The sequence below is a fragment of the Xyrauchen texanus genome, chromosome 3 (assembly GCF_025860055.1).
Source record: "Xyrauchen texanus isolate HMW12.3.18 chromosome 3, RBS_HiC_50CHRs, whole genome shotgun sequence".
NCBI lineage: Eukaryota > Metazoa > Chordata > Actinopteri > Cypriniformes > Catostomidae > Xyrauchen > Xyrauchen texanus.
The window spans coordinates 55536898-55681076 of NC_068278.1; the positions used below are offsets into that span (position 1 = coordinate 55536898).

Genomic DNA, 144179 nt, shown 5'->3' on the forward strand with positions numbered 1-144179 from the left:
AGAGTACATTTTTACACAAAATAATTGTATTTAAAATGTTTGCAAGACAACACTAACTGAATTATACATGCAACCTAGTGAGGTCATTTGACAAATATATAGAATACTACTTTTACATTTACTGTAACATACTGAATACTTTTCACAAGCTTTTTTAAAATAGACAGTATGCAGTATATACTCCACAGAATGCAGTAGGTAGTATGCTAGCACTCAATTCTGAGCAAGTATGAGGCGGAAACGCTCATTAAAACTGCTGCTTGCAACAGATACAATAACTAAGAATAAATACAATCTTTATATATTACAAAGTATGCATTAATATTTGTGTGTCCCTGTGTTATGTAATTTCCAATGCTGCTTTTGTCCTAAATATCAGTCCAATTGCATGTCAGAACAGTGTGTGTTGTTTTTAAATAAGCGTGTTTCTGTGAGTGCTGTGAGGCACATAGCAGCTGACTCAGACAGACATGACCTAGCATGCAACAGCAAGGTATTCTGTACAACCAAGTATGTCAAGAAATTACAAGCTTTCTGTATGAAATCAGCTTAGATTTTTTCAAAAAAGAAAGACATGGCCTTTGAAAACCATCATAAAAATTATTGTTTTAATTTTTCTGTAGTGCCTAATAATAATCTAGCAATAACAGAGCATTATGATTGGTGTTTTACCTCTGAGTCACTAGGTGGCGGTCTCTCATTTCTGCTCTCTCAAACCAGATGTGAGGGCAAGACCGCTCCATTGCTCGCTGGAGGACTCCCATTAAACCACCATGAACCTGCCCGACCTGATTAGACAGATACAAACAGTCACACCCGGGCTTGTTAACAATCTCTGGAAGAGACAGTATTAATTCTTTTGGGACTAGAGGGTAAATTCGTTCTCACTTACCATGGCATAACAGCCGTGATTAGCCAGAATAACAACGTCAATTGGCGAAGTGTGATTAGCCACACAAATTCCACCTTTCTTAGGTTTGTTCAGTCTGAAAATGGAATTAGTGTCTCACAGTTAGACTCTAAAACTCTCTCTATTTACTTTCTGTTAGTAGCTTGACTATTGTTGAATTGCTTTAAATTATGAGTAATTTTAAAGTAGCTATCCCATCACTGGCAGACATTAGAAAGCAAGGCGGCTCATTACGATTTTGGAAGTAAACTCACTTGTTGTGGTAGTGAATTGTGGCTGAAAGGGATCTTGCAAGGATTCGGTAGCACATCAAGTGGACCAGGTCACTTAACCAACCCTTTACTCTGCAAAGAAAGGAGCGTTCATGAGTATAATAATGAATAAAGAAGACTGATGACTAACATCTACTGAACATACCAGTCAATTTCAGTTTACCGCCTGTTTTCCTTGGGCGGTAATAGGACAATGTTAACTGCGTTGGGCAAATAGCACAGAGATTTGTGAAAACAGTGCAATATAGAATTAGACAAATTTATATAGAAAGTATGTTTGTGCAGAAAAGAATGGAAAAAAAATTAATTCGTAAATGTAATATTTTCGCAATGTACATAGTTAGGAACTCCCCTGTATAATTAACAGCCTTAGTTGGGAGAGAATTCATTTTAATATTTAAGGAAAAGGGACATTACAACTGTACATTCTGTGTATTTTGCATCCATTATTTTTTACTTTATAAACCCAAAAATTTAAAATGCGGTTTCTTCTTTATTGGTTTTAACACTGATGAATAGAAGAAGCAGATACAAATTAATTTTCTCTTGACTATTTCATTTTCTATTTAAAAATGTATGAAGAGAAAGTGGAAAATGGCTTGATTTTCATTTTCTTTCATTGTTTAAAAAAAATTATTTACTGCTTGAAAATTTGATATGCACATGTGAGCGGCACTGAAATGCCCCTTTTATCTGATTGGTCAACCCGCCCTGACTTCTGTACTGCCTTAATCCTATCAGCCAGAATTAGAGTTGGGACTGTTCTGCAAATTTGTCAGGCGTCCTAACTGGTCCGTCGGGACGTGGGACACGGCGTGTAAAATCAGGACTGTCCCTGTTATTGGGATGTCTATTCACCCCATCTCCATAAGTGCAATATTAATTTCTGCAAGCCGTAGATTGCTGATAGAGTGTGCTGCCGATGTATTTGCCTCAGCCTGGATGAACATTTAGTAAATATATTATTAAATGTAAAAAAATATATTAACTTGTGTTAACTCAAATTGTGGGGCTTTTATACAAAGTGACGCAACTTTTTTAAATTACATTTATCAATCGGACTGCAATACACTCACTACAAAATAATACAATGTTATTATAAATAAAAATAATATAAAATAGACCAGCTCCAAGTCAGCATATGGCCAAGTGATGTGGCTTGTGATCTCTCGCAACAACACCATGATGTGCCAAGCAGCAAGATTCTAATACATATGGCATGCATAGTTTACAGTTAGTGGTGGTTCGGGACAATATTTAATGAAAATTGAGACAAATTTGCAGAGCGATCTCAACTCCAATTCCAGCTGAAGGCAGTAGGATACAGAAGATGGGGCAAGTTGACCAATCAGATAAAAGGGGCGTTTCAGTGCCGCTCACATGTGCATATCAAATATTCAAGGTGTAAATTAATTTTTTAAACACTGAAGGAAAACTAAAATTGAGCCTTTCCCCCCAATCTCATTTATTCCTTTTTAAATAGAAAATGAAATGGGCAATAGGAAATTAGTTTATATCTGCTTATTTTATTTAACAGCGTTAAAACCAATAAAGAAAAAAACATATGAACTGATATCGAATCAAATCGAGAAATTGTGAATCTGAAACTAATCGGGAAATCTGTATCAATGCCCAGCACTATAAATAAAGTCTTACCTGCAGTTAGGAAGGAAACCCACCAGCGTTGTGCCAATCACCAACCAGCTTAGTCCTATAGTTGCCAGTGTAACCCTAGAGACAGACACAAAAACACAGATACACAGATGTCTCAGTGAAAATAATTACTTGGGAAGTTGGGAGATTAATGAGGGTCTGGGTAGCTCAGCAAGTAAAGACGCTGACTGCCACCCCTGGAGACGTGAGTTAGAATCCAGGGCATGCTGAGTGACTCCAGCCAGGTCTCCTAAGCAACCAAATTGGCCCGGTTGCTAGGGAAGGTAGAGTCACATGTGGTAACCTCTTCATGGTCGCTATAATGTGGTTCTCGCTCTCAGTGTGGTGAGTTGTGCATGGATGCCACGGAGAATTGCATGACCCAGATTGAGGCTAGTCACTACACCACCACGTGGACTGAGCGCGCATTGGGAATTGGGCATTCCAAATTGGGGAGAAAAATAAATCGATGATTGTAAATTTTATGGAACAAGCGATGCAACATTGAAAATTCGTACATCATTTACTCAGCCTAATGTCATTCTGAGCCCGTATGACTTACCTTCTTTAGTACAAAGAAATGAAAGCACATACAACAAAAGCATACAATGACCATGGGCTATTAGGCTCCAAAAAAGTTCAAAAACCACTGTAAAAATACTCATTATGACTCATGCACTATATTTCCCTAGTATGTCTCGCAAATCTCATTTGTGTCCATGTAGATTCAAATGTGGCTATTTTGACGACAATGATGCCAAATTAAATTGATTCTCGCATGTCTCATAATCTTTCTTGATGTGCGCAACATTTTAGGGTGCTTTTTGGAGCTAGACAGCCCCTGGTCACTAAAGAAAATAGCAACATAAACATTAGTCAAAACGTTTTCTTTTGCATTCCACGTAAGAAATAAATTCATACAGGTTTGGAATGACATAAGGGTGCGTAAATTATTACAGAATTGTTTTTATTTTTGGGTGAACTATTCTTTTAATCTGAAAATGGGTTTAAAAAAGACTTTTCACAACCATTAAAGGTGCTGTAAGCTATTTTTTCATGCAAAAAAATGTCCAACTCCCTGAAAGATATTAATGAAATAAGTGTCCTGAGATATCTGACTGGTCTCTGTGACATCACTAGACTTTGTAAATGGCAACTAAAAATGTGACCGCGGGCCACGGTTTTAATAGTGTTGTAGTTGCAGCGAATTATGGCCTTAATGCCATATTCTGACATAATTTGTCAGTTGAGGGCTCAATTTCGCTACTGGGAACATGCTTTGTGTCGGTTATTAACGGTCTCTGTGTGGTGTTTTGGAAAGAAAGGCCGTGGATAAATCAATGGCTCCGTATAGTGAAAGTTAGAATGGCTAAATTAGCTTACAGCACCTTTAAGGTTTGAAATGAATACCTATCTCACTAATACATAGCCAACAAAAGACTAAAGCATTGAAAATCACCAATAGATAAGGCTATTAAAATATGATTGAACTGAATTCCTCTACCTTAGTGGAAGCAGTATGCAGTATCTCACGACAACACCAACCCCCCACAGTATGGTGAGCCTGAGAGAGATGTATTGGAAGTTGTTGTTGGTTCTGGTTAGAAGGTTCCAGGACACCAGTTCCTCTGAAGTGAACCTCTGTGTGACATCATCTTCCACTATGCTCTCAATCCCTTTCCTGGTAAAGTAGAGTACATCGCTCAGAGTAAAGTCTCCACGCTCGGCTGACTTTGGCCTGTTTCGCCGCAGATCCTCAATCTCCTGCTCCAAAGAGGAATCATTCCGCTGAATTAAACCTGAGTGACACATAGAACAAAGACTGGAATAAACAGCTTAAATTTGTGTACATAAATTAAGGTCCAATATGCTATAACCAGGTCATTGTTCGCTGTAGTATTTGACATACATATCAATATTAAAACGTGTGTATTTTCGGTAAATTTATACATTTCTGTTTTTTAGTATTTCACTATTTTTACATCATTTTTGTTTTAACAGTATTGCGGTGTGGCAGATACATTTTTTAACACTCGTATTGTCTTACAAATCTGCACCCTCCTTTTCCAATACGGGTCATTTTTGACCCGTATTGAAAACCATTAAAAATGTATAAATTCTTGATTAGTGTACAACGGCACTAAAGACCCTTAATGAAAATCTGTTTTATCATGGTCCCAAAGTGTGTAATGATAGGGTAAATATAGATATGTATTAACATAGGAATACAGGTAAATATTGACCCATTCAGTCAATGTAAGGAACAATTTGTTTTAAATCGTTATTTCTCTTAAACAATTATATGAAAAAAAAAAGAAGACATTTCTATTTTATTTTGATGTTCTTGACAAATTCACAACTTTTGGTTCTAGTACCAAAAACTAAGCAGTACTTTTAACATGTTCTTTACCTGTCCCGGGTCAAAAATGAGGGTTAAAAGTACAAACATTCCATTAAGGATCTCAATTAATGTAGTATTTTATATTTTGGAAAATGTGTGCAAGAATTTAAGATTTCTAGGTGAAGTATAGCATTCTTGTGTAACTACAGTGGCAAGAAAAAGTATGTGAACCCTTACATTTACGCACAAATTTGTCTTCAAATCTGGTTTGAAGTTACAATAATGAACAAACACAACTTGTTTTAACTAATAGCACACAAATTACTGTATTGTTCTTGTACATATTGAATACATCAATCAAATATTCACAGTGCGTGTTGGTAAAAGTTTGTGAACCCCTAGGCTAATGACGTCAACAAAAGCTAATAAAAGCCAGGAGTTGGCATCCAATCAATGAAATGAGATTGGAGGTGTGGGTTAGACATACTCTGCCTTATAAAACGCAGTCTAACATTTTGAGTTTGCTATTCACAAGAAGCATCTTCTGACGTGGAGTTCTCAGAAGACCTACGATCAAGCATTGTTGCGTTGCATAAAGCTGGAAAGGGTTATAAAGTTATCTCGAAGAGCTTAGATCTTCATCTGTCCACAGTTAGACAAACTGTCTATAAAAGGAGACAATATAGTACTGTGGCTACTCTCCCTAGAAGAGGCTAAGGATAAAAAAGGTAATTGAATATTACATAAACACAGATTATGTACTCAGGCTTTCTGGGCTGTCTCAAGAAACTGGCACTTTAGTAAGAGGCATTATTACCAGTTATAGAGTATAATCAGTCATTTTTTAATCAGCAGAAGATGTTGATTAATCAGTGAAAATCAGTGGGGTATTGATAAAGAGCATTTATAAATCTAAAGAAGGGTGTAACTGATAAAGATGGGGGTAAAGTCCACTTACAGTGTGTGAGAGTTAGACAGTAAAAGGCTTTCATCATTGTTTAATGTGTGATTGCTTGAGAAGAAAGACAGGCTTCCTATCCACTCTCCATTCCAAGACTAAGTGAGAACACAACCTTTGTCATATAACTACATCAAAACTCCACATTACTTATCTTATCCAGAGAGAAACAGCCATCAACTAGCCAGACTATATGCTGTATGCTTTTAAAATAAACTTAGAAACAGTGTAGAAAAGACAAAGGCTCTTAAAGTAATGTCCTATGATTATTAACAATTAACATATACTGTAGGTGCACGACAGTGCAGTCACAGACTGCTCCAGCCTGTCCCTTTAACTCAATGGTTCTTAACTGGTTTTGCTTCAGGACAGATTTTACATTGGACATCAAGTGGCGACCCACCATAGAAAAAACAAAACCTGTATTTACTGTATCCTGGGTTGCATTTCCTGTTATGTTGCATAGTTTAGTTCATGGTTTTTCAAGTACAAGGATCAAGTGACATTATTTTTGTTAATGACGTCAACAACAAAATCTACAATTGAAGAGCATATTTACTTATATGAGCCCTTTATTACCCCATCTGTTTCAAACATACCGGTAATTCAAACAGAACATACATATTACACAGGAGGAAAGGCTCCTCATTACCATGGTTAGGTCATTGTAGCTAGTCTTAAATATAGTAATAATATTAATAAATTATAGTATTTATGAAAAAATAAGTACTAGCTGAAACACATCTGGAAACTTTAACTACAACTGCCACTGTTGATATAAAATAAGGCCTAATAGATTCTACCTGTTTGATGGGTTTGACTTGACTTTCTCCGTAACGCTTTAAACTAGAAAATTCTCACTAGAATTGAAATTGGTCATATTAGTTTTGAGGTCTGTGCTTCGCAATATCGAGGGAAGCCCGGTTGTTGCACGCGCGCCAGAGAGATACAAAAGTGCAGATGTGAAGCCTTTAGCTGATTGCGAGATTATCATTAAATCTGCCTCGGCAGTCATAAATAGGCTTAACTTGTGCGGCCACCAAAATATCTTCAATGGGAGAACCATGACATTGTTCTTTCCCTGCGGTCCTCAGTTGAGAAACACTGCTTTAACTCACACACAGTCACTTATGTCAGAACCCCTCGCTTCCCTCTGACATTTTCTCCGCTGCATGTGTGGGTGTGGCGTAAATTGACAAGTCTGACTGTTGCATTTTCTTTCTGAATACCATAAATAAGCAAATGTACATGGTATGAAAACTGTCAATTTTCATACCGTGGTATACCGTGAAACCGCTGCAATCCAAGCCGTGATCAGGGTTTATTCTGCGATAATCACCAGCTGACTGTACATTATCATGTGGGTCCAGAAGTGTGTGTGTAAACTCACTATTAGATGATGAATGTTTAAGTATTTCCTCTGCTCTACTCGCCCTCTGGATTCTGTGTGTTGCCCACTGCAAATACAACATGATAAGCATAAGATATAAGATATTCCTTTGTTCCTAGACTTTGCTTTAGCATGCATAATAAATCACAATTATTAAGGGACACTTTTTATTAAGGGTAACACATTTATAAAGGTCAATACATACCACATTGTGATGACAACGTGTTTCCAAATTAGAAACATAAACCATATGATTATGCCACATTTGGTCAGTAAATTGTTTAACTTCCCTTCGGTAAGTGTGTGCAATTGTTAATTGTGTATCTGGGTAGTTGATGCTACACTTCATCTGAAACAATTTTAAACAAATACTCTTGTATAATTATTATGTATTCAGTTTTTATGACTTCATACTACTTAAAGAGACTATATGGAATTTTAGTGCAGTCAAAGGAATAATTCGGGTTCAATGCCACTTAAGCTCAATTGACAGCTCCTGGGCAGAACGTAGATTGCCACTGAAATTAATTTTGACTTGTCTCTCCTTTTCTAAGCTAACATTTGGGTTACAGTAAGGCACGTACAATGGAAGTGAATGGGGGCCAATCTGTAAACGTTAACATACTCACTTTTTCAAATGTATAGCCACAAGACATAAACAATATGGGTGTTAACATGATTTTGGTGTGATAACATTTCTTACTGACCTTCTCTGTGAAAGGTTATATACAATTTTACAACTTCGTTGCCACGACAACGTAAATAAACTGCACAAACTACGATTTAAAGAACTTTACAGCTCAAATAATAACAGAAGCATTAATGTAAGTGCTTTTATAAACTTATAAGCTTCACATTTCTGCCCTTAAACCCTCAAAAATATTGGCCCCCATTCACTTCCATTGTAAGTGACTCATTGAAACCTCGATTTTAGCTATTTTTCCTTTTTTTTGAAGAAAAGGAGGGATGAGTTGGAATTATTTTTTTGTGATAATAACATTTTGTCACAAATGATGCTGAATGAGATTTGATGAAACATGTATTTAATCGTAAACATGTATAAATCGTAAACATGTATAAAATGCTGGTCATACTGCAGGACTATTAAGTGAACAGTATAAAAGCTAAAAGGGTTAAAAATTTAGATTTGTAAAAAAAAAATGGCAACTAGTTACAGCACTGAAAATACCACTGACATTTAGACAAATGTGTATCTAAAATCTTTATTAAAAAAATAATTAAATACAAATCTGTAAGTATTACGTACCTCCAGCGTTTTGATCAGAATCTTCATGTAGGCCTCTGTGATGCCAAGAGAGATGCCAAACATGGCAGGCAGCATAATCAAGACCACCAAACTATTGAACCAAACCTTCAGTACAGGGAGTGCTACAGTCCAAAACCCCTCCATTATTGTTCCAGACTGCTTTCACGCTATATACACTTCACACTAGAGAATAGTGAATGAGACTGTATGAGTTTACATTTGAGAAACTTATGGAATCAGTCTGTTTTATAATAAATTATGAAATCAACAGCAATATTTAGCATGCTTAATTTTTAAAAAGAACCCAAATTAAAACAGAAACACTTTGGAATTCTGGTGATTTTATATGGTTCTAAAAATCTAAATGGAACTTTTCCAAGCTCATATCAGTCAATGCAACATGGAGTTTAAGCCATATAAGTCACACAATCAAACTGACCAGAATTTCTTTCTTTCTTTCTCTTCAAAAGGAACAGAACAAAAAGAAACTCACCCAGTTTCATTGAAAGACAGCAGCACTGGAAGGCAAAAACTAAAGAAAGCTCCACACCGTCATACTCCTTTAACCCGCACCATGATGGTTACTTTAACTTCGAGAGTTTAAAAGTCCGGATAAGACACTTCTGCAGACTTGACGCAAAATGATTGCGAAAATAACAGCGCTTGAGACATCTAGACCTGTTAATGTAGAGCAAAGTTCATCAACAAAAACAGAAAACAGTGCCATCTTGAGGAGTAGCTGTGAAGTGGACTTCTGCGAGGTCGTGTCTAAATGGGATCCCTCTCGTCAACTTCTCGCGCATGCGCATTCTGTTAAGATGCTTTCGCCTGTGCTTTGTTTGCTCGCATCTCAGCGTATTCGTGATGGAAAGCATTAGACACTTCAATAATATCACTAATATAGCATTATTATTATGAACATCATTATCATAGAGTGATTATTTGCACTAGGAGTGAATACCTGCCACATAGTGTGGCTATTTGCACTGAAACAAAACAAATAAATAAAGTAAACAAAGACAAACTGCCCTTAATATGCCTCTACATTGGCTTGGTGTGATAAGATGGCATTAATGTGCTTTTTCTATATGGACGACCTGGGTTCTAATCCTCGTTTTGACCCAGTTTTCCCCATCCCGTTTCCTGTCTCCACTCTTGGAAATTTTCAATAATACTACTCATAATAATAAATAAAATGAATATAATGGTTGACTTCCTCGCAGTGATAGGTTGGTGTAGGGTGTCTGTGGGACCCTCAATAAACACACTGCATGCCGTGTTAGTATTTAATTAGGGGTGCAAATAGTATCTGTAAAACTATTTATACTTAGTGCAACTAGCCTCTGCCTTATTATTATTAATAATTAATGACATGACATTAATGGTAATTCATGAATTAAAAAGGATCGCCCAGTTGTTAAATCCAAGAGTTCACTTACTTTTCCAAAGCACAGAGAATGATTAATGGAATGTTTTCAATATAGACATGAAATATTGTAATATTGTGTGTGTAGTTTGCTGGAGCACATTATTTTGTCTATACTTGTGACTGATGAAAATGAGATCACATTTTATGACCAATTAATGCAGAAAATCAGCTAATTCCATAGGGCACACACTTTACTTACTTTTTTTTTTACTTTACTTTTACTTTATACACACCCATTACTGTGCAAAAGTCTTAGGCACATAATGTGTTTCACAAAAACATTTGTCTTAAGATGGTTATTTATATCTTCAGCTTTAGTGTGTCAATATGAAATATAAATGTTAGACTCCCAAACATTACTTTTGCAAATAAGAATAGAATAGAAGAACAGGGAGCCCTGCAACAGATGGCATGGCCCTCACAGAGCCCCCCCACTGAACACTGAGTCTGTCTGAGATTACATGAAGAAACAGAAGTAATTGAGACAGCCTAAATAAATAAAATAACTGTGATGAATTCCCAAAGACGCTTGGAACATCCCATCTGCCAAGAAAAACTGTGTCCAGGTGTAAGTAGGAGAATTGGTGCTGTTTTTAAGGCAAAGGTGTTCACACCAAGATATTGATTTAGCTATTTTTCTGTTTACTGGACTTTGTATGATGTTAACTGATAAATGAAAATTATTTATGTAATAATTTTCTTTTTAAGAAATCCTCACTTAAACATTTGCACAGTACTATGTATATATATATATATATATACAGGTGAAACTCGAAAAATTAGAATATCGTGCAAAAGTTCATTAATTTCAGTAATTCAACTTAAAAGGTGAAACTAATATATTATATAGACTCATTACAAGCAAAGTAAGATATTTCAAGCCTTTATTTGATATAATTTTGATGATTATGGCTTACAGCTTATGAAAACCCCAAATTCAGAATCTCAGAAAATTAGAATATTACTTGAAATCAATAAAAAAAAAAAAGGATTTTAAATACAGAAATGTCGGCCCTCTGAAAAGTATAATCATGCATATGTACTCAGTACTTGGTTTGGGCCCCTTTTGCATTAATTACTGCCTCAATGCAGCGTGGCATGGATGCTATCAGCCTGTGGCACTGCTGAGGTGTTATGGAAGACCAAGATGCTTCAATAGCGGCCTTCAGCTCTTCTGCATTGTTTGGTCTCATGTCTCTCATCTTTCTCTTGGCAATGCCCCATAGATTCTCTATGGGGTTCAGGTCAAGCGAGTTTGCTGGCCAATCAAGCACAGTAATACCATGGTCACTGAACCAGGTTTTGGTACTTTTGGCAGTGTGGGCAGGTGCCAAGTCCTGCTGGAAAATGAAGTCAGCATCTCCATAAAGCTTGTCTGCTGAAGGAAGCATGAAGTGCTCTAAAATGTCCCGGTAGACGGCTGCGTTGACTCTGGACATAATAAAGCACAGTGGACCAACACCAGCCGATGACATGGCTCCCCAAACCAACACAGACTGTGGAAACTTCACACTGGACTTCAAGCATCTTGGATTGTGTGCCTCTCCATTCTTACTCCAGACTCTGGGACCTTGGTTTCCAAATGAGATGCAAAATTTACTCTCATCAGAAAAGAGGACTTTGGACCACTGAGCAACAGACCAGTTCTTTTTTTCTTTAGCCCAGGTAAGACGTTTGACATTTGAAGCCCATGTCCAGGACCCGTCTGTGTGTGGTGGCTCTTGATGCAGTAACTCCGGCCTCAGTCCACTCCTTGTGAAGCTCCCCCACACATTTGAATGGCCTTTTCCTGACAATCCTCTCCAGGCTACGGTCATCCCTGCTGCTTGTGCACCTTTTTCTTCCACTTAACTTTCTATTAATGTGCTTTGATACAGCACTTTGAGAACATCCAACTTCTTTTGCAATTACCTTTTGAGGCTTTCCCTCCTTGTGGAGGGTGTCAATGATGGTTTTCTGCACAACTGTCAGGTCAGCAGTCTTCCCCATGATTGTGAATTCAACTGAACCAGACTGAGAGACCATTTAAAGGCTCAGGAACCCTTTGCAGGTGTTTAGCTGATTAGAGTGTGACACTTTGAGCCTACAATACTGAACCTTTTCACAATATTCAAATTTTCTGAGATTCTGAATTTGGGGATTCATAAGCTGTAAGCAATAATCATCAAAATTATATCAAATAAAGGCTTGAAATATCTTACTTTGCTTGTAAAGAGTCTATATAATATATTAGTTTCACCTTTTAAGTTGAATTACTGAAATTAATGAACTTTTGCACGATATTCTAATTTTTCGAGTTTCACCTGTATATATGTAGGCCTATATATACACACACACACACACACACACACATACACTCGCTGGCCACTTCATGAGGTACACCTGTACATTTACTTATTCATGTGATTATCTAATCAGCCAATCATGTGGCAGTAGTGTAATGTATCGAATCAGGCATATAAGGTCAGGAGCTTCGGTTAACTTTTACATCAACAATCAGAATGGGGAAAATATTTGATCTCAGTAATTTAGACATGATTGTTGGTGCAAGATGGGATGTTTGAGTATTTTCTGTAACTGCTGATCTCTTGGGATTTTCATGCACAACAGTCTCTAGTGTATAGAGCATGGTGCGAAAAACAACCAGTGAGCGTCAGTTCTGTGGACAATAACACCTTGTTGATAAGAGGTCAACAAAGAATGGCCAGACTGGTTTGAACTTTTCATGCTTATTGGATAATTTTATTGGGACAGCACTCACAGAGATAAATTACTAGCCATTACATTATAATTGAGCATAAATAGAAAAAAATATTATTTACTATAGAAAGTTTATTTCTATGACAAAAACATTCCCTGCTATTTACAGGTATGTCAAGACCATGGGAAATCAATATTTTTTTTTTGCCAGAAAGTCCCATTAAAATATACCTTATATTATAGACATATTTGGCAACACTTTAAAAAGCACAAAAGTCTGAAGGGACATAAATTAGCATTAACTCCCACCATGCACTTACAATTATGTCCTTTTTACATTTTAGCATTGTGACAAGTTCGTTAACTTTCTGCAAGGGGAAGCGAGAGATGGCAAGATCCAACTCAAAGGGACTTTTATTTTGCCACACTTTTCAGTGATTCACAAAACTCAAACAATGCTTTTCAGCACAACAAACACCGAGCCAACAACAAACACCGAGCCAACAACAAACACCGAGCCAACAACAAACACCGAGCCAACAACAACACAGTGCATCTTTCTCCTCTCCTCTGGCATCTGGGTTGCTCTTTAAACCATCTCCAACTCTAACTGCAATGACAAACAGCTGTTAGAGACAATCATTGACAGACTGATGATCCTCACCATTCTAATCTCCCAATCTTGCGCTCCATTCACAAGCCAACATTCGACCACGCCCCCACCACCACAAACATCTTTTTAAATGTAAAAAATTAACCTGCAAGAAAACGGGATCCGCTGCCCATATGAAAGTGGCATTTGCAAGCTGGTATTTCAGAACAAAATAAAAAAAAATTCAGTTTCCCTTTTATAAATATATTTAAACAAAACTGTCTTTTAGCAGCTGTAGTATACATTTAATATATAATTTATGGGAGGCCCAAACCTGCAAAAAATAATAAATAAATACATTTAATAATAAATAAATAAAGGAATAAATGTCTTGAAAAACAAATATAATTCGTTTTTAATTAAATGTATTATTGTATGACTTTATTCCTTTATTATTTCTATGTTTATTTTAACGTTATTTTTATTTGTTTATTTATTTTGCAATGTTTTTTTTAATGTTTTTTTTATTTATGATCATTTATTTTTTATATTTATTTATTCCCACATATATTTATTTCCATATTTATATATTCCCATATATATTTATTTATTTATACATGTATTTATTTCTACTTTTCTGTGTGCAACATGGAAATGAGGGAGGCGGTCCTTGCGTAGGTCCAGTGCATCATTGGTTGAGCTCAATAGTACGTATTGGAAGCAAATAAAATGGACGTCAAAATTCAGCACCCTGTGACTCGCACAGATTTACAATATGCAGGGAAATATTTTGCAGAGAGTCTAACAATCCAGGATGTGCTTCGACATTCATACCGGCCTAAAGCTCTCCTAAACCATCAATAAGGACCACTACTCTAAATGAAACATAATCATTTGATGCGTGGCTATCGACTTCATTCGCTAAGTTGCGCAACTCTCTAGTGAAGCGTCAGCTATAGATTTTTTTATTGCAGAACTTATATACATACATAAACGATCAGGGAAATGAAGCATGGTTGTATCTTTTACAATGAACAATCATAACAACAGAAAACAATATTATGGATTTGCGGACATCAAAATATTTAGTTATATACACAGAAAACAAAAGAAAAGCACAAGGTTAAATCATATCATTTATAAATTTTTTTTTTTTTGAAGAAACAGTTCCACATTTATTTTGTGATTGTAGTATAACCAATAAATCTTGGATTGACTTAAGCGCTTATGTTTTTAGCCCCACAAATAGCTATTTTTTTATTTATTTTTTTTATTATGCAATACAATAATAACAAATACAAATACAAAAAAAGAACAATGAGGGTTACATCACCCGCTTCGAATGTTATCACTTGATTGAATGGGTGTTATCAGTGGTTATCAGCTCATAAGCGGGTGGTTACATTACATTATGACAAAGCTTGTTATACTAGCTTATATGCATGACACCATAAAAGAGTCTTACATGCAATAGAATTGTTAGAATTTTTATTTATTATTTTTGCAGGTTTTGTCCTCCATAATAATTTACTTTCAAAAAGTAATCCACTACTGATTAATTTTTTGGGGAAATGCAATTAGATTAATTTACTAATTACTTCATCTGGAAAGTAATTAGATAACTAATGATGTTGAAGTTTATAAAACCAATATATCCGTATTCTCCAAGAAGCTTGGATCATCCTACATTGATTCATTTAAATAAAATTCAGTTTACCACCTGTTCTCCTCAGGTGGTAATAGCACGATGTTGAACTGTGCCGGGCAAATACACAATTTAATAGACTAATTTACATAGAAAGGAGCTGTGTTTGTGTAGAAAAGAATCATGATAACTTCATTTAAATAGTTAAGACAGAGTGTTTTTTGAATGCTGACTATGTCTGCTTAAACTAGGATTTCATGTGGTTAGTGAATAAGACGCACATTTTTGTGCTGAAATACCATGCACAAAAAAAGTGCAACTATTTAGTGAATTCGCCCCAGTACATGCTGGCCTTGTCATTGGAGAGAAACACCAATTAGAAACACTCTGATAAAGTAATTAAAGCCTTACCTGCAATTAGGGAAGAAAGCCACCATTGGGTGGCTGTGGCTCAGGTAGTAGAGCATGTTGGCCACTAATCGCAGGGTTGGTGGTTCAATTCCTGGCCCACATGACTCTACATGCCGAAGTGTCCTTGGGCAAGACACTGAACCCTAAGTTGCTCCCATTGGCAGACTAGTGCCTTGTAAAAAGTAACCTAAAAATAGTCATTATGACTCATGCGCTATATTTCCCCTAGTTATGTCTCGCAAATCTCATTTGTGCCCATGTAGATTCAAATATGGCTATTTTGACTTCAATGATGGCAAATTTACATTTACAGACACTTTTATCCAAAGTTACTTATAGTGCATTCAAGACATACTTTTTTATCAGTTTTTGTGTTCCCTGGGAATTAAACCCATGATCGTAGCATTGCTAGCGCCTTGCTCTACCAGTTGAGCTTCAAGAACCTCAAGTGTGGATTAAAGGTAAGGTTGTAAATGGTCACAATTTCTTTCTTTCTTTTTTTTGTTTTGATTTTCACTTTTTATTCACATTGGACCCTCTTTATTTTAGGTGTCTTTAACTACTATGTACTTGGGTCATTCCGCGTCAACTCAGAGTCCCCCAGCTCAAAATTTTGATTTTGATAATTTTTTTTATGGTGAAAGAAATACATAAACATAGATGAAAGCCAAAATATTTAATGCCATGGATTAATATTTACTGAGTAATCCATCATCTTGTAGAAGGGGGTCAAAATGGCAATTTTCATGATTTTGGAGCAAAACCACAGATAAATATAAATAAATAAATAACCTTAGAAAGGTAGCAGCATTAGTTAGGTAGGCTAGTTATTTATTATAAACAGATGTATCTACAGTCTACACTTGAATGTGACTACTGTTGGCATAATACCTAAACCCTGTCTCACCTTGTTTTGAGTGAACCCTTGATATTTCTAACTGAAGTGATCATAATGATCTGAGAGGTCTGATTTGTTTACATTCAACAAGCATATCTGCAATGTATTAAGGTCATACGCCATTGAGTGATTTATAAACGAGTACTTTAAAGTTCTAAATGTAACTGGAAGCCAGTGTAAAGATACGAGGACTGTAGTTATATGCTCAAATTTTTTGGTTCTGGTAAGAATCCTGGCAGTAGCATTCTGAATGAGCTGCAGGTATCTAATGGTCTTTTTGGAAAGGGTGGTGAGAAGTCTATTGCAGTAGTCCACCCTACTGGTGACGAATGCATGAACAAGTTTCCTGTAAATCAGTAGGCTGATTTAGTTATTGCTTTGTTGTGGCTTGGTCGGACTTGAAAATGACACCAAGATTCCTGAATTGATTTTTTTGTCTTAAGACCCTTGGAGCCAAAGCACGTGTTCACCTTGGGAATTTTGCCTTTGTTGCCAAATAAAATTACCTCTGTCTTGTCGTTGTTTAACTGAAGGAAGTTTCGGAACATCCAAATGTAAATTTCATCAATACACTGGCACAGAGGGCTAGGTAAATCTGTGTGTCGTCTGCATAGCTATGGTATGCAATTTGGTTCTTTTTCATAATTTGGCCTAGTGGGAGCATATACAGGTTGAACAGGAACGGTGCAAGAATTGAGCCTTGTGTGACTCCACACGCCATGGATGTCCAGTCAGATTCATAGTTGCCTATGTTCACATAGTAATCCCTCCCATCTTGATATGACCTGAACCAGCTGAGGACCGTCCCAGAGAGCCCTACCCAGTTTTGCAATCTGAATAGGAGTGTGATGCAGTCAGAAACCTCTCCAAACAGTTCTGCAGACACTTATAAAAGTTTGGAGGGGCTGATTCATTGAGGACTATTGCACTGCAGCTATTATCAAACCAAGTTTCATTTAGAAACATAAAATCCAGGTTGTCTGTGGTGATGAGGTAATTGACTAAAAATGACATGTAGTTACGTGAACGGATGTTTAAAAGTGCTAACTTGACAGTATCTGTTTTTGGCCGCACAGCAATCTCTGATTGATGTTTAATAGGCAACAGACTAGATAGGTTTGCTATATGTCTTGAGAAGGCCTTAGTCTTTCTGTCACATAACATACAGATATAGGAAAAGCTACAGGCACATCGGGTTCCCGCTTGTTCTGAAAACATTTGTAAATGTTGCCTCCACCGTAGTGGGTACACTATACAAATCACTGAGAGCTGTTATCAGTTGTTTGTTGTTCATCGAGAGCAGAAAAAGGAAAATGTGTGCCCTGGCATTGTGGCAGTGGCTAGAGAGCTCTCTCTGAGGGAGGGGGAGGGTGAGCTGGGCCCGCAGGCTTTGGTGGTAGAGGGGCCCGGCATTTTTTGTTTGGGATCTGGGGGCTTGCAGCAATGGAGTGAGAAAGCTTTCTTCCAGCATACACAGAATGCAAATCTCAGAATCTCAGAAAATCTCTGTTGGCAAGAGAGAGAAAGTGTGTGGTGAGAGGGGCTGCTGCTCTGGTGTCTCTGAAGGTATGTAATCTTGGCTCCCTTGCCTTTTTTCCAGGAATTCATCCTTGGGTCCTGTATCTTGGAGCCACTCTAAGTCATCACCGTCTGACTATATTATGCACTGCGGGTGATTCTCTGCCTGGGCTGGTCCCTGAGCAGTGAATGTTGTGGCTGCACTGTGTTATTGTGGGATTTGTCAATCCAACGTCCTTCCAGGTGCTGAAATGTGATGCTCTGGTCATCCTGACACTGCTGTGGTGTTTGTGTGCCATCCAGGTTTAGTGGATTTGTGCACATTGCAAATGGATGGCGGTAGAAGTAGATATTGTCCTTCAGCACTTTTGCACCAGAAAAGATCAATGTAGTACAGTCCTCTCATGTGGAAGGTTTTGTGCAGACAAATGTTTAGACTGAGCAACCGAAAAAACATATTTGTTCCTGTGGCTGAGAGCGGTCCACTGATGAATGACGGAACTGTAGCTCGATGAAAGCAACAAGTAGTGGTAGCCCAGTTACCAATGTTTCTGATAATGGAGTCACCCACTATAAGAGTGATTGGCAGAATGCTGATGCCTGCTTAAACTTGAGCTCTGCCAGCTGCACTGTTAGCTACTCACTGATGTGATCTTTGTCCGATCACATTCTGGGTTTCTTTGTCCACATTCATTAGTGGTTCAAATCTATTTTCAAGACATATCAGGGATGGAAGTATATCAGTTGGTTCAAAGCCATATCTGGGGTGGATGATGCTAATGCTGCAATATGTGATACTCGTGACTGTCTGATGTCTCGAGCACCTTTGAGTCTAGCTCCCTATTTATGGCATCGGTTTGTGCTCTCACTTTCACCAGTTACTTCTGGCACCTGTACTGCTGGTTTATCAAGGCTTAGTACAGCCTATCGAGGAACGTTAGATTCAAAGGACTCACTGGCTGTAGGCTGAGGGGGGTCCACGGTGATGCAATGTATTCCTTCAGGGATGGCAATACCACAAGTAACTTTGTTTCAAGAACTGTGATCTTTTGTAGAAGTCTGTGGGAGTTTGAGCAGCAAGTGGAGTTTGAGCCAAAAGGAGGCATATTCTTTCTGTGTGAAGGCAGCTGTGTTGTCCTGTTTCAGGAATGTAAACTGCGTAGTAAGAGGTTGGTTGACTGCTTTGACAGAAAAATCCACTTTTTGTGTAATATTGCAGACCCAAATTCTCTAGTTTTAGTGTTGGTGACAAATTATCATTTGAGAACAGTGCTGATATGAAAATAAGAGGTTAAACTCTGCAAAAGCCAGGTAGCAAAGCACAGAGAAGTAAGCAAAAGCATCCAAATAGTAGCGAAGTAGGAAGTGAAGAATATTAAGATATCTTTAATACTCCTAGAGTTACAGACACGGCAACTTTGGAAAAAGAACAAAAAAAAAAAACTTTTTTACATTTTTTACTGTCACCATTAGCATATAATGCAATGAGGATTGCTGAAGTCAACTGATTTTAGTAACAGACCTACCAATCTCTGTGTAAAAATAAAAGAATGATGCTGCCACCTTTCAAAGGTTATTTTTTTAATCTGTGGTTCAGGTCCAAAATCATAGTGGATTATACAAAATACTACAAATTGTTATAAAAAATTACTACAAAATAGTGGAAAAACATTTTTGAGCTGGGGACCTCTGGTTGAGTTGACACTGAATGACCTACTTAAGCATTTGACAAAATGTACTTATCATGTGCATAAGTGTTGTTGCATTGTACTTACATTTAAGTAAGCTGTCCTTTTCTGCAAATCGCAGAACCGTTTTGTGGACCATTCTACATAACACGGTGGCATATTTTAGCATATCACTACCCATTCGGCACACCGCTCGGTTCTCCCGATGGCAATTCTGCCCCTGATCGGCCCCAAAGTTCATCGGCCCACAGTAAAAATACCCATTATGCCAGATTACCAGTCCAGCGCTGAAACTAACCCAACCAAATGTAGCTAACATTGTAATAGTTCTTGATGGGCACATTTCAAATATGTCCAAAACATAAATGAGATTAAAGTGATACAGCGGAGAGCAAAGATAGATTTTAAACAAATAGCTAAATAAATTTCGGTGCATTTGGTCTGTTCCCCGTCTGTTGCTCAGCGACACTAGGGATCTCTCTTGAGAGCCTCGCACATCTCTGAACTTGAGAAAAAGCCAATGAGAAATTGGCAGACAGAATTTGCATGTCCCGCCCACGGACATACGGGTATAAAGGGAGGGAAATGCATCTGTCCATTCAGATTTTTCCTTCGGAGCTGAGAGGTTATGTGATCAGCGAGCTGTTTCAGGACACCAGCTCATCTAAAGTGAATCTCTGTGTGACATCAAGTTTTACTATGCTGTTTTGGTGAGACACCAGTTCATTCGTGTGTGTGTGTGTGACATCAATTCAAGACAAATTTGTATGTTCAGATGGCAAATGGAGGAAAATTCTGCACAACAGAACCAGGGGCGAAAATTTCATCAAAATGTTGGGGGGGACAATAAACATAAAAATTCTCAAGAGCAATTTTTGAAGGGGACACCAAGGTTTTTTTTGTTGTTGCCCCGTTTGCATTTGTATTATTTTATTTCTTAAACAATTATTTTAAGAATATATCATTATATTATTTACAATACACATATTTTAATGATATTTTAGGGGGGGACAACCCTCAGATGGGGGGGTCCTAACCCCCCCGCAATTTCCGCCTATGAACAGAACGTGCACAAACAGCAAGATCTTTGACCAAGAGGCAACCCAGACCAAAAAATGCAAGCGGTACCAATATTGGCCACCAGGTGCCACTATCAGTAAACATGTAATCTTGTGCTTTTAATGCTTTCTCTGTTATAGTTGAATAATACATTTATTATTTATTTAAGGGTTTGCAAACCTTAATCAAGACAAAATCAGGTTACATATGATATTTTATTAATATTTTATACATTAGTTATTTTTAGTTTGAAATCGTTGGTCTTTCTAAACACTCCGTACGCTGTTTGCTCAGTGGAAGCAAAGGAATGTATCGAGGAAAATGGGGAAATTATTATTATTACGTCTGTCCTTTTGAAGTGTTAATGCTAATACTGTTGTAAGTAATCTAATTTCTATTAAAAAAAAAAAGATAATTTATAAATTAAATCCTCACGAATGAACAGGGATGTCATGTGCATACTTTCATGTTGGAATTTAATTATAATAATATATTTTAGTATAACAAGTTGTCTATGCTTTTGAAACACATTGTCTACTGCAGAAGTGAAGAGTTCCAGATGAAGAATGTCAAATAAATATCCAAATATTAAAATAACAATTCCTTTAACAATTAAAAGTGCAAAACACATAATTTATTAATACGTTGTAGCCTATATGCATCGTTGACAATCTTACAAGCTACAGCCATGTGCATTAAATTATTCTCTCCTATCTTGATATTTTAGAGACTCACAATAATTCTAAAATCCTCTTTGAAACGGCAATAGCAAAATGCTAATGTCTGGTTACTTACCTTTTATGAATGTAAAACTATTCAATAAACTGAATGAGTAATTCCAAGTTTTGAACCAGTTCTACACATCAGACTTAAAAACAACAATATATACACATGATAAACAAGTTATCCGCCATTGACAATAAGTAAAAAAGATTATTAAAATAAAATTTGAATCTGTGATTGACATCACCTTGTCCGCCATGTTTTTTCCTCCAGCTTGGGAACTCCAGTCTGCTGTGATTGGTCAAAAGGATCAGTAGTTGGGTAATAGTCGAGAAGGGTATCCACCTTACTTTTCATCTAATCTAGGGCGTCGCCATTGTCAACCTTGAATGTGGACCACTTCCAGTATATGCCATTCTCCTTTGACATTTTGTCGATGTAGTGACATTAGCGGTCGCTCTTGAGAGCCCAAAAACACCTCAAATCTTTGAGAAAAGGCCAATGAGATTTGGTGAGTGGAATTTGCATGCCACTCCCCCGGACATACAGGTATAAAAGAGCTGGAATGCCCACTCTCATTAAGATTTTTTTCTTCGGAGCCGAGCGGTTTTGTATCAGCGAACTGAATCCCACTGCTGTTCCATTCACAACTGAAAGAAGTGTATGCTGTTGCATATACAAGGCATTCCAGCGGCTTTCTCTCCTTCTGCACTAATAGTGCAGATTATGCCCCTGGGCATAACTTCACAAAGGTAGCAGAGGCAGACTGGATGATCCTAGCACACTCTCGAGAGTTGCTGTGCTCACACAGGGACCTGATGCTCACGTGCCTCAGCCATCTCGGGCTTCTCAGGGCACCTCAGATTTTCCTAGCCCAGACAGCCTCAACGCTACAGCAGATGTGCTGTCATGTGTGATGTGCGATGCTCAGTGGAGAGTGGAGAATCCAACCCCAGGTGATCCAGCTGATGAGGAGTCGATTCGGCAAAGCACAGGTAGACCTGTTCGCTTCATGGGAATCCTCCCACTGTCCGCTCTGGTATACAATGACGGCAGCCCCCCTCGACACAGATGCGCTGGCACACAGCTGGCCCCGGTGGCTGCGCAAATACGTGTTCCCCCATTGAGCCTACTTGCACAGACCCTGTGCAATGTCAGGGTGGACGAGGAACAAGTCACCCTTGTGGCACCATATTGGCCCACCCAGACTTCTCGCGACAGCACCTCCCTGGCAAATTCCCCTGAGGAAGGACCTTCTTTTTCAGGGATGGGGCACCATCTGGCACCCACGCCCAGACCTCTGGAACCTCCACGTCTCGTCCCTGGATGGGATGCGGAAGACTTAAGGGGTCTACTGCCCGCAGTGGTAAACACGATCACTCAGCCCAGGGCTCATTCTACAAGAAAGCTGTATTTCCTGAAGTGGCGTGTGTTCGCCAAGTGGTGTTCTTTCTGTAGCGAAGACCCCCAGAGATGCGCAGTCAGGTCAATGCTTTCCTTCCTGCAGGAGAAGCTGGAGGTGCGGCTCTCCCCTCCACCCTGAATGTGTACATAGCTGCCATAGCAGCACACCACGATGCAGTTGAAGGTACTGTAAGTCCCTTGGTAAGGATGACCTGATCATAAGGTTCCTGAGAGGAGCCAGGAGGCTGAACCCTCCTAGGCCACACCGCTTTCCCTCATGGGACCTCTCTGGTCCTGCTGGGCCAACCGGAGAGTACAGTTTGAGCCCCTAGAGTCAGTCGAGTTAAAGGCTGTCTCAATAAAGACAACCCTCCTGACCACGCTCACTTGCAAGCGTTCTCTGTCAGCGAAACCTGCCTGGAGTTCAGTCCGGAAGACTCTCACGTGATCCTAGCCGACCGGGCTATGTGCCCAAGTTTCCTACGACCCATTTTAGGGATGTTCAAAATATTTAATCTCCTATCTCTGAAAAGATCTGTACTTTAAAATACTCTTTCGCATCCAACAAGTCTGGCATCCAACAACTAGCCCAAGTTAGCTCATAATCTGTGGACCAATCCGACATCCAACAACCAGCCCAAGCCGGCTCACGATCTGTGGACCAGTCTGGCATCCAACAACCAACCTAAGTCAGCTCACGGTCTGTGGACCAGTCTTGTATTCAATAACCAGCCCATGACAGCTCACAATCGGTAGACCAGTCTGGCATCTAATAACCAGCACAAGTCAGCTTACAGCCTGTGGACTAGTCTGGCATCCAATAACCATCTCAAGCCAGCTTACAGTCTGTGGACTAGTCTGGCATCCAACAGCCAGCCAAAGTCAGCTCATAGCTTACGGACCAGTCTGGCACCCAACAACCAGCCCAAGTCAGCTCGCAACCTGTGGACCAGTCTGGCATTCAACAACCAGCTTAAGCCAGCTCACAGTATGTGGATTAGTCTGGCATCCAACAACTAGCCTAAGCCAGCTCATAATCTGTGGACTAGTTCGGAATCCAACAACGTTTGCAGTCAGCACATTCCCGTTACCAGCCTGTGGACCAGTCCAGTGGTCTGCAGTCAGCACAAACTCGTTACTAGTCTGTGTCCCGGCCTATCAGTCTGCAACTAACACAAGTCCGTTATCAGCCTGTGGACCAGTCCAGCAGTCTGCAGTCAGCATAATCCAGTTACCAGTCTGTGTTCCGGCCCAGCAGTCTGCAGTCAGCACAATCCTATTATCAGTCTGTGGACTAGCCCAGTGGTCTGCAGTTAGCACAAGTCTGTTACCAGTCTATGTCTAGGCAATCCCGATTCCAGGTCATTTCTAAGCCAGAGCAGCATCGTAGGAAAAGAAGAAAAAGAAGTGTTATGTGTATCAATTTGTATATGGTACTTTAATCCCCCATGCCCTTATAAGGATCTAGGATCTTACTAAAACATGGTGTAAGGGTATGGTAGGACAACAGTTAAAGGTACTGACTATAAATGTAATCCGAATATAACATATTGTGTATGTACTTATAAAAAAAATAAGATATTACAGTTTCTGTAATAAAAAAAATAAAATAATAAAAAATAATAATAATAGTAATAATAAAGTTGTCCTCCGAAGAGGGGGGGGTGGAGGTGGGGGAAAAAAAAAAATAAATAAATAAAAAATAAAATACTCTTTCGAACATTCATTTTAAGTGTTGTTTTGGGAACTAAGCAACTATATTGAATGTAAATAAGTTTTAACCAGGAACTAGAAAGCCGCGCTATTTCAAAGCGGAAGTACGTAATGAGGCTCAGTGCAAGCAGTTAATTTGTCCACTGTTGAGCCCGCACTGATGCGGGCTAAGCCAAAGGGTACACTGAGGGTGCAACGGGGGCGTTTGTGAGCACCCCTCAGACATATCAAATAGGACTTTGTGCAAATGAAGCCCAAGAGACCGCAAATCCACATCAAGTGTGCCATTTGGGATAGGGCCTGTGACTGCTCAAGACTGGCTCAGATCACGTCGATGAACTGCTCATATTTAATGAGCATCGCTGACCGTAGCTTGCACCGACATGGCGGCGAGCCAGCGTTTTTGTCGCAGACCTTGGAAATCTGTCTCCCCTATGTTTCCCTTTTGTGTAAGTCTGTTCCCCCTGCTTCGCCTTAGGTTAGTGTTGAAATCTGTCCCCCTATGTTTCGCCTTAGGTAGTGTCGAAGTCTGTTCCCCCCGTTTTCTTTTCGCCGAAGTCTGTTCCCCCTATGTTTCCCCTTAGGTTAATATAGAAGTCTGTTCCCGCTATGTTTCCCCTTAGTTTAGTGTTGAAATCTGTCCCGTCTATGTCTCTCAGGAAGTGTATAAGCTGTTGGCCGCACACAGCTACCACCGGACCTACCAACAGTGTAGGGGAAAAGTTAAAAAATCTTCCATCAAATATCCATCAAAGAATAGTGCAAGTGGTTCGACCAAATGGACGCTATCTAAATTGGCGAGCAATGGGAGGGAGAGTGCCCTGGACTCGATGGAGGATGGTATGTTATGTTAACTCTATACTCTGCTTGAAAGCTTCACTTTATTTAGTTGACCAGCTACTGGAAGCTTGCTTCTAAAACAACCAGGCCAATTTAACTGTTGTTTAATCACCATGCAACAACTGCTTTATGCAGCACAATGAGTTAGTAGCTAACAGATAGCGGTCATGTTATTGTTTTGGTCAGTTTGTGTCGTGTTTAAGATGATGTCACGGCAGTAGAGGCATCGCAACTATGACTATCAGCCTATAATCCCACCCACGTTGATGTGGTTTTAAACTGCAGTGGAAATGCAAGCTCAGAAAAGTAAAACGAGTCGAGTTGAGGCGATATGTTTCCCCTTAAGGTTAGTGTCAAAGTATGTTCCCCCTATGTTCAATGTTTAATGGTGCTACAGGGAACACTAACCTAAGGGGAAACATAGGGGGAACAGACTTCGACACAACACCGGCCAAAAATTGTGTAGTGAGAGCCCAGCTTTAGTTTACAAATTAAACAACACTACACATACACTCAAATGAAGCAAAACATATTGGACAAAACAACTAAAATATAATGAACATATAATTTGAATTCATGCATTGGTAACAAACCACATCCACAGTGTATTTTATGTCCAGCGGTGATTGCCAGTGAATGAAAATATCCAATACCGACATTCCAAGATAAGCCTGCCTCTATACAAAACCCCACCTTGCAAAGACATGTCAGCCAACCTGATGTCTGCAAACTCAAACGTGTATTTGAATGGCAGGGACCATGCGTTTCTAATTGGCTAAAAAGCACTATATAAATGTAAAGGAATTATTATTATCATTTAACACCACCCCTTAAGTCCTGCAGTCCATTGTTTTTAATCCACAGTTTTCCTGAGCAACCACTGGGCGGCACCATGATGATTCTAATTGCCTGTTTTGTATTTCTGGTCTCCAGACATCAAGGAAAAACTGCCAAAAGGAGTGATACAGAGGAAAACAAAAACCATTTAAGTGTAATAATTAAAAAAATTAAAAAAACATTTAAGTGTTGCTTAGTGTAAAAATTATTTTCAGGTTCAGAATAATTAATGATATAAACGTAACCAGTGGTTGATTTGTGAAACAAATTTCAAAGGGGATGGTGGTGTCAAAATTGTGCTAATGCTTATGGGTAATTGACAATTTAGGTTGTCTGAGGAGTTAAAAAATCTAGTTTACATTAAAACACCTGCGTCAAGTTCTTAGAAATGTAATCTTTGTGCTCAATCTAGTCGCATACATTTTTTTAAAAAAACCTTTACAGCATTTTCTGCAAAAAAATTAATAAAAATAAAGAAATTAATATAAAATGAATATGTCATGTGATCTAACCATAGATTAAGGTAATGTAATACTTTCTTTGCACCTTGAATACATGAGATGATAAACAACATAATCTAAAAAAAAAAAAAAAATTTTAATTTGAAACATTTTCTAGGTAAATACAAATATTTTTTTTTATACATATGATGAATTTTTTTCAGAAATATCACTATATTTTCTCAGGGTTACACCACATGACCAGAACAAAACAAAAAATTCTGTTTCTGGACATCACGTGACATATTTTACTTTAAGCCCCAGAAAATATATCAATTTGACTTTGAATTCAAAAATGGAAAATATGCTCAAGAGGAGTATTCAAATGTTTAAGAGTGAATTGCAATTTGTATGTATTTTTAGTTTAATAGATCTAAGGGAATTAAAAAATAAAAAATAATTTAAAAAGAGATTCACGTCATTGACCCTTAAACATGGCCATAATATACACCAGTTACCCTCTGTTATTGTATTTTATGATTCATTTTGTGAATAAAATCACAAAATTCATGTTATGATTGTGAAAGAAACAGACAAACACGCAATTGTTTCGACCAATAACCGAACTATAAGCGAAGTTTGGGCTGTTTCTATGAAGGATGTTTAAACAGTGGTGCATAAAGATGCTCTACACAAAATCGTTTTATGGGCGACACCCTGAAAATAGTTTGAATATCTTACATTCTGTTCTCTTCTTTTAAAGAACGACAGAAGATTTCCTAAAAATTTTGCAAACTTGAATTACCTTCAGTGGTGTAAGTTGCTTGTGGACACAGAAGGACAAGTCAACCCATCGTCGCTAAACTCTGACATACTTTGCCAGTGCTTTCAGAAAACCCACTGTATTTCTGTGGTGGAGAGAGAGAGAGAGCTCGCGCGTGCATGGATGCCAGATTGCGGCACTAAAGCGACACCCTGCAGAATATTTCCAATGTGTTCAAGTTTAAAGATGTGATTGGGGATTTCAAGGACAAGTCAACCCATCGTTGCTAAACTCTGACATACTTTGCCAGTGTTTTCAGAAAACCCACTGTATTTCTGTGGTGGAGAGAGAGAGCTCGCGCGTGCATGGATGCCAGATTGCGGGACTAAAGCGACACTCTGCAGAATATTTCCAATCTGTTCAAGTGTAAAGATGTGATTGGGGGATTTCGCCTCTTAAAATCTGGCAACCTCGAAATCAAATTCTAACCGCCATATCATCGTTATTTAAAGTCTGATATTTATCAAATGTAGAAATTAAAATATTTTACTTGCATGATTAGTTTTAAGTAATGCATGACGCAATTCATCTTGAGGGGATTGTAAGGGGGGGATGGTGGTTTTACAAAGGGGATGGTATTTGGTATTTCTTGCAAGGGGAATGACATCCCCTCGCATCCCCCCTCAACTCGAGCTGAACGTAACTAACCTCTGACCATCACTGAAAAATCTGGAGACGGAAATAGAAAACAGTCAAATCGTGTAGCATATCCGCGTTCAGGAAAAAGGTGGATCCTCCAATGCTGGTTGTCCTAGAATTCCATGTGCGCTTGGAAACAGTCATTGGAATCTCTCCTCCCACTCCACATCATATTCCTTCATTCTCCATTCACTTTCTCCGTCTCTCTGACCTCAGATGTCTCCTGCTTTCTCCAGAAACTGCTCTCAGGACCATATTTAGCCAGTGCAACTGCTTGAATGCCACATAGAGTTTATTTACTGCTTTAATTTTGCGTTGCAAAAATATGCCAAGTCGCCTCAGCGTTGCGCTTTTGCGGTTAAATTGTGTTTTCTTTCTGGCTGCGAGCCACGTCAAGAGCGCCGAACCGGGCTACCTCTTTCCAGATTCAGAACAAGGTTTGTGCTTTCACCCAAATAAAATCACATAGTTTGGTTCAAGCATGTTTAAGGCTGTTGTACCCAAAGAAGGAGCTAGAAAGTCCCTCTGGTGAGCGGTCAGCTCTTGTGAAGTCTGTTACTAACTTTTGAGTCCTGAACTTCACACAATCCCATTTTATAAAAGCAACTTTTAACCCTTTAATGCACTAATTATTATGCTTAAGAAACATTTAAAAAAAAAATGTATAGTCAATTATGGAATCATTCCCATTTTCCCAAAATAATGTACTTTAATATCTGTCTATTGTAGTAGGTTGTCCAGAGGAACTTGTCCTCCTAAATATGGATAGCTGGATTCAGTGTGGGATGTAATCCAAGTTTGGTATTGGATTGCACCCAACACTGAACCAAGTAATTAGTCACTGTCATCTAATTACTTTTTAGTTAAAAAAAGTAGTGTAATGCAATACATTTTAAAGTCTTGTAATCAGATTACAGTTACAGACTTTGAATTAATTGAACTACTTTTAGGTACATTTTAGGGTTATGATTATTTCTAATATATTATTTATGATTCATTTTGATGGGAAAATAATGTGAGGTGCTGAGTGTATGAGTTGTAATGTAACCATGAACAAGAAAGATTGACATTATTTTGAATTTGCTGAGCGGAACAGTGTTTTAGAAAGTAATTTAAAAGTAAAGTAATTAGTCATGTGATTACTTTTCCAATGAAGTAATTAGTGAAGTAATCTGATTACAATTTTTAGATTCATAATTCGTCATTTGTTGTGTATTACTATTTTAAAGTAATTTACCTAACACTGCCTGGATTAGATATCACCACTTTCATTGGTCATGTTGAAGTTATGCATTCAGTAAATTAAAAAAAAAAAAAATATATATATATATATATATATATATATATATATATATATATATATATATATATATATATATATATATAAAATAAAGAATTTACTTTATTTTTTTCCAAATAATGCATTTATTAGAGTAACGCATCAGTCCATTGCAATAGAAGATACATGTAGATATTCTAGAGGTAGTTCGTGCATCACTTGCATCAGCCATGCTGAAATTATAAAGTCATAAATAAAAAATGGACAGTCATGTGTAAGAGACAAATGTAAGAACCAGAGGTGTTTTGGATGTAACCTCAAATCCTGAAGTGTAAAAAAAAAATATATATATATTAAAGATCTTTACAATGTGTACTGAATGTCATGCATCAAATGGTTCATTTGTTTTTGGTAAATATGAGGGTTTGGTACAAAATCTGAGTTGGCAACTGGAAGGTTGTTGGATTAAACCCTGTAATGGTTCATTTGTGAATTACCACCATTGTGCCCTTGAGCAAGACACTTAAAGGAATAGTTCACCAAAAAATGAAATTTCTCTCATCATTTACCCACTCTCATGCCATCCCAGATGTGTATGACTTTCTTCTGCAGAATTCAAAGATTTTTAGGAGAATATCTCAGCTCTGTAGGTCCATACAATGCAAGTGAATGGTGGCCAGTCTGTTCTCACCCCAAACCGTTTTGATCACTTCAGAAGATATGGGTTTAACCACTGGAGTCTAAGCTGCCTTAATGTGATTTTTGGACCATCACAGTTCTGGCAACCATTCACTTGCATTGTATAAACCTACAGAGCTTAGATATTCTTCTAAAAATCTTCATTTGTGTTCAGCAGAAGAAAGTGATACACATCTGGGATGGCATGAGGGTAAGTAAATGATGAGAGAATTTTCATTTTGGGTGAACTATCCCTTTAAAGTTGCTGTCATTGTAATAAGTGTGCATGTAAATGTATTTTACATTCTTTATGGAGCTCTTTGTCTTGTTTTCATTCTTAGAACTCTTCATTAAGCAGCACTCTGAATTTTTCGTCAATCATCCAGAAAAAGTGGACCGAGATGGGAAATTTATCTCATACGCTTTATCGCATCACTTCTCGAACAGGCGACATAAGAGAGACCTGAGTTCAGGAGACAGACGGGTGTATTACAAAGTGAACTACAATGGCCGGGAATTGACTCTCAATCTAACCACCAACGACAACCTGCTCTCCAATGAATATGTGCAGGAGCGACAAAATGGGAGGTCATCGGAGAAATGGCCTGAGTCATTTGGAAAAGGCTCCTGTCATCTTATTGGCACCGTAATGGATGACAACGTGGAGGGGACGGCCGCCATCAGCACCTGTGAAGGATTGGTGAGAATTATACGATATAATCAATTGAGCAGTTGATTAAAACTGTGTTTGCCAAGCTTTTATGCTGTAAAAACCCCCACAGTACCATCAGTCACGCTCAAATACCTCTTCATCAACACAAAACCAAAGATGTGTATCAAAGGCTAAATATGATTTATTTATAGTATATAAATATAATTTATGATGTTTATTCATTAACAACAACAAAAACAAAAGCAATAAAATATGCAGTTAGAACAAATTAATACTGTTAAAAGGGCAGGGGATCTTCTAACTTGGTACATTGGGACAATTGTATATTTTCATTAGTTTTTCATCATTTTGGTAGACAGTAGACCAATTATGTATTAACAATAAACGTGTTAGGCCAAACTATATATATATGTAATGGGAGCCAGCTGATAGATAGCTGCGCAGTGTGTAAACCTCACTCTCCTGACCTCAAGAGGTGCACTAGCGACTGACGCTAGAGGCTGTAGCCTTTAGCCTCCTTGATAGCGCACTCACCTCCCATGCCGGAGACACCGGTTTGAGTGCCGTACGGATCGGGTAGAACAGCAGCATCACAATGGTGCCGTGACCCGGATGGGAGTGAGGTTTAGGGGGTGAGTGTAACGGGAGCCAGCTGGTAGATAGATGTGCAGTGTGTAATCTTCACTCTCCTGACCTCAAGATGTTCACTAGCGACTGACGCTAGAGGCTGTAGCCTTTAGCCTCTTTGTTAGCGCACTCACCTCCCATGTCGGAGACGCCAGTTCGAGTCCCGTACAGAGCGGGTAGAACAGGACTGTCACAATGGTGCCGTGACCCGGATGGGAGTGAAGTTTATGGGGATGAGTGTAACGGGAGCCAGCTGGTAGATAGCTGTGCAGTGTGTAAACCTCACTCTCCTGACCTCAAGAGGTGCACTAGTGACTGACGCTAGAGGCTGTAGCCTTTAGCCTCCTTGATAGCGAACCCACCTCCCATGCCAGAGATGTCAGGTCGAGTCCCGTACAGAGCGGGTAGAACAGGAGCATCACACATATATATGTATATCATACAGTAATCTGAAAAATATCGAGATATCAGTTTGGTATTCATACACTAGGACTTGTCCATATGTCTACCAAAATGATATCTCAATATTTTTCAGCTTATTGATGATATTCAATATATATCTTGAGAATTATGCATTTTCTCTGAATTGCTGAAACAAATGTTTTAAATCAGAGAAACCATCATTTCATCCAAACAGCCATTGTAGTCCGGTAGATTCAATATTTTAAAGGCATTTAAAAAAAATCGATTGAAAAATAATTGAGGCATGTTTCCCCAAAGTTTTCCAATTAATGAACACAAGGGGAAATTACATTTTCATTGATATGCACTTTTTTTATATGACCTTTATGAAATGTAATGACCAAATAAAAAGCACATTTAAATTTTCGTGATATTCAGGATATTGTTTAATTTTATAACGTCAGCAAAATAATCGCATATATATTGTGAATGTTCGATATTCTGTATTTTGCCCAGCCTTAAAGGGTAACTAAACACCTGCTCAGAGTCTGACTCCACCCACTAGAAATATTTGAAAACGCAGGAAAAGTGGGCAGACCCCGGCGGGGATAGAGGGAACGAACCGAAGCGGGGCTGAGGGGGGCACCTGAGACTCGTAGTGACGGATTAATTGACAGCTGCTGTCAGACTCTATGTTATTATTATTCCTCTCACGGTCGCAAGACGACATGTACATGAATCTGGCGTGGTGAGCTGGAACCTGCTTACATCAGCTGTCACCGCTTACATCACGAAGTACCGCAACAGCCAATAGGAAAATTCAACTGCAGTAGCCACCGTTCAACCTGAAGAGGGCAGCACTCAGACGTTTTTACACCATATATTGTAGAATTAAAACACTTTATACACAAATGTAAAAAAAATTACTTGAATCAATGACCAGTACTAATAAAGCCCCATGCTTACACTGCCCTACAAAGGCAAAACGCCGTAACATCATGTTTGGTCAAAAATGAGTTAATATCATTTTTGGGGTATTCAAGACCTCCTTTATCATGTGAATAAATATCGTGAGTCAATTTGATTGTTTTAACGAGAAATTAAAGGGCTATGACAACCGTAACATCCAAAACCATACGAGAAACCACAGCAGAACGCCGTAACAGTTGTTACGGCTCTTAGCCTTTGTTCCGGCACGCTGAAGTTGAGTTAAGGTGTTCTGACTTTGTTTCGCCTGGCATCAAGAGAGATGTTACGGTGCCGCTGTGATGTTACTGTACTCTGGCTTTGTCATACTGTCAAAGATTACCGCTCTTTTATTGTCACCAAACCGCGTAACATACACACGACATATCTTTGAAATAAAGTGTAGACTGCCGACTGCTTGTTTGTATTATTACTCTGTGATAGCGATGTGATAGGGCGATGGTTCAGATCTGTCAATGTCAGTGACAGCCCGGAGCTTGCTAAATTTAATCGATGTCACGTAAATTAGCGCTAACGTTGACGCTGACACTCGCCTCTCATCAGATGCTGAAAACGAAATATTAAATACAGAGGCATCCTACCTTTCCATGCAATCCGATATAATCCATAGAATATATAATCCATAGCAATGCACGTCATCTGCTGTATCCACAACAATCCATACGTGTTTGAGCCATTCCTTCTTGCAGGTGTTCACATCAGATTTTACAGCTGGTTATCGCTAACGTCCGTACAAAGTAGGCTAACCTAAATAGTAAAAGTAATTCCAACTTTTTTTCGGTATACTCTGTCTATATTATCTTAGAATTAAAAAGTAGTAATCCAAGTCAAGTTCGTTGACTGAGCATCTTGAGCAGTTTGGACTTCAAAGTTTAACCCTTTAACTGTCACCCCTCCCCCTTTTTTCGCATAGACATGAAAATCACTATCCAAACTTAAATGGTTGTATTTCAAGAATGCTTTGTCATATACCTATGGACAAGTTGTGTTCCAAATTTTAGGTTGATATCTCAAAAAATGAGCTTTCAGTAAGATTTTATTTAGGCGCAGTAAAAAACTTGGAATGAGCAGTCTCTAATCTCTAATGTATTGGTCTAATGTTTAATTAATTATTACTCTATATCTTGCATTTAAATACATATACCTTTGTATTCAATTATAATTAAATTATCTTTATTGTGAAAATATGTATTGTATTTATCCATACTGTACATACTGTACTGCAACGTAACTTATCTGTTATACTGTTTAACTGTGTTAGTGTTGCCGCACTATCCTGATCATTATAGCACTAAATAGGAACAACCAAAGGTCTTCTATATAATTTAAAACAAATACCATGATGACTAGACCTTGGTTAGGTGTTCTTATAATGGATGTAAGTATGGTGAACAGCAAGTAAATATTGATTATATGTCAGTTACGGCCTTTTGCCTTTGCATGACTCCTGATTTTTGGCACATGATACAAAGGCAGAGTACATTAACTGCCAAACAAGGGTCAAAGGTCAATTTTGAGCTCAAGATTTTTTGCATACAAACATTTCTTCTGTATAGCAACTAGTTGTGAAATTTTGGGAGTCCTACCTATAATACTTTTGTCTGGACAAAACAGAAACTTTAAAGTCATTTTTCTCAGTTTCACACTCTAGTGAGTTAAGGTCTTTTGCTTTTACAGGGCAGTACAGATCATTAACTAAAAAAAGTTGGTTTAGGGTTTAGTTACCCTTTAACACACACATGTTATTTGGCTTGCATGTTTATTGTTTACATGCACAATTTTTACTATTTACAAGTATTTACATTGCTATGTAGAACAAGCTCTAAAATGGTACTGTTTTTTTAAGAAAACCGTCAATTCTGCATTTTGTTTTGGCTGTGCATATTAATGAGAGTGGAGTGCATTAAAATTTAAATTGCATTAATCGCGTTTTGGGCACACATTACATGGAACGAGTGCAACAAAACGTTTACTCTAAACACGAAAGGGATTTTCGTGCAGAACTTTGTATATCAAAAGATCGATCTTGGGATTTTAAGATTGGATATCAAGATCGTTTAAATGTAGATTGTTATTAATCTGGAAATCTATATGTTTACCCAGCCCTTCTCCCTCTTATTTATATTTTAAATCATACATTTTATTGTATAAGTTCAACATATGTTTTGCATACCCCTGGTTGGAAATAACTGTTGCAAATTCACTTTGTTTTGTAGTTCAACTTAAAATCAACATTGAAACTATTTACTTTCTTAATACACACTCCTGGTCGTCTTACCATTCATCAGTGCATGTTATTTTAAATAAGAAAAATGTACGTCTTTGTTATCTTTCATAAAAATGTAATCAAAATGCAAACTCACTTAAATTGGACCTTAAGAGAGCCCCAAAAGCTGAAAAGCTCTCGTAATGCTGGTGGTCCCAGAAAACAGCGCAAATACCTGTCTGGAGCAACACAGACTTGCATGTTAGCCTTGTCCTCTGTGTTTGACCCTCAGAATGACTCTACAAAGAATGGGCAGCATGTAGGCTGACTGTATGTTTACAAACTGGAGGCTGTTTCCTGTGTCAGCAGTTTCATGAAGCACAGTTTATGTCTGAAAGGGTTTATAAGCAAGTTACCCGTTCATTATCATTACCCCAACACAAAGCTGCTTTTTTATGGTTACTTTCCTCAAGATATAAATAATTGAAGTTTAAATTATTTTATTATAAAAGATTGATTTGAGAGACATGAAACTATCACAGCTACATTGATCACTATTAAAAAGTACCTTTTTCCCGCTCAATTACAAAATACCAGCGTGAACTTTGTTTATTTTAGTTAAAAGTTGACTTGAAAAATAAATCTGAAATTTGCTTTAATGACGGCATTTAAATGACCTGATATGAATCTGAACATTTGAGCAAAGTTAACATGGTAAATTACACAAATGTGCTTATTAGAAATTTTGTTTCAATTTTTTTAAAATCCTAAAATTGTTTATTTACTGGTTTAAATGAAAAAATCCCACATTTTTTATTGGACAACGCTCTCTGTCAGAAATCAGGACAATGATCAGTTTAATGGTCATTATGCAAAGATATTTGACCAAAGTATGTTGTGACTGACCAATTAAAACCAAGTATTCCACAAAGCCAGGTAATAAGATACAGTAGTAATCTGTTAGTCAGAGTGGACTTTCATAAAAAGTAGGAACTTAAAAAGGACTATAACTTGTTCAGTGTCAGCATATGGAGTAACTCAGTATAACGTGGCCACTGAACAAGAAAAAGAGAGACTTCAAGATCAGGTGAATTATTAAGTTGTTTGGTAGGGAAAAGAAATATTTTTGGAATATGAAATGAGCTTTGATTTATTGGGTGCATGCATAATTTGCACAAGCATGCATGCAATATTGTAGAAATTGCTCTCTCTCCTTCTGTTGTTGCCTGAACATGTATGCTGCTCCTGTAAGGTCGTGTTTACTGTCACTCAACAGCGCTTCATTCCACTCTCATATTATCTACCCCTAAATGCACCTCCGAACGTTCACTCTCCCTTGCTCTCTCTCTCTTTCTCAGGTGCTGTTACACTTACATTCCTTTAACTTTTATGTGTTAAGTCTTCAGAGATTCAGGTCTTAAATGTATGAATGAAAGCTGAAAGACCTATAGAGACTATTTGTAGTCTTTACACAAATCTAGAGCACTTTTCAGAGTGATTCCTTAACGGGATAGTTTACCCAAAAAAATACAAAGTTTGTCACATTTACTCATAGTCATGTTTGTTTTGAACCCATGTGAATTTCCATCTGAGATGTTAGGCAGAATGATAGCCTCCATTCACTTTCATTGTGTGGTGAAAAGTTGCAATGAAAGTGACTAACATCTTGTTTTGTGTTCCACAGAAGAAAGTCTTATCAAATTTTTGGGTGAACTATCCCTTTAAAGGAATATTCTGGGTTCAATACAAGTTAATCAACAGTATTTGTGGCATAATGTTGATAACCACAAAAGTTAATTTCGACTCGTCCCTCTTTTTCTTTAAAAAACAAACAAAAAAAAACAGTAGCCTAAAATTGCGGCATTTGCCGCCTTATGCCTGTTTCCATTCAAATGGCCTTTTATCGATAAAAATGGTGTGCGTGATGACGTCATGCTTAAAAAAAACACTTTGTCGCATAGGTTTTGGTTTAGCGCAAAAGAAATCTGCCCTGAAGCCGTTTCCATTCAGAAATGTGTGTTTACCGCTAATTCACCTCCCAGATGTCCCTAATTTTTTTTCTCTGAATTTTGGGTAAAATGGGGAGATTATTGAGACAATTCATTGAAATTAGCCAGTTTATTGTCATTTTAAGAGATGAAGCGGAGGAATTACAATCAATATTGTTCCTGATGTTGCGCATATCACAGGTTGGCACCGGTTCAAAACCGAAAGCTGATCGTCGTGGCCCTGTTCAAGCTGGAAACCTGCACCAAGTGGCCGGAAATTTCTGTCTCAGTATAAGGACCATCTATCTATGTGTATATGTTGTGTGCACAGCTATAATAGATAAAAAAAAAGATGCGGTTTAATATCAGGGTTTACACATGGTACATTCCTGATATTCAATATTTTGAACAATCATCTAATCAAAAGCATCACCATCACAACTGCATTATGTCCCGCATATTTCTCCAGCAACTTTTAACGACCAACTGAACTTGATTATCATCTAAAATTTATTTTAGCTTCATAATGCAAATGTACATTTTCTAAAGAATCAGTAAATGCGATCCGAGGTAAAGAGGGTTTTAAAATGTTCTAAAGCTCATTTCTGAAAGTGAACTCGGCATTGGACAAATAGTTCTGATATATAATAAAATAAAATAGTTTATAGTCTTGAAAAAAGTGCAGAACATTCTGAGAACGTCTGACGACTTTATTCATCTACAGAACAGGGAAGGGTAATTTAAATTTGTGTAAAGAAAAGGCATATATAGTTCTAAATAGGAGTGGTGGTGGCGTAGTGGCTAAAGCACAGGGCTGTTAATCAGAAGGTCACAGGTTCAAACCCCACGGCCACCACCATTGTGTCCTTGAGCAAGGCACTTAACTCCAGGTTGCTCTGGGGGGATTGTCCCTGTAATAAGTGCACTGTAAGTCGCTTTGGATAAAAGCGTCTGCCAAATGCATAAATGTAAAATGTAAATGTAAATATATATGTATATATATTTTCATTTGGTAATTTGTATTTTTTTTTTATTTAATGTTTTTTTCGTGCGGTAATTAATTATTTAATACAGAGAATTTTCCCGGCATTTTTTCAAAAGTAAATCTAAACAATAATTTCATAGAATTGGGCTGTAAGCGTTCCAAAAAGGAGGCGAGAACTGGCTTGACGATATAAATAATAGTTTTAATGATAAACTTAAAAGACAACATGAACACACACATGACGGACATGTCCGTTAACGATCTCTCTCTCTCGCACGATCCCCTGCAGTCGACCTTTATCCCTTGGCGGCTTAATTAGCCTAATACGGGACCGGGTGTGTAGGACCATGACCCGACCACGCCCCCATGCCACATGTGTATTTATTTTTATTTAAAACATCTTTGTGCACAGAAATTATATGTTTTATGTTTTGTGGGCTAATTCTATGACTGCCGTCTATTTTGTTGAATGGTGTGGAAAAACAACTTTAATAAATCAAAATACCATGGGTACTGTGATTATATGAATAGCAAACAGTGGCCGTTCATTTGTTCAATGTGCACCAGATATTTGTGTTGGCACTTCTGGAAGTGTCCTGTTTGCAGATTGGCTCTATATTCCATAAAGCATATAGAGTTTATGTGCTTGAGTTAAACAGAAAAATATTATGTTGACATTTGTGACATTTTAGCAGTTAATATGCATTTCCATCAGCTTTATTTTGATGCGCTAAAACTTTTTTCGCAAAAAAAATCCTTGGATGGAAACGTAGTTATTGAGACACTTACAATGGAAGAGAATTACATTTTAAACAAAGTTGTAAAATTGACAATAAGTTTACACAGAAAAGGTTAGTAAGTGATTTTTCACACTAATATTATGTTAACATGCATTTTGTTTACATTTTGTGGCTATACTTTTGAAACAGTGAGTTTTTTTAATTTTACGGATTGGCCCTCATTCACTTCCATTGTAAGTGTCTCCAATTTTGCTTTTATTTATTAAAAGAGGGACAAGTCGAAATTAATTTTTGTGCTAATCAACAGTATGTCACAAATGCAGTTAATTAAGCTTAACTTGTTATAACTTTAAAACTGGAAAGCAGCATTCCCGTTTACATGCACTGTGTTTGCTTCTTTCCTTAACCCCATTGTATAAATGTGGCTCGGTCAGTAAGCAGCTTTCTCCTGCTTTTTCCTGTGACACTTGTGTATATATAAAGCATGGCTTCTGTGGATGACTATCTTTTACACTATCTATACACTATTTGTTCTCTCTGTTGCTTCACTTTATTTCCAGATATTCCAGAGTTGTTGGCTGTGTTTGTTTCCTTAACTTGCCATTGCGACCTGCAGTGGAATTGCGCTGCAATAGTGGGGTTTCCCTCTAACATCAAACTCCAGGATTCCCAAAATTGTGTGCATATAAGCTCAGTGATGTCATACAATGGCAGTTTATGGTGACTACATTTTCAAGCTTCAAAAGAACACAAAAGTATAATTCTGAAGTCTAATAAATTATTTCACGAGTCTCAAGATATTTATAAATGCATACGATAATGTTTGGTGAGAAACAAACCGAAATCGAATGTATTATTTATTAAAAGGTTTCACTGACCGCTGATCTCCTGTGCGCATTCTTGATAGGGCATGAGAGCAACAGTTTACGCCGCCCCCTTGTGGTATTGGGGGCGTTCAAGCAAAAACTTTTTTTGTTTATCTAAAAACAGGTCTGCCACAGCAATAGTGACAACAGAACACAACACAGCTGCACAAAAAACAGAGAACAGAACTTACTAATCATGTCTAAAGAGTTTGTAGTCAAAGAATTGATGCATTTCTGTGCCCAGCCTTATTTTTTGAAAGTTTTTGGACCAGTGCCAGTTCACAGTGGACTTAGTTACCCACGTGTGGAGGCGGAGGCGTGGCCGAGTGAAGCAAGGGAGATGAGTGGTGAATGATTGCTTGTTTGCCACCTGTGCTTAACACCTGTCTTGTGTTTCAGTGAGGATTGATTTGGGCTTTTAAGGAGAGGAGACAGCAGAAGGGAGGGAGAGAGCCCAGCTGAGAAGTTGCGTGTGTGTGTGTTGGCCGCTGCTGTTTTGCAACTTTGAGTATTGTGTGAAGCTATACAGTTGCGCATTTAAGCTAACATGTTTTTATTGTCAATAAACGTGACATTCCTGAGTTGGAATCGACGTCTTCCACTTCCTCATTCCTTGAACCTCATTACACCGTGTTGTGCTGAAAATAGAAAACAAGTGATCGATAGAATGTACAGTCGTTCATCACAGCTGTTTAGTACAAAAACTCAGATTACCATAGAAAATATACCTATTATTGCGTGTCATTTGCCTCTAGTTTAGGACACGGTGTGACTGTGGCTGCATGTAGCCTCTTTTATGTTTCTGTTTGATTTCCGAGTACTCCATTCCAAAAAATACAAAAAAAGCAAAACAAGTTTTGGCTTGAACGCCTCAATGAAGCTAGGGGGCTGATTGAACTATTGCTCTCGTGCCTATCATGAACGTGCACAATGCGATTCCAGCGACAAGCAATGTGTCTGTCGGATCTAGGTGCGACACCACCAGAGGGAGCCTGCTGGTTTGTCTCCACCATTCTGAATTTGTGTCTTGGTGTGTGTGTTTTTGTGACAGACCTCGAAGAGAGCGAGGCCTCAAGCACAACATTAAGTAGCTATTCAAAAGTTGCTGTCGTGGTTTTAGAATAAAAACTCTGATTATCATGGAAAATATATCTTTTATCGTTTGTTGTGCGTCGCATCTGGATAGGACACGGTTTAAGACGCCTTCTCTGGTAGAAACCTAGGTGTGTTGAATAGCTTTTTCTTAATCCCTTAAGACAGTGGTTCTCAATTTTTAGGGTCACGCCCTCCTTTGTAACTACAAAAAACTATTTAACGATTGTGACTGTCCAGATTCAAAAGTCAAGTCATTTTTATATGTCATTTATAGGGCTTTTCTCAACACACATCATTTTAAAGCAGCTTTAACAGAAAAAGAAGCTGTAATATCTGTAATGTCTTAGAGTCATAATTCCCCAGTTTGATAAAAAACATAATTATAAATCGTGCTTCAAAATAAATAATTAAATAAGTAAATACTATTTGTATTTAGATCCCCAGTGAGCAGGCTAATGGTGACTGTGGCAAGAACCAGGCTCACAGTGGGGGCCAGTTCACCTCTGGCTATAATGCCAGTATTAGTTATTTATGTGTAGTAGAAGTCATGGTTTAAAATGAGTAAACTAAGTAAGTGCTAGGGGCCACTGTTTAAACAAAAATATTTGGATGAACTGTAAGATTAATGACTAAAGTCTTAGAAGTCCATCCTGAGTTTACTGCAGAAGTGAACACGGATGCATTGTCCATTGTTATTTGGCTGATGAAGGCTTTACATTTATGCATTTGGCAGACACTTTTATCCAAAGCGACTTACAGTGCACTTATTACAGGGACGATCCCCCGGAGCAACCTGGAGTTAAGTGCCTTGCTCAAGGACACAATGGTGGTGGCTGTGGGGATCAAACCAGGAACCTTCTGATTACCAGTTTACCAGTTATGTGGTTTAGACCACTACACCACCACCACTCCACTTTAGTTGGTAATTAATTCATTATCTATGCATTCCATTTTAAGGAACCATAAAAAGCACCATAAAAGTTTTCCATATTACTAGTGCACTACATTTTAAATCTGCTAACACAATTAGATAGCTTTCCCCTTTACCCATTTGAATCTAGCATGCACGCGAATACATTGTTTACATATTAAGCACAGCTCTGTGAGTGCACCTGACACCACAAGAGGAGAAAAAGGTGGAGGAAAAGAAATTGTGCACATTGGTTGTCATCACGGCAAATTTGGTTTACATGATGTTTCAGAACGCCACTTTCTGCAAAAACCCCGGAATAAACCGTTTTCTTAAATGCATGTAAAATGGGTCAGTAAGGCACTTACAATGGAAGTGATTGGGACAGTCCATTAACATTAAAATGCAAATAGTTTCAATAGTAGCCACAAGTCCATGATTTTAGTTTGAGACATTCTCTGTTCGACATGATTTTAGTGTGCTAAATTGTTTGCAGGGTTTACTGCCGTTACGTCATAATGGCAACAAAGTTGTAAAATTGGATATAACTTTACACCGAAAAGGTCGGTATGGGATTTTATAACACTAAAATCATATTAACACGAATGTTTGTCTTGTGGCCATACTTTTGAAATGGTGTGTATTTTAATGTTTATGGACTGGCCCCATTCATTTCCATTGTAATTATTGCTTTTTTCAAAAATAAATTATTTTTGTAATCAATGCTATGCCACAAATACTGGGACTGAGCTTAACTTGTATTGAACCCGGACTATTCCATTAGTGGAATGTAGTGGCTTACATCTTGTTTACTGTGTTGTACTTGGTCCTAATGTAAATAATATTGAAAAGCTCTCCATCAGTGAATAAGCAACTCACTATTAAGGATAAAACTATTTGAACTCTGTTTGCTCTGTAGGTTTGTGCAAACCAGAGAACTGACTCATTACAGATCAACAAAACTACCAGTCATTAACCCACTCTGACTACAGATGCAATAGTCATTAGATCCATACATACTCCCTGACCTCCGGAGGATGTATGACTGGTTTTAAAGAACTGCCGTTTAAAGTCCTTTTATATAAGATGCAAACCCTATGCCGATGCCCTATATATTCTGTTTGAAGTCCTACCAAAGCCAGCAGGATCTCTCGAGACTGAGCAACAGTCCGGCACACAAACACATGGCTTCTGTATTTATCAGTTCATCTTTTGTTTTCATAATGCCCCTTGACACCGGTGCTTACATTTCTGCTATGAGGAGCAGATGAGGAGAGAGAAAGAGTGTACTGGCCCACAAAACACAGAGATAAAATTGCATTTCATGTTATTTTTATGGAGAAGAAAAATATCTAGTGGTACCATGGTGCAGTTATGGTATCAGATAGTGTTCAATAATAGTGTTCTTGCTGTTTTTTGAGAAACAATGAACATATCAAAGATTTTACATTTTTTAGGGGATTCATGTTAGAATGCTTTAACCTGTATAACACAGACAATGAGTGTTGCAGTCATGTGTGTTGTTTAGACTCTGTGGATGATTGACTCGGCTGAGTCAATATTATAACCGTCTCCAACCCCCTAGAGTCTTCATGGTGTATTCCTCTGTGCTTCCACAAATCTGTGTCTGTTTTGTGTTACGTGTAGCACAGTTTCGAAACATTTGGAATGTTTTTTTTGGTCATGGTTTATTTAGTTTGTACTGAACACACACACACACACACACACACACACCTGGTTTTAGCCTGTGGGACTGATTCATTCCACAGTAAGCGAGTGCATGCAATGTAGCATGAGATTTGCTCCAATTTCCATAAGAAGTAAAAAACACAACTGGGCTTTCATTCAAACCGCTAAAAAGCATTGTGATAAGAGACATAAGGGAGATGTTTTACATGCCAAATAAAATCTCTTGAGTCCAAGTATGCAGAGTGCAAGATGTACAGGCAGACACATAGAAAACACTGTAGTATACTTTGAAAAGTGAATGTGCAACCTGATTTGACCCTAAAAGATGAAGTGTGTAACTATATGTTAAGATTTTCCAATGAAAATGTGAGTGTTGCTTACGTAAATGTGCCATCATAGTGGGACTGTGATTATGCATTTCCGTTTTAAGAGGCATAAATCAAGCAAACTTTATATATTTTAAATTTTTACATATAATTTAGTGTAAAACCATAATAGTATACTTTGTGTTATTTTACCCTGTCTTTCGTTTTAAAAACTAGTTACCACTGCTGTGAATATTTATTTTTTTTTTTTTTAAGGAGAGCTGTTAAGGGAATGAAAGTAGATTGGCATTTTTCTTTCTTCTAACTGACGTAATCCACAGCTCAATGTTCTCCTATGGTAGAAAAATTGTAGAGGTGTGTGTATATATATATATATATATATATATCGGTTTTACCAATTAATCAGTATTGATAGTTGCATTTAGGAACTATCTGTTATCGGCAAAAATCTATGTCGAAAATTGCCAATAGTTTTTTTCTTAATTTCAAAATAAGAGTTCCCGGTGTGTTCCAGGCTTATTTATACACTGTAAAAAAATCCTGTTGTTTTTACAAAAATAAAACGGTAACAATATAAACAACTTTACCGAACCACCTGTAAATTTTACAGTTTAAATCTGCTGTAATTTACATGACCACAATGGCACTGTAATTAAATTTACAGTACAATAAAACCATCATAAACTTTATATTAACCTTCTGAAACTATAAAAATGTGTTGTTTACTTTATAAGGTATTGTTAATTACTGTAAAAATTACAGAAGCACACATGTGGAGATGAAGTTCACCAATAGTGGCTCTTCCTGGATAAACATGTAGAGACAGTGCTCAGTGTCACTCACACAAACACTAAATTGTGGGAATGCCCTATTATTGTTTTTTAATGCAATTGTAACACAAATTTACCATTAAAAGTACATGTACTCTCTTGTTAAACATAATGTAAAGTTTCACCATTAATTATACAGGAAAATCATACTTTTTAAATTTTTTATTTTTACAACATTTTATTGTAAAAACTACTGTATTATTTTTTTTACTGTATATTTTACAGTTAATATTTGTTAATCAATTAATGTTTTATTTCTGTAGCATTTTTACAGTCTTTTACCATTAAAATTACAGACATTTGTTACAGTGTACATAAAAGTCCCATGTTATGCACCAAATCTTAATTGTTTTCTGGTTATTATTGGGATTTTGGATGGGGAAAAAAACTACATCGGGGATTTTTATTCATTAAGGACTCTTTGTCTTTGCCCGACATAGAAAAATATATATATTAGGGCGGCACGGTGGTGCAGCGGTTAGCACTGTTGCCTCACAGCAAGAAGGTCGTGGGTTCGAACCCTGGTTGCCCCGGCCTTTCTGTGTGGAATTTGCATGTTCTCCCCGTGTCTGCGTGGGTTCTCTCCGGGTACTCCGGCTTCCTCCCACCATCCAAAAGACATGCAGGCTAGGTTAATTGGTGTCTCCAAAAAATTGCCCTAGGTGTGGATGTGGAGGTGAGTGTGAGTGTATGTCTGTCTATGTGTGGCCCTGCGATGGACTGGCGACCTGTCCAGGGTGTCCCCCGCCTTTTGCCCAATGTTAGCTGGGATAGGCTCCAGCCCCCTGCGACCCTGTACACAGGATAAGCGGTTGACGATGGATGGATGGATGGATATATATATTAGTTATTGGTATCAGCAAATTCCACTATCGATCAACCATTAGTAAGTTGTAAAAATGTACTAGTGGATTTTATTTTTTCTATTGGAGCAAATGGAGACACAAAAATTATATTTGCCCTGGTCTCCTATTCAGAGTGCATTGTGCATCGCCTTAGCAAACTCTACTACTATTTGTTTCTAAACAGGTACTGGATGGAACAGATGTTTGTGTCTCGAGATGCATTTTTTAAAAGTTTCAATTTTCGAAAACCTGCTAGACTCAGCACAACAGTCAAACATGACCATCTTGCCTATGTTTGCATAGAAAAACAATTAAAAACAGTGCAGAAGGACACAATAATAGGTTTGATGTTGCAGCTCTTTAGAATGCATTTATAATACCTTTATCCATTTATCCTCTAATATAGTGGGTGTGTGTGATAGTGCATAAGTGTTTATTTGTGTTTCAGTGTGTGACTCATTGGGCACTGGGTAGATAATCTTCTTAAATCCCCTGCTGTGTGGAGAAAATGCCAAGACTGGCAAGAACTTGCAGGGGAACTTATTAAACAGGAGTGTGACACTGAAAATACCTTTCTTGCATTCAGTGGAATTCCAAAGGATCTAAATAATGAGAGCTGACACCTGAAGTAATATTAGAGTGCAAACCCCTTTGAATGTTTTGAATGAACCCATAACCCTAAGTATTAAACTTTTGTATGTAACTTGTCCCACACCATTTGTGATACAGACATAATTTATACTTTAGTACTGCTTTTCTAAACGATTAGACTTTTTTATTTTTAGCTGGAAGACGATGGAACAGGTGAAAAAATCCCATAGGTTTACTTTGATTGTATGTGAACCCATAAGGCCCCTGACCATTACTTTAATACTACAATATCAGAGAGAAATGAAAATGGCTTTTGTAGAACGTTTATAAGCCCACTTATGATGCAAGTACATTTTTTTATACATCAAAAACAGTAATTTAGTCATTATAAAAAATAATAAACTTCCACATGATTATCCTGATATACAGTTAATATTGTTTCATTGATAATGCCTTATAGACGGGGCTGCTATATTTACCTGAGGGGCCGACATTAATTGAGCCTGTACGTGGCCACATCCCAAACGTCACTCATCCACAACACCCACATGTGATCTACCGGAGCTCAACATGGAGAAGCCCCAGACGACGACGCAACACAGATGCACACAGACCCTGTGGGATCAAAGGTCAGATAAACAAATAAAAAACTATATTTTGTTAAATGTATGATCTTTATATGGTATTAAAGAAATTGTTCTCCCTCATGTTGTTACAAACCTGTTTGTAACAACATTACCACCACTCCATACAATACAATGAAAGCCCACAGTTATTTTTATTTAAAGCTCCAGAAAGGGCTAAAGATAACATGGAAAGTATTCCATACAATTATTAGTTTTTGGCACAAAAAAACTGTCATATATTTGTAAAACATGATCATTTTCCACCCTCATTCTGACCCTCTGTCAGAAATGGTTGGTTTTAGTGCTGCTTCTCCTTTAAGAGTTGACAGTACACGCCCACTTCTACTGTTGACTGACCTGCTCTCTTCTTGCTTACCGTTACTGCGCGGGGCTACGAAAGTGATTAAATGTAAAGTAGGCATTGATGTGTTGTTGTGGAGGCAGTCAGATCCAAATACCTACCACAGTGTGACATCACAATGTGGATGAAGTAGAGAACGAGTCGTTTTGGCAGATTGGTTTCAACAAATGCTCTTTTTGCATCTGAAACCTACAGTATGTTTTTATAGTACAATGACCTCTTATTGACCTGTTTCAGTGACGTCACTTTTTCCCACAGCCGCCATATTTGTGACCATCAGCGGAAGGAAACAATGGTGGTGAATGGAAAAACACCTGTAAAACGATCTCCATGTAAACGATCCATGTAAATCCCAGGAAAGGTGTATACAGGTCTGAGGTCTTCATGATCTTATGATGTGTTGTTTATTGACTAACATTAGTATATACACATTAAATATATACTATGTATTCACATTATAGTGCTTTTTATTTACTACAATGTGTGATATCTTTTATACAGTCTGGGTGTTATGAAAAGGATCGTCCTATGTGCATTTCCAGTTTATTGTGTCCGAATCGATTATGTTAGAAATATAACAGACACGTGTATAGATAATTGACGTCTGAATAAATGAGAAAAGACTCTCCACGTTCATCGCTGCTTGTCTTCGGTGAAATTAAGCTGTTTCACACAAAAGATAAAACTTTATTGAAAGAAAAATTACATTTTGGCTCTGATAAATAAAAAGCAGTATCACCTTTTCAAGATTTATAAAGGAAACAAAATTTTCACCAGCTTTTGCCGCATCTCACAGCGCAGCACAAAGAAGAAATATGGAATTTTGGTCACAAACATGGCGGCACGGTCATACAGTGACGTCACATGAAACAGATCAATATGTCAAAATATAAAAACAAAAATGTGATTGTTCATGTCATGACCCCTTTAAGAACATACTTTAAGACTTTGCTAAAATCTTCAGAGGTTTAATTTTGTCAAACAGTGCAAGGTTTATTTAGGCAACCATGTGAAGTGTCCTGTAGAGCTGTAATTATTCTCATGAACAAGGTGTGTGTGTGTGTGTGTGTGTGTGAGAGAGTGTGTGTGAGCGTGTATTTATCACTTTGTGGGGACCAAATGTCCCCATAAGGATAGTAAAACCCGAAATTTTTTACCTTGTGGGGACATTTTGTCGGTCCCCATGAGGAAAACAGCTTATAAATCATACTAAATGATGTTTTTTGAAAATGTAAAAATGCAGAAAGTTTTCTGTGAGGGTTAGGTTTAGGGGTAGGGTTAGGTTTAGGGGATAGAATATAAAGTTTGTACAGTATAAAAACCATTATATCTATGGAAAGTCCCCATAAAACATGGAAACACAACTGTGTGTGTGTGTGTGTGTGTGTGTGTGTGTGTGTGTGTGAGCGTGTATTTATCACTTTTTGGGGCCCAAATGTCCCCATAAGGATAGTAAAACTCGAAATGTTTGACCTTGTTTGGACATTTTGTCAGTTTGTACAGTATAAAAATCATTATGTCTATGTCTAAGTCCCCATAAAACATGGAAAATGTGTGTGTGTGTGTGTGTGTGTGTGTGTGTGTGTGTGTGCGGGTTTTTGTGTGGGTGTGTTCCGATGCAGATGGTCTGCAGTATTCCCAACAGGTGGAGCTGGAGAGAGAGCGCTGGGAGCAGGAGCAGCACCCACAGGGTGGGATTCATAATCATGATTCAGATCAGGAATGGGGTCAGGAATGGGAACGGCCACGGCGGATCTCCCCGCGCTCCATCAGTAAAGAGCGCTGGGTGGAGACCATGGTGGTGGGTGACTCCAAACTGATGGACTACCACGGGAGTGGGAACGTTGAGTCCTACATCTTCACCATCATGAACATGGTTAGAATTTATTCAGTTGAGATTCGCTTAATTTATGCTTCAGCCCAATCTGACACGACCTGTTCAATGCTAAGAATTCCATCAAGTTTGACTCATTCCTCATGCCTATACCTATACCGCTCAATTGCATCTCTGAGTGTGTGTTTAGTTCCATTATATTTGTATCACTTTTTTAAAGGTGGCTGGAATTTTTCATGATGCCAGCATCGGTAATGCTATCCATATCGTGTTGGTTCGACTCATTCTGCTACATGGAGAGGAGGTATGTCAAAATCAATCTTTGCTTTGTGTCCTAAAGACAAGCATAGACCAGCATGAATTTACATGTTGGTTTATGCTGGTCTAGATGTAGGACTATGAAGCTTTGCAGGAACAACAGCATCCAAACACAACATATGCTGGTCTTTTCAGCAGGGTCATCAGACACCATAAATATAAAGTCAGACCCTTCCAAACAGATCTTCATCTCAGAACACTCAGTCAGAACCAAACAGCTGTGAACTGTGAAGACTGTGGACGTTTAAGAACCATCACATCTTTCACTACTTTGAGGTTTGGACTTTTGTGTGTTTTCAGAAAGGGCTGAAAATCGTTCATCATGCTGATACAACTCTCACCAGCTTCTGTACCTGGCAAAAAAACCTCAATCCTCAAAGTGACACTCATCCAGCACACCATGATGTTGCTGTACTTATCACCCGGTAAAAACACACATATACACAAATGGGGGTTTCTTAAACTTCGGGCACTTTTAGCGCTGTGGACGTGCAAAGTCATTTTTCATGTTCTCACTAGTTTAATTACTTTGTCTACTAACAATGTCCAACAGTGGAAGTACATGCATCAAATGAGATGTATGTCATTTTTGTAATTTTCTGAAAGTCAAGAAAATACCACAGTGTCATTTCCAGCACATCTCAAATTCTGTATTGATTTAATAGAATTCTGTGGTGGAAAAGATGCTGATGGAATTTTTTGTAATTTTTAAAATAAAATGGCAGACTTTGTCTTGCTTAGGCTAGTATTTCATAACAAACATTTTATGGATTATAAATGCAAATAACACTTCCACACTTTTTGGCATAATTACAGCTAATGCGCCCAATAGAAATATTCTGCTTGTCTCATATTTAATCTCCAGCATGCTCTACACTGACACTTTTGTTGACTTGGTAAACAAGTACACTAACTTTTAAAAAACGTTGTTAATAGGAGCAAAATTTTTGGTGCAATGGAAATGACGCCACGACTGTGGGACAGTTGTCATTTGTATTTTTATTTATAGAAATAATTTTCACACAATAAATATTGAATTGGTTTATTTTTATTTCACTCTTTGTATAGAGTATCATAATTTTATACATGAATTATTTTGTATTTTTATCATTAATCTTCATAGTTTGATATTGAAAGTCTGGTTCAGGGTAAAGTCTATACATAAACAGCATTTGGTAAAAAGTTTCCAAATCAGTTTTAATGTGACCTTCATATATATATATATATATAAGAAAAAATATGAAATCAACCGCTGTCATATATTTATTTATATTTATATACATATACATGCTTTCATATACTGTATATAGGCATTTATATTTCTATAATATATTTCACAGTAGTGTTCTATTACACTACATTATCTAAAACTTTTTAAACACATTTTTTGTAATTTTATGTTTAATTATTGCACAAGCAGTTTTATAAATAATTAATTAACAATAAATTTAATTGAGAGAATACATTCAATATTTATTCTTTAAAAAAATAGTCACATCACATGACTGCCAGAAATGTCAGTAACAGCACCTAAAATATATAAACTTTCCCTTATACATTCATATCAATATTTACTTCATGCACATGTCTTGTAAACTACCAATTTTCATTTATATGTATATATTGATATATGCATCCGTGATGTCTATATTATAATTTTTTGTTTCGTTTTCAGTTACTGAAACATGGTCAAATCTAAATTTCCTTATTTGGGGGCCTGGGTAGCTCAGCGAGTATTGACACTGACTACCACCCCTGGAGTCGCGAGTTCGAATCCAGGGCGTGCTGAGTGACTCCAGCCAGGTCTCCTAAGCAACCAAATTGGCCCGGTTGCTAGGAAGGGTAAAGCCACATGGGGTAACCTTGTGGTCACTATAATGTGTGGTTCTCACTGTCAGTGGTGCCCCACTGACAGTGAGAACCACACATTATAGCGACCACAAGGCGAGTTGTGCGTGGATGCCACAGAGAATAGCGTGGGCCTCCACATGCGCTACGTCTCCGCGGTAATGTGCTCAACAAGCCACGTGATAAGATGTGCGGATTGACGGTCTTAGACATGGAGGCAACTGAAATTCGTCCTCCGCTAGCCGGATTGAGGCGAGTTACTACACCACGACGAGAACTTAGAGCACATTGGGAATTGGGCATTCCAATTTGGGGAGAAAAAATACAAATAAAAATGACTAAATAAATTACCATTAGAAATTATTAAATATTATGAAAACAAATCTGAATATAAACAAACCTGAATATATTAGGTTTCACCAATTAAAGTCTGTGGCAGCGGGGGCGTGGTCAAGCGCCCGTCTGGGAGAGAAAGCGGTAAGGGCGCTTACACCTGAGCTAGATTGTGTCTAACACCTGTGTCTAATTTCAGTAAGCCTGGGGAGAGCGGCATAAAAAGGCAGCAGCCACAGAGCTTCGAGAGAGAGTGTGACATGTCAGTCCAGTGTTGGCGTGTTCCCTGAAGTTAGAGAACTTTGTGTTTACTGTGACTGAGAGTTTTTGTTATTTGTGAAGCTGTGAGCACTGCTGTGTGTGTCAATTAAAGCCTTACTTCTGTTTTGGAAGCCCTGTTCCCAGTGTCCTCCTTCCCTCCTTAAAGACGAGCTTTACACTGGTGCCGAAACCCGGGATCATAGTATCCACTTGATGGAAGGAAGTCGCCCCGTAGAGTCCTCCCAGCTGGCGGAGGTCCTCCAGTCCCTGGCTGCAGTACATCAGAGCCACCAACAGTCCCTGCTTGAGCTCCGGCAGGACCAAGATCGTCGGTTCTTCGAGGTCATGCGGGCTCAAGCAGAGGACTGGCATGCGATCCGGAGTCTTCTCAGCCAGGGGGCCACTCCAGCCACAGCTGCGACCCCGGACCCCCGTGCCTCTTTGCCCCACCCGCGTTACAGAAAATGGGGGAGGCTCTGTGGCTGCTGCCTTTTTATGCCGCTCTCCCCAGGCTTACTGAAATTAGACACAGGTGTTAGACACAATCTAGCTCAGGTGTAAGCGCCCTTACCGCTTTCTCTCCCAGAAAGGCGCTTGACCATGCCACAAAGTCATTTTAAGGTTTGTATCAGGTAACAACTGCACATGTTCAACTACATTGTAAAGCCATATTAAAGTCATAAATGTCAGCTTATTGATTAATATAATGGAGCTGTGTGTTATCTATAGTCTCTGAGCTTTTAACAGCCCTAAATGCTCTTTATGCTCAACAGTTGGAATGATCTCAGCATGTTCAGCTGTGCCCAAGGCTTTGAGATTCTCCAGAGCACATGCATGCTGAACACAGCCTTTACAATTAAAAACTCTGAGCCAGTTTGGTAAAATGACAAAGAATTCAACCCCAAGCCACAACTCTTCAATTTTAGCCCTGCAGCACAAGTTTAGTAGCCTATAAAGTGATTGACACCAGCTGTTGTGTCTGACCTGATGTGAACTCTGCTGTCAGGAAGGATATCTGTGCAGGCATGAATCAACCGTGCGAGACGCTAGGCTTGTCTCACCTGTCTGGCATGTGCCAGCCACATCGTTCCTGCAATATCAATGAGGACTCGGGACTACCTGTCGCTTTCACCATAGCTCATGAGCTTGGACACAGGTGTGTGTGTGCCTTTGTTTGTTTTTCCACTTATACATTCATGCTGATTTTAAAGGGCTAGTTCACCCAAAAATCACAATTCTGTCATTTACTCACCCTCATGTTGTTCTTAATCTAAATGACACAAAAGGAGATGTTATGCAGATTGTTAGCGATTATTTTAATGTGCTTTTTATTCAGCCACTATGGTTCCTAAGCGCATATCATTAGACTAATTTCATGATCCTTCAGGGCTGCCCAATTAATCAAAATATCAACAAAACAGCCATATTGTCAGATGAGATTATTAAACTGTAAAAGGCTGGAGTTTATTTCAATTAATACATGTTCTGTGTGTGTGCTTCTGAGTGAACAGATATCTGTATACACGTGCGGAGCACATGATACGGTGTTTTCAGCGGTCTCGGTGCGGTTTGCGTGCATTTTATACTGTATAAAGCTCGTAGATCACATCTAATTTTCCACAACTCCTGTTTTCTGGGGGGTCTTTATCCACTGAAATTTCTTGGAAATATATTTTTTCAATGTTTCATCTGCAGAACAATCCAAAACACTGCAAAGAACAGTTTTAAACATTGAAGAGACTGTACTGTAAGTCTATCCCTCACAGTCTTGTTGTCATTCTGTTTAAAAATTAAAGATGGCACAACAGTGAATGATGTCTATTCCAAACATATGTAACTGCTACAAATTATCTAACTATAAAAACATGAGACAGAAATGCAGGAGATGACAACGCTTCACCAGATTTGTAATGAGGAACATTAAACTGTCAAACGCATCCTTTCAGTGCTATAGAAATATATTACTATAGTATAAAACAAATAATAATAATAATATAATAATTCAGTATTATATTAATAAACCTAACAGGATCCCAAAATAATATAGTAATTCTATATAACAATAATATCGCCGACTACCACCCCTGGAGTCACGAGTTCGAATCCAGGTTGTGCTGAGTGACTCCAGCCAGGTCTCCTAAGCAACCAAATTGGCTCGGTTGCTAGGGAGGGTAGAGTTACATGGGGTAACCTCCTCGTGGTCACGATTAGTGGTTCTCACTCTCAATGGAGCACGTGGTAAGTTGTGCGTGGATCGCGGAGGGTAGCATTAGCCTCCACATGCTGTGAGTCTCCACAGTGTCATACACAACGAGCCACGTGATAAGATGCACAGATTGGCTATCTCAGAAGCGGAGGCAACTGAGACTTGTCCTCCGCCACCCCGATTGAGGTGAGTAACTGCGCCACCACGAGGACCAACTAAATAGTGGGAATTGTGCATTTTAAATTGGTGAGAAAAGCATTTTTTATTATAGAAAAAATAAATACAAATGTTAAATTACAATAATATTCCACTGTGTTCAAAAACTTAAGTGACTGAAGTAGGGATGCACCAATATGAACATTTTTGGCCAATACCGATTTTAACAAAAACTATTGGCCAATGCCAATTCTGATATTTTGCAACTTACCTTATTAGATCACTGTTTTGCTCAGGAATTATTTTTTACATATGTACAAAGAGGTAAAAAATTTGTTTAAACAAATAATTTCTTTTTTAACATGGATTGGATCTGTTGAACACATGATAGGCCAAAATATTAAAGAAAGCCACAATGAAAGATAAGTAGAAGAAAAAAATATTTTACAAAAATATTGAAAAATAACAATATCATAGCATGAAGACTGATGTGAAAAATATATATTTTGTACATCTAAAAAGTTGTTTGCTGTTCAAAACAGCAGAACTCACTTTTTACATGTTTGTGCTGAATATAATAGAACATCACAAATTCATATTTTGCATATGAATTGACTATACACATTATGGCACAGCTTTGAGTGCCTCATTGCTTTTATAAAACAGTCACCACATTAAAAAAATAGTAAAAAGGACACATACGTTCATTAAAATGCCATAAATCATTTTAGTAAAATCATTTAATGCCATCCTTCCACCAGAAAATGTTGTCCCTGGCAGTAATCCGAACTTGGCTACTGTCAGCAATGGGTGCCGTGGGGTGATACAAATCAAAGTTCTGTGAAGAGGTCTGTGGCAGACACGCCTCTTGTTCGTTGGTGCATCCTCACGGCCCGGCCACGCCCTCCTCATCACAAGGTCAGAGCTGTGCTTTATCATGAATAAAGCACGGCTGTTGACCAACAGCATACAGGACCGGAACTATCCATTTTATAATAGATAATGTAAAATGTCCAGACCGCTAGAGGGTGCCGCTTGCTTACACAATGCTGACTGAAGTACTGACTCGAACGTCTTGAAAGCTTTTATAATCGCACAAGACCACATTGGGATTTCAATCTTAAATGCATCAATAGTGCAGGCTTAATGGATACATACCAATGTCAAAGTTTGCTGGTTTAAAAGAGTTTCGGATGGTTTTAACTCATCATGTGTGGGTAAGTGCCGCTTTCACAACTGTCACGTCTATAATGATGGTTTTTCCTCATTAATGTGAGTGTGAGAAAGAATACAAATTTAAATATTACATGTTCTTAGGAGTGCCAACCGTTCTACATTCTGTATCTATCATTATATCTGGATTGTGCATTTGAACTGAACGTTTTTACAATGCGTGTTGATAATTAAATATGCCCGTTTTTCATATTGCCGTTTTCATGCTTAAAACCAATTTGCAGATGGATTTAATTTGGTCAATAATTGAGCGATAAATATTGGTGGCCAATAGATCGGTACCCTATTCATTCATTTTTATTTCATGCATTAAACATTTTTAATCTACTTGGCACAATGGCTGCTTGATCAAAATGATGGTTCCTCTGATTAACAAAAATTACATTTATGCCATTTCTGAGAAAATACATAATTATCAAGATAAATATTGAAAATGGTCAATATTGGCTGAAATATATCGAAATATAATGGCCATATCGCCCAGCCTTTGTCACCATTCACTTTTATTGTATGGAAAAAGAAAGGGAATGGTGACTGAGACTAACACAGTTCCTACCATCTCACTCTGTGTTCCACGGAAGAAAGAAAGTCATACAGGTTGGTATGGGAACAACATAAGCCTGAGTAAATGATGACAGAATTGTCATTTTTGGGTGAACAGTCCCTTCAAGTGAGAACAGGTCAGCGTTCATAAATTATTTGAGGAATGATGTCACCTTCTTGTGCGTTACAGTTTTGGAATCCACCATGATGGACAAGGCAATGACTGTGAGCTTGTGGGGAGACATCCCTTCATCATGTCCCGCCAGCTCCACTACGACTCCTCTCCGCTCACCTGGTCATCCTGCAGTAAGGAGTACATAACACGCTTTCTTGAGTGAGAACACACACCCATGTACAGACACATGTAATTGCATGATTTTTACTTAACAAATAAACATGTATCCCAAATGGACTACTGTTTGAATAGTCCAGCCTGTTGTACACAAAGCTCTGTTATTTTCTCTCTTGCGAACTTAGTCGTGGTTGGGGTTTCTGTCTGGATGATCGCCCATCTAAAAGGGATCTGACCACCCCAGTGGCAGCACCTGGAGTTCGATACACGCCCCAGCACCAGTGCCAGTTGCAGTATGGACACAATGCCACCTTTTGCTCAGAAGTGGATGTAAGTAGTAGTGCTCAACTTATATGCATTTTTATAAATATAATGCCTATACAGATCCCTTTCTCTCCCTCTCTGTCTTTCTGTCTGTTTATCTAAATTAGCAAATACTAGTAATTCAACACAAAATTGCTGAATTTAAACGAGCGAGTCTTATTTTACTCAATATTTGAAAACAGAAAAAAATATCAGTTATCAATTGGCAAGGCTTACTGTAGATACAGTATATACACAAATTGTGATTCTCATCATTAACTCACCCTTATGACTTTTTATTTTCTGTAGAACATAAACAAAGATATTTTGAAGGCTGTATGTTTTTGTCCATACAATGCAAGTCGATGGGGTCCAAAACTTTCAAGCTCCAAAAAGGATTTAAAGGCAGCATAAATGTTCCATACAACTCTAACTGTAATTCATGTCTTCTGAAGCAATACAATTGCTTTGCCTGAGAACGGATCAAAATTAAAGTCCTTGATTTCACTTCACTTGCTGAACACATCAAATTCAAGGCTTTGACTCTGGCCTTCAGGACAGCCAATGAAACCATACACTGTTACTTCAATTCACTTCTCCAGATCTATGCTCCAACTCGCTCTCTGCTGTCGATGAGCGGCGCCTGTTGGTCCCATCTTAAGGAGGTCTATTTCACTATTGCTCACTTTCTCTGTTCCACTGTGGTGGAATGAGCTTCCAACCTTCACACGCTCTGCTGATATCATCTCAACATCCAAGCTGAAAACGCATCTGTTCCGAGAGCACTTAACCTATATATATGTATGGTATTTTATTCTATAAAGTACTGACAACATTTCTTCCAAATTTCAAATAAAAATATTGTCATTTAGAGCATTTATTTGCAGAAAATGACAACTGGTCAAAATAACAAAAAAGATTTTCTTTTCAGACCTCAAATAATGCAAAGAAAACAAGATCATATTAATTTTTAAACAACACAATACTAATGTTTGAACTTAGGAAAAGTTCAGAGGTTTTTAATGGGGTTCAGGTCTGGAGATTGTGCTGGCCATGACAGGGTCTTGATCTGGTGGTCCTCCATCCACACATTGATTGAACTGGCTGTGTGGCATGGAGCATTGTCCTGCTGGAAAATACAATCCTCAGAGTTGGGGAGCATTGTCAGAGCAGAAGGAAGCAAGTTTTCTTCCATTATAACCTTGTATGTGGCTTGATTCATGCGTCCTTCACAAAGACAAATCTGCCCGATTCCAGCCTTGCTGAAGCACCCCCAGATCATCACCGATCCTCCACCAAATTTCACTGTGAAAATTACACTGTGGCTTGAAGGCCTCTCCAGGTCTCTATCTAACCATTAGATGGATCAGGTGGAGGATCGGTGATGATCTGGGGGTGTGTGATCAAGAAGGAAGATGGATGGCCACAAGCCATCAAATAAAGCTGAGCTGCTTGAATTTTTGCACCAGGAGTGGCATAAAGTCACCCAACAGCAATGTGAAAGACTGGTAGAGAGCAATATGACCAAATATTGATTTCTGAACTCTTCCTAATTACATTAGTAGTGTTGTTTAAATATGAATATGAACTTCTTTGCATTATTCGAAGTCTGAAAACACTGCATCTTTTTTTATACTTTGACCAGTTGTCATTTTCTGCAAATAAATGCTCTAATTGACAATATTTTTATATGGAATATGGGAGAAATGTTGTCAGTACTTTAAAGAATAAAACAAAAAATGTGTTTTACTCAAACACACACCTATAAATAGTAAATCCAGAGAAACTGATCATTTTGCAGCGGTCTCTTTTTCCAGAGCGTTAAATAATTCTACGTCTCTTCTGCTGCTAGCACATATACTACTCTAGCCACCTTGAGAACTTGGCAGTACAACACTACAGATATTGTTGAACTTTGTTGCTCACTATGTTCCTTATTTGTAAGTCAGCTTTGGATAAAAGCGTCTGCTTAATGACTAAATGGAAAGCGTTATTCCTTACTGCCATCTTGAAACCTGCATTGTGTTCTGAAATTTCCGGATGTCAAGATTTATATTGAATAAGGACATACATTTTGCTTTGTTTTTCACCCAAAACTGATCGTATCACTTGAAAGTTTTGGGCCCCATTGACTTGCATTGTATTGTCAACACATCACTTCACACTAAGGACTCAAGATGGCGCCGAGTATGGCTGCTGCGTTGCGAGCTCCGTTACAACACTGCGGTTTATTGTTTGTTTTGTTTACAGTTCTTTGTTTTTTGTCTTGGATGTTGTCTGCCTTATTGTTTCACGACAGACAAGCGCTTTTGGACATTAGTTCTACAATCACACATCGAAAACCGGACTTCAAATTCCTTAATGCCGACCGCTGTTTACAAACACGCCGGTGAAGCCTACTGTCTGTGCTGCTTCGGCAGCGGAAGCGCCAGAAGGAAAAGAGGAAAGCGAGCGGCGTTCTCATCAGAGTAAGGCGTCGTGCAAATCGACCCCGCTACCCAGTATACTACTGGCAAATGTTCAGTCTCTGGACAACAAACTCTGCGAGCTGAGGCGCGGATCTCTTTCCAGCGAGAGGCGAGGGACTGCTGCGTTATGTGCCTTACAGAAACCTGGCTGTCTCACGGAGATTCCAGACTTCGGCCATCGAAATCCGCGGGCTTTTCCGTGCACCCGGCGGACAGGCGAAAGACCTCTCTGGTAAAAGCAGAGGTGGTGGTGTATGTTTTATGATCAACAAATCATGGTGTGATCAGAGGAGCGTACATTTCATCAAGTCTTTTGCTCTCCTGATCTGGAATATCTCATGCTTCTGTGTCGACCATTCTGGCTGCGAGGGAATTCACGGCGGTTATCATCACAGCTGTGTACATCCCCCATAAGCCGACACAGACCGGGCACTCAGGGAACTGTATGGGTGTATAAGTGAGCAGGAAACCGCGCACCCTGAGGCTGCGTTCATTGTTGCCGGGGACTTTAACAAAGCCAACTTCAAAGCAATGCGCCCCAAAATACCACCAACACATAAAGTTCAACACACGAGGGGACGGGTTTTGGATCATTGTTACTCTCCCTTCGGGAAGGCTACAAATCCCTCCCCGCCCCCATTTGGCAAATCGGACCATTCTTCCGTTCTGCTTCTGCCCGCTTACAGGCAGAAACTGAAACAGGAAGCACCCACCCTCAGAGCGATCCAGTGCTGGTCGGACCAATCAGACTCTGCGCTACAAGACTGTTTTGATCCGCGGACTGGGAGATGTTCGGTCCGCCTCTGATGGCGACATCGAGGTTTGCGCTGACAGCGTAGCGTGTTTCATCAGGAAGTGCGTAGAGGGCGTTGTTCCGACCAAAACTATCTGGATATACCCCAACCAGAAACCATGGGTTACTGGCGATGTTAGCGCGGCACTCACTCGCGCGGACCTCCGCTTTAATTCTCCTAACACGGAGGGCGTAAACAAGCCAGTTATGCCCTCCGTAACACTATCAGTGCAGCTAAGCGCCAGTACAGGCACAAGCTTGAAGGCCAGTTCAACACCACTGACTCTAGAAGTATGTGGCAGGGAATTAACACAATCCACGGACTACAAGCGGAATAAAGTCTCCGCCATGAACACCGCTGCATCTCTCCGGACGAACTTAATACATTTTATGCTCGTTTTGAGGACAGTAACACCGCCCTCGCGGAGAGTGCACTTCGCTGCTGGCGCTACAGAGGTTGATTCACTCTCCGTCTCTGTTGTGGATGTAACCCGATCATTCCGGCGGGTGAACATCCGTAAAGCCGCTGGTCCAGAGCGGCATTCGGGCGGCGTCATCAGAGCGTCTTGCGAATCAACTGGCTGGTGTTTTTACGGACATTTTCAATCTGTCCCTCTCCCTGTCTGTAGTCCCCACATGCTTCAAAACATCAACCATTGTGCCTGTACCGAAGCAAGCTATAATCACATGCTTAAATGACTGGCGTCCTGTTGCTCTGACCCCCATCATCAGCAAATGCTTCGAGAGGTTAATCAGAGATCACATCTGCTCTGTTCTGCCCCCCTCTTTGGACCCATTGCAGTTTGCCTACCGCAACAACCGCTCCACTGATGATGCCATTGCATCTACAATACACACTGCTCTCTCCCACCTGGAAAAAGGAACACATATGTGAGAATGCTGTTTGTAGACTACAGCTCAGCATTCAACACCATAGTGCCCTCCAAGCTTGATGAGAAACTCCGGGCTCTGGGCTTAAACAGCTCGCTGTGCAGCTGGATCCTGGATTTCCTGTCAGGCAGGCGTCAGGTGGTTAGAATGGGCAGCAACACCTCCTCATCACTGACCCTCAACACTGGAGCCCGCAGAGCTGTGTTCTCAGCCCACTCCTGTATTCCCTGTACACACATGACTGTGTGGCAACACATAGCTCAATGCCATCATTAAGTTTGCTGGCGATCACGGCGGTGGTAGGTCTGATCACTGACAATGATGAAAGAGCCTACAGAGAGGAGGTGCACACTCTGACACGCTGGTGTCAGGAGCACAACCTCTCCCTCAGCGTCAGTAAAACCAAGGAGCTTGTTGTGGACTTCAGGAAGAAAGGCGGAGAACACAGCCCCATCACCATCAATGGAGCACCGGTGGAGAGAGTCAGCAGCTTCAAGTTCCTCGGTGTCCACATTACTGAGGAACTCACATGGTCCGTCCACACTGAGGCCGTTGTGAAGAAGGCTCACCAGCGCCTCTTCTTCCTGAGGCGGCTGAGGAAGTTTGGAATGAACCACCACATCCTCACTGCGGTTCTACACCAGCACTGTAGAGAGCATCCTGACTGGCTGCATCACGCCTGGATGCGGCAATAGCACCGCGTACAACTGCAAAGCCCTGCAAAGGGTGGTCGCGAACTGCCAGGAACATCATCGGAGGTGAGCTTCCCTCCCTCCAGGACATATACACCAGGCGATTGTGTGAAAAAAGCTCGGAGGATCATCAGAGACTCCAGTCACCCAAGTCATGGGCTGTTCTCACTGCTACCATCAGGCGAGGCGGTATCGCAGCATCAGGACCCGCACCAGCCGACTACATGATAGCTTTTTCCCCAAGCAATCAGACTGTTGAACTCTTGATCTATCAGGATCAATAATTAGCACTGCACTTTATTAATCTATAATCTCACACTGGACTGTCAACATATTCTCCTCAATACAACTGCTATATATATATATATACACATATATATTTCATATACTCCCACTTATTGTATTGTATTGTATATTCTGTTCTATATTCTGCATTGTATATAATTATTGTGTTGTGTAAGTATGTGTACATCTGATTTGTAAATTGTTTTGTGTAAGTATGTGTACATTTGATATGTAAATTGTTTTGTGTAAGTATGTTGTTTATTGTAATTGGTATATGTCTCGTCACTGTCATGACTGCTATGTTGCTCGGAACTGCACACAAGAATTTCACCTACTGTTGCACTTGTGTACATGGTAGTGTGACAATAAAGTGATTTGATTTGATTTGATTTGATTGACATCATTCATCCTCCAAAATATCTTTGTTTGTGTTCCGTGGCAGAAATAAAGTCATACGAGTAAATGATGAGAGAATGATCATATTTGGATGAACTATACTTTTAAAATAGCCAAATATCGGTATATCAATATATCGGTCTATCATTAGTAGGGCTGTCACGATTATTCAATTTGGCAGATGATTAATTGTCAAACAAATTATTGCAATTATGACAATTAATAGTCTGTTTTAGGGCCCTCACAATTATGAGGATTGTTTGTTTTAGGGCCCTCACAATTATGAGGATTGTTTGTATTAGGGCCCTCACAATTATAAGGATTGTTTGTTTTAGGGCCCTCAAGATTATGAGGATTAATTGTCTGTTTTAGGGCCCTCACGATTATGAGGATTAATTGTCTGTTTTAGGGCCCTCATGATTATGAGGATTAATTGTCTGTTTTAGGGCCCTCATGATTATGAGGATTAATTGTTTGTTTTAGGGCCCACACGATTATGAGGATTAATTGTTTGTTTTAGGGCCCTCACGATTATGAGGATTGTTTGTGTTTTAGGGCCCTCACGATTATGAGGATTTATTGTGTTTTAGGGCCCTCACGATTATGAGGATTAATTGTCTGTTTTAGGGCCCTCATGATTATGAGGATTAATTGTTTGTTTTAGGGCCCACACGATTATGAGGATTGTTTGTTTTAGGGCCCTCACGATTATGAGGATTGTTTGTTTTAGGGCCCTCACGATTATGAGGATTGTTTGTTTTAGGGCCCTCACAATTATAAGGATTGTTTGTTTTAGGGCCCTCACGATTATGAGGATTGTTTGTATTTGGGCCCTCACGATTATGAGGATTAATTGTCTGTTTTAGGGCCCTCACGATTATGAGGATTAATTGTCTGTTTTAAGGCCCTCACGATTATGAGGATTAATTGTCTGTTTTAGGGCCCTCACGATTATGGGGATTAATTGTCTGTTTTAGGGCCCTCACGATTATGAGGATTAATTGTCTGTTTTAGGGCCCTCATGATTATGAGGATTAATTGTCTGTTTTAGGGCCCTCACGATTATGAGGATTAATTGTCTGTTTTAGGGCCCTCAAGATTATGAGGATTAAATGTCTGTTTTAGGGCCCTCACGATTATGAGGATTAATTGTCTGTTTTAGGGCCCTCATGATTATGAGGATTAATTGTCTGTTTTAGGGCCCTCATGATTATGAGGATTAATTGTCTGTTTTAGGGCCCTCATGATTATGAGGATTAATTGTCTGTTTTAGGGCCCTCACGATTATGAGGATTGTTTGTTTTAGGGCCCTCACAATTATAAGGATTAATTGTCTGTTTTAGGGCCCTCACGATTATGAGGATTAATTGTCTGTTTTAGGGCCCTCACAATTATAAGGATTAATTGTCTGTTTTAGGGCCCTCATGATTATGAGGATTAATTGTCTGTTTTAGGGCCCTCACGATTATGAGGATTGTTTGTTTTAGGGCCCTCACGATTATGAGGATTGTTTGTTTTAGGGCCCTCACGATTATGAGGATTAATTGTCTGTTTTAGGGCCCTCACAATTATAAGGATTAATTGTCTGTTTTAGGGCCCTCACGATTATGAGGATTAATTGTCTGTTTTAGGGCCCTCACGATTATGAGGATTAATTGTCTGTTTTAGGGCCCTCACGATTATGAGGATTAATTGTCTGTTTTAGGGCCCTCACGATTATGAGGATTAATTGTCTGTTTTAGGGCCCTCACGATTATGAGGATTAATTGTCTGTTTTAGGGCCCTCACGATTATGAGGATTGTTTGTTTTAGGGCCCTCACGATTATAAGGATTAATTGTCTGTTTTAGGGCCCTCACGATTATGAGGATTGTTTGTTTTAGGGCCCTCACGATTATAAGGATTAATTGTCTGTTTTAGGGCCCTCACGATTATGAGGATTAATTGTCTGTTTTAGGGCCCTCACGATTATGAGGATTAATTGTCTGTTTTAGGGCCCTCACGATTATGAGGATTAATTGTCTGTTTTAGGGCCCTCACGATTATGAGGATTAATTGTCTGTTTTAGGGCCCTCACGATTATGAGGATTGTTTGTTTTAGGGCCCTCACGATTATGAGGATTGTTTGTTTTAGGGCCCTCACGATTATGAGGATTAATTGTCTGTTTTAGGGCCCTCACGATTATGAGGATTAATTGTCTGTTTTAGGGCCCTCACGATTATGAGGATTAATTGTCTGTTTTAGGGCCCTCACGATTATGAGGATTAATTGTCTGTTTTAGGGCCCTCACGATTATGAGGATTAATTGTCTGTTTTAGGGCCCTCACGATTATGAGGATTAATTGTCTGTTTTAGGGCCCTCACGATTATGAGGATTAATTGTCTGTTTTAGGGCCCTCACGATTATGAGGATTGTCTGTTTTAGGGCCCTCACGATTATGAGGATTGTCTGTTTTAGGGCCCTCACGATTATGAGGATTGTCTGTTTTAGGGCCCTCACGATTATGAGGATTAATTGTCTGTTTTAGGGCCCTCACAATTATGAGGATTAATTGTCTGTTTTAGGGCCCTCACGATTATGAGGATTAATTGTCTGTTTTAGGGCCCTCACGATTATGAGGATTGTTTGTTTTAGGGCCCTCACGATTATGAGGATTGTTTGTTTTAGGGCCCTCACGATTATGAGGATTGTTTGTTTTAGGGCCCTCACGATTATGAGGATTGTTTGTTTTAGGGCCCTCACGATTATGAGGATTAATTGTCTGTTTTAGGGCCCTCATGATTATGAGGATTAATTGTCTGTTTTAGGGCCCTCACGATTATGAGGATTAATTGTCTGTTTTAGGGCCCTCACGATTATGAGGATTAATTGTCTGTTTTAGGGCCCTCATGATTATGAGGATTAATTGTCTGTTTTAGGGCCCTCACGATTATGAGGATTAATTGTCAAACAAATTCGCATACTTTTGTCATAGATGTATGTGTAAAAAGAATTTATTCATATTTAACTCATTAAATATATATTTTTATGTATTTGGCAGACGCTTTTATCCAAAGCGACTTACAGAGCCCTTATTACAGGGACAATCCCCCCGGAGCAACCTGGAGTTAAGTGTCTTGCTCAAGGACACAATGGTGGTGGCTGTGGGGATCCAACCAGCGACCTTCTGATTAACAGTTTACCAGTTATGTGCATTAGACCACTACACCACCACCACTTCGAATATATAAATGCATTATTTCCTTTAAGGCTTTAAAAACTTGTGAATGACATTAAAATTTATTTTTTAAATATTGAAATATTTCAAAATAAGTCTCCCAGCCACTGGGGGTTGCGTCAGGAAGGGCATCCAGCATAAAACCTGTGCCAAGTCAAATATGCGGATCACGGATGGTCTGCTGTGGTGACCCCTAATAGGAGCAGCCGAAAGAAGAAGAAGAAGAACACATGCCAAAATACAAAATACTCTTTCTGGTCAACTTTAGTCTTGTCCATTTTGCATTTGCACTGTTGCTGTTGGAACCCAGCAAACCTAAATAGCTATTATATTATATGATATTATGCAATAGTCAAATTTTCCTATCCAACATTCTTCAGTTTCACACATTACTTTAAATCTCTCTGATTAAACACTTAAAAACGTATTTAACATGAACAAAGACCTTTGAGATTCTGTGTTTCTTCGTTCATCTCTGATGTGATACTGCGAGTATGAACCCACAGCGACAAATAACATCTGCCATTACACCATCATTAAATAAAAGTGAAACCAGCGCACTTTGCATTCACCTAAATCCTTGTTTCTATTTTTAATGGAGTTTTGCGTGAAAATGTATGCACATGGCGCGTACATCACAACGCTTCAAGTCCGTTTCAGGAGCGGTTAATCTTCACATGCTCTTCAGGAGCTGCACTCGGCTCAGTGAGACGGTCGGAGTTCAATTGAATGAGACACTTAAATGTGCAGTATAATGAAAATATATCCAAATAATGCAAGTCAATGGGGAACAACACTTCCATGCGCCTGAAAGTACATACTGTAATGCCAGTATAAAGGTAATCCGTACATCTCATACGGTTTAATCCATGTCTTCTGAAGTGACCAAAGTGTAACTGCTTTTTCACTCTGCAGTCTCCTAGTTGACTTCATAAGCTCCATTGCACTTCCTTGTAATGTTGTATGAACTATTACTTTACATTGTCAGGTCATACAGTAATACAGGCCCTTTCGGTTCCAGAATGTGTGTCAGATTCTGTGGTGCTCAGTGAATGGATCATGCCGCTCCAAACTGGACTCGCCTATAGATGGAACCAGGTGTGGACCTGATAAGGTAAAAGAGATTTTGAAAGATTTACAGAAGGTTTATTCTTACTTATAAGTTACTTATAATATATTGGGTTGTGTGTGTGTCAGTGGTGTATCTCTGGTGAGTGTGTAATCGTAGGGAAGTTACCAGAAACGGTGAATGGAGGGTGGGGCCCCTGGAGCACCTGGTCTCACTGCTCTCGTACCTGTGGAGCTGGTGTCCAATCAGCAGATAGAGAATGCAACCAGCCAAAGTACCATGTCACTCCCTCTACTCGTTTCTTCTACTCTTTATCCCTTTTTGCTGTTCATTTATTCATCCTTCTTTGTCTGTTTCCCATCACTGGTCTTTTAGTTCACCCAAAAATAGAAAATAATCATTCCATCCTAGATTTGTATGACTTTCTTCCTTCTGCAGAACACAAACAAAGCTTTTTAGAAGGATATCTCAGCTCTGTTTGTCCATAAAATGCAAGAAAATGGTGATCAAAATTTTAAAGCTCTAATTAGCATATAGAGGCAGCATAAAAGTAATCCATTTGACTCCAGTGGTTTAATCCATGTCTTCTGAAGTGATCCAGTCGATTTTGAGTGAGAACAGACCAAAATATAACTCTTTCTCCGCAATAAATCTTGACATCAGTAGACTCTTTGGCGATCATGATTTCAAGCTCGATTACACTTCCTAGTGCCATCTAGTGCTCTTCACATGCATCAAGTACTAGGATGTGTAATCAAGCTTGAAATCATGATCATGCCTAAAGAATGCAGATGTCAAGATATACATCGAAAAAGGTGTTATATTTTGGTCTGTGGAGTCTTATGGATTACTTTTATGTGTCCTTTATGTGCTTCAAAGTTTTGGTTACCATTCACTTGCATTGTATGGAGAAACTGAGCTGAAATATTCTTCTAAAAATCTTTGTTCTGCAGAAGAAGTCACACATCTGGGATGGTATGAGGGCGAGTAAATGACGAGAGAATTTTCATTTTTGGATGAACTATTCCTTTAAGGTGTTACTAGTAGCATGCTGCTTACTGCATACTGGACAGTATATACATGTATTAAATATGGCATACTACTTTTTTTAAATAGTATGTGAAATGAATACTGCATTATGCAGTGGTAAACATTTCAAGCAGTTGTATGCTGTTGTTGTCACATAAGATATTTAATTTAATGAGTTCACTTGTCATTTTATGAATAAACACTCCAAAATGTATCAACTCTTGGTCAAACTGGAGATCTAATAAATCACGGCTCATTCGTTCAGACTGGAAATGGAAGGTTGAGTCGAGTAATCCATGCAGTGTGTTGTATAATGTATATTTTGACAAATGTAGTTGATCAATCAGGTATGTGCGTTTTTGATGTGCATAATTCACAATATTGTACAAGATCTATTGATAACCATGCTATTTTGAAAATAGCATTCTGTTCTTGTGTTCTTCACACTATCTGCTGTACTACCCGCAGAATACAGTAGAGGGCTCCCCAGATTATTTTACAAACATTTTGTCCTTTGGTTTTAAAGGAATATTCTGGTAAAGCTCAATCGAAAGCATTTGTGGCATAATGTTAGTTGCCACAAAAATTCATTTAGATTTTTCCCTCCTTTTCTGTTAAAAAAAAAAAAAGCACAAATCTGGATTGCAGTGAGGCACTTACATTGGAAGTGAATAGAGCCAATCCATAAAAAAGTAAATCAACGAGATGTAAACAATATGAGTGTTAACTTAACATTTTAGTGTGATAAAATCACAAACTTTTCAGTGTAATATTAAATACATTTTTACAACTTCATTGCCATGACAACAAAACGGCATAAACACTAAAACGACAGTTAAAATGACAATTTAAACAATAAACAAGTTTTAACAGAAGATGCTTCTAGATGCTTCTAGAAATACACATTTCTGCTTTTAAAACGTTTAAAAATGGACCCCATTCAGTTCCATCGTAAACGCCTCACTGTAACCTTAACTTGTATTGGACCTGTATTATTCCTTTAAAATAACACTACATTGAGTCTTTCAAGAACTACTTTTGAGTCTTAAAGTTTTCAGTTTCTTATTTCTCTCTTTTTTTTGTATGTGTACATTTTCCTGGGTAGTTCATATGTAGCATTATTTCTATCTCGACTTACAGGCCTGAATTTGGAGGGAAATACTGTATGGGAGAGCGGAAGCGCTACAGGATTTGCAACACAAAGCCGTGTGCCAGAAAACATCCCTCCTTTAGAGAGATGCAGTGCAGTGAATTTAACACTGTGCCTTATCACAATGAACTCTACGAGTGGATACCTGTCGCTAGCACCTGTAAGCACCTTTATATGCTCCATTCTCATATTTTGTGTTCTAAAGAATATTGTAATTATACTGTAATTTGCATACAAAGACCCTATAAAATGGTTTGGCGAATACACGTTTCCTGTTGAGACAGGAAGTTTGGGTGGGACACATTGAAGGTGTCCTTTTTTAAATAGCCAGTCAGCTTTATTTCAAGTCACAATCATGATATTTGTTATTTATGGGAGATTCTCACTCTTTTCTCATTACAAAGCATTTTAATAGACAACATATTGTAGTATAAAAAGCCGAATCACCAAACCATCAATATTGGCAGATGTTGCTCTAAATCTTACATTTTTTATTTTGTGTTTACCTGGGACACACGCTTACAAAAACTGTGTAACATGCTGTATTTGTTATCCATTAATTTACTAAATTTTTTCAGAAAACTTTCTAAAATTCTAAAAGACCCATAAATCATTATTATTCTTTCACAGACTCAAATATTTTTTCTTTCAAAACCACTGAAATTAAACATTTGAACAAGCACACAAATATGCACACTCATAAAGACAATAACAAAAAAATCTATGTTTAAACTGATAATCAATTGAATCACTTTTTGAACTTGAAAGTGTCATATTTGTTAACCTCAACAAACATGTACCATTGAAACTATAGTTCTGCCAAAAATACCACAGTGACTACAATTATTGTTAATAAAATAATATATATATATAAAACAACCCTCACGGGAAGGAGGACAGGAAACGAGGCTTCAACAACAGGTAAGGCTTTAATTGCCGTCTGTCTGACAATAGTTCACAGGAAATATAACACATAACAAACAAGCGCACTGGGTTGGCTTGTCGGGCGTCCCTCGACTGGAGGCTCTGAGTCTGCTTTTATGCCACTCTCCTCGTGCTCACTGGAATTAGAGACAGGTGTTAGGCATAATTTAGCTCAGGTGTAAGCACCCTTACCACTTTCCTCTCCCGGACGGGCGCTTGACCACGCCCCCGCTGCCACAATATATAAATATATATGTATGTGTGTGTGTGTGTATATAGGCAAATAAAAAATTAAATAGGTGGCAACTTCGATCCCCACAGCCGCCAACATTGTGTCCTTGAGCAAGGCACTTAACTCCCGGTTGCTACGGGGGAGTTGTCCCTGTAATAAGTGGATAAAAGCGTCTGCCAAATGCGTAAACGTAAATTATTTAGACTGTGTCAAATCAGAAGAAGACAGCAGAATATATAGGAACCTAAATCCAGGTTTATTAAATGGTCTGCACTTATATATAGCGCCTTTTTAACCTTAAAGGTATTCAAAGCGCTTTACACTGTATCTCATTCACCCATTCTCACACACACACACACACACACACACACACACACACACACACACACACACACCATGCAAGGTGCTAGCCTGCCATTGGGAGTAACTTGGGGTTCAGTGTCTTGCCCAAGGACACTTCCACATGTGGAGTCATGTGGGCTGGGATCACCAACCCTGCGATTAGTGGCTGACCCGCTCTACCAACTGAGCTACAGCCACCCCAATTAACACAAAAGAAAACACGGCTAAACATCAACTGAAGAACTGTAATCACAACAATGAAGAAAAAGGCTCAGCACAAAGAAAAAAATCACAATGGGATCAGGAAGTCAATCTGGGTTGCTCAAGATGAGACTAAACAATGAAGAGTGTTTGGCGTGAGTATGTATTGAGTCCATGATGCGGTGTATTTGGGACAGTCTTCCAGGAGTAGCGGTGGAGGCAGACCCTCATCAGGCTCTGTGGAGGAAGGAGAAAGAGAAGGCAGGTGAGGTTTGAGGAGGAAAACAAGAAAGGAGGAAGAAATAAGGTAGTGGGCTGGTAGTGCTAAAGGATATGTCACTGGGTTGATCTGAAGACGGAGATGGATGTCCCTAGTGGAGAGCCAAACCTTCTGCCTGAGATGGAACTGGGGAGTGGCATAAAGTTTGGCTCTCTACCAGGGACATCCGTCTCTGTCTTCCATGCAAGAATGCTAAGTCCTAGATACATCGGCCCATTTCCCATCATTAGACAGATCAACCCAGTCACAAACTGCAGCACTACCAGCCCACTATGGTATTTCTCCCTCCTTTCATGTGTCCCTCCTCAAACCTCACCTGCCTTCTCTTTCTCCTTCCTCCACAGAGCCTGATGAGGGTCTGCCTCCACCTCTACTCCTGGAAGATGATTCCACGTACCCCAATACCTTGTCGACTAGGAGGGTTACGGTCCTGATGAGCAGCCTTTGGTACCCTGGAATGATCCTAGATCCAACTCTCCTCACTGACTTCCACCATGAACACCTTGGCCACCCTGCTCCTCGTGGGCAATGCCGCCCACAACGTCGGGTGCTCCACGCCTCGGGAGCGGCCCATTGGGAGTGGGGCGTTACTGTCACACTCTCGTCGTGCTCCGCCCCCTTGTTTCCCCACTCCAACTCTCCAGATTTGTAATCACCACATCTGACAGATATTAACGATCTTATCATGGACTCTATATATACTCACGCCAAACACTCTTCATTGTCTAGTCTCGTCTTCAGCTACCCAGATCGATTTTCTGATCCCATTGTAATTTTTTCTTTGAGCCTTTTTCTTCATTGTTTTGATTACAGTTCTTCAGTTGGTGTTTAGCCTTGTTTTCTTTTATGTTAATAACCGTGCATTTGGGTTCCTATATATTCTGCTGTCGGACAGCATCCAGGTGCGCTCGCTGTTCTTGAACCAGTGGTCGACCGCAGGGACTCCCGAGGGCTCTCCAGCCCAGGGAAACAGAGTGGGTTGGAAACCAAGCACACACTGAAAGGATGTGAGGATTCTGAGCATATTCGGCCCAAGGGAGGAAGTGGCTCCACTACTGCTGGTTGATGTGGCAGTAGGCACTAAGGAAGTGACTGAACAGGATTGGTTGGTGGAGTGGCCGAAGATATGGGATTTGGATCTTGGCTGGACTGGGTTGAAACACCGGTCTGGGCTCAAACAACTGTGTCCAGGAGATGCTGAATATCACGGAGCGACTCACCGTACTGCTGGAGTTGCTGATCGTGGACCGCCAGCCGATCTAAGGGAGATGCTGATCCTGCTGGGTTCATCATGATGTTGGTCGAGTCTTCTGTCAAATCAGATGAAGACAGCAGAATATATAGGAACCCAAATGCAGGTTTATTGACACAAAAGAAAACACGGCTAAACCAACTGAAGGACTGTAATCAAAACAATGAAAAAAAAGGCTCAGCACAAAGATCAGGATCAGGAAGTTGATCTTGGTAGCTCAAGATGAGACTAGACAATGAGGAGTGTTTGGTGTGAGTATATATAGAGTCCATGATGAGATCGTTAATATCTGTCAGATGTGGATGATTACAATTCTGAGAGTTGGAGCAGGGAAATGAGGAGGCGGAGTCCGACAAGAGCGTGAGAGTCAGAAATATTCTTTTTAAACAGGTGATTTCATATGAGTTTCAAGTTTTATAGCAGGCATGGATACAATAATTGCAGTAACTATGATATTTTGGCAGACACATTGGTTACATAAGTTAAAGGTTCAAACATTTGTGAGTAATAGTTTCAACAGAACAGATATATTTGTGCCATACTGACACAACAGTACAGAGCAATTGTTTATTAGCAACTTGCTCATCCCACATTTGAATCAATACTCACATATTTCTGCTTATCTTGACGGTTTCGTAAAGTCTAACTATTTTCCTGACATACTTGAATAACTGGTTCTCTGCTTTTTTCTCGCCTGCGGGTGCTGCTGCATGAGGAGATGTCATCTGATATTGTTATTAAAAGAGACTCGTTACTTTGAACTTGCCCATATAACACATTGTGGACACCGCTCGCTCTTTCTGACACTTACAAAAACCGGATTATGCTAAACCAACACAAACAAATTAATTGGGGAATTTTTCATCAGTCTGTTGAAGTCTGGCGAGTGTTCATGGAAAACGCAGTCATGAGGTTGAGTGGCAGAGTATCTGCCTCGCTGCATATCGCTACTAAATGATTTTGCAGAGTGAAAGACAGTCTTGGCCAGAGCAACAGTGTGGAAGAGTGGACTCTACATAATTGGATATCGATATTGGCACACAAATCTTGTATGTGTGCATCCTTAATTAGCAATAGCAATGGTTATTTTATTTTAAACTTTCAAAGCACTGTTTGACAACTCTAAACACCACAACATAAAAAGTACCATGGCATTACCATCTGCTACCATGGTGCCAAAACAGTACTTTTTTGTAACTACAGATCTGTAGGGCTTTCAATTTCACCATTTTTTTCCCCCAGTTAATTTTTATTCCACTGAAGACTTTATTACACTGATATTGCAGTGCCAGAAAAGAAAACATGCACTCTCTGTACAATATCCCAGAACAGCTGAGCCAAAACACTGCAAATGCACTCTGTGACAGGTCGAGGCCTGTTGATATTAACATTAAACTCTTACACGTGGCTGCTCGCAATTTTATAGAGTTTGTTGGTTCAGTTTCAAGAATTCCCCACTTTTATGACCCAGATTTAGAGGGCGTGTGGATCCCTCACACAAATGTTTAGTCATTGTTATTTTTCCCATTTAAGTGGTTAGAGCACAGTGTGAATTTGTTGCTGTGTAGTTTAACTTTTTAATATAACAAGACCATTTGATGTTTGTATAGTAAAAATATACTGTAAATTCACTTTTAATTTTAAAAACTGTATATGATATTCCCTTTTTTCTCATGCCAGTAACTTTCCAAACAATAACACATTTTTTATAAATATTTTTTAAAGGAATAGTTCACCCAAAATGAAAATTCATCATTTACTCACACTCATGCCATCCCAGATGTGTATGACTTTCTTCGGCTGAACACAAACGAGAATATCTCAGCTCTGTACGTCCATACAGTCCAAGTAAACAGGGTCCAAAACTTTGAAGCTTAAAAAGCACATAAAGGCAGCATAAAAGTAATCCATACAACTCAAGTGGTGTTGATAGGTGTGGGTGACAGACAGATCAACATTTAAGTCATTTTACTATAAATTCTCCTGCCTGCCCAGTAGGTGAAGAATGTGCATTGACATAAACAAAAGAAGACCCTACACGACTCAAGCTAGTCTTTGATGTTTTGAGTCGACGACTGGTCTGCGTCGAGAAGTCTCAGATCTCACGAAGAACGGTCTTGTTGTGTGCACACTCCTCCGACATGCCGAAACTGGTCACAGACACTCCAGCCAGGTCTCCTAAGCGAACAAATTGGTCTTGATTAGTAGTTCTCACTCTCAATGGGGCGTGTGGTAAGTTGTGCGTGGATCGCAGAGAGATTAGCATGAGCCTCCACATGCTGTGAGTCTCAGCGGTGTCATGCACAACGAGCATGTGATAAGATGCACAGATTGACGTCTCAGAAGCGGAGGCAACAGACTTGTCCTCCACCACACAGATTGAGGTGAGTAACTGCGCCACCACGAGGACCTAATAAGGTCAAGAATAAACTGCGTGAGTTTGTGAATTAATTTTGTTATCTTCATTTTAAGATGTGTTTTGGCCGATCCGTTTGAAATGTAACAACGCTAAAGACAGCTGTAATGTCCGGTTTTTCAACGGTTGTGTGCAGATTTAATGGGAAATAAACGTAAGATCAAGAAGTGAGTGCATGAACATGTACAATAGGGACACAGAAATGAGTAGCATGCACATAAGAAGCTCAGTTACAGGTACTGCACTAAAATAACTCAAAATTCTGCTCTAAACGTCATTTTGCTAATAATTATGAGAAACTATGTGCCAGTTGTTAGCGCTTTCTTTCTTGTCTTACTTTTTTGGCACTTTATTATCATTCAGTAAAACACAAACGTAATGATTGATGTACGTCCTCATGAAATCAGAGACTGTTCATGAAATCCGAACACAAGCAGTCAAAAGAGCCGACCAGGTGTAACGTTGAGATCTTGCTTGTACATTTGTGATCAGATCACCCAAAATGCATCTTAAATACAAGTGTGCACATTGTCTCAGTCGGGGATGAATGGTTGTGTCGTTGATACCAGTTCGCACCAGCACGACGGAAAACAAGACTGAGTTGCATGGCGCCGACTGCAAGTCGTCAAGTGTACGCTTGGCTCAGGAGGGTCCAAAACTTTTAAATTGATCTATTTCTCACCCACACCTATCATATCACTTCTGAAGATATGGATTTAACCACTTGAGTGAAATGGATTTCTTTTATGCTGACTTTATGTGCTTTTTGGAGCTTCAAAGTTCTGGCCACCATTCACTTGCATTGTCTGGACTTACAGAGCTGAAATATTCTTCTAAAGATCTTCATTTGTGTTCAGCAGAAGAAAAGTCATACACATCTGGGATGGCATGAGGGTGAGTAAATGATTTCTGGGTGAACTACCCCTTTAAGGCTTTATTGGTCACAAAAAAGTACTTGGCAGTGCCATGGTACATTCATGAAATATACTTTGGTATGATGATTAGCATATTCGTATACCATTGTATTTAGAGGATTCTAAGGTACTCCAAAGAATACCATGGTCTTACTTTGGTACATATCCAAAAAACATAGTATTAAAACAGTATCATGTCCAAAAGCCATGATAATATCCTCTACTTTTATGAAAGTGGTGCTCTCCATGATAGGAATGAACCTGTAAAATATACTTAAAAAAAGCATTTCACGAACATTGCTATTGTAAAACGCTTCAATGTATCATAAAATAAATAGCACCTTGTATGCAGCAGTTTTATATGTTTTGTTTCTCGATTATCATATGCCTAGATAATAGATGTTGAGTCGAAGCACATGTTGTAGATGTTCAAGCAGTATAATTAAATCCATACTAAAATGAATGTTTCTTTAGCTGAACTAGTTTTACTGGAAATCTTTAATGTAAACGAACTCCAGAAGAGTCCAGAAATGAGTTAAAGAGATTTCTTTCATTTCGATTTATTTTCTGAGATGCATTCTATGCAGTTTATTTATTTATTTTATTCAGTATTATTTTTCATTCATTTCCCAATCCAAATCTTTATTTTTTAATCTTTCTATGTCATTCACCCAAAGCCCGTCCATGTGAGCTGCAATGCAAGCCTGTGGATGAGGAGTTTTCTGAGAAGATGTTGGAAGCGGTCACTGATGGAACGCCCTGCTTCATGATTAACAACAGCAGGAACATCTGCGTCAATGGTGTGTGCAAGGTAGTGTGACTGGGTATGTCTGTCTTTAAACCCCTTTGTGCTTGTCTGTCTGTATGTGTTTTGAGTATTAAAGGTGTTCTGTCATAAATGTTTTAGCTTTTTTTTTTCCCTGAGGTCCACTTAAAATGTGTAGTAAAATGTACGTATTCATGACCCTTTCCACTCTCTCTCTGAACCTGAAACAGGCAGTTTTATGCAGTATATTTTCATAGTACAAAGAACTTTTTTAATTCAAATATTGAATAAATGAAAAAGAATTTGGTATTGCTCATGATTGAGCTCCTTTAAGTTTATGTTTGTTAAGCTAGGCCCATTAACACATGAATTTACCGTAATTATTTTAAAAAGCATAAGTAGGATACTGTATGTATTGGTTGGTAGGGCTGGAAAACAACTATTTGAACGATCCCGATATCGATTTTTAAAATCTTACCTTTATGGTAAAATACACTTAAAATACGGTGTAAACACACTCATTTACTGCATGTCTGAAGTTAACAGAATGTAAACAGCGGGACAAAAAAGGGCATTTGTCTCAAAATATTGGACTTGAGGTGTAAATGCAGCCTAATAGACCTGCCAGACAGCAGTTTCTTGTTAATATTTATCAAACATCCTCAAAAATGAAAAATGAGAAAACCATTTGCTGTTTTTGGCAGGATATTTTCAGTAGCTTTATTACGTATTAATGTATTAATGTAAGCAAAAAAAAAGTGCTTTGGTAAAGTCAAGATTATGAGGTACAAAATAATCATTTTGAGATTAAAAATCATAATTATGAGATTAAAAATCGAAATTATATAATGAAAAGTCTCAAATCATTTTGAGATACTAAATCATAATTATGAGACTTTTCATCTAAAAATGTTGACGTTTTAACTCATTTTGTCTTTATATCATAATTAAGACATTTTATCTCAAAATCAAGCATTTTTATTTCAACATAATGACATTTTTATCTTATAATTGTGAACTATAAATTGTGAATTTTGTCTTTTTATCTCATAATTTTGACTTTATTTTGACAGTTACTTTTATCTCATAATTATGAATTTTTATTTCAACATAATGACTTTTTTATCTTATAATTATGACTATCTCAAAATGTTGACGTTTTAACTCATTTTGACTATCTCATAATTACAACCTTTTTATCTCAAAATTATGAATTTTTATTTCAACATAATGACATTTTTTATCTTATAATTGTAAACTATAAATTGTGACTTTTTATTTCAAAAATGACTTGATCTCATAATTTTGACTTTTTATTTCTACAGTTACTTTTATCTCATAATTATGAATTTTTATTTCAACATTTTGATGTTTTATCTCATTTTGACTATCTCATAATTACAACTTTTTATCTCGAACTTTTGAATTTTTATTTCAAAATAATGACTTTTTTTATCTTATAATTATGAATTTGTATCCATAATTATGACTTTGTGTCTAATCATTTAGAATTTTTATTTTAACAATGACTTTATCTCATAATTATGAATTTTTATTTCAACATAATGACTTTTTTCTATAATGATCTCATAAATTTGTCTTTTTATCTCATAATTTTGACTTTTTATTTTGACAGTTGCTTTTATTTCAACAATGACTTTTTTTATCTTATAATTGTAAACTATAAATTGTGACTTTTTATTTCAAAAATGACTTGATCTCATAATTAAGACTTTTTATCTCAAAATTATGACTGTATCTCATAATTTTTTATTTTATTTCAAAATGTCTTTTTATCTCATAATTTAATTTAATTTTGACAGTTAATTTTATCTCATAATTATTCATTTTTATGTCAACATAATTACTTTTTTATCTTATAATTATGACTTTTTATCTCGAAATTATGAATTTTTATTTCAACATAATGAATTTTATCTTATAATTATGACTTTTATTTCAACATAATGACTTTTTTTATCTCATAATTACAACTTTTTATCTAAAAATTATGACTTTTATTTCAACAGTTACTTTTATCTCATAAACATGAATTTGTATCCAAAATTACACTTTGTATCACCTAATTTTTAATTTGTATTTCAATAATAATTTTTTATCTCATAATTATGACTTTGTATCTAATAATTTAGAATTTGTATTTCAATATAATGACTTTTTTTTTAATCTCAGTTATGACTTTGTTTCTTTGTCTTTATTTATTTATTATTATTGTTTTTATTTATGGAGGTATAGACTTCATTTTTGTATGTTTACTTGACTTAAATACTTGATACTGATGTGGAAAAACTTCAAACACTGTTTCCTTTATTTAAATCTTTGTTATATTGTTTTATTTGTTCTTATAATTTGTTTCTCTGTTCTTTCTTTATTACTGTGAATCGAAATTTGTATCGAATCGATAATCATCAAATTGCTTTCATGTGTCAGCAAAATGGACATTATAACTGAAATATATCAAAATGTATCTAAATCAAATCAAGAATTTGTGAATCTGAACAATGGGCTGATAAAACGATATCCAGCCCTATTAGTTGGTCAGCAGCATGTTGGAGTTTCCTACCTTCAATTTTTATGTTATGAGTTTTTTATTATTTTTATGTAAGTTTCATCTGTTTGTTTGTGGGAAGGTGAACAGACGTATGTGTTTAAGTACATGTAATCTTTCTCCAGGAGGTGGGTTGTGATTTTGGCATCGATTCTAATGCTAAAGAGGACAGCTGTGGTGTGTGTCTCGGTGATGGATCCACATGTGAGACAGTGAAGGAGACCTTTGTGAAGCAAGATGGATTTGGTGTGTACGCCTGCGGTCTCTGGGCAGCACGACTTCACGAAGTCACCCTAAGATTAAATCAGATTTAACAAATGATAAGTACAATGTTTGAATTATGGCAGACTTATCAGGTTTATAAGTGAGATGTTGTGATTCAGGTTACGTGGACTTGGTTTTGATCCCAGAGGGAGCTCGGGATATCTTCATACAGGAAATGGGAGAAGCTGCAAATTTCCTAGCCATCCGAGCAGGCGATTCGGAGGACTACTACCTGAATGGGAATTACATAATTCAGTGGAACGGAGAGTACGAGGCGAGTGGAACAAAGTTTTACTACGACCGTAGAGGCAACATGGAGAATCTGACATCAGCAGGACCAACAACTGAACCTGTCATGATTCAGGTGCTCAGTTTCATGCTCTGACAATTTTTCACCGGCTAGCAATTTCTCTCTCTCTCTCTCTCTCTCTCTCTCTCACTGTCGCTCTGCCTCGCTCTTTCCCTCTCCCCTTTTCCCTCCCCTTGTCTCTCTCCCAGGTCTTGAAAGGCGGGGAAAGCCTGCCGGCAGGTGCGGCTGGAAGGGTAATGCCCCCCTCAGAAAGGAGGGCGGGCATGTAGTCATGCCGGGGGTTCCCCTGCCTGAGGCAAAGGAGGGAGGAGTGTGACGAGGAGGAGGGCGGGGCTGGCCAGCCCCCAGTCGGGTAATCAGCCGAGCTGGATGCGGCAGTCCGGTAGAGAGAGAGCCACACGCAGCTGCCGTGTGTGTTTATGTTTGTGTCTTTTTACATTATTTTGATGGTTTGTCCGGTTCCCGCCTTCTCCTTTCCCATTTTAACTTACCTTGTTACAAACTATTATTAATTACTACATTAATATTTTGCAGCTGCTGTTCCAAGAGCAGAATCCAGGTGTCAATTATGAGTACACTGTTAAGAAGAGTCGCCCGCTGGGGAATGAAATACCAGAACCGGAGTACACCTGGAAATATGGAGCCTGGACTGACTGCAGCACCACCTGTGGGATTGGTAAGGAACAGGAGTTTTTTATTATTATTATTATTATTATTATTATTATTACTCCATAGTTAAACGGACTTATAATGTATTCAAAACATATTACATACACTGGCGGTCAAAAGTTTGGAATAATGTACAGAATTTGATGTTTCTGTAGAAAATTGGTACTTTAATTCACCAAAGTGGCATTCAACTGATCACAAAGTGTAGTCAGGACATTACTGATGTAAAAAACAGCACCATCACTATTTGACTCATCACTCATTTTTGATCAAATCTAGACAGCAGCCATCACTCCAACACCTTATCCTTGAGTAATCATGCTAAATTGCTAATTTGGTTCTAGAAAATCACTTGCCATTATATCAAACACAGTTGAAAGCTGTTTGGTTCGTTAAATGAATTTTAACATTGTCTTTGTGTTTGTTTTTGAGTTGCCAGAGTGTGCAATAGACTGACATGTCCTAAGGTCAATATTAGGTCAAAAATGGCAAAAAAGAAACAGCTTTCTCTAGAAACACATCAGTCAATCATTGTTTTGATCGAAGGTTATATAATGCTTGAAATTGTCAAAAACTGAAGATTTCATACAAAGGTGTACACTACAGTCTTCAAAGACAAAGGACAACAGTCTCTAACAAGCACAGAAAGAGATGTGGAAGACCAGATGTACAACTAAACAAGAGGATAAGTACATCAGAGTCTCTAGTTTGAGAAATAGACGCCTCACATGTCCTCCGCTGACAGCTTCATTGAATTCTACCCGCTCAACACCAGTTTCATGTACAACAGTAAAGAGAAGACTCAGGGGTGCAGCCTTATGGGAAGAAATGCAAAGAAAAGTTTAGAGTGGGCAAACAAACACAGACATTGAACAACAGATAATTGGAAAAGAGTGTTATGGATCTTAACCCCATTGAGCTTTTGTGGGATCAGCTAGACTGTAAGGTGAGTGAGAAGTGCCCGACATGACAACCACATCTATGACAAGTGCTACAGGAAGTGTGGGATGAAATGTCACCTGAGTATCTGGACAAACTGACAGCTGGAATAAGAAGGATCTGCAAAGCTGTCATTGCTGCACGTGGAGGATTATTTGATGAGAACACTTTGAAGTAGTTTAAGAAGTTCTGAAAATGTATTTCAAATTATAATGTACATTTTAGTAATAGTAAACATTAGTAATGTCCTGACTATACATTGTGATCAGTTGACTGCCTTTTTGGTGAATAAAAGTGCCAATTTCATTCCATAAGAGCAAAATATGTACATTACTCCAAACTTTTGGGCACTAGAGTATCTCCAACCTTTATGTATTTGTTAATTTAAAAATTTGAGGTAAGGTAATACTACTACCACCATTTAACAAATTAGAACATGTTTAAATATATTCTGCAGAATTTAAGGTTTTTTTTTTCACCCAAAATCAATGCAGAAAATGAGACTACCAATTCTGTCTGGGCCTGCTTATTGAGGATTTTTTTGGTTGTGTCGTATAGATTGATTAAGGTTTGATAGCTGGTAGATGTGACCTTCCTCTGTCTCTTTACAGGGGAACAACATCAACCTGTGCGTTGTTTTGAGGCGGAGGTGGGCGTGGTCGAGGAAACGCTCTGCGACCCCAGTTCACGTCCTGTCGACAGTCATCGCAAGTGCAAAAACATGGATTGCCCTGCAAGGTACATGCATAATACAGCATCAATTCTGTACAGTTTCATACACGGTTTTTTAAAAATAGAAGGCATTTTGCTGTATATACTGTTAAGTATGCAGTAAGCAGTAGCATAGCCAATGACTAAAAAGTTTCAATGAAATGCTCTTTGCACCTCAACTCTTTACTGTCCTCAGGTGGTGGGTTGGTGGATGGCAGACTTGCTCCGCCACATGCGGTCCAAACGGAGTGAGAAAGCGCACGATTATGTGTGTGCGTACGGTGGCTGGAGAAGAGCGGGTTCTGCACCCTGGAGACTGCAAGCAGTTGCTCAAACCCAAATCTGTGTTACCCTGCAACCGAGACTTACCATGTGGATCGGACTGGGCTGTGGGGAACTGGAGCGAGGTGGGTTGTTTTATTGCAGATGGATCTGCTTAATGTTTTCTATGTGAGACCTTTAATCAGTTTTGTTTGCTATAGATTCTTGCACACACATATTTGTGGATTTAAAGGAATTTGGAATTTTCTCACTGTTTTATGTTTTTTTGTCAACATAAACAATAAAATGACATGTTGGTTACACACATGTATCATATTTTAAAACACAATTGTTTCACTGCTTTAATATTAATAAAAGATTAATCTGCACTACTCATGCCAACATTTCTTTTTCCAAGAATTTAAGCTTTTAATGACACTTTTAATGATGGTAACTGTCTCTTGACGGTTGCACCACATTAAAATATTTTTTATTAAAGCCCCAGAAACAATATCAAAAGGATTTTGAACTCTGAAATTGAATACGTGTTCTTCATCGAAGAGGTGTATTCAAGTAATTGCTTTGTTTGTTTGTTTTATGCATTTTAGAACAATTTAATAGGTCTGGACACAAAAAACGAGTGTTACGCCATTGCTCCAGCTACACAGAAGGTTGTGTAAATCAGTGGTTCCCAACCCTGTTCCTGGAGGCCCCAAAACACTGCACATTTAGTATATCTCCCTTTTCTGACACACCCAATTCTTGGAGTCTCTACTGATGAGCTGATGAGTTTAATCAGGTGTGTTTGATTAGGGAGATATCCAAAACGTGTAGTGTTGGGGGGCCTCCAGGAAGAGGTTTGCGATCCACTGGAGTAAATTATTTCAATTTTGGGTAAACGTTCCCTTCATGGTAAAAAGTCATTTTGTTGTATAGCTCATGTGTTCTAATGCCATAAGGGCACATTTGCATTATAATTATCTGTATTATCATATTAGTTCAGTGTACTTTTGTGTTTCTAAAATGTATGTTCGTTCACCAAAATTGCCTTTTATCCTGCAGTGCTCTCTGTCTTGTGATGGAGGCGTGAAGTCGAGAATGGTCAAGTGCGTGGCAAAACAACCAGACCGATGCAACCCTGCCAATCGACCTCGTTCCACAATCCTCTGTAACCTTCAGAGCTGCTCATCCACTAACAGATGGACCGGTTCCCACTTCCGACCACGATTCCGACCTCGAGTTACCCCCACAATCCCAACACAGGCCCCTGGGATCCAACCCAGAACTCCAGAATATAGCACCACTCTAATGCCATCAAAATCCAACACCACTACTCGTATTATAACACATGTCAGCGCTTCCCCAACGCCCACAACCATAACAACGTATGACATCATCCATGAAGATGACCAAGAATTTATTCTGGTCAGAGATGGTAACAAAGATGGCGGTGATCATGAACAAGTTCCCACAAATACTACAGACTCCAGTTTTACGGAGGACGAGGAAGGAAGCACAGACCTGCAGCCTCCTGACAAAAGTTCTAGATACACGCCGGGTTATGATTACATAGTGGAAGATCGAACTGGAGAAGAAAGGGTGACTGAAGACAGTATGTTTACCAGTCCATTTCCTGTAAGGTCATCCACTTTCAGACCAACCACAAAAACGCCTGTACACACAACTCATCCAACCTCTACTAGAACACTGACGCACACTAACATCCCTATAACGAAACGAGCCACTACTAACCGATCCAAATTCAGTGTCCACTTGATAGACATTAAAAATCCAGAGTTGATCACTAGAACTACCAGTAAGTGGGAATCTAAGCCAACAAGTCCATGCAAACCAAATACCACCACAAACCCAAGGTCACACTCAGTAATGTCACACTTCATTACTCAGACTCTACGACCTACTGTTCCTACAGTGAAAATATTGAGAAAGACATCACAAATACTTAAAGGTCCCAATAAAGGCAAGGGGCCTAAAGTAGACGAGCTGAAGCCAGAGACAGCCAACACCACGACTGACTACGAGAATCTGAATGCACGAGATCCCATCAGAAGGAATGCATTCTGGGAAGTCGGCAACTGGAGTGAAGTAAGAATGCTAACTTTTTTAGTAGATGCCTTGGCAGTCGCCCCAAAAAATATTTGGACGCTTATGGTAAGTCATGCTTAAACTGTATGAATTGCATTAGATTGCAAAATATCAAACCAGATGACATCTGCAAACAAATTATGTTAGAGCTTTTCTCAGAACTAAATTCACTTTTATAAGCCATTTTCTGATATAACTTTGAACAAAATGTGATTTTTAGTGGATGTATGAAGTCAGTTCCCCTTAAGTTCACACGGTGTTCTAGCGGAGTAACCACAAGTGTAGTTCATTACATTAATCATTAACAAGCTCCACTAACATTTGACAACCAGAAAGTGTCACAATACTTCATTTTGAACAATATATCCATTGATTTATTGTTTTAAACTTCTTGAGAAAGTTTTTGCTTCAGTGTACCTGTGTTATCTTTCTTTAAAATACCACTACCACTTGATATTATATTTCTTGATCAAATGCGATATCGTTGGGTGGCTTATGTGTCCAAAAACCTTCTTTTTGTTTAACGCTCTGGGGTCGAGGGACGCGCCGGCCTGTTTTGATTTGCAGTTTAATGTACTGACCCTGGCGTGTAATCTTTGTCGCAGTGCTCAACAACATGTGGTCTAGGGGCGGTGTGGCGGTCAGTAGTCTGCAGCTCAGAGCATGAGGAAGACTGTGCCAGGGTAAAGAAACCAGAACCAGCCCGACGATGCAACCTACGACCCTGCGCCACCTGGAAGACTGGCAACTGGACCAGTGTAAAGCCACATTCTCAAAACAAACTTTTTTCTAATTAGTTACAGTAGAGGTTTGGGATTGTCAACACAACTTTGTCTTGGCAAAGCCTTTTCTGAAAGTTTATAGTTTAGTTTTAAATAGTTATAAAAGCTTAAAATTTGGAAGGTTTTATAGGACTGACAGATATATACAGATATGTACAGATAGATAGATAGACAGACGGACGGACGGATAGATAGACAGATAGATAGATGGATGGATGGATGGACGGAGGGATAGACAGCTAGATAGATAGATAGATGGATGGATGGACAGCTAGATAGATAAATGGATGGATGGATGATAGACAGATAGATGGACGAACGGACAGACGGATGGATGGATGGATGGATGGATGGATGGACAGACAGAGGGATGGATGGATGGATGGATAGATGGACAGGTAGATGGATGGCAGACAGACAGACAGATGGATAGATAGATAGATGGATGGATGGACGGACGGAGGGATAGACAGCTAGATAGATAGATGGATGGATGGATGGACAGCTAGATAGATAAATGGATGGATGGATGATAGACAGATAGATGGACGGACAGATGGATGTATGTATGGATGGATGGATGGATGGATGGACGGACAGACAGGGATGGATGGATGGATGGATAGATGGACAGGTAGATGGATGGCAGGCAGACAGACAGACAGACAGATGGATAGATAGATAGATGGATGGATGGACGGACGGAGGGATAGACAGCTAGATAGATAGATGGATGGATGGACAACTAGATAGATAAATGGATGGATGGATGATAGACAGATAGATGGACGGACAGATGGATGTATGTATGGATGGATGGATGGATGGATGGACAGACAGAGGGATGGATGGATGGATGGATAGATGGACAGGTAGATGGATGGCAGACAGACAGATAGATAGATGGACAGCTAAATAGATAAATAGATGGATGGATGGATGGACAGCTAGATAAATAAATGGATAAATGTACAGATGGATGGATAGATGTATAGATAGCTGGATGGATAGACAGATGGATGGATGGACAGACAGAGGGATGGATTGATGGATGGATGGATGGATAGATGGACAGGTAGATGGATGGCAGACAGACAGACAGATGGATAGATAGATAGATAGATGGATGGATGGATGGACAGCTAGATAGATAAATGGATGGATGGATGATAGACAGATAGATGGACGGACAGATGGATGTATGTATGTATGGATGGATGGATGGATGGATGGACGGACAGACAGAGGGATGGATGGATGGATGGATAGATGGACAGGTAGATGGATGGCAGGCAGACAGACAGACAGACAGATGGATAGATAGATAGATGGATGGATGGACGGATGGAGGGATAGACAGCTAGATAGATAGATGGATGGATGGACAGCTAGATAGATAAATGGATGGATGGATGATAGACAGATAGATGGACGGACAGATGGATGTATGTATGGATGGATGGATGGATGGATGGACAGACAGAGGGATGGATGGATGGATGGATAGATGGACAGGTAGATGGATGGCAGACAGACAGATAGATAGATGGACAGCTAAATAGATAAATAGATGGATGGATGGATGGACAGCTAGATAAATAAATGGATAAATGTACAGATGGATAGATAGATGTATAGATAGCTGGATGGATAGACAGATGGATGGATGGACAGACAGAGGGATGGATTGATGGATGGATGGATGGATAGATGGACAGGTAGATGGATGGCAGACAGACAGACAGATGGATAGATAGATAGATAGATGGATGGATGGATGGACAGCTAGATAGATAAATGGATGGATGGATGATAGACAGATAGATGGACGGACAGATGGATGTATGGATGGATGGATTGATGGACAGACAGACGGATGGATGGATGGATAGATGGACAGGTAGATGGATGGCAGGCAGACAGACAGACAGACAGACGGATAGATAGATAGATGGATGGATGGATGGATGGATGGATGGATGGATGGACAGACAGACAGATGGATAGATAGATAGATGGATGGATGGACGGACGGAGGGATAGACAGCTAGATAGATAGATGGATGGATGGACAGCTAGATAGATAAATGGATGGATGGATGATAGACAGATAGATGGACGAACGGACGGACAGACGGATGGATGGATGGATGGACAGACAGAGGGATGGATGGATAGATGGACAGGTAGATGGATGGCAGACAGACAGACAGACAGATGGATAGATAGATAGATGGATGGATGGATGGATGGACGGAGGGATAGACAGCTAGATAGATAGATGGATGGATGGACAGCTAGATAGATAAATGGATGGATGGATGATAGACAGATAGATGGACGGACAGATGGATGTATGGATGGATGGATTGATGGACAGACAGACGGATGGATGGATAGATGGACAGGTAGATGGATGGCAGGCAGACAGACAGACGGATAGATGGATGGATGGATGGATGGATGGATGGATGGATGGACGGACAGACAGATAGATAGATGGACAGCTAGATAAATAAATGGATAAATGTACAGATGGATGGATAGATGTATAGATAGCTGGATGGATAGACAGATGGATGGATGGATAGATGATAGCCAGATAGATGGACGAACGGACGGACTGACAGATAGGCAGGCAGGCAGAGGGATGGATGGACAGACAGAGGGATGGATGGATGGATGGAGGATAGACCGATAGACAGGTAGACAGATGGACAGACAGATAGGCAGACAGAGAGACAGATGTATGTCTATAAGATTTGTGGCAGTTGTTAACGTCTGATATGGGAAAACAGTCTATCCGATCATTTAGAAAATATCTAACAACGTGAAACAGTCCCAAGTTTGGAGGTTGTAGCTTGAAAACTCTAGAAGTTTACATAGTCAGAAATGTTATCTTGGTACTTTGGTAAACCAAAGTTTGTAGAATAACAGTATATTGGCTTTGTCAAGCCAGCATAATTACTGGATGATTTGAACTATGATGTGAAATCTTTGTGGCCCTCTTGTAGTGTCCCGAAGGTTGTGTTAGTGATATGAAACATCGAGACGTGCAGTGCATTGACACACAGACCAGACGTCCACTGAGGCCCTTTCACTGTCAGGCTCTGTCATACAAACCACCCAGCACTCTGCCCTGCTACACCCGACCCTGCCTGCAGTGGAAGGACTTACCCTGGGGAGAGGTAATAACCTGAGAGGCCACATATAAAAGAGATGGTTAAGCTCAAAATGAAAATTCACTCATAAATTGCTCACCCTCATTTTGTTCCAAACAGTTTGACTTCCTCTCTTCTGTGGAACACAAAAGGAGATTTTAAGCAGAATGTTAGACTCAGTCACCATTCACTTTCATGGAAAAAAAGATGCAATGAAAGTGAATGGGGATGGATGGATGGATCTCCTTTTGTGTTCAAAGGAAGAAAGTTGGTTTAGAACAAAAGTGGATGAATAAATGATAACAGAATTTATTTATTTTAGGGTGAACTATCCCTTCAACACAAATGTTCCTGTCATGGGCTCAAATCCCAGGCAACAAATCACTTAACTCTCAGACATTTATTTGTGATTCAAAGGATAGTTCTCCCAAATAAATAGGTTCACTGTTATGATCAAAACACATATGACTGACTTTCATCTTTCGAATACAAAAGGAGATTGAAGAATAGCTGCTCTTTTAATGAAATGAAAGCATATAGTGGTCAGAGGCTGTCAAGCTTCAAAAAAGACCATAAAACCATAAAAGTAAACCTGGTCACATAGAATCACGTATTTTTGCTAAATCATTTTTACATGTCTCATTGTACATTTTGCAGCAGTTTCCTGGTGAAATGAAGACTAGAGTCGCTACAACAACAATTACTTTTATTTCCCTTCAAACAAATCACAGTAAAACTTGCACAATTCTATCTTATGAAATAAAATAAAAAATTACTATAGTGCATGACTTGTAAGGCAATACATTTTAACATTTGCATTACATAATCAACTACACGCAAGTCGACAGATGAGCCAAAAGTGTCTTAGAAGCACCACAAAATGACGCCATCGGTTTAGCAATTGTGTTTTTCATCTTACATTTGCTGTTATGACACTATCGGGTAGGTCTAGGTTTAAGGTTTAGGGTAGGGAGGTGGTTTTGTTGATTTAAAACTCGAAAGAGCATTAACCTTAAAAAGTTCCCAAAATTTGTTTGGGAAAACATTTAAATCTGTTTTAGCGCCACACAGTGGACATTACACCTCGGAACTACCACAAGAAGTGTAATGAACCACGTAATAAAATTTAGCAAAAATGTCGCCACAGTCACGGCATTTTTAAGCGATCAGGCTGATAAAAGTAGTCCATAGTGCTGTGCACTTAATTCCATGTCTTCTGAAGCCCTATGATAGCTTTTTGTGAGGAACACACTGAAAATAAATCATTATTCGCTGACTTTGGTTTTCATTGGTGATGTGTGCTTGACAGTGCTCTAAAAGCTGTGGGCAAGGGCTAAAGGAAAGACTTGTGTACTGTCCTGAGTACCAGCGCTGTAACATCACTCTCAAACCCAACAGCACTGAGCCATGCCATCTTCAGCCCTGCACCAGCTGGACTACTGAAACCTGGACCCAGGTAACTGACTGCAGGCTGTTTAAAGGGGATGAAATTGGTGCTAGATAGTCATTTAACTATTGGCTGAGTAAATACGGCTGTCCTGCTTGATGTCTTAAAGGGATAGTCAGCCAAAAATGAAAATTATGTCATCATTTACTGTTTACATGTTCCATGTGTGACTTTCTTTCTAATGTGAAACAGAAAAGGAGATTTTTTTAATGAATATCCTGATCTTTTGAATGCCTATGATGAAATACCTGAAATTTAACTGGCAGCCATATCACCCTGCAGCTTTTGCCTGGTTGCCCACTAAAGCTAAGCAGGGTTGAGCCTGGCCAGTACCTGGATGGGAGACCTCTCAAACCAAGGTTGCTGCTGTTAGAGGTATTAGGGAGGCCTACAGGGGATGCTCACCCTACGGTCTGTCTGGGTCCTAATGCCCCAGTATAGTGACGGGGACACTATACTGTAAAAAGGCACTGTCCTTTGGATGAGATGTTAAACCGAGGTCCTGACTCTCTGTGGTCATTAAAAATCACAGGACACTTCTCGTAAAGAGGAGGGGTGTAACCTTGGTGTCTTGGCCAAATTCCCCCCATTGGCCCCTATCTATCATGGCCTTGTATTAATCTCCATCCCTGAATTGGCTACATCACTCTACTCTCTCCTCCCCGCTGGTGGGTGGTGTGTGGTGGGTGTGGGTGTTCTGGTGCACTATGGCTGCTGTTGGTGGTGGTTGAGGAGATCCCCCCCATACTATGTAAAGCGCTTTGAGTGCTATATAAATGTAAGGAATTATTATTTAAGTAATTTTTTTAGTAAACACTTGTGCATTGCGATGAGAGAGTCTCGTTCACAGTGGTATGCATGTTTTTCGCAGAACAGAAAATAAATTATTTAGCAAAATATCCACACTGCTCTTTTCCATGCAACATATGTGACTGCTGAGCTCCAAAAAAGACAAAAGTAAGTACCATAAAGGTTGTCCACATGATTTAGCATGCACTATATGAAGCCTTCTGATGTCATACAATAGCTTTGTGTGAGGAACGAACCTAAATTTAAGTCATTATTTACTGAAAATCTTGCCAAGATGAAAATAGATTATATTTAATAGGTAGTTTTATGTCATTTGATTTAAGAGATTTTTCTATTGTTATGGTGTGTTGATATTTGATTGACAGTGCTCCAGAAGTTGTGGTGGTGGAGTGCAAAATCGAGCGGTGAAGTGTGTAAATGAGGAATCTGGAGATGAAGAGAAAACTTCACTTTGTGCACAAAACAATATACCAGACACTGTTCAGATCTGCAACCCAGAGGAGTGTAAAACCAATTTGGGTAAACTTAATTATATTATGTTGTATTTTGTTAATCTTATAATTGAGTTTTTTTTGTGTCCATCTTTTTATTTAAATATTTACAGGTTAATATTCCATAAAGAAAACTCTTTTTAGTTGATTTTTAATGTTAATGCCCCTCATTGATTTGCTTATGTTTCTGTGCTTTGTAGCTCCGGTTTGTAAGAAAAACAGTATGTCAACACGTTTCTGTGAGAAACTCAAGCTGCTGGGTCGATGCTCCCTGCGGTCTATCCACAAGCAGTGTTGTGTCACTTGTATGATGTAATATTTACAGAGGTCACGCCAAAGCCACACTTGGGTCATCAACCCAAAGCACAAACTACTGCACAAACTGTTAGTTCACCATGAAACAACTTCCATTAAAGGGGTAGTTCACCTCAAAATGAAAATTCTGTCATCCAATACTCAACCTCATATTATTCCAATCCCGAATGACTTTCTTCCTTCTTTAGAACACAAAAGGAGATATAATGCAAAATGTTAAGGACTTACAGCCACCATCACCATTCTCTTTCTTAACATCTTTTTTGGGTGAACTATACCTTTTTGGACCCAAGTTATTATGAGCGATTTCATAGATCTTTTTTAATGGAGCAGGTTGAAACTTACAAAGCATTATAATACTTTTGCCTGTTATTAAAAGGGTTATGTGACCACTGTCTGATGAACATCAAGTAATGCTTTGAGGGTCAAACAATTTTCATGTGCAGTTCTTAAATGAGTGTAACTTTCACTATCGTTAGGTTCACTGAACCTCCCCCTTGTTCATATTGCTCAAAACGTTTAACTGAGTTGTTTCAATTATTTTTTGTATAACTTTAACCCTTGAAGCTCTGAAGGTGTTTTAAAAGATTTCCTGTTTCAGTGGCATGCCCAAAATTAAAGGGTTATAACTCGACAAGAAAAACAAATTGTTTGGTATCACTTTAAAGAAAACGTTTCAAAGGTTTTTAATTACATAGATTATAATAAATTCTAAGACTCTCATCCTTAGAAATGGCTAAAAATCACACAAAAAAACTTGAGCCAAAAATTAACTTCTTTTCTTATTTTTATGATTTGACATTATACTCTATATCTCAGGGTGTACAAAAGATAGCTCCGAAAAACATCTCCAAGTGTCCAAAAGCCTCTCCAACAAATAAAACATAATAATTGTACATAAGAACTAATTTCACATCCAGATACAATGACTAAAGATATGCGCTCTTTTCAATGCATGCAGGCATGAGTAACGACATCTCATTCAGTTTCATTCTGTGTCATTTGAGCCATCATTGAGTTTGTATCATGTACTTGGCGGCATCTTCTGGTGGCCATACGTACATTAGATTGAACAATCCTCTCTGCCCATATTTGGATGACTTTCACCTCTGGTTGCCGCGATCAGAATGACACATACTGTATGATTGGTTTAGCGTTCTATGATGCTGGACAACATAATTTGCATAGAAGTCATCTGATCTAGGAAAGCGTGTTTTTAGCCAGATAGCACATTATGTGCTGTTTGCACATTGTGCTTCTTGTGTATTATCCAATGATCTGTGCATCCGATTATGTCATGTGTGGGCTCGTTTTAATGGGAATCCCCTCCTCTAAGTAATGTTATGTGATATTTTAGATATATCAAAGACATGTACTTATCTATTACTCGCTTTACAAGCTTTCCATTGACATATGACACATGGCTATTTGATGAGTTTGATGTTTTTACTGATTACAATAATATATACAGTGCAAAAGTATTAATTATCAAAACAGAAAACTTCTGATTTGTCTGCAAATTTCAAAACACTTGTTCAGTTTTGGTCATAATGGCTACATGCATTGTAAAGTGCTGCTTCTAAGCTTTAAAACGATACCTATTTTGTGTTTGTCAAGACTGTAGTTATTCATATTTTGATAATAATTTTTTCCGGTAAGTCATGACGTGACGTAGATCATCTTCTAGAGGACTATTAACATATAAGCCCATGTTGGCCAACAAGACAGACTTTTAAAATTTAAGTTTTTTAAAGATGAGGACAATTTTTAAAGATGAGTTATGGTCTTTGGTTTTTAGCAGTTTGACTTTATTTTCTTAAAATTTGGTGCAAATGTTGCTGTGAAAATATGCATGGACAAAACAAATAACAAACGGAAAATTTCACAAAATCGTAATTTTTAGTTTTCGGTAAATATCATAAAAGCTTTTCCCTAGGCAGTTTCTGTTTCCTGCTAGAAACATTTTTAAGTTCACTGTGATTGTCTATGATTATCTATATTCATACATTTACAAAAGTAAATTACTGTGAAATAAGTGTTTAACATTATTAATATGGTGTAGAAGAGAAATTCTACTTAAAGTATGGTGCATTTGTAACTTTATTCCCCAACCCTTAATATTGTATGTTAATTAGATTTTTCTTTTATTAATAACATATATAGCATGAATTCTTGTCATCTGATGGCTTTAAATCCCTTAAGTACCAAATGTTTTTACTCAATGTGCTTTCAGAAAGGAGCCAGTAACATCAATATTTTAGGGTTCAGCAAAAAGTAGTTTTATATATTCTATTATTCTTTTAATACAAATCTAATCCTTGAATAACGCTTAACAAAACAAGACTCTAAATCAAAAATGATTGCTTGTATATCATTACACAGGTTATAAAGTTTGATTAATGGTTGTCTGCACTGTAATTGTGATGTTCTACTTTTAGTACTTGTATTTTAGTTTTAGTCATTTGAAATATGTTTAAAACTTTGTAAATATTGTACTTTGTAGCTCGTGAGAGTTTTATGGTGCTGTTATAGTGCTGTTGGTGCTCTAGTCTGTGTGCTCATTAACTAAAGTGTTTAAGTCATTGTTAATGAGTTCAATGCACATTGTCACTGAGGACGGAGGTGTTGCAGGTCAATCCTCTTGCCTTTAAAACACGCCTGAATATTTTATACAGAAACTGTTTAAATGCGCATCTGTACTGCTGATATGACTATTAATAAATGCAATCATGATGTGATCAAGATCTTTTGTGGCTCTGCTGTGTTTGTTGTTCTGTGTGCAAAATCTGTTACAGCTTTGGGCATTAGACTACACAATATACTGTATAACAACTGTACTAAAAACCCCAAATGAGATGTTTATTATAATTATATTATATATATATATTGGCGGCCAAAAGTTTGGAATATTGGCACTGTAATTCACCAAAGTGGCATTCAACTGATCACATGTATAGTCAGGACATTACTGATGTAAAAAACAGCACCATCACTATTTGAAAAAAATATTTTTTTCATAAAATCTAGACCGCAGCCATCACTCCAACACATCCTTGAGTAATCATGCTAAATTGCTAATTTGGTTCTAGAAAATCACTTGCCATTATATCAAACAGCTGAAAGCTATTTGGTTCATTAAATGAAGCTTAACATTGTCTTTGTGTTTGTTTTTGTGTTGCTGCAGTATGCAATAGACTGGCGTGTTAGGTCAAATTTTAGGTCAAAAATGGCAAAAAAAAGTAACCGCTTTCTCTAGAAACTCATCAGTCAATCATTGTTTTGAGGAATGAAGGCTATACAATGCTTGAAATTGCCAAAAAACTGAAGATTTCATACAAAGGTGTAACTACATTCTTCAAAGACAAAGAACAACTGTCTCTAATAAGGACAGAAAGAGACGTGGAAGACCAGATGTACAACTAAACAAGAGGATAAGGACATCAGAGTCTCTAGTTTGAGAAATAGACGCCTCACATGTCCTCCGCTGACGGCTTCATTGAATTGTACCCGCTCAACACCAGTTTCATGTACAACAGTAAAGAGAAGACTCAGGGGTGCAGCCTTATGGGAAAAATTGCAAAGAAAAAGCCACTTTTGAAGCAGAAAAACAAAAAGAAAAGGTTTGAGTGGAGTTTATATATATATATATACACATATTAATAAATAATACAAAAAAAATGTACATTCTTCTTGTCACTCAAATTGTTAATCTGACAATATAATTTGTTTAAAAAAATATTTTTGCATTTTCACTAGTGGTCTTAAGACTTTTGGAGCTAATGAAGTCTAGGGTTTTGGATGCAACAAGCTGAAATATTAGGGGTTCAAGAAACCGTACTGCTTAGAATACAAGTAAATGAAGCCTGTCACTCACCTATTGTTTGTTCTTTACTAGGAACACTTTTCAGGTCACTGTAAAATTGGAAGCAGTGACTCTGCAATCCATACCATGCCAACCCAGGCTCCATTACAGAGGTCAGGTTGAATTTGGCCAGATTGGGCCAGTTCCTCTGTCCCTTATAACCTGAGATCCACTTGGCACAAACCTGTTGTCAGCTAGAGCACAGAATGATCACAATTTGTCAGCAACGCCACACCATCTTAGTGCACTCGATTTCATGTGTTCCATGACAAAGCGCATGACTTAACCTTAATTTTGGCTCGGTTATATAATCACACGTTACCTTAATGTGCTTCCAGCAAAGGAGGTCCGAATGCACAAAGCGATTCTTAAATGCCGACGAAGTGACTTCCCTTTCCTGCACATCAATCAATAATTCTGACCTCTAGTCACAGAGAGAGACCTGATTCGATAGTTCTGATTAAACTAAAAGCAGAAAACTCCATGATATTAGTTAATTAAAACTACTTGTCTAGCTTTACACCTCGGACTGATGGCAGATCACTTGTGGAGGCGCACAACCACACACATTGCAATATCATGACCGCATAGAGCCATTTAAAAGCTCAATGAGACAGTTTACAAGCTATGACCTGTAAATAAATTCTGTCGTAACCAATCCATTCATCTACTGATGATGTAAGTTCAGGTCAAACTTAATGATTTAATGGCAAACGTGTCTAAAAGATGCAAAACAAGAAACCATCGCTGCAAACGGACACCCTGACACCTTCAGTGGACACTCAGTCCATTAAATATTTACATTTAGTGACTGCAAAACTGCTCTTGGCTAGAATGAGTGGAAAAAGAACAATGTTCAAAGAGACAGAGATTTCGAAGCCAGGCTTTAATCTACTGCATTTATGTTCAATACCATTGCTCATTCTTAGGGTTAGGGGCTTGTTCAAATCCCTAACTGGAAGTATTAAATTAGTACGCCATCTCACACTGTTTGTGCCATGGAAAAGTATGCTACATCAAATCGTACAGCTTATTGAGGAGAGGTGTTTTGGTACTTTTCGAAACAATCCACGTCATGATTTTCACCTGGTGGACAATAAAGCAGGTAAAACAAATAAAATAAACTCTAATTAAAAGAGACTGAAAACCCTAATAAGTTAGTCAACTCGTTCCCTCAATTGAATTGAGTAATGGCGTCTCCAAAACTTGTATAATTAAGTAACTTGGTGATCATATAGAATTAATTTAACAATTTAAGTCAAGGCAATTAGATGCAAGTAGACTTCTGTTACTACTCACTGTTGTCTGCCCTGTGTTTTACCTCTGTAGTCTGTTCCACCCGGACTACACTTCCCATAATCCCCTGCTCTGGGACAGTCAAGGAATAGCCAGTCTCATCTGTCCCAGAGCAGGGGGGGGGCAGATGACAGAGGCAAAACACAGGGCAGACAACAGTGAATCGCAACAACTTCACTGAGATTTGCTATTTAAATGCTTTTGATTCTACTCAATATTTTTAATTGGATGGACTCAAATTTCGGTCATACAATAACACATCTTAAATAAAGAAGATTATAACTGATTCTAGATCAATAATTAAATCAACTTTGTTCCACAGAAATACATAGACACCTATTTCAGTTGAACGTGCACAAGGACAACAGGGGAGACAGATCAATGTTGACATCACAAGAAACAAAACAACATAATTAAAGGTCACTCAGCAATGTTTTAAAACTGTTTAACTCCTAAAGACATGAATTGTAATTTTGCAATATATGTAGGAAATCATGGCCCCAAACTTCCCTATCCCGAGCCACATTAACCAGCTCTGACTGGGGGACCCCGAGGCATTCCCAGGCCAGTGTGGAGATGTAATCTCTCCACCTAATCCTGGGTCTTCCCCGAGGCCTCCTCCCAGCTGGACGTGCCTGAAACACCTCCTTAGGGAGACAGCCAGGGGGCATCCTTACCAGATGCCCAAACCACCTCAACTGACTCCTTTCGACGCAAAGGAGCAGCGGCTCTACTCCGAGCTTCTCACGGATGACTGAGCTCCTCAACCTATCTCTAAGGGAGAAGCCCGCCACCCTTCTGAGGAAGCCCATTTCGGCCACTTGTACTCACGACCTAGTTCTTTCGGTCATGACCCAACCTTCATGACCATAGGTGAGGGTAGGAACAAAAATTGACTGGTAGATGGAGAGCTTTGCCTTCCGGCTCAGCTCTCTTTTCGTGACAACGGTGTGCTAGAGCGAGTGCAATACCGCCCCCGCTGCCCCGATTCTCCGGCCAACCTCCCGCTCCATTGTCCCCTCAATCGTGAACAAGACCCCGAGGTACTTGAACTCCTTCACTTGGGGCAATACCTCCTTTCCTACCTGGAGTACGCACTCCATCGGTTTCCTGCAGGAAACCAACCGAATATACAGTGAGGAAAATAAGTATTTGAACACCCTGCTATTTTGCAAGTTCTCCCACTTAGAAATCATGGAGGGGTCTGAAATTGTCATCGTAGGTGCATGTCCACTGTGAGAGACATAATCTAAAAAAAAAAAATCCAGAAATCACAATGTATGATTTTTTAACTATTTATTTGTATGATACAGCTGCAAATAAGTATTTGAACACCTGAGAAAATCAATGTTAATATTTGGTACAGTAGCCTTTGTTTGCAATTACAGAGGTCAAACGTTTCCTGTAGTTTTTCACCAGGTTTGCACACACTGCAGGAGGGATTTTGGCCCACTCCTCCACACAGATCTTCTCTAGATCAGTCAGGTTTCTGGGCTGTCGCTGAGAAACACAGAGTTTGAGCTCCCTCCAAAGATTCTCTATTGGGTTTAGGTCTGGAGACTGGCTAGGCCACGCCAGAACCTTGATATGCTTCTTACAGAGCCACTCCTTGGTTATCCTGGCTGTGTGCTTCGGGTCATTGTCATGTTGGAAGACCCAGCCTCGACCCATCTTCAATGCTCTAACTGAGGGAAGGAGGTTGTTCCCCAAAATCTCGCAATACATGGCCCCGGTCATCCTCTCCTTAATACAGTGCAGTCAGCCCTGTCCCATGTGCAGAAAAACACCCGAAAGCATGATGCTACCACCCCCATGCTTCACAGTAGGGATGGTGTTCTTGGGATGGTATTCTTCTTCCTCCAAACACAGTTAGTGGAATTATGACCAAAAGTTCTATTTTGGTCTCATCTGACCACATGACTTTCTCCCATGACTCCTCTGGATCATCCAAATGGTCATTGGCAAACTTAAGACGGGCCTTGACATGTGCTGGTTTAAGCAGGGGAACCTTCCGTGCCATGCATGATTTCAAACCATGACGTCTTAGTGTATTACCAACAGTAACCTTGGAAACGGTGGTCCCAGCTCTTTTCAGGTCATTGACCAGCTCCTCCCGTGTAGTTCTGGGCTGATTTCTCACCTTTCTTAGGATCATTGAGACCCCACAAGGTGAGATCTTGCATGGAGCCCCAGTCCGAGGGAGACTGACAGTCATGTTTAGCTTCTTCCATTTTCTAATGATTGCTCCAACAGTGGACCTTTTTTCACCAAGCTGCTTGGCAATTTCCCCGTAGCCCTTTCCAGCCTTGTGGAGGTGTACAATTTTGTCTCTAGTGTCTTTGGACAGCTCTTTGGTCTTGGCCATGTCAGTAGTTGGATTCTTACTGATTGTATGGGGTGGACAGGTGTCTTTATGCAGCTAACGACCTCAAACAGGTGCATCTAATTTAGGATAATAAATGGAGTGGAGGTGGACATTTTAAAGGCAGACTAACAGGTCTTTGAGGGTCAGAATTCTAGCTGATAGACAGGTGTTCAAATACTTATTTGCAGCTGTATCATACAAATAAATAGTTAAAAAATCATACATTGTGATTTCTGGATTTTTTTTTTTAGATTATGTCTCTCACAGTGGACATGCACCTACGATGACAATTTCAGACCCCTCCATGATTTCTAAGTGGGAGAACTTGCAAAATAGCAGGGTGTTCAAATACTTATTTTCCTCACTGTATATATATATTGTTTTACTATTATGCTTTTGGTCTCAGACATTTGGCACATTGGCCGCTTCCACCTGAGATAGCCCCTCCCTGGCTCTTTATTGAACAGGAGGGCCTTGCCCCTATCTTGCCATTGCAAAGTCTTTCTACGAAGCTGCCCGGAGAAGTAAAGACACATCTCATTATCTCGCACATGTATTTAGTGTGGACAAAAGTTTCCTGCGTGTTCAATTCAGACATTTGCCTGAATGTTGCCACAAGTATTTGGTTGAACCCTGAATTGTGCATTAAGTCCCCTTTCTGCTGGACAGATTGGATTGAGAAGGGTGTTGCTACGCTGGGTGACCTGTATGAAGATGGAGCGTTGAGATTTTAGTCTATGCAAGAGTGCACCTCATTCAATTTATGATTCTGCATCGTTTTTTTATTGGACTCCCTCTAGATTGTATAGGCTTGGACTTAAAGACACCAACTTGCTGGCGACGCCAGTTGGAGGATGGGGACATAGCCCATGTTTTTTGGTTCTGTACTAAGATTCAAGAGTTTTGGTCGAAGGTTCAGAATTTTATCTGTGAGGTCTTGAGCACTCAGATTTTATTCTGCCCCAGACTGTGTATTTTGGGTATTAACATAAGGAACAAACATATAAAAAACTGTGTCCTTACCAGCATGATGATCGGCAGGCAGGTAATTATTTTATTTCTTCCCCTTTTCTCCCCAATTCCCAATGCCCTCTAAGTCCTCATGGTGGCGTAGTGGCATGCCTCAATCCGGGTGGTGGAGGACGAATCTCAGTTGCCTCCGTGTGTGGAGGCCCATGCTATTCTCCGCAGCATCCACGCACAACTCACCATGCACCCTAACGAGAGCAAGAACCACACATTATAGTGACCACAAGGAGGTTACCCCATGTGACCCTTCCTAGCAACTGGGCCAATTTGGTTGCTTAGGAGACCTGGCTGGAGTCACTCAGCATGCCCTGGATTCAAACTCGCGACTCCAGGGTTGGTAGTCAGCGTCACTACTTGCTGAGCCACCCAGGCCCCTAGGCAGGTAATTCTTAGGGGATGGAAGTCGGCTGGTGCGCCCTCATTTCATAAGTGGTGCACCACGTTGGGCAGAGTGGCGGCTTTTGAAGAGATGTCACATAGATGGCTGGTTGCCAGGGAGGAGCAGTGGAGAGGGACATTCGGGGGCATATATTGATAAAAGTTAATTACGTGTTTTCATGTGCTGTTTCTGTTAATTTGAGTATGGAATCAATACAAATTGTTAATGACAAAAATAAATAAGACACTCAAAACCCAGAATACCACCACTCATATTTTCTTCAATGTAAAACCCTAGTTTCTTTTAGACATGTAATGTAAAAGACCTATTGTGTATAAACATGATTTTGTATGATGGAACTTGTCTTCTTTGGAACTCTAAGATCAATATGCCATTTCTGTGACTGCGTTTGGATTTGGTGGGCATTACACTGAGATAGATCAATAGAGATATGCTTAACAACTAAAACCCAGATCACAGAGACAGATAAAACTCCGGCTTGCGCACAAGTCCCGTAAATCTTTCTTATATTACATGTGGCCCAAAAAAACCAGAAGGAAAGGCTACATTTCAATTGCATTGACTATTGGATGATTTTCAAATAAAATCCATGACCACGAGACCGCATACAGAGCGGTTGTTTTGCAGTATAAGTATCTGACTTTATTTGAGTTTTATCCATGGCTTATGTACGTAAATAAAGCCTTACAAAAATTCATTTTGCACTCTCACTGGATGTTAAAATGCAGGAATGTATGACTGGAATGGATAAGGGCTACTGCATATTCCAAGAATCAAAATAAACATATTACTGGTGTGATTATTCTCTCTTTATTGAGAAGGGGCAAAAACCAATGATGAGCGGCCAGACTCATTTCCAGTGAAAGATTCGGGGTGGAGGGGGGGGACATCAGGGGGGAAACAAAGCAGGAAATGCAGATAAGATAGAGCTGTTTGAGCAGTGGCAGATAAACTGAACCACAGGAGCAATTGGTGACTGGCGATACATTATAGTTTGCCACAATACAACAGCAAACTGTGGAAAAGCAAGGAGATTTTGGGTGAAATACGAAATAATCTTAACACTAATGGCATGTCAGTGCTTCAGCAAAGAATTAGCAGTAATAATGACTTAAATTTCAGTCTACAGTATTCCTGACAAATCCTATCAAATGGCTCCAGTAGACTTTGAGTATAGTGCACAAGTTGTTGGATTACTACTATGGTACTTCAATGGAGCTGTTTATGAACTGTTGCTGTATGGAAAAGAGCTCAGTGAAGATTCTTCAAAGCATCCAACATAGTCATGACAACGTGTAGTCATTCGTTCAAGATGGCGAACTCGTACGATATCATACTTTTATTGACTTTCATTTCCATGGACACCAACCAATCAAGAAACATACAATACAGGCATCACATTTTAGCTAGCCTCCTACCCAACACCTTATTTAATGAAAGGAAATCTCAGTGAACAAATTTGATTGCTCATTCCATATTTATCCTTGTGCGACCCCGCGTCCACATGCGTGGATGTTGTATTTTGGCTTTGCTATATGCAACGCATAATTTAAATTAATTTAAACCGACTGAATACTGTTCTCAAGACTCTAGTCTGTCATTTAAGGGTTAAACTTCTGGCACACCGAGTCAACACAATAACATGTGACACAATAACATGACGTTGATTTCCGTGAAGCACTTCTAGGGGCGCAGAGCCAACAAAAGTGCCTCTGGTAAGAAACCTCTAAATGTTTTAATTGAAACCTGCTGAAGAAAGAAAGTTAAATTAAAAAATGTTTATTAACTCCAGTTATTTTGTTACAAATGTTCAATCATAATCTCTTTCAAACAGAGTAAGAAGCTTGTTTTATGAAATTAACGGCTCATATTCCCAGTTACCATTATTAGTAACAATGACTGTAATTTAACAGAAACTATGATTACCATAGTACGTTTTTGTAAGGTTAACCCTTAGGTTAAACAAACACAGTGGCGGAGCTAGGGGGGTGGCCAGGGGTGGCCGTGGCTACCATGGACCAATGCCTGACCACCCCATTCGCAATTGCTGTTTTAGTCATTTCAGTTCTTTAGAGGTGAAATCATCTCTGTACAAATGTACAAACTTAACATGTGTGCACACCAAGGTCCCCAAACCTCTCCATCATGGGTGTCATTGTAGCCACATTGAACCCCCCCCCCGCCACCACAGTCCATCCATCCATCCATCCATCCATCCATCGTCAACCGCAAATCCTGTGTACAGGGTCGCGGGGGGCTGCAGCCTATCCCAGCTAACATTGGGCGAAAGGCGGGGGACACCCTGGACAGGTCGCCAGTCCATCGCAGGCACCACAGTCCAACGATATAAAAATGCTGCCAAAACATTTCTGTGCCACCGCAGACTGATCGCTTGCCCCTGCCTGGCCACCCCTTTGAAAAACTCCTGGACAAACAAACTACATGTATTTTAATATTAATTAAAGCAATATTCCAGTTGATTACAACAACAACAACAACAAAAATATTTTGACTCGTCTCTTCTTTTCTTTGTAGTAAAAGCAAAAAATTAGGTTACAGTGAGGCACTTACAAAGGAAGTGAATGGGGCAAAGTTTGTAGGGTTTAAAAGCAGAAATATAAAGCTTATAATTTTTTAAAGCACTTACATTAATACTTCTGTTAAAACTCGAGTATTATTTGCACTGTAAAGTTGTTTAAATCATGTTTTTTGGGGGATTACTTGATTCGGCATTAGTCATCACAGCAATTAAGTTGTAAAATTGTCTATAACTTTAAACAGAAAAGGTTAGTATGTGATTTTATCACAATAAAATCACATTATAACACATCTTGTTTATGTCTTATGACTATACTTTTGAAACCGTGAGAATTGGAACATTTACGGATTGGCCCCCATTCACTTCCATTGTAAGTGCCTCAATGTAACCTCGATTTTTGCTTCTTCTTTTTCTAAAGAAAAGAAGGGTCGAGTGGACAATAGTGCCACAAATGCTGTCAAGTGTATTGAATTCAGAATAATCCTTTAATTGAAAGATGCCTACATGGTTCATTATGCTATGCAGAATAACGTCTAATGTGCAATAGAGACCAACAACACACAAAGAAAACAAAAGTCTGACGCTAACCCTTGCCTTTTCTCTCAACTTCCCTTGTAAAGTCCGTGGCATTGCGTTAGACCTGCACATTCATACACAGGGTGAAAGAGAAATGATCCAAAGCTAAAACAAAACAAATCATGACAATTCTAAAAACATAATCAGACTAAAAGCTTCTTATCTTCAGATGGGACCAATCAAGTCTGCCCTCTGGTGAGGTTTGTTCATCTTTTTCCGTCCTAGTCCACTATCAAAGAGCAGGAGATAAAGGCCATTCACAAAAAGCCCTATCAGACATAGCCCATACGGACCCCAAACAGAGGGAATTCAAGGTGGGTGGAACAAGACAAGGAGGGGCAAAAAGTGTGTGAGAATGGAGGAAGGGTTGCAGAATGACGGACAGGATTAGGGAGGGAACAGAGAGAGCAGCATTTCTATGACCCTCCTGGAGGTAGGAAGATCACTTAAGGAGGCAGGATGTCAAGAACAAGGTCATTTTGAGGTTCACCCATGGACTAATCCACTCATTCCCCCCCTGGAAATACAAGAAGACTGAGATCTACAATGATAATAACTCCCAAATGGGATTAAACCATATTTGTATATCCATCTAATGAGCAGAAACGTCTAAGACTTGTTCCTCAACACAATTCCACAACTTTAAGTGTCCTTCACTGGATGACAGAGTCACATTTAGAGTTCTTTCGGGGTGAGGAGCATCCATGCACATTTCTTGACCAGCATGTTCCATGTGGAGTACCATGAGGAGATGGACTGTGAGTAACGGTGTGTCTGGATGCTGGTCGCTGTTTGTACTGTACCTTCTCGCCGCCTCCGTGATCGACGCGTCCACCGGCACCTGTCGCAGCGCGTGTGGGTTGCAGCGGGCGCACCGGGCCGCCAACTCCACATCCATCTCCTCATCCGGCCGGCATGTGCGCAGCTACGTACATCTACAGGGAGACGTGCGCCAGAGGAAACTCTTCTCCTTCCAGAAGTTCTTCCTCAGGGTCGGGAAAGACGGGACAGTGAACGGCACCAAGAGTAAAGACGATCCGTACAGTGAGTTCTTATTGGTCGTTACTTTATCAGTGGTAAAGTGAAGGGATTATTGGGAAGTGCATAGAGTTATATCAGACATGCACAATCAAAACATCATTATGTAAAATTGGATTTGGAGGGCAAACTGTTGTGAAAATTCCCCATAAAAATGAATGATCAAACTTCACTAGGCTATAACATTCTTAGACACTTTACAATAAGGTTGTATTTGTGTTAATGCATTTGGGTATCAAGAACTAACAATGGATAATACATTTTAACAGCATTTATTAATCTGGGTTAATGTTCATTTATAAAAATACAACTGTGCATTGTTAGTTCATAATCAGTGTTAATGTAGGCCAATACAACGTTTAATGTAAACATGTATAAGTAGCCAAAATGTTGAAATTAAAGGAATATTCCGGGTTCAATGCAAGTTAAGCTTTATTGGCAGCATTTGTGGCATAATGTTGATTACTGCAAAAAATATTTTCGACTCGTCCCTCCTTTTCTTTAAAAATAGCAAAAATCGAGGTTACTTACAATGGAAGTGAATGGGGCCAATATCCGGAGGGTATAAAGGCAGAAATGTGAAGCTTATCATTTTTTAAAAGCGCTTACATGAATTCATCTGTTAAAGCTCAAGTGTAATTTGAGCTGCAACGTTGTTTAAACCTTCATTTTTGTGGGGTTAAAGGGTTTGCAGCGTTTCGTCGTCACGGCAACGTCAAGTTGTAAAAATGGATAACACAGAAAAGGTTATTAGTAAATAACCTTAAAGCATATTGTTTACGTCTTGTGGCTATATTTTTATAACAGTGAGTATTTTAACATTTACAGACTGGCCTCATTCGCTTCCATTGTAAGTGTCTCACTGTAACCCAGATTTATTTTTTTATTTTTATTACAGAAAATCAAATCAAAAATGCTAATCATAATTATTTTTGTGGTAATCAACATTATGCCACAACTGCTCTCGATTGATCTCGACTTGTATTGAACCCAGAATATTCCTTTAACACTATCCAAGGTTAATAACTGCTGAAAAATTATTGTCATTGTTATTTCACTTAACTAATGTTGTTAACTAAAAGTAGTGAATACAACCTTCTTGTAAAGTGTTACTACTTTCTTATGTAATTATTACCAAATGGTAGTTTGGTATGTATAAATCAACATTTAATGATATTTCTAACAGTTTGAATGTACATTCACTTACGGTGATATATAAAAAAATATAATGCAATAATATTAGTTCAGATTGTAATATAAATGAAAGATTAAATTAATGAATTCATGAACAACTCATGAATAACAATATTAATTCTATACACAACCCCCATAAATGAAATATTGGAAATAATATGTCATTCATTTCATTAGTAAGTCATTAACAGCAACAAAATATTAGAAAACATATAGATCAAAGTTTAATTCTTAATATTTAAATCTAACTCATGCTCTGTTATGCATCATATAAGCAATCATGTTTGTTATCTAATGTTTTTAATGGAAGTTATGATTAAGTGTTACTGTATTGTGTCATTTGGTATTAGATATGCCTAAGCAAAAACATTGTGATGTGAAATTAGAATCCATATTGTTTATGAAGTTCTCATTAACCACCAAGGAATAATAATGTGAATTTCGAAGCCCTGTAATTGAAATTAGCTGTACGTATTGAACAAACAAAATAAATGGGTCATTTGAGGAATGGGGCCATTGGGTGTATAATATCACCCTTATAATGCACAATTGTGTCCTGACACCCAGAAATCTGAACGTAATTAACCAGTAAAGGAAACATCCTTTATAAGACTGATCAATGGTTCTGTTTGGCCATCCCGAACAGACCTACCAAGGCTATATTGTTCTTGTTTAAAGTCAGAGGGATGCAAAATGTGTTTTCTGTGTTGAGTGAGTTAATTAGCCATTACTCATCTGGAGCCCATGTGCAGATAAGGGTCTTCCTGTTTCCTCTATGTGTGACTGTATGTTTGTGTTTGCTTGCTGTTCCACATTGACATCCCTTCTTTTTCAAGGCCATGAGATCTCTCTATTCAGCCTATGATTATATGTGTCTGGTGCTATTAAAATCAAATATATCTCATAATAGTAGATGGTGGATGGTTAGCACTCCCCATAGGGAAGAAAAATGACCCAAAGATCTCTTTAACATTGCTATTGTTCGCCTAGACAGCTCTGAGAATTAATAGAAAGCAAATGGACACTTATAAGTAAATGAGTAATTAGAGTTTTACATTTTGGGTGAACTATCCTTGGGATAACATGTTTACCATCTGAAAACAAATTGGTGATTATTGTCACATTTATTTTACTCAAACCTCGCGATAAAATAACTTTGACTTAATCTGATGTTTATTTCTCTCATGAGACTCTTTATGGATTGTTAACGTTGTGAGCACATAAGTGAGAACATGTGTATCGTTGCTGCTATTCCTGATTATCGCTCAAACACACTAACATGTGCTAACTATAGACATAAGGGCAACCAGCTGTGCTGAACACCATTTAAATTAGCTACTCGGCTGTGAATAAATTAGCTGTAAACATTAAAAAAAAAAAAATTAAGAAATGTATGATGTTTGACTTAGAGTGTAGATTTGCTCCGTCTGGTTGAGTGTTTTGTGTCAGTGGTGTTATCAGAGAAGTGTCCATCAGGAGGAAACACACACACACACACACACACACACACACACACACAGAGAGACACTTCCTCTCAACGCCTGATCACCTCTGAAGGCTTGATTACATGTTTACACAGGCAGATGTCACATTGATGTCTGATACTACACAAACACACGTTGCCCTCCAACAGTTTGATCAGACAGAACAATCACAAACTTGAGATTTTTAAGCAACAGTTGCCATTTGGTCAACATTTTATATAATTGCTTTCTAAAAAAAAAAAAACATTTTAGATAATAAAGAGGCCTATTAGTGATCTCTTCACCTTACCTCTAACCCTAAACCTAACCCTAACCCTCACCCCTAACACTAAACCAACCCGTACCTCAACCTCAGTAGCAACAAATGTGAATCTTGTGAGAATTTTCCAGAACAACATGTAATTACTCAATAAATACACTGTATTGTTTGTACCCTCACCAAGCACTTTATCAAGTACACTGTAAAGGGATTAATGGAAAGGAGGAGGCGAGAACCGGCTTAACGATATAAATAATAGTTTAATATAAAACTGAACCAAAAAGACAAACACACACACAGGTGTCGGACAGCTGCCTGTAAATCTCTCTCTCTGTCGCACTGCCGTCTTTGGTCGGCCTTTATCCCTCTTGAGGGCTAATTAGCCTGATTAGGAGCCGGGTGTGCGGAATCATGTCCCAGCCCCGCCCTCCGCCCTGCCACATACACATTTACATTTATTCATTTGGCAGACGCTTTTATCCGAAGCGTCTTACAAAAGAGGTAAAGCTTTGCACTTATTCATGCAATTATTTCCCAATATTGTGGTAGCAGTGCAGTGCATAAAATCATGCAGATACAGTTCAGGAGCTTCAGCTAATGTTCACATCAACCATCAAATGGGGGGGCTGGTTTGAGTATTTCTGTAACTGCTGATCTCCTGGGATTTTCATACACAACAGTCACTACACAACAGGTTTCTCAAAATGGTGCCAAAATCAAAAAACATCCAGTGAGCGGCAGTTCCACGGACGGAAATGCCTTGTTGATGAGAGAGGTCAACAGAGATTAGCCAGACTGGTTTGAGCTGACAGAAAGGCTACGGTAACTCAGATAACCACTCTGTACAACTGTCGTGAGCAGAATAGCATCTCAGAATGCACAACACGTCGAACCTTGAGGCGGATCGTCTACAACTGTGGAAGACCATGTTGGGCACTTTATTAGGGCCATAGTGTTCATAATAAAGTGCATAGTGAGTGTATTTTAATGCTGCATAGTAGTTAAAGACACCTAATAGAAAGTGTAACCACCCACTCTAAAGCTTTTGAATTAAGTTTTGAGAAGTGGCTAGTCTGTTTTCGGTAGTGGTCGACAGACATTAATTTTTCAATTGCTGATACCAATAGATTTGAAAGTGGTGGACAATGGCCGATTTAATGCTGATTTTTACTTCATATAGACTTTAATGATAGCAATTGAGATGTTTAAATGTATGGTAAAATTAAACCATGTGCATTATCCGTTGACCGGGCTGGTAGATTTTGGAAAAGACACAAGCGAGAGTTAGCTCTTTTGTTAATTGGCCAATCAGCCAATACCGTTAAACAGACTGATCTCACAGTGAATTCGGCAACAGTAGAATGACATTTCTTGATGTATACTTGGACCGTGCTAATGTATACTCGAACCACTGCCCCCAGTGGCTGAGTCAGGAAGTGTTTTTGAACGTTAATTGTTTATAGTAAATAGGGTTGCTACACGTCCCTTAAAATACGGGATTCATTCTATATTTAAGCTGGTCCAATAGCGTAACGGCAAATAGTTCAAGATCGTGAATATAAACTTGATATTCATTGGAAATTTTGCCTACGGTGTGTAAGGAACCGTCTGAAAAGTCCAGAAATTGTTCTGAAACATGCTAACATTTTGGATGGTGTTGTAGGAGACAATCTAACAATGTCTCCTGGAATCTCAGCCCCCCCATCAGCCAGCAAGGGTCAACAACCCTAGTGTCCCATATTTTACAACTTCAAAAGTGGCAACCCTAGTTGTAGTAAAAATGTAATCTTAGAAAGAAAATGGAACCTTTGAATTGCGCTCGTCATATTTTATGCAAATCCAATTAATTCCTGGTTTCAATGTGGGACGAGAACCCGGTTCTCTGAGGCTTCTGATGCAATGCACCAAAGGAAAAGATCAACACTCTTGAATTGATGCAAAAATGTCTGAAAGGAGATTGCACTTGTCAGTAACTCGGGGTCGATGTCAGGGTATTGGAACATTCATAAGCAACATGCAGACTTCCCTTGTGATCATGTTGCGATAATACTGTATAAAAAATGGCCATTATCAGCATAAATTGAAATAAGGTCCAGCTTTTCAGTAACAATTGTAAAAAGTCTATGATCATAAATACACAGTCTCTGGTGTGTCACTCCTCTCTGTGGACTGGTCGCCTTTCATCTCCACCGACTCTCACTATGACCATAGAACTATTAATTAGTCACATTTCATCTCAGGTGGATGTCCTTACCACTTTCTCTCTCCCCAACGCTTTCCCGCTCAACCACGCCCTCACCTCCACAGGAACGTTTTCACAACTCTATAATATATTTCCCTGTCTTGTATTTTCATAACACACATATTGTACATAATATCCAGTGCTTCATTTTCAGCATTATGAATACATCAGAGTGAGAAACAGTGTAGCTACTGTTGGGTTAGCAGGCAGAGTTTCATGAATGGCGTGATGTGAATATCACCATCTACACATCAAAGGTGAACGTCTTTCACGTTCAGCAATGGGAGTAGACAAAAGAATAATCCTCATCGGGTGAAATTACACTGGTCTTTATACCACAGATCCACTGTTTTTGGAAATGGATACGGCAGTAGTTATGCTGCTCTTAGGCAAGACGTGATTTTGGAAAGACTGACTTTTTAAGGTGCCTCTGAATGATGTCATGCTTTTGAAAAGGAAGCTTTAGCTAAGAAAGAAAGAGACAATGGGTTTGTGAGGGGTGTGACATCATTCTGATGGCTGTGATGCACAAATCTTTGATGTATCCTGTATTTGGGATGATGTTAAATGCAAAAAAGGGTCATTATTTCAATGTAATGCTAAAAGACATGGCCATGAAACATCATGAAAAATAATTAAAACTTATTTTGTCTGGTGACCTAAAATTTGTGCTTCAAAAAATTATATTTAATATTACTGAATCAACCAGAATATAATTTTGGATGAATAGGTGCTTTGAGATTTGCTGACAAATCAGAAGTGTTCCATGTTGATAAATTATGTAAATTTTAGCATTGTACATACAGTATTATTGTAATCAGTAAAAACAGTATATGTCTTTGACATTTCTGTTGGTGTTACTTATATACCACAATTTCATGAAAAATAAATGCAAAATAAAATATCACATACCATTATTTAGAGGCGATTATCTTTCGAACGATCATTAGATAATCCACACAAAGAACAATGTTACATATGACCACCAGGAGATGGCGCCAAGTGCATGACACAGACTCAATTATGACTCAAATGGCACAGAATGAAACTCATGAACTAAATTCATGTCTACATGCTATGCAAACCTTTAGTCGTTGTTGTGTTTGAATGTGTTAATAGATCTTATGTACAATTATTATGTTTTTTTTGTTTGGATAGGCTTTTGGACACTTAGAGACATTTTATATACTAGGATAAATTATATTAGTAATGCTATAACTTTTGATTGCTTTGTTGCATGAACACAAAAGTTCTCTCAGCTACAGTTGACGTGCTTGTGACAAAACAAAAGCAGTTATTCGTAGCCACCTTATTTACAACCAGAGATGTATAATCTCAAATAAGAAAAAAAGTACATTTTTTAGCAGTTTCTTAGGTTGAGAGTTTATATCATTTTTTTTTTTCTTTACAATGATACCAAACACTTCACCTTCTTTTTGTTTTTTGTTATAAGCCTTGAATTTTGGGTATGCCACTGAAACAGGAAATCTGAAAATAAAGAAAAAACACCCTCAGATCTTAAAGTGTTAAGAGTCAGATAAGGTAGAAATGACTCTTAAATGTTAAAAGGAAATTTACGTTCTTAATACACATTTAAAAAATATGTTTGCAATCTTTCATCAAAATGTTATAACTTCCTCCACCTCTGAAACGACTTTTCTTTTTGGCTGATGTCATCAAGCTCTCCTACAACCACCTGTCATATAGATATTACTTTGACAATCCAATCAATTGTTGATAGACGAAAGCAAATTAATATTATTATTATTTATTAATTTGCGAACACTTATTTCATGTTGAACATTAGCACATTTTATACATTCAATTTGTCAGTAGACAACAGAAAACAGTATGCATAGCCTACGGCTGTATCACCCGTTGTAATTTTATTAAATCAAAATGTAATGTGTAATGTGTTATCAATGTTAAAATACTTTCTCCTGTCAAAGATTAATATAAAGTCACAACTATAAGTAAGCCATTCATAGATTGAATGTTGCTCATTGGCACTGTCAAAACATTTCTCTGTTTGTTTGAGCTTTCTGATCAGCCGGCAGAGCATACATTGGCTCAACCAATGGTGTGAGTTTGGGGAAGGACTATCTGTTTGCTCCACCAATGGCAGACAGTGAGAGTGTTCAGGATACCAGTTTGAAAGCAATTAGTACTTTTTGCAATTCCGTTTGGTGATGCTAGTGATGATGCACACTTCTCTTGGATGCTGCTTGGATTAGAATCTATCACAAAGACTTTTTCATTCTATGCTAAATTATGTTTCATACTTTTTTTGAAGTTTAAAAATAAAATGTTTTGCTGGTGTCCTACATTGAGTATGGTCTCCTTCATTATATAAATAGAATTGTATGTGGGCCTAAAGGTCTTCAAGAATGTAATCAGTCTAATGATTATAGCACAATGGGGGGTGTTTAACACAGCGTCTGGCCTGTGCTTGTGAGAGACTCAAACAGGTTTATGGTGTTTTATGGGGATTCCAGTGTAAAGCTGTCCCACGTGCTTCCTCTAGCGCTGATTCTGTTTGATGAAGTAGCGATCTGCTGTCTGTGTCTGAGTGGAACTGGGTTTCATGCTAACACTGAGTCAGGCTAAATATGCCACATGCTAAATAACATTTGGTGATGTTTCTTTGACAATTTTGATGATAAGTAGCAGTAGCAAAATTTTTGTAAGGGTTGTTTCAAAAATCAAGCACAGCATCTGATAGTCTAGGTTACTAGTGTAACCCTCGTTCCCTGATGGTCGATTGTAGTGACACAAGGGGCTTCTTTCAGGAGCCTCGGATACCTCTGAATATGAAAAAGGCCAATGCCAAATTGGCGAACAGAATTTGCATGTCGTGCAAATGGAGAAGGGTTTCTACAGCCCTTACTTCATCGTATCCAAAAAAGGAGATGGGTTTGCAGGAGGGCCGTGGCATGCAGAGCGTAAGTGGCCTGTCCGTTGGCGCTGTAGGCTTTGGATGCCAGGGACGACATAGTCCTACAGGCATTGGAGGGGAGTACTGGACGATCCTGCCAGGTGGCCGCTTTGCGGGCGCAGGCGCACCGCAACCACTTTGTTCAATTGGGGGGCCTCCGTATACCCGTGGGCCAACCCACCGTCAAGGGTAGTGAGAGCAGACGAGCGAGGAGGTCGGTTTCGGGCAGAAAAAGGTGCCCTCCAAGACTTCGTCAGCTCGTCATGCACTTCCGGGAAGAAAGGAACTGAGGAGGGGCATGGCTGTGAGCTGCGCCCTGACCCGAGGAACCAGTCGTCTAACTGTGACGGCTGAGGGGGGGGCGGTGAGTTCCAGTCCAGCCCAGTGCTCTCGGTAGCCCGGGCAAGCTTGCCGGACATCTGCGTGTCGGTCTCAGAGTGGGCGAGCAGACCCGAAGGTGGCAGACCAGTCGAGTCCTCAGCGTCAGACGCCACGACGCTCTCTGATGTACCGGCGATATACTCATAAAGCTTGGGGGTCTGAAGGAGACATCGAACTGGCCGTGGGGCAAGCTGGTCTCACATCGAGCCCGGACGGAAGCAGACGAGCGTACAGGGGTACGGGTGGACCGCAGGGATTTTCTCCTCAAATCGCCGGCTGAGTCGGTCTCAATCCCGTTGGAAGAAGGTGTGATGCGGGGGGGCAGCTGGAGTGGCGTTTCCTTTAAGGAAGGAAAGCCGCGACCGCAACGTTGCCATGGTCACGGTCTCATAATAAGAACATTAACCATTCATAAACGCTGCCTCAGTGTGATCATACAGGTGAGGCAGCATATATGACCGTCAGAAGCAAAGAGATAACTACCGCATCCAGGAACTACACAAAGGCGGAAAGGCATCTTGAAAAAGACACGTCTTTAAAAAGACGTTCAACGCCAATGTGTAAACACTTTTAGAGGAAATATACTCTTTTAGGAAACGCTGTCGAATCGCTCAGGGGCGTGGACAGCACTGGTGGGCAGAGAAGGGAGAAAGTCACTGGTAATGCGCCATAGGATCCAACAGCAATGCTCTGGAACAGCAATGGAACAGTAGTGAGTGTCTCAGCTCGCTGATCACACAACTGCTCGGCTCCAAAGAAAGAATCCGACTGAACAGATGCACGATCCCTGGATTATACCGGATGTCCGGGGGCGGAACATGCAAATTCTGTTCATATTCAGAGGTATCGGAAGCTCCCGAAAGTAGCCCCTTGTGTCACTACAATCGACACAACATCGAGTGCGTGACAGAATGGGAAATCCATTTAGGTCTGTAGCCTAATTGTGTTTTTGCCTGATAGCTCACTTTATATGAAAGGGAAGATGGCTAAAAATTGGATGTGACAGAATGTTCAAGACTAAGTTTATTTGTTGCACCTAAATGATCCTCTACTATCATGTCTTTAAAGATCCTCTTTGTAGTTGTCGACCAAACGCAGGAAGCAGTCAGGATGATTCAGACATTAGCCGGACGTTCAGGAGACCACCAGTACAGAGCGAGATGGCTACCATGTGTGCTACAGATGGATGCATGTCTCCATCAACACAATAAAATGAATGCAAACTCCTCTTACGTACAACAGCAAATGGCGATGATGCAACATTAATTTGGGCGCTAAGCTCACATTGCCTTGTTCGTTTTAGGAAACTGTAAGTGTTTATTTATTTTTTTTACACTCTAAAATGGCATTTTTAAGCACCAGACACCATCATGCTAGCTGTAAATTACAGTATATTTTGGCTGAGCATTGTGGAAAATGAACTTCCAAACAAACAACTATGCTTCCCGTTCAACGCAGCATTTAGCAATGTGCAACAGAGCGTAGCGTGCTCAGGAAAACAAGGCCGCGTGCAAAGAAAAACTGGCCCGTTTTAATTTGACATCCTGGCATGTTTCTTGACATCTGCTGTGACTTTTTTCTCAAATTTTCTGTCACTCGCAGGTGTTTGAGTTGCATGTGTTAAACAGAGGTGGGATTACAAAGAGATTTACTGTAATGGCTTGGCTGAGCTCTCTTGTGGTTAGTTAAGTGTGCCCTCATTGACTTGGAACTTCAAAGCAAGGCTATACGCTACCAGTCAAAAGTTTAGACACACCTACGCATTCTTTATTATTGCTATTCTCCACATTTTAGAATAATAGTGAAATCATCGAAATGATGAAATAACACAAATGGAACTATGGGAATTATGTAGTAACCAAAAATACGAAAACAAATCAAAACTATCTTATATTTGAGCTTCTTCAAAGTAGCCAACCTGCGTCTATATTCCAGCTCTGCACACACTGGTCATTCTCTCAAGAAACTTCATGTGTGTTGGACACTTGCTGGCTGCTTTTCCGTCACTATCTGGTCCAATTGTTTTTACATGAAAATTTTAGTTTTGTAAAATGTTTTGTCTAATAATCTAATTCCGAGCATTTAAGCGTAAACCTTTTGATCAAAGGGTTTTGAAGATCATGAGAAACATAAATGCAGTCAAGTATGTCCAAAACAAGAGTGGAATATTCACTAGTGCATGCATGCGCGCGTGTGTGTGTGTGTGTGGTACAAACATATGGCAGGCATGTATGCATGTGTGTCAACCACATATTTTTTGCTTGATTTCACTTGAAACTGTTGGTGGTTCAGGTGTGTGTGTGGGAGAGCTTCATTGAGCTGCAGTCTGGTTTCTCTCTGCTCTTTGATCACTGGTCATTGATGCTTCTCTAATCCGTCTCACTGTCAGTCTGTCTGTGTTGATGCTTCCTTTCATGCTTTCATCCCAGTGCTGAGAGTACACAGAACAGTCAGATAGTTTTACCGTCTCACTCGATACCTGCAACCCGAGACCTCGCTCATGCCACATGCACACACATACACACACACACACACACACACACACACACTGGCATTGCCTGTGCACCCACATGGAAACATTCATGCTCTCACATTCACATATTAGTGATGCAACAATATATAGATTATTTGTCTGACACTGATAAATACTTATGTTACTGATAACTGATAGGATGGCTGAAATTATATAACATTTTTGCCTAAAATCTATGTATTGATTGAACAAAAAACTTCCCTGATGTATATTGTTTAGTGTTCACAATACATTTTAAGATCTAAATTGTTATGTTCATTGATATATATGAAAATATTTAATATTTACATATTGGTTTTTATATATATATATATACAGTATATAGATACATTCACAATAAAGCTAAAATATATTTAATATTTGAGATAAAATATTTGTAATATATGATATCAGCTATTATATAATGTCTAATTAACAACTATATACAGTGGCAAGATAAAGTATGTGAACCCTTTGAAATGACCTGCATTTATGTAGAAATACATACATTTAGGTTCATAATAATGAAAAAGCACAATCTGTTTTAAATAATAAAACACAAGTTATTGTATTATTCTTGTACATACTGAATACATCATTCAAACATTCACAGTGTAGGTTGGAAAAAGTTTGTAGACCCATAGTCTAATGAAATCAACCAAATCGGATTAGTCAGGAGTTGGCAAACCTGGCATCCAATTAATGAAACGAGATTGGAGGTGAGGGTTAGAGCTATTTTGACTTATAAAAACCACTCAAACATTTTAAGTTTGCTATTCAAAAAAAGCATCTGCTGACGTGGACCATGCCTCGCAAAAAAGACATTTCAGAAGACCTATGATCAAGAATGGTTGCTTTGCATAAAGCTGGAAACGGTTACAAAGTTATCTCGAAGTGCTCAGATATTCATCTGTCCCCAATTAGACAAATTGTCTATAAATGGAGATGATTTTGTACTGTAGTTACGCTTCCTAGACGTTGCCATCCCATCAAGATGACTCATAGGGCACACCGCAAAATGCTTAATAAGGTTAAAACAAAAAAATACATACAAAAAAATGACCCCTAGAGTGGCAGCTAAAGACTTGAAGTAATCATTGGAACTGGTTAACATCTCTGTTCATGGTTAACATCTGGTTATCATCTCTGTTTTTACACAATACTTGAAGGGGGAATAAACACTTCTATTAATCAGCCAAGCGATTCAGTAATCTGGAAATGGTCAAATATCAGCTAATTTGTCTAGTCGATATATCAGTCTATCACTAATACAGGCATGGTCAATTATGTATTGTGTACCCCTAACTCATAGCATAACATTAAAACCTTAACCACACATGAAACTTTGCATAACCTTACCAATGCCACTCAGACTAACAGGTTTGTAAAGTGGGATGGTCACTTTGAAGTGTGATTTTAACAGTCATATAAAACAGATATATAAGCTTCTGTCCTGTGGAAGCACCCAATCCAAAGACAAACCAGTGTGTCCTTTGTAGGGGGCAGCAGAACTGTGTTTGAGTGGCAACTTTAGCTGTCATGATAGAAGCATCTTTCAGCACATTTTCTCTGATCAAAGAGCAGCCTGAGCAAACCCCCTGTCACTCCGGCCTCAGGGTTCACACCCACGACCGGAGGAGGTTATCAGTGTCTGATAACCAGGCGTCACATGGTCCCTTGGGAAAGAAAGAGAGTGTGTGTCCACAGTGTTGTGAACTGAATTCAAATGTGCAGGTGAGCAAAGGTCAAGCAAAACGGTTATTTCACCTCTGACCTCTTCACACACACGTTTGTTCCTGGTGTTCCTAAAAATTGTTATTCATTGTGTGAGTTTTAAGCATAACTGGTGATTCAAACTATACTTTCACATTTCTGAAGAAAATGTGAGAGGTGATTGGCCATGTAAAACTCTGCAACATGATGCTAGAGTGTTGTGGCTTGTTGCCATGGCATTGCTGTGTGGTTGCTAATATGTTCTAGGTGGTTGCTTGGGTGTTGTGGTTTGTTGCTAGGGAGTTGCTTTGAGGTTGCTATGGTGTTTTAGGTTTGTTGCTAGGTGGTTGCTAGGGTGTTCTGGGTGGTTGAAATGGTGTTGCAATGTGGTTTCCAGGGTGTGGCTTGGTGGTTGCTAGGGTGTTGTGGGTTGTTGCTAGGGATTTGCTATGTAGTTTCTGAGGTGTTCTTGGTGGTTGCTAGAGTATGGCTGGGTGTTTGCTAGGGTGTTTGGGTTGTTGTTAGGGCATTGCTACATTGTTGGTAAGGTGTTTTAGGTGGTTGCTAGTGTGTTCTATGTGGATTCTTGGGTGTGGCTGGGTGGTTGCTAGGCTGTTGAGTGTTGTTGCTAGGGCATTGCTATTTGGTTGCTAGGGTGTTCTAGGTGGTTACTAGAGTGTGGCTGGGTGGTTGTGATGCTGATGTTTGTTGTTGCTAATGCATTACTATGTTGTTGCTAGGGTGTCTAGGTGGTTTCTAGAGTGTGGCTGGGTGGTTACTAGGGTGTTGTGAGTTGTTGCTAGGCAGTTGCTGTGTGGTTCCTAAGGTTATTTAGTTTTGTTTCTTAGTTTTTCTATGTGATTTCTAGGGTGGTGTGGTTGTTGCTAGGGTGTTGCTATTTGGTTCTAGGTGGTTGCTAGAGTGTTGTGTGTTGTTACTAGGGCATTGCTATTTGGTTGCTAGGGTGTTCTAGGTGGTTACTAGAGTGTGGCTGGGTGGTTGCGATGCTGATGTGTGTTGTTGCTAGGGCATTACTATGTTGTTGCTAGGGTGTCTAGGTGGTTTCTAGAGTGTGGCTGGGTGGTTACTAGGGTGTTGTGAGTTGTTGCTAGGCAGTTGCTATGTGGTTCCTAAGGTTATTTAGTTTTGTTTCTTAGTTTTTCTATGTGATTTCTAGGGTGGTGTGGTTGTTGCTAGGGTGTTGCTATTTGGTTCTAGGTGGTTGCTAGAGTGTTGTGTGTTGTTACTAGGGTGTTGTGGATTTTTTTCCATTGCTAATATGTTCTAGGTGGTTGCTAGGGTGTGGCTGGGTGGTTGTCAGGGTGTTGTTCCTTGTTGCCATGGCATTGCTGTGTGGTTGCTAATATGTCCTAGGTCATTGCCATGTTGTGGCTTGGTGGTTGCTGTGGTGTTTGGTTTTTACTAGGGTGTTTCTTTGTGGTTGCTAAAATGATCTAGGTGGTTACTAGGGTGTTGTGGTTTTTACTAGGGCATTGCTATGTGGTTGATAAGATGTTCTAGGTGGTTGCTAGAGTGTTGATGCTTACTGCCATGTTGTTGCTGTGTGGTTGCTAAAATGTGCTAGGGTGGGTGGTTGTTAGGTTGCTAAATGTTGTTGCCAGGGTGTTCTTGGGGGGTTCTAGAGTGTGGCTGGTGGTTGCTAGGCTGTTGAGTGTTGCTGCTTGGGCATTGCTAGGTGGTTGCCAAAATATTTTGCATGGTTGCTTTCTGGCCCAATTAGTCTAAATAGCCCAACCCCCAGGTTGCTATTATATTCTGGTTTCTAGATATGACTTGGGTGCCTACTTCAGTTCATGCTATGTTTTATCATTTGCAGGGTGAACATTTTTAACTAAATGACTTATATGATTTTAAGGTAATAGCAGAAAAGTTAAAGCATTCCTCTCCTCAATGGATGCATGATTTGAGGTGTCATTCATGTCCGCATCACAAACGGTGAGGGTCGAGTAACGTGCCAAAGTCTAATATTTTGTCAGGGGTTTATCAAAAAAGCTTAAGTATATATATATATATATATATATATATATATATATATATATATATATATATATATATATATATATATATATATATATATATATATATATCCTTTCATGCATTGTGTTGTGTATTTCAGGTATTCTGGAGATCACTTCAGTGGATGTTGGTATTGTTGCTATCAAAGGTCTTGGAAGTAACCACTACTTGGCTATCAGCAAGAAGGGAGAGTTGTATGGAACGGTGAGTGTCCTTTACCAAACATTCATTGACATCATAATAGCTTGTAATGTAAAATAATGAGATATTTGTAATGGCAAAGCAGGCTGCATATATGAAAATACACAGAAATGTTAGTTCACACTTTAAATATATCTTATAAAATGTTTATTTTTTTTGTGGTGGGAATAAATGGAATGAGAGAGATTGAGAGATATACCTCAAAAGCCTGTTAGATCATATTTGATACATGGATTTCAGGGGGTTCAATCAAATAATATACACAATTTGATCAAAGCTTGCTTATATTCAGCAAATACTCATAAGAGTCACTTTTTGTGCAAGTCCACCACCATTTTAAATAGATCGATATAAACATTGAAACCCCTTTTTTCACAAATAACCACTAGATGGTGCCATAAACATTTGAAGCTTACATGCCATAGGATGTTTGTCTCTTCAGCTGGAACAGAGAGTGAAATAGGAGCTGTCAAACGTTGTGTATCATATTTGATACAGAGAGCGTTATCGGGTTGAATGTGACAGATTTCAACCAATAAAGAAATGGGCAAATATTGACTGCTGAACCGCGATTTAACAAGCCGGGTCAATTTGACCCGTCTGAACGGCAATGTGTAATCAACTATTTGCTTTGTGTGTTTTAGAGAAACTACGGTATGAACTGCCGTTTGAAGGAGCGAATCGAGGAGAATGGGTATAACACATACGCGTCTGCACAGTGGAAGAACAAGAGACGGCAGATGTTTGTCGGTCTGAACGCACATGGAAGGCCTCTCCGTGGGAGAAAAACTCGCAGGAGGAACACAGCGACACACTTCTTACCCATAGTGGTGTGACTTTTTGCGTTCATAATGCTGACGGGACAGAGAGAGATCAAAGCAAGATGAGGATAAAGACTTTCTCCATGTACAACTCTCTCTATAGCAGCTGCGCTTCTTTAAAATGGGTTCGGTGATTGTTTGCTCCTTTGTTGCTTTTTGGGTCATGGCACTAGATGAAACGTACCAGTTGATATAAAGTGGTAAACATGTGCAACTGAGGCAGATCAATGAATGTGCTTTTCATTCCATTGTGAAGCAGATCGGTTATCTAAAGTTATGGGTTATGTGTGAAAGAGTTTTCTTCAAGCTCTTAATAATAGGATCACATTTCTAAAAAGGTCTGTTTACTTTTATTTGTAATAGACGGAAGACTGCAATTCTTGTAGGAGCGGCTCTAAAGCTACATGCACGACACAGAAAGATGGTGAGAGAAAGAGAAACTTGGTATACACTGGCCTCAAAAGTATTAGGACACCTAAGCCGCACTTACAAATGCATGAATGCTGTTGCATTATATAACAAAATATCAACCCAAGTGGAATTTATTTAAAAGATATGTAGCACAAGCGCAATTCTCAAGCAAAACAATTCACAAAAAGAAGTTTGTTCGATTTTAAATGACAAAACAATTGATTTACTGTTCTAAAGTGAATATTTGGACACTATCTGGTGGTCAAACGTTAGTGGAACATGTCCATAGTTAATGAGATGAACAACACCTCTGCTAGGACACCTGATTTACTGATGCATTTTAAAGTGTGGTTTAAGTGTCCAAATACGTTTTGGGGCCACTGTGTACAGTATATCAAACTGTTCTGGACTGCTTTGAATTGAATTATTTATTTGTATTGTATTTAAGTAAAATACTATAAAAACATATTAAAAGCATATAAAATGGATAACAATCCTCTATTTCCTGTTAAATAAAATCTATTTTGTTATCTTTCTGCATAGCAGCTTGTTCTGTGTTTTGTAAAGTTTTATAGCATGTGGAGTTTACAGTAAATCAAGGTATTAGGTTTGAATCTTACAAGAACATGACCAGGTGACATTTGACCCCGAAAATAAGACGATTTTTATTTGGGTTTTTTTATGAAGTAAATGAAGCCTATTTGGAGGCCAATTAAGATGTTTGCATTGACATTTGACATTACACATTAATATATATATATATATATATATATATATATATATATATATATATATATATATATTTATATATATTTTTTTTTTTTTTTTACAAATTAAAAAAAACTATTTGGGTTGGGTTGGGTGAAAAATGACCCTGGCATATTCTTGACTGTTTTTGTGAGATTCATGCATTGCATACTCTCAATGGGATGGTATGAACCTCCCACAACAGTGGATGCTATTTAGTATCAACAACACTTACGACAACACAAAGTAACTGTGTGCTGAAAGAGAAATGTGGCTTAACTGACATTCACACACACACACACACAAAACAAAGGTACACATACCTACGATTGCACATTCCCAATTACATTTTCCACTCACTCATTGACTCCATCAAATCATTTGTTTAGTTTCACACCTTTTGCATATACTTGGCAAAAACATTTGTGCCATTTCCTTTAAGCTCGGCCATTTAGAGAGAAAAATGCACTTAGTAACGGGAACTAAATCCCCAGCATCTTTTATCTAAATAGCTCTAGAAAATTTGGGGGCAAAAGGCACTCACTCAAATAATGTGATCCAGCTTAGAGAAACAAGTGGAAAAAGACTGCAGGCAAGTCCTCTAATGAGGGATTATTTTGAGGGGCTGACTCTGACACAAACGCTGTTAATGGTCTCACCCTACTGACTGGCATGGGGAGGTCGATGTGGCCCATTGAAGCCTTTCAGGGGGTCTGGTCTGGTTTATAGAGAACCTTCCTTATTAGTGACTGTCATGCTGTTTTACTCTGGGGATCTTTAGCAAGGGTTTTAGGGCCTTTGTGTGATGTTTAACTTCAATGCTGCTGTGATCCCAGTGTCATCAAACATCAGACGGTAATTTGCCTTGACATTCCAGTTTAGAAACGTGATCACCTGGTTGTCAGCAGTCCATAATGGAAATGTAAAGAAGGAATGAGTTACAGGCTTTAATGCTGCTTGAGTGGCTTGAGAGTTAATGTGAGTTCATATTCATATTTAAATCAATAAATAATAATAATATATAAATTCAAATGTTAAAATATATATTTACACCATAAATAATGTATACAATTATTGAGTTTGAAATAATCAAATAATATTTTGAAATTAAACAGTATAAAATGTATTTTTAAATATCAAATAAGATTTTTTAAATAAAATTAATATTAATGATCATAATTATTATTATTATTATTATATTTATTATCAATATTTTTATTATTATTATTAGTCAGGGTGTCAATAAACAAAAAAGAATCATACAGTTGGCAAATTGTATATATTAAAAATATTTATCATTAATATTTAACATTTCTTATTGCTTTCTTGTTTAACAATTATAATACGGTATTTTGCACCACTGTAATAAATAAATGCAAATATTTTCCAACCATTTCAGCTTGTGAATAAAGAATCTAATTTATAGTAATAATAATATTATTATTAATAATAATAATGATTTTTATTAATATTATCATAGGCAGAACTGGTGTATATTTTTTGGCAACAAAGGTAAATAGTTGGCGGAATATCAATAAATAATAAAATCCTACGGTTGGGAAATTTGTATAAATTAAAAATATGTATTATTGACATGTAACATTTCACATTGATTTCATGTTTTCAACAACTATACTTTCATTAAATAATTTGCACCGCTGTAAGAAATAATAAATAAATACAAAATGACTATATCAACTTGTGAATAAAGAATCTTATAATCCATCCATCCATCTTCAACCGCTTATCCGAAGTCGGGTCGCGGGGGCAGCTGCTCCAGCAGGGGGCCCCAAACTTCCCTATCCCGAGCCACATTAACCAGCTCTGACTGGGGGACCCCGAGGCATTCCCAGGCCAGTGTGGAGATGTAATCTCTCCACCTAATCCTGGGTCTTCCCCGAGGCCTCCTCCCAGCTGGACGTGCCTGAAACACCTCCCTAGGGAGGCGGCCAGGGGGCATCCTTACCAGATGCCCAAACCACCTCAACTGACTCCTTTCAACGCAAAGGAGCAGCGGCTCTACTCCGAGCTCCTCACGGATGACTGAGATCCTCACCCTATCTCTAAGGGAGAAGCCCGCCTACCTGGAGTACGCACTCCATCGGTTTCCTGCATAGAATCTTATAATATTAATAATAATTATTATTATAATGCTGTGACAGGGCGGGGCCGGGTCGTGATTATACACACCTGGTCCCTTATCAGGATAATTAAGCCTCCGAGAGGGATAAAGGCCGACTGCGGATGGTGGTGCGACGAGAGAGAGGTCGTTTACGGGCAGCTGACCGTCACGTGTGTTTGTGTCTTTTGTCTCTCAATAAACTATTATTTATATTGTCAAGCCAGTTCTCGCCTCCTCCTTGCCCGCTTATATCCCTTTACAAATGCTAACCACTGAGCAACTGCCACCCATTTATTAATACAAATAATAATAACAAATGCAGTGGTTGCACTGTCGCCTCACAGCAAGAAGGTTCTGGGTTCGAGTCCCGGCTCAACTGGGATGCATGTTCTCCCCGTGTTCGCCTGGGTTTCCTCCGGGTGCTCCGGTTTCCCCCACAAGCCCAAAAAACATGCAGGTTAAGTGAACTGGAGACTCTAAATTGCATGAGTCCCATGATGCTTTGCGGGCGATATGGGCAGAAGTTCCGGTTAAGCATAAACAGTTGTTAAGTTATGTACTAATGCAGCATTAAAAATGATGGAAACTTGAGAACAAATTATCACAGAATTATAACGAGGCGATATTGTTCTTCCTCACCTATCTGTTAACGATTATGGGTTTCAGGAAGATTGCCAAATATCACAAATAGAAGCATTTTAGTTATTTTATTGACCCTTTATCCATCGATGGAAGAACCTGAGCAGACTCACCTGAAAAGCTATGTAGCTTATTAGCACCTTCACAGCTGTAATGTTGGACATGTTTCAAGATCTGTAGATAATCATGTTTATTTTAAAGCATATATTGAGTCTAGTCACATTCACCCATACACTCACACCAATGACGGCAGAGCTGCCATTCAAGATGCAAGCCTGCCATTGGGAGCAACTTGGGGTTCAGTGTCTTGCCCAAGGATACTTCGGCATGTGGAGTCATGTGGGCTGGGAATCAAACCGCCAACACTGCAATTAGTGGCTGACCCGCTCTACCAACTGAGCCACAGCCACCCCAATATGTCATATATAATCTTCATTTTTGGGTTAACTATTCCTTAAAGCAAGACATGCACATTCTGCAAAGACACTCAAAAGAAAGTGAATTGCTGGCAGGATACATGCAGGAAAGTGGAAAATCATAATACAATTCATTTAAAACGTGATAAAACATCTCAACAGCATGAAAACATCTTCACTTCTCATAGACAGTTCAGGTAAAACACTGTTCCTTTTTATACTCAGTAATAATGCCATTTCAAAACATGTGATGGATTCACAAAGGCCAAAGCTGAATAGAAATGAACAAACTCTCAAAATGTCTTATGAACTTTCAGCACATGTACACACATCTGTTAACACTATAATGCTATCGTTTATGTAATTCATTGCGCTCCGTTTCTGAACGTCTATCGAAGCCAGACCGTAACGTCAAGTCAACTCAAGTCAAGTCGACCTTTATTTAAAGAGCACATTTAAAAGCAACAGAAGTTGACCCAAAGTGCTTTAAAGATCAAACAAATAAATAAATAAATAATGACAGAGTGATTAAATATGACAGAGTGATTCAGTTAAATATGAAACATGATCAAATAAATATTTAAAATTTTGATAAAGCATCATGAATTTATCCATTTCAAACTATTCAAGGATCTATTCAAAAGCTACCGAATAAAAATATGTTTTTAAAGAATATTTGAAAATGGCTAATGATGAAGCTGACCTCACATGGAAAGGGAGACTGTTCCAGAGATTGGGAACTATCACAGAAAAGGCACGGTCACCCTTAGATCTATAGCGGATCCCTCAATAGAAGTTGATCAGAAGGCCTGAGTACTCTGGTAGGGGAGTAAGGGAGGAGAAGGTCACTGATATATTGGAATTTTTATTTTTTGAAATGTGATCCCTCTTTCTTGACCCTGTTAAAAGCCTAGCTGCTTTGTTTTGATCCAGCTGTAGGCAGGTTAACGCAGTTTGGGGGAGACCAGTGTACAATGAGTTACAATAGTGTGATGTAATAACAAGTGAGTGGATCACAATTTCCACTTGTCTGTCCAAAGTCTTTATGGGAAATATTTTTTTATTTTAGCGATAGATCTCAGGTGGAAAAAGCTACTCTTGACAACAGCACTGATCTCCTTATTGAAAAGTAACGAGGAGTCTAAAATCACTCACGTGATCTTGTACATTTGATGACAGAGGACCCAACTGGGCAACTGTGAATAGTCAGCATAACAGTGATAAGATATGCTGTACTCTGAGCTCAGAGGAAGCATATACAGGGAAAATAACAAGGGTCCTAATATCAACCCTTGAGGGACACCACACTGTAATTGAGCCAACGTTGAAGAAAAATGACCTAAATTTACAGAGAACACCCTTTCTTTTATATAGGTGGAAAACCACTGGAGGGCCATACCCTGGATGCCAACCATATATTCTAGACGATTGAGGAGAATATTATGGTCAATAGTGTCAAATGCAGCACTGAGATCTAATAAAACTAAGATGACAGGTGAACCTGAATCCATGGAGAGAAAAATATCATTAGTGACCTTCAACAATGCAGATTCAGTGCTGTGCAAGTGTCTGAAATCAGACTGAAATGCATCTAAAATGTTAAATGTATTTAGATAGGAGTAGAGCTGTGAATAAACAACTCTCTCCAAAATCATGGAAATAAAAGGCAGTTTGGTGATTGGTCTGTAACTGTTGTGTATTACCAGATCCAAAAGTGATTCTTTTTAAACAAAGGATGTAGAATTGCATGTTTAAAACTACTTGGAACAACTCCACTTGCTAATGAGCTGTTAATTATAGCTGTCACACTGGAACAGATAGTCATGAAAACTTCTTTAAGAAGGCGCGCAGAAAGAATATCCACCATAACGGTGGATAATATAAGTAATCCCCGCTGTTGACTTCTTGCTAATGAAGTGAAAAGAGCACACAAACAAATTATTCCAAGCTTTTTCAAACAGATATTCTAAGTCAATATTTCTGTAGGCAGCCGATGGAAGAAGCAGCAACTGGGATTGGAGCGCTTTGCTTTGCGAGTGGTTTCTGATCATAACATTGCTGTTTTAGATAAAACTTAAGTTGTGCTTGATTATTAGGATAACCATTAACTGCACACATTGTCTGGGAAATGTTTAAGACATCTTACAACATTTAAAAAACAAGAATCTAAACGAATGACACGCAAGCAAAAAAGTCACCGGCAACACATAAAACACCAACCAATCGCACTTCCGCTAGTCAACCGGAAATTCTGCCCAACTTGCGGAATGGACTCTTCTTCTTCTAGAGTTTTATGGTAGATTGAATGCCATTTGGCGCATTAGTGCCCCCAACAGGACATTTTAAACCTCACTGGCAAAAAAAAGGTATTTTGTCAAATCCTGACACAAACACCAGAAGACTTTGTTTGTTTAATTTTTATATATATATATATTTTGAATAAATTTTATCCCTTTTCTCCCAATTTGGACTGCTCAATTCCCAACACTTAGTAGGTCCTCATAGTGGCGCAGTTACTCACCTCAATCTGTGTGGTGGAGGACAAGTCTCAGTTGCCTCCGCTTCTGAGACCGTCAGTCCGTGCATCTTATCAGGTGGCTCGTTGTGCATAACACTGCGGAGACTCCCAGCTTGTGGAGGCTCATGCTACACTCCACTATCCACACACAAATTACCACGCACTCAATTGAGAGTGAGAACCACTAATCGTGACCATGAGGAGGTTACCCCACCACTCTACCCTCCCTAGCAACCGGGCCAATTTGGTTGCTTAGGAGACCTGGCAGGAGTCACTCAGCACAACCTGGATTTGAACTCACAACTCCAGGGGTGGTAGTCAGCATCAATACTCGCTGAGCTACCCAGGCCCTCTCTATAACATATTTTGAGTTTTCAGATATTTTGTCCTTTGGGCCAAGAAGAGTGGATAAGGAACAGGTGGTTACGCCAATTTTCATTAATTTATCATATAATTCCTTCCTCGCTTTATCAAATTTCAAACATTCAAGTAATACAGTTTCAGATACTCTACATACATCACATAATTCATCCAGATGTTTTCCTATAATATAAAGATTTGCATTCAATCTACAAAGGCCAAACCTAAGTCTGGACAACAATACATGTTGGAATTGGTTATTTCCTGAAATGTATCCACCATGAGTTTTAACGTGGCTGTATTGAGAAAAGATGTCTCCCCCTACTGTCATCTTCCCATTGGTGCTGCCATAGCGTCCCAATACCTGACACTAGTTTACTTCTTAATTCGGTTCTTCCAAATACCACTCTAATGCCTACTTTCTCTTGTTTTAATGACACTTTAGCAAGTTTATCTGCTTCTTAATTGCCCTTAATTTCGTTATGTGCAGGTACCCATAAAAACGAATGTCACATTCTGAATGAACAATTCAGAAGCAATATTAATTCCAGGAGCAATATTTAAAATCTTAAACTTTTCAGCCCATATTAAACATTGCCTTATATGACATACAAACTTTTTCTTTGATTTGACAAAATCAGAACATTCTTATAGTACTATATTAGCAGGACAATCCACAGTTCTTCCCCGGAGTTTGTTCCAATAATTGAAAGTTAGTTTAATTCTTCTTATATCTAATAGCTCTTCCCCATTTCAAATAATAGTGCCGGGATTGGAGTACTTTTAAAAGCACCACTACATATTCGTAGTGCATTTGCCTGTTCTAGATCAAGCTTTTTAAATTACAATCTGCAGCTGATCCATATGTTTGACACCCAAAATTAAAAACAGTCCTAATCATAATTTGATAGATAAGTAAAAGAGTACTCTTATCCCCATTCGTAGCCTGTTAAACATTGCATGATACTTAAAACTGTATTGTTTTTTTCTATTATTTTGTTAAAGTGTATTCTCCATGTTAATTTGGGATCCAGCCAAACTCCTAAATACTTAAAACAGTCAACTCTTTCAATTGGAGAACCATTTCATTTTAAATTACCTTCCAAATTTGTTTCTAGACCAGCTAAAATTTGAATAATTTGTCTTAGAAATAGATATTTTAAAACCCCATTATATTGCCCAGCTGTCCACCTTTTTAATGCTCCCTGTAGCCTTTTCATTACATTCAATCCATTTTTCCTTTCGCCCGAAGAGCCCCATCATCAGCATATAGGGTGGTCCCAATACTTTGACCAACATCTGCATAATCATAATATTAAACAGTACTGGACATATCACACTTCCCTGTGGGGTCCCATTACTTACATGAACAATATCTGATAGTAAGAAATTCTTTATCCACCAATACATTCTTCCCCCAATGCCACAGTTTGCTAATTTGAAAAGCAGTGCCTCCCTCCAAAGACTGGGCAAGCTAGCCTCCATTTAGAAAAACATGGTCAAGCTAACCCCACGCATATACAGGTCCTTCTCAAAAAATTAGCATATTGTGATAAAGGTCATTATTTTCCATAATGTAATGATAAAAATTAAACTTTCATATATTTTAGATTCATTGCACACCAACTGAAATATTTCAGGTCTTTTATTGTTTTAATACTGATGATTTTGGCATACAGCTCATGAAAACCCAAAATTCCTATCTCAAAAAATTTGCATATTTCATCCGACCAATAAAAGAAGTGTTTTTAATACAAAAAAGTCAACCTTCAAATAATTATGTTCAGTTATGCACTCAATACTTGGTCGGGAATCCTTTTGCAGAAATGACTGCTTCAATGCGGAGTGGCATGGAGGCAATCAGCCTGTGGCACTGCTGAGGTGTTATGGAGGCCCAGGATGCTTCGATAGCGGCCTTAAGCTCATCCAGAGTGTTGGGTCTTGCGTCTCTCAACTTTCTCTTCACAATATCCCACAGATTCTCTATGGGGTTCAGGTCAGGAGAGTTGGCAGGCCAATTGAGCACAGTAATACCATGGTCAGTAAACCATTTACCAGTGGTTTTGGCACTGTGAGCAGGTGCCAGGTCATGCTGAAAAATGAAATCTTCATCTCCATAAAGCTTTTCAGCAGATGGAAGCATGAAGTGCTCCAAAATCTCCTGATAGCTAGCTGCATTGACCCTGCCCTTGATAAAACACAGTGGACCAACACCAGCAGCTGACATGGCACCCCAGACCATCACTGACTGTGGGTACTTGACACTGGACTTCAGGCATTTTGGCATTTCCTTCTCCCCAGTCTTCCTCCAGACTCTGGCACCTTGATTTCGAATGACATGCAAAATTTGCTTTCATCCGAAAAAAGTACTTTGGACCACTGAGCAACAGTCCAGTGCTGCTTCTCTGTAGCCCAGGTCAGGCGCTTCTGCCGCTGTTTCTGGTGCCTGTGCACGGTGGCTCTGGATGTTTCTACTCCAGACTCAGTCCACTGCTTCCGCGAGGTCCCCCAAGGTCTGGAATCGGTCCTTCTCCACAATCTTCCTCAGGGTCCGGTCACCTCTTCTCGTTGTGCAGCGTTTTTTGCCACACTTTTTCCTTCCCACAGACTTCCCACTGAGGTGCCTTGATACAGCACTCTGGGAACAGCCTATTTGTTCAGAAATTTCTTTCTGTGTCTTACCCTCTTGCTTGAGGGTGTCAATGATGGCCTTCTGGACAGCAGTCAGGTCGGCAGTCTTACCCATGATTGCGGTTTTGAGTAATGAAACAGGCTGGGAGTTTTTAAAAGCCTCAGGAATCTTTGCAGGTGTTTAGAGTTAATTAGTTGATTCAGATGATTAGGTTAATAGCTCGTTTAGAGACCCTTTTCATGATATGCTAATTTTTTGAGATAGGAATTTGGGGTTTTCATGAGCTGTATGCCAAAATCATCAGTATTAAAACAATAAAAGACCTGAAATATTTCAGTTGGTGTGCAATGAATCTAAAATATATGAAAGTTTAATTTTTATCATTACATTATGGAAAATAATGAACTTTATCACAATATGCTAATTTTTTGAGAAGGACCTGTATTCTAGGCATTATGGTAAGAGACCAATTTCACTTCAGAATGATAGTACACCACCTCAGAGTATCACTCACACTATGTCAGGGCATTTTGGTGTTGAATTTCAAAATTAAAGCCATATAAAATCTGTAATGGCATTGTCATTTCCAGTTAAGTTATTTTCATACCTAGCCCCATGTTGTTTGTTATCCTCTAACAATATTCTTTATTATTACAGGGACACCGATAGGAGGTGGAGTATGTCAGTGTGATGCGTTACATGTGTCACATGTCGAAGTGATAGAAATCACTATAGAGTTAACTGTATTGCCAACTGTTGACAATATGGTAGTAATAAATAAATAAAAGTAGGTGATAAAAACAAATATATATGTATATACATAAAGACATATATATATGTAAAACCATGCTTCAACACGGAGGAATTTAATGGCACAAGCTGGTGTTCCAACTGTCTACCCTGGCATGTTCCAGGTCTTTGGCGTCCATGTCCTGGCACTGTTCATGGAACCACCTCTCACATGTGTCACAATGGATCTATAAAATTACGAGGTGGAAATATCATGGTACTCTCTCAAATTTAGACCTGTCAGTATTTTTGAACAAATGTTACCCACTATGTAATTAGATTACTCTTCATATAGATTACAATGAATATTAAAAGTATCTATCTCAAAATAAACACACCACCTTTACCTTGCCTCATGGTCAAAAGTAAAAACAATAAACCTCGCTGTAAGCCACACCTGTATCAGTTAGTCCTACACTTAAGTAGATTACCATGGATACCCACAGTGCCACCCTACGTACAATTGTAATGGCTCCAACAGAATGTAAGAATTATCAGCATCATTTACTTAATGTATCAAAAGTAAAAGTAATCATTAATGCATAAAAACGGTCCCTGTCTGTGTTATGTGTTGATTATATACGTTGCATTTCACTGCTGTAGATTTTTAAGGTTGAGCTACTTTAAATACTGATGGGTAGATTAATCTACAGCAATGTATCATATTCTATAACATCATCATATGTTTGTAGCATCGCTATCCTGTGAGAACCACATATCTCTAAATAGTTTATTTAGCTTAAGGAGGATAATTTCCTAAACCCATAAAGGAACACTTAATCCTTCAGTTTCTCAGAAAACTTCAAATTCAAAACCACCATATTTGGAGATACATGGTTTTCACTGGACAGGATTTGAGTAAATGTTCTTACTTACGTTCCACCACTGATTGTAGACAACTGTAGATTGTAGAGTACATAAAGCAGAGTACATTGCTCCCACCCACTGGGATCAGTCAAAGAGAGAAGACAGCTTCCTATGATGGGAAGTAGGATTGATGGTTGATAAGGAAGAAACATTTAAACAGCAGTTACACCAACCTACGACAGGCACTCACTCAGGCCTTGAGGCAGCATGGGCAATGACCGAGGAATTGTTATGGTTGAATGTACTCAGTTTTATTGATCAGTGATACAGAAGTTGTAAATGTATTTACAAGTGTTGCATATCTCAGTTATATTTGTATTTCTTACATTTACATTTCGGACATTAAATACCTCAATGCCGACCCACTGTTAACAAACACGACAGCCTTTGTCTGGGCAGTCCGCCCGTGGAAACGTAGCTGGAAACGGAGAAGGAGATCCGGCGTTCTCGTCAGACTAAGAAGTTGCACAAATCGACCCCCGCTACCCAGCATTCTACTGGCAAATGTTCAGTCTCTTGACAACAAGCTCTGCGAGCTGAGATCGTGGATCTCGTTCCAATGAGAGACGAGGGACTGCTGCATTATCTGCCTTACAGAAACTTGGATGTCTGAGGAGATTCCAGACTCAGCCATCGAACCCGTGGGGTTCTCCTTTCACTGAGCGGACAGAGCAAAAGACCTCTCAGGTAAAAGCAGAGGTGGTGGTGTATGTTTTATGATCAACAAATCGTGGTGTGATCAGAGGAACGTACATTCTGCTCTCCTGATCTGGAATTTCACATGCTTCTGTGTCGACCATTCTGGCTAACAAAGGGGATTCACAGCGGTCATTATCACAGATGTGTGTACATTCTCCCACAAGCCAACACAGACCGGGCTCTCAAGGAACTGTATGTTAGTAAAAATGAGCAGGAAACTGCGCACCCTGAGGCCATTTTCATTGTGACCGGCGACTTTAACAAAGCCAACTTCAAGTCAATAGCACCAAAATACCATCACATTAGTTTCAACACATGAGGGGACCTGGTTTTGGACCATTGCTACTCTCTGGCTACAAATCCCTCCCCCACCCACCATTTGGCAAATCAGACCACTCTTCCATTTTGTTTCTTCCCACTTACAGGTAAAAACTGAAACAGGAAGCACATGCCCTCAGATCGATCCAGTGGTCAGACCAATCAGATTCCACGCTACAAGACTGTTTGATCACATGGATTGGGAGATGTTCTGGTCTGCCTCTGATGATGACATCGAGGTCTACACTGATAGCATAACGTTTTATCGGGAAGTGCATAGAGGATGTAGTGCCAATCAAAAATATATGGATCTACCCCAACCAAAAAGTGGGTGGACCTCCACTTTTAATTCGGGAATGCGGAGGAGCATAAACAAGCAAGTTATGCCCTCTGAAAAACTATCTGAGCAGCCAAACGCCAGTACAGGGACAAGATTGAAGGACAGTTCAATATAACCGACTCTAGAAGCATGTGGCAGGGAATTAAAATAATCACAGACTTCAGAGTGAATACAATCTCCGCCGTGAACACCGCTGCCTCTCTCCCAGATGATCTTAATAATTTTTATGCTTGTTTCGAGGGCAATAACACCGCCCTCGAAACACCGCCCCGTAGCGGATGTAAACCGTTCCTACCAACAGTTGAATATCCGTAAAGCCACGGGTCCAGGCGGCATTCTGGGCCGCGTTACCAGAGCATGCGCGAACCAACTGACTGGTGCTTTCCCTCTCCTTGTCTGTGGTCCACACATGCTTTAAAACATCCATCATTGTGCATGTACCAAAGCAATCCAAAATCACTTGCTAAAATGACTGGCGTCCTGTTGCTCTGACCCCCATCATCAGCAAATGCTTTGAGAGATTACATCTGCTCTGTGCTGCCTTCCTCACTGGACCCACTACAGTTTGCTTACCACAACAACCGCTCCACTAATGTTGCATTGCATCTACACCACACATCTCTCTCCCACCTGGAATAAAGGAACACATATGTGAAAATGCTGTTTGTAGACTACAGCTCAGCATTCAACATCATAGTGCCCTCAAAGCTTGATGAGAAACTCCGGGCTCTGGGCTTAAACAGCTCGCTGTGCAGCTGGATCCTGGTCTTCCTGTCAGGTAGGTGCCAGGTGGTTAGAATGGGCAGCAACATCGCCTCATCACTGACCCTCAACTTAGCCCACTCCTGTATTCCCTGTAGACACATGACTGTGTGGCAACACACAGCTCCAGTGCCATCATTAAGTTGGCTGATGATACGATGGTGGTAGGTCTGATCACAGTCTGCAGAGAGGAGGTGCACACTCTGACATTCTGGTTCCTTTTAATATCCATCAGAATTTAGAGGGAATATATGTGTATATATATTACATTTTAGAGGCCTTTAATTTTGAAATTCAACACAAGTGATATTGTGTGAGTGACACTCTGAGGTGGTGTTCTATCATTCTGAAGTGAAATTGTTCTGAGGAAACAGAGTTTCCTTTTCATATATATCTTGAATTTATAGAAAACACAGCATATATATGACATGTCAGAGGGCTTTAATTTTGAAATTCAACATTAGACTGTCCTGATATTGTGTGAGTGACACTCTGAAGTGGTGTACCATCATTCTAAAGTGAAATTGGTCTGTGGAAACAGGAAGTTTCTCAGTGACATTTTATCATTTTGGTGCTTAAAAGTCAGATGGTCTTCGGAAATGTATTCTTTATTATTAAGTTTGCAGGTGTTATTTTTATTTGTGTTATTAAAATGTTTTATTTTTTTGTTTAATATTAAGCATTTTGTTTTATGTAGTTATTTATGTATTTGTCTTTATTCATTTATAAAAAAAAATTCATTCATTCATTCATTATCGACCGACTGATCGATTGAATGAACGTGAAATCACGTTCACCGGAAAGTTGCTTTTATTTTGAAATCAGTTCTTACACGCTCTTACCGTAATGCGTAGTATACATGCGTGCCACAAAACAACGTGAAGGCTGGCTTGACAGCAGTCTCCAAGGCTTCTAAATATCTATAAACACAGCTATTATACTTTCCTTAGCCATAGCTCTTCTAACTTCATGTTCTATTGCTATAATATTACATAATGTTGAAACCTTTTTCTAAACCCACTTTGATAATTAATTAAAATATGTTTAATCTCTAAATAATTTACCAACTGTTCTATATCCAACCACCCTTTCCATAATTTTACACAGTACAGATGTGAGTGCAATAGGGCTGTAGTAGGATATTCTGGGGTCCCTGACTGTATATTGCTTTGGACCCTTCTCCTATTAAAAAAATACAGTTTAGATTTGTTGTGGGCCCCCTGGACCTGTGGGCCCCTAGAATCATTACCACCTTTCACCCCTCTAGCTATGGACCTGGGTCTATAGGACGATGGTACAGATGCGTCTTTACCTGGTTTAAGAACAGGGATTACTACAGCATGCTTCCAAGCATGAGGTAACACTTCTTGCTCCAATATTGTATTCATAAAGCAAAGAATTTCTGAAGCAAGCGTTGTCTGATACAGTGGACTCGCTGAGAATATTGCGGATAGTTTGAAAAAACCTTGGGATATGAATATACAAAACAGTCAAACTGTTAGCAAATTCTATTATCAAAAATATTTATGATAAAATGTAACACTTCTTATTGCTTTCCTGTTTTAACATTATACAGTCATGAAATCATTTTCACTGCTGAAAAAAAAAAGAATCTATTATTATTTAATCTTGTGATTAGAAACATATATAATTATATATATATTTTTTTAAGATTAAAGGTTGATATTATTAACTATGGTTCCAAAACATATAATATAAAGTGATTTTGTCCATGTCCGATTCCATTTACTATGAGGGCTTTTATTTTGAAATAATTGTATCTCCGGAAGTAAATGCACACTCTCCCTCACCCCACGTGTGTAACATGCTCTCATGGTCGCAGTGATGCAGAAGAACATGGGAGAGATCGAGAACAGCACCGCGCGACCCAAAGTCACCGATTCAAAAGGCATTCTCAAACAGAACCGAGAATTTCTCGATTATTTCTGGGATATCGCGAAACCGGAGCGAGAGATCCGACTCAAAGCGGTCGAGAACTTGATTGAGCACTTAAAAAACAGTGAGAAGGTATGTACAGTCAGCTGTAATCAGGATCATATTGACTTAATTATTATCATCAGTAGTTGATGAATATAATTTGTCTTTTTTGTAGATTAGTTGACATTGCTTAAAATGTGATTAATTTGGGATTAATGTTGACGTGCACACGTGGGTTGCATGGTGTTGTGTATAAAGGTGTTTCTTCAGTTAGGGCAAGTTTAATTAAAACTCTTTAATGACTTCTTTCTAATTGAACAGAGTGTTGTAATGTATAAGAATATCTGTATATTTACCTATTTCCATCTATTCGTCTGTTTATCTATATTTTTCAAATCATTACTTTTTATGAGAATGAGTACTTTTTATATAATAAACGATCACGGCTCCCAAAGTTTTAATTTTTTACGTTGTAAAATTATTATTAATTTTTTTAGACAGTTTTGCTAATTTAAGTTAAGTGGTTATACATTGTAGTAGTGCTCCCTTGGCACCGCCTTTCGTATTTGTTCATTTGAACAACTGCATAAATGTTATCAAAGTGTGTGTATTTTGAGGGGGAATTTTGATATTTAAACCTCCATCTATAATACACTGTGTAAATAATACACCCATTAAAACGGCATCCCATTAAAATCCCAGTGCCATTAAAGCGTAAAATAATGAATTATATGATATTGTGCTTTCATTCCAGAGCTCTGGCTTCAAAATTGTAATTGTTTTCATATTTTCCACCAGATGACGCCATTTTCTCACGTTTAGCCTATGGAGCAAATACATGCTTTTTCCCTATTTTCTGTTTGCTGTATTTATAGGGCATTGCAGGCCAATTGAATAAATGATGCAGCTAAAATTGTGTCTGTGTGTTGGTATGGATGTCATAGTGTGTTTTGTATGTGTGTACTGAGAAATTTGTGTTTGTTTGCGTGTAAATAACAACAACAGTGGCATTATGTAAACAACCTGGCATTTAAAGGGTTAAAATCCTGAAAATGAATATTTGGTAGTTATAATCAGGCCTGATGTTGGTTTAAAATGTCAGTTTTTTTTTTTTACCTGGACACCTTTTTTTTTTTTTACCTTTTGTCCTCTAAGGACCTCTGAGTAACTTTTTTTTAATTAACGCACAAGCGTTAAGTTTATTGCACAATGGCAGTGCAAACATTCTATGATCTCAAATGTAGGCTTCATTTTCTTAGTTTTTTTTTATTGATTGAGTCACTTTCTTGACCAAATTTAGTGAGAATTAATGTCTATGGAATCTTGATTAAAATGGTCAGAAATAGTTTCTCTGGGAATGTTTCTTCTGTTGATGTGGTCACTCTTGAATGTAATTAAATGTATTCTGTACTTTCCAGTCGGATGAGTTGCAGTATTCACTGAAGAGACTGGTAGATGGTCTTTCTCACACAAGAGATGATGCAGCTCAGGATACAGTGTCGCACTGGCACAGGTACATGGCAGCCAATAAAGACTACCAACCGTTTTAGTTTATAGAAGTCATTGTTTATGTAATGAATTGATGCTCCATTGTAACAACACTAACTATAACGGTTTCTTTATGTAGTTGCTAAGTATGTTTGCGGAGATCTCACTGAAATCCACACTAGACAGCATCAAAGAAAAACACAACCTCCAGGCAGTCAAGAAGGTAATATTCACTTATAACCCTTCTATTGCCTTTTCAATGTATTAGCTTAAACATGTGGTTAACACATATCCTGTGGTGCTGAAATTGTTTTGACAGAAAGTGATCAGAAATGCAGTGTTTGGGAATTTCTTTGGGGTGCTCGCCCTGTCCCAATCCACACGTCTCCACAAGGTAAGATTATTGCATTTATATGTTCAAGTTTATGTAACTGCAGACAAACTCTCTGAGACTGTTTATTTCTGTGTCTGAACACACTTCAGGAGCCGCAGGTTCTGCTGGAGTGTGTGCAGCTCCTGCAGAGCCTGGCCCAGTATAGAGAACACCTGAAAGACCTGCCTAGAAAAACGATGGTCGACATCCTGTCAGAGGTGATTATGCCAAATATTCACCTTTACACCACTGAAATCACAGTTGCTTAAAAGGCGTTGTGAAAAGTTAGTTCTGAGAAAATGTCTAGCAGCATTTGTTGTGCTTTTTTCCCGATTAACTCTTTTTATTGATTCCAACATATGAAACAGAAACGCAAAACATAAATGCACAGAATCAAGTTTTAACCCCCATTATTGCCAATCCCCCACCCTAACCCCTGACAAACATCCCTGTGGCCAAAGCCAAATCTCTCACACTCACACAAGCATTTTGTTGTCATACATTTCAAGTGTGCAAATAGTTTTTGGGTCCACTGTATATTAATCTGCCCTGTAATATGAATGCACAGGTAATATGAAATGGTAAAAAGCAACAAAGCTTTAATATAAATGTATCAAGGCAGTCTTCAGTTTAATTGAGAGGGCTTTTGATATATGGTTTAATTGTTTTGTGTTATGCTGTGTAGACATCACAGGAGGTGTTTGAAGAGGTGCTGTTGAGCGCCCTAAAGTCTGACCTGACCTCTGCCCTCAACACACCTGAGCAGCTTGAGCTCCTTCTGGTGGCCATACAGAAGTTTCCTTCAGTTCTCAAACCAAAGAAACTGAAGAAACTATTGGGAACCACAACAGTCATTACCAAAGAGAACATGTCCAAGTGAGTGCATCGGACTCTCCGTTTCCACTTTTTACATTTGAATGTGCGCCATGTTTTTTTTTTGTTGAGATACTTAAAGGGAAAGTTCACCCAAAGATGAGCATTCTTTCATCATTGCTCATCCTCATACCTTGCTGTATGACTTTATTTCTACTGCAGAACACAAATGAAGATTTGTAGAAGAATATTCTCATGCATTGTATGAACCTACAGAGCTGAGATATTCCTCTAAAAATGAAGGGGTCTGAATACTTTCTGAATGCATTGTATATTTCATATATATGTCTGGTACTGGCAGTTCAGCGAGCATTACAGAAGTGTTTTTTGTTGTTTTTAATCAACAGTTGAGTGTAAATTACAGAAAGTGTATTAAAAGAGACATAATTGAATGACATATGGTTGCGTGGATCTCATCTTTTGACATACATTACACTGAAAACCAAACTTTTACTCTCAATCACTGGCGAGTGAAATCTGAACATTTACCAGCAAGTGGCTAATCGCAGACGTTTGTAGTCACATAGCGCAAAATTTGGTCTCACATTCGAGGGATTTACTTGCATTATAGGTGGTTGCTGCATCATTCTTGTGATTTCAGAATCCGTATCAAGATTGTTCAAATTAAGAATATTCATATTTTTTTCTGGCATTAACTAAGAGTATGTTAAAATACTTAATGAAATTCCAGACCTTTTAATATTTATTTGTTTAAAATGATAAAATCATGCTACAGTTTTTTAATTATTATTAAAGGGGTCATGACATGGTTTTTTTTATTGTATTATTATGTTCCCTTAGGTGCAATTATAGTATTAATATATTTTTTTTTAAGAAAAACTTTTAAAATCTAGTGATTTATGACCTTTTCCCACCCTGTTTCTCATCCTCTGATTCAAACAGTCTGTTTTGGGGGCGTTTTCCATTTAAGACTTCAGTGTTAACGCCCACTGTTATGATTGGCTAACGTCAGTGCCTATGTATCAATTATTGACGCCTCCAGCCAGAACAATATGCAAGTAAACTAAGTAAAAACACTGTGATTATTCATAATGAATGAAATTGCGCTTTAAAAAGTAGTTTAAAGTTTAAAATAGATTACTTACAGTTTTGCGTCGTTGTTCCCAGAATAGTCGGCACGGACTTATCTTTGAGCAACAGTTTTCTGGCAAAGCCAGCATCATATTGAGATTTGTTCTCAAAACAGTCATCCTTAAAATGTACAGAACAAACGCTCAAGTTAACACTGCCGTGACTGGAACGTCCGCAAAAAATAAACTGCATCCATTTTTCCCTGACGTCTGGATCTTTCGGCAGCTTATTCAGAGGTTTTGTTTGACCACAGCCAGGAACAGCACATCTGTGTGGCATCGTAATTTTCCTGTGCACAAGTAGTCTCTGTCAGAGCTCGCTGTCCATCGACTGAACACTTGTGAGGCGACGGCGATCTGAAATGGCGTAGTTGTCTTGCGTTAAAGCGTAGTTATCTTGTGCTGGAGGCGGTCATATGCAAACGCTGGTACGTCACTTCTAACCGACACGTCACTTCTAACCATGAATCCAGAACGAGCTGTATTTTGAGCTTGATTAAATAAATGATTCGTTTAGAATGGGGAGGACGTCTTAAAATATTAAACTTGCAGGACGTTTTAATGATACAAAGACCTCTTATATACCAAAAGATCAAGGCAAATTTGGTTTCTCATGTCATGACCCCTTTAATAGTTTTTTAAATTTTTATAAAAATAAATGTAATGTGTTTGTGTGCTCTTAGGTTGGTGGAGGTTTTAAAGATGGCTGCTCGCTCGGTGAAGAAGGATAACATGCTGCCCGCTGTTGCTCTGGACTTGCTGCAGGCGTCTCTGCGTGAGGAGAACTTTGAGATGTTCTGGAATGAAGCCATCATCACCGGCATGATGTCAGAGATGCCTGGACCCACACAGTCAGTTTCACATAACCATATATATATATATAAATATCAGTATATACATTTACAGTTGAAGTCAGAAGTTTACATACATTTAAACTCAGTTTTTCACAATTCCTGACATTTAATCGAAGAAAACATTCCCTGTCTTGGGTCAGTTTGGATCACTACTTTGTTTTAAGAATGTGAAATGTCAGAATAATAGTAGAGAGAATCAGTGGGTCAGAAGTTTACATATACTATTAATATTAAAAGCCTTTAAATGGTTTAACGTGGGTCAATGTTTTGGGTAGCCTTCCACAAGCTTCTCACAATAAGTTGCTGGAATTTTGGCCAATTCCTCTTTTTCTTTTTTTTTTTTTTGTATTGCGCTTTTCACAAAACACATCGTTTCATGTAATATTAAATCTGTGGAGTGGTTAAATTAGTTTTAATGACTTCAACCTAAGTGTATGTAAACTTCTGGCTTCAACTGTAATTCTGTTTTAGATCTACTCACATTTAATCTTTGTATCCAATCCGCTGTATTTTGAATGCAATAATCCCTGTGTGAAAGGCCTCAAAGACATTTTCTCTCTCTCAGTTATTTGAGTTTTCGTCTGCTGGGAGCTGCTTTGCCGCTGTTATCAGTCCCTCAGCTTCAGTTTGTGCTGTCTGGTGATGTCATGAGATGTTATGGTGAACATATTCTGTCTGCACAGGTCAGTTTATAAAAGTGCATGCTTTCATGTCTATTTAGCTCTCACGTGCTGTTTTAACTCACTCTAATGGTGACTTCACACAAATTAAAATCAACCAGCTACAACAAAACAACTACAAAAGTCATAAGAATTAAAACCATGTACTTTTTTTTATAACAATGATAGTTTTTACTACATAAGTTGTACACATATCCCTTGTTTTGACCAAATGTATATAATTTATTCAAGCGCAAGGACTTATGGGTATTACAAACAGCCGCAATTTAGTTATTAATGACAACTTCAGGGTGTAAAGAGCAATGGTAGCTAAAATAAAACTAGTAAGAATAGTAAAACAATGAAGGTTGAGTTGAGTAAACAATTTTATTTTCTTTACAGTTTGAGCACCATGTATTTACAAGGAAATTAATATATTTTAATTTCTGAATTAAATTCTGAATTTCATTATTATTTTTATCTAGGGCTTAAAGTAAAAAGTGTCCAAGTGGTGTAACTGTCCAGAAATAAAAAAAAAAAAGAAGAAAAGAAATTAAAGTCTCATTAAAAGTTTAAATTCTTAAATAAAAAAATGTTTGGTATGAGTTGTTTAGAAATCAGGTGGTGGTGTAGTGGGCCAAAGCACATAACTGCTAATCAGAAGGTTGCTGGTTCGATCCCCATAGCCACCACCATTGTGTCCTTGAGTAAGGCACTTAACTCCAGGTTGCTCCGGGGGGATTATCCCTGTAATAAGAGCACTGTAAGTCACTTTGGATAAAAGCGTCTGCCAAATGCATAAATGTAAATGATTTAACCATCTTGCACAGCCAGTCTGTTGTCATGTGATGACTCTGTGTGGTGTTTTTAAAAATTGGATATTTATATCAGACGTTTTTATAAAAATGCAATTTTATTTTCTGGACAAATGGAGTAACACAAAGAAAACTGAAAAATGCATGATTTTTTTTTTATATATATATATTATTGACCTCGAAAAATATATTTGGAAACTTTTGAAATTGTTTAAGTTGTGCATTCGCTATTGTTAAAGGGATAGGTCTCCCAAAAATGAAAATTCTCTTATCATTTACTCACCTTCATGCCATCCCAGATGTGTATGACTTCCTTTCCTCAGCAGAACACAAAGATTTTTAGATGAGTATTTCAGCTCTGTAGGTCCATATAATGCAAGTCAACTGGCTCCAAAACTTTGAAGCTCCAAAAAGCACATAAAGGCAGCCTAAAAGTAATTCTTAAGACTCCAGTGGTTTAATTCATGTCTTCTGAAATGATCTAATCCATTTTGGGTGAGAATGGACCAAAATGTAACTCCTTTTTTCACTATAAATCTTGACATCAGCAGTCTACTTGGCGATCATGATTTTAAGCTTGATTACACTTCCTAACGCCATCTAGTGCTCTGTGAATGGGTTAGTGTAATGGAGCTTGGTCTGTTCTCACCCAAAATGTATTTGATTGCTTCAGAAAACATAGATTTAACCATAAAATTACTTTCGTGCTGCTTTTGTGCTTTTTTGAGCTTCAAAGTTTTGGTCACCGTTGACTTGCATTGTCATGGACCTGCAGATCTGAGATGTTCTAAAAATCTTTGTTTGTGTTCTGCAGAAGTAAGTCATACACATCTCGGATGGCATGAGGGTGAGTAAATAATGAGAGAATTTAAATATTTTGGGTGAACTATACCTTTAATGAACAAAAAAGAAATCCTTCATCAATGGATATTTTTGTAAGTAATTTAGTTGTCAAGAGTAACAGCCCATGAATTGATTGTGTGTTGTAAATGTCTCTCTTCAGATGCCAGATCGCTTCAAGTTTGCTCCTGAAATGGACCGATATGTGAGTGAGTTCATGCAGAGCTGCAGTGACTCTGACAAACAGCTCGCTGTTGTGCTGGGCTTCAGTCAGCTCACTAACCAGGGTTACCCTGTAGTGCCATCCTACTGGAAGGTTCTCGAGCACATGATGCCGTCTGCAGTGCAGCAGTACGTTGTCTGGCTAAAAAAGGCATTCTGTAAGCCACAGCTGGATAAATGTTTGGAATTCAGCACACGCAAACAGAAAGGAAACCAGGAGTCCGTATTAGAGTGAGTTCATGCAAGATTATTTTCTAAGGTTTGTCGGTTACTGTCAGAGCTCAATGGCTGCCTGATGACTTTAGTTACTGTTTATTGCCAATCAGATTTGTTGTTTAAAGGAATAGACCACCCAAAATTTAAAATGTTTACATTTGAGTATTATCATCTTGTCATCTGTCATGACATATTGGTGTCATATTTAATGTGAATTATTTCATCATATAGCAATGACAGCTGTGTGGCCAGGTTTCGTAAATGGATCATTCCACGTCTCACATGCATTGTGGAAAACCATCAGATAAAGAAAGAGGAAGATCTCGTCATCAGTGTTGCTAGGTAACTCACCTTTGACCTTTTTACATCTTAAAAATAGTTTACCCATGACCTCTGCTGCAACTTATTGAACTGCTGATATCGATAGTATTGTGATGTTTTAATTGTCTTTCTACTGTAGGTTTATTTTCTTTCATGGCTTTTTTGATGTGAAGAAACCCACTCCAGAGATCCCAGAGACAAAGCTGGCGCTCTCAGTGCCTATAGACCAACAGACGCGATCCAACGTCTCTTCGGCCTTCTATAGGTCAGTCCTGTTGTCCCGTCCTATTCCAACCAGTGTTTAGAGCTCACACCGAGCTAAATAAATGGTCAGAATCTGATGTCAAAATTGGTAAATGTTTTAATCGGGTTTTTAAAAAAATAGTGCATTAAACTATAGGTAGACAGTATATCGTATTTCCAGATTGTTCATTTTTGTAACTATGGGTTATGGGAAAATATCTATGCTGATATTTGCCTATATATACATACAAAACCCTTTATCTCTGTCATTTCAAAATAAAAGTCCTCTGTGTATTTCGGGCTTGTTTATAGTTGTGTAAAATTTCTAAGTCCCGTGTTATACACCAAATTTAAATTTCTCTGGTTATTATTGGGATTTTGGTTGCACGATAAACCGCTTTTGGGATTTTATTAATTGAGACTCTTTTAGCCTCAATGTATGTGCCCGTCATTGAAAGGAAAGACTAATATATATTTTTTGTCATTCTATAAATTGATTTAAAAAACCTATTGGATGAATAATCGGTTATTTGCCGTCACCACCACCTAAGTTATCAGCTCTAGTAATGATCTATCCAAGGCCTGCTCTGTTCTATAATTCTTCTACCTGGTCTAATTTAATAACTTGATTACACTTCACACTGTCCCCAGTCTTCTGCAGAGTTTGAACTCGATGCCTGTCTTCGGCGATTCAACAGACTCCGTGGGGCTGAACACCAGGAGGATTATGGGTGTTAAAGCAGATGGAGACATGTGGATCTACAGTCTGGTGCAGTACGCTGCCATGCTGCTCAATCAGAACAAATATGTCCAGAGCGTTCACACCTTCAGTCCAGAGCAGAGACGAGCCTGGAACAGGTACTGAGTCCAGCTGATTGCACACTTTGAGATTTAAAGAGGCCGTAATCTAAACATTTATAAAATTACATTTATTTTCTACCCAAGTTCACCTGTATTGGAAAGATGCACTCAGTTTTTTTTTTGTTTTTTTTGCTAATTTCTAAACTTTTAAACAAATAAATGGTAATTGAATATTATTGTTTACAATTTAGAATTTAAAATTCTTGTAAAAATTGCATGAAGCTCTTAAAGGAATTATTCAAGAGCCAGTAATTAAATAGAGAACACCGTGAACAGTGCTTTAAGTGTTTCAGTAACAATTAAACATTAAAAAAAGTAATTTAATGCAAAATCAAACTACTTAAATATTTGACACGCTTTACCCTTTGATTATTAGTTATACATTAATACTGGTTTGATGCAGTAAGGATGCCCATAACAGACAGCATGCAGCTGATACACATTTAAACATTGCACAGATCTAACATTTTGAATATTATGTCTGCTTCTACATTAACAGCTGTTTGTTTTAATATCTCGTCAAGACAGCAGATTTAATCAAGTCTGT

The 144179-nt window shown here is 38.7% G+C and overlaps 4 protein-coding genes across 4 annotated transcripts in view; 3 read left to right on the plus strand and 1 right to left on the minus strand.

Moving 5' to 3' along the window:
• Positions 1 to 10818, minus strand: part of agpat9l (1-acylglycerol-3-phosphate O-acyltransferase 9, like) — a 15818-nt gene extending 5000 nt beyond the window's left edge. The window contains exons 1-8 of the mRNA XM_052111511.1: positions 9285 to 10818; positions 8792 to 8974; positions 7525 to 7591; positions 4340 to 4634; positions 2839 to 2913; positions 1165 to 1254; positions 893 to 986; positions 673 to 788 (exon numbers count right to left, since the gene is read on the minus strand). Coding sequence (XP_051967471.1) covers positions 673 to 788; positions 893 to 986; positions 1165 to 1254; positions 2839 to 2913; positions 4340 to 4634; positions 7525 to 7591; positions 8792 to 8935 — 881 coding nt within the window. The 5' untranslated portion in view covers positions 8936 to 8974; positions 9285 to 10818. The remainder of the gene's footprint in view (positions 1 to 672; positions 789 to 892; positions 987 to 1164; positions 1255 to 2838; positions 2914 to 4339; positions 4635 to 7524; positions 7592 to 8791; positions 8975 to 9284) is intronic.
• A 17561-nt stretch (positions 10819 to 28379) lies between these two features.
• adamts12 (ADAM metallopeptidase with thrombospondin type 1 motif, 12) lies at positions 28380 to 93065 on the plus strand. Its single transcript, XM_052111438.1, has 24 exons — positions 28380 to 28587; positions 30449 to 30807; positions 46328 to 46496; positions 48477 to 48730; positions 48909 to 48992; positions 49307 to 49431; positions 52455 to 52604; positions 55777 to 55920; positions 56064 to 56208; positions 65946 to 66038; positions 66122 to 66267; positions 68163 to 68332; positions 75411 to 75544; positions 78194 to 78314; positions 78452 to 78696; positions 79177 to 79318; positions 80862 to 80988; positions 81158 to 81368; positions 82285 to 83328; positions 83934 to 84086; positions 87125 to 87298; positions 88581 to 88727; positions 89894 to 90047; positions 90220 to 93065. Exons 1-24 carry the CDS (start codon positions 28476 to 28478, stop codon positions 90333 to 90335), a joined length of 4719 nt encoding a protein of 1572 aa, XP_051967398.1. The 5' UTR covers positions 28380 to 28475; the 3' UTR covers positions 90336 to 93065.
• Positions 93066 to 102911: 9846 nt separating this feature from the next.
• fgf10b (fibroblast growth factor 10b) lies at positions 102912 to 120161 on the plus strand. Its single transcript, XM_052111532.1, has 3 exons — positions 102912 to 103445; positions 118297 to 118400; positions 119042 to 120161. The coding sequence occupies exons 1-3, from the start codon at positions 103133 to 103135 to the stop codon at positions 119231 to 119233; spliced, it is 609 nt and encodes a 202-aa protein (XP_051967492.1). The 5' UTR covers positions 102912 to 103132; the 3' UTR covers positions 119234 to 120161.
• A 14488-nt stretch (positions 120162 to 134649) lies between these two features.
• Positions 134650 to 144179, plus strand: part of mybbp1a (MYB binding protein (P160) 1a) — a 19834-nt gene continuing 10304 nt past the window's right edge. The window contains 13 exon segments of the mRNA XM_052111444.1: positions 134650 to 134866; positions 136195 to 136258; positions 136261 to 136289; positions 136404 to 136487; positions 136584 to 136658; positions 136748 to 136855; positions 137323 to 137513; positions 139285 to 139452; positions 140021 to 140138; positions 141933 to 142222; positions 142439 to 142549; positions 142668 to 142793; positions 143423 to 143629. Of these exon segments, the coding sequence (XP_051967404.1) occupies positions 134672 to 134866; positions 136195 to 136258; positions 136261 to 136289; positions 136404 to 136487; positions 136584 to 136658; positions 136748 to 136855; positions 137323 to 137513; positions 139285 to 139452; positions 140021 to 140138; positions 141933 to 142222; positions 142439 to 142549; positions 142668 to 142793; positions 143423 to 143629 (1766 nt within the window). The 5' untranslated portion in view covers positions 134650 to 134671.

Coding starts and splice junctions, on each gene's coding strand:
- adamts12 (XM_052111438.1), top strand. CDS start 28,476: ATGCCAAGTCGCCTCAGCGTTGCGCTTTTGCGGTTAAATTGTGTTTTC. Junction 30,808..46,327: donor TCAGCACCTGTGAAGGATTG/GTGAGAATTATA, acceptor AATGCCTTATAG/ACGGGGCTGCTATATTTACC. Junction 49,432..52,454: donor GTTGCTGTACTTATCACCCG/GTAAAAACACAC, acceptor CTCTGCTGTCAG/GAAGGATATCTGTGCAGGCA.
- fgf10b (XM_052111532.1), top strand. CDS start 103,133: ATGTGGAGTACCATGAGGAGATGGACTGTGAGTAACGGTGTGTCTGGA. Junction 103,446..118,296: donor GAGTAAAGACGATCCGTACA/GTGAGTTCTTAT, acceptor TGTGTATTTCAG/GTATTCTGGAGATCACTTCA. Junction 118,401..119,041: donor AGGGAGAGTTGTATGGAACG/GTGAGTGTCCTT, acceptor TGTGTGTTTTAG/AGAAACTACGGTATGAACTG.